This window comes from Heteronotia binoei, chromosome 19 (genome assembly GCF_032191835.1).
Source record: "Heteronotia binoei isolate CCM8104 ecotype False Entrance Well chromosome 19, APGP_CSIRO_Hbin_v1, whole genome shotgun sequence".
Lineage (NCBI taxonomy): Eukaryota > Metazoa > Chordata > Lepidosauria > Squamata > Gekkonidae > Heteronotia > Heteronotia binoei.
The window spans coordinates 27,839,639-27,983,817 of record NC_083241.1 but is presented as its reverse complement, the minus strand read 5'-3'; the positions used below and the strand labels follow the sequence as shown (position 1 = coordinate 27,983,817).

The window sequence follows — 144,179 nt, the reverse complement described above, 5'->3', positions numbered from 1 at the left end:
GTCCATTTCAGAATCTGACGCAATTTGTTTTTTACGCTTCACCTGTAGAATTTCGTCTTCACTGTCACTGCCTCTGGCAGACTCTGCAAAAGGAAACAGCTGCCATTAGCAAGCTTAAGGGGAACACTGGTCTTACTCGACAAGTCAACATTCACAGGTCTTATTGCCCATACACTGAACGGGAGATGGTGGAAGAGACTGCCGTCCTTGATGAATAGATATCCGCAATACTAAATAAAGAAGTTTTAGAAAAAGTGGTGGTCAGATGTGAAATAATTCCTCTTCACTTTCATTTTCCAACGCCCAGCCTAATAAATGAGCTCACTTGAAATGGGATGTTGGAGGAGAGCGTTACAGATATCGAGGACTGCCAAAAAGACAAATAAGTGGATTGTAGGTCAAATCAAGCCTGAATTCTCCCTAGAAGCTAGAATGACTAAACTGTGGCTGTCATACTTTGGCCACATTGTGAGAAGACGAGAGACACTGGAGAAGACAATCGTGCTAGGAAAAGCTGAAGGCCGCAGGAAAGCAGGAAGACCCAACAGGAGATGGACGGACTCTAAAAAGGAAGCCCTCTGTTTGCAAGACCTGAGTGAGGCTGTTCACAGGGGGACGTTGAGGAGAATGCGAATTCACAGGGTCGCAGTAAGTCAGAGGCAACCTGACGGCACTCAACACAGACACACTGACGAAAAGTTCTGGAGAACTCTACAATTCGCACACTGGTTTGGGAGGTCATTTTGGTTAATTTTAATACATGGTATCATTGTACACGGCCTTCTGTTTTTGTTAGCAAATAGCAAGCCTTTATTGGCATAAAACAGATATAGCAGTAAAATAGCAATATAAATAATATAAAATCCTAGATTATAAAGTACATAGGGAGCTAAAATACATAAAATAAGTAAAACATATATGAGTCGAGTTTAGCCAAATTAAATAATTAAAAGATAAAATGTGGTCATTCCAGAACCATTCTCTGTCGTATTTCCATGGCCTGTTGGAGAAATCTAGCCACCATTAAAGTTACCTCAGCACAAGTGTCATTTAAAAGTTTGTGGACTTTGTTAAAAACAATGACTGTGTCCTTCAATAATGGGCGGGGGCTCACGCTGATTGAGAAAGCGACAGAACTACATCATCAAGGTAAGGTGGGAGATTCTTGTATAGGCATCCAGAGGACCAAAAAAACTCACCAAATAGCCCGCTGAGGACTGAGCACAGCCCAGAACCACAGCATTTTGAAAGCCGTTGAGTCAGTTAGAGGGGGGGGGGAGGGAGAGGAAACGAAGCAAAGAGGTGGGTCTGCTCAGGCCGCTGAGAGCATACAGAATTCTGGATGGGGAGCTACCGAGGGGAGGGGTGTTCCAAAAGAACATTTCTTCCCTGGCCCTCTCCCCTCAATTCCTCCACACACCCACCTTCTTATAATGCGATACCAACCTACTCCCCTGAGAGTAGAGAACGGAGTGCAAGTGAAGGGAGGGGCCTAGAATGCGGGGGAAGAGAACATCCGTTGAGGACAGTTTGGGACCAGGGGGAGGGGGAAGCAGAAGAAAGCAGTGGATAGACCAAGGATCGCAGGGAAGAGAAAGAGTGAACACACAGTGACAGAAGGGGAGAGGCCAAACAGAGCTTCCTGTAAGAGGGCTGCGATCCAACCAGTGACAGACCACAATCACAGCACTGGTTTGGGGGCTGGGTTGCTTGTGTCACAGCTGCTAACTGCCTTTGTTCACATCCACAGCATGAAGAGATATTATTGGACATCCATTAGACTGAGATGGATGACTGCTCGGCTCTGTCTCAGTTATAACTCAGGACTCCGTATGTAACTCATATGGAGCAGAGGTCCAACAGTGGCTATTAGCCACAGCGTGTTGTTGGAACTCTCTGTCTGCGGCAAGTGCTGCTCTGTATTCTTGGTGCTTGGAAGGGGCAACAGTGGGAGAGCTTCCAATGTCCTGACCCCACTGGTGGACCTCCTGATGGTACCTGAGTTTTTTGGCCACTGTGTGACATAGACTGTTGGACTGGATGGGCCATTGGCCTGATCCAACATGGCTCCTCTTGTGTTCTTATGGCCCTGTTGTTCCTGTTTATCCATCCCAAGACACTCAGGAAGAAACGGTAAAGAAGTCTATTAAAAAAAGGGGCCAGCAACCCACCCACCCCGGCCAATTTTAAAATATTCTGTTTAAGGAGCCCAGCCAAGTCTACAATATTGCCAACTAGAGAGTGGGAAAAAGTTAAATTTAGGCAAGACATCTGAATGAGCGTCAATAAATTAATCTGTAGAGAGCTGCAGTGACCTAAAGATGATATAGACACGGTCTCCAACCCTTCTGCAACCTGTTTTTAACCACTAGGCAGCAATGTGGGGTTGAATGAACTCCAATCACACAACATCAGCCATATGACAGGAAGTGAAAGTGCCAGGGTTACAAACGCACCAGTGTCAAACCCAAACAACAGGAAAAACAAGCCAAAACCCCCCAGAAGATATTATACATGCACACTAGCAGAAGGTCCTCCTAGAAAGCAGCAAAAACCCAGAGACTCATGACCCAGCAGGTACAACCAGACAATCTACCTGAGGGTCCTAAACAAAGGGGGCTTACACTTCAGGCATCAGCATGCCTTAACTTTCTTACCAGATTTATGCTCCTGCTCCTCTTCCTCATCTGACAGCCTGTGCTCTTCATCATCCGAGCGCTGGGGCCTTTCATCCTCTGAATTCTGCATCTTCTCCTCGTCAGAATGTTGCGGCCTTTCGTCTTCATCTTCTGAGTTCTGCAGGTTTTCTTCGTCAGAATTCCGAGTCCTCTCATCCTCGTCAGAATGCTGCAGCTTTTCCTCGTCCGACACCTGCGGCTGCTCTTCTTCATCCGAGTTGTGCATCTTCTCCTCGTCCGAGTGCTGCAGCCTGTCCTTGCCGGAGACCTGAACGTGCTCCTCGTCGTCTGAGTTCTGCATCTTCTCCTCTTCATCGGAGTTCTGCGGCCTTTCCTCGTCATCCGAAATCTGGAGCTTCTCCTCGTCATCCGATTGATCACTCTTGTCTTCTCTCCCCCACTTCTCGTCATCCGAGTGAGCTTTCTCAGACCCTTCGGCTTCAGAGTGGTGGCTGGCTTCATCGGACCTGTGATCCTCATCCTCGTCTTCATCCCGAGCGACTTCGGAACCACTGTGCTGCTCAAGATCTGACTGGTTGTTATCATCGTGGTCGGAATGTCCTGAGCCCTCTGAGCGATTGTAGGACCTTTCGGACCGATTATCGCTGCCGCTGCGGTGAGAAACAGCATCGTCTTCACTGTCGTCGCCAAACAGTTCTTTGTTGCTAGGCTTCACGGCCTCTCGGTCATCATCTCGATCGCTCTCACTGCCAGAAATGTTACTAGCAGAGCCTGCATTTTCCTGTTCAGAGTCCGAATCAGACCCAGAATCGGAATCTGCAATGAACGAAATAAATCCAAGTTATTGAACATATGAAGCTGCCTTATACTGAATCAGGCCGTCGGTCCATCAAAGTCAGTATTGTCTACTCAGACTGGCAGCAGCTCTCCAGGGTCTCAAGCTGAGGTTTTTCATGGCTATTTGCCTGGACCCTTTTTAGTTGGAGATGCCGGGGATTGAACCTGGGACCTTCTGCTTACCAAGCAGATGCTCTACCACTGAGTCACTGTCCCTCCCACCAGGATCCAGCAGGACTCCTCTTATGGTCTTATGGGTCACCTCCTGAGGGCATCTGAATTTTGGGCACTGTGTGTCACAGAGTGTTGGACTGGATGGGCCACTGGCCTGATGAACATATGAAGCTGCCTTATACTGAATCAGACCCTCAGTCCATCAAAGTCAGTATTGTCTACTCAGACTAGCAGTGGCTCTCCAGCTGAGATTTTTCATGCCTACTTGCCTGGACCCTTTTTAGTTGGAGATGCCGGGGATTGAACCTGGGACCTTCTGCTTACCAAGCAGATGCTCCTCTACCACTGAGCCACCGTCACTCCCCATTGACAGAAATGACAGAGGGACGTCATTTATGTATATTATGTCAAGAATCAGTCAATCATTTTATATTCCTTCTGCTAGATGGAATTAATTCTTCTTAAAAAACTGATTGGAGAAATAGGGTTTCTTTTTTTAAAAGTGCACTACCGATAGTTCACTGTAATGAAATCAATCTCTATTTGAGCACAATATGCCCTGAAAGAAATGAAAACTACTCCTGGAATTGTACAAAGATGCTGTTCCTCCTTGTCATGCCCTCTGAAGTGGTATGGGAGTGCAAGGACAACCTGTCCATAACTAGAATTTTAAAATGGAAAAGAAGCTAACAGCCTGGCAGTTGCTTTGGCTTGTGACCAAAAAATGGAGGCAGGGTAAGAACTGCAAACCTAGCTGGTGGTAATGCTGTACTTTTGAAATTGGTACACTTCATAAGGTATTAATAGAAACGTTCCATTTTAGCTTCTTTATTCCATATGTTCCCCAGAGAGCACTACGATCCAGTTCACAAAACCTTCTGGAAGTACCTGGGCCAAAAGAGGCCAAACTAAAAACAACTAGAGAACAGGCCTTCTCTATAAAAGCACCCCAATGGTGGAACCAGCTGCCGGAAGAGGTGCGGGCCCTGCGGGATCTTGGCCAATTCCATAGGGCCTGCAAAACCGCCCTCTTCCGGCTAGCCTTCTAAGATGGAGCTTGGAATAAACATCACGCCATCATTAATATAACTGAGATAGCAGCACTATTAGATTATATTTTTAGACTGTTTTTAGATTATTTAAATACTTAATTGTTAACTGTATTGAACTGTATAATCTTGTTTTATTGTTTTAATATGGTTCTTGCCATGTCCTGTAAGCCGCCCTGAGCCTGCCTCGGCAGGGAGGGCGGGGTATAAATAAAATTTATTATTATTAAAAAGTTCCTGAGTACTGATACTGCAGCCCTAGCAGTGACATTTGGGCCACCTCAAAAACAAACATTTTTTAAAAAAAACCCTTTAAGCGGGTATCAGTGGTAGGATATCGCGACTGTGTGACTTGCTGGGTGACTACAGGGTAGCCACAGTTTGAGAAGGTAGCCCTGCTGGTTTGCAGTAGAACAGCTAGACTTCACCTGGAGTATTATGGCTCTGGTAAAACCTCACCCGGAGTACTGTGTTCAGTTTTGGGCACCACATTTTAAAAAGGATATAGACAAGCTGGAATGGGTCCAGAGGAGGGCAACAAAGATGGTGAGGGGTCTGGAGACCAAGTCCTATGAGGAAAGGTTGATGGAGCTGGGGATGTTTAGCCTGGAGAGGAGGTGTCTGAGAGGGGATATGATAACCATCTTCAAGTACCTGAACGGCTGTCATATGCTGCCCCAAAAGGTCAGACCAGAACCAACAGGTTGAAATTAAATCAAAAGACTTTCCAGCTCAACATTAGGAAGAACTTCCTGACAGTCAGAACAGTTCCTCAGTGGAACAGGCTTCCTCGGGAGGTGGTGGGCTCTCCTTCCTTGGAGGTTTTTAAGCAGAGGCTAGATGGACATCTGACAGCAATGCGGATCCTGTGAACTTTGGGGGAAATACTTGTGAATGTCCTGCATTGTGCAGGGGACTGGATAGATGACCCTGGGGGTCCCTTCCAACTCTATGATTCTATAGATTCAAGTCCAGCAGCACCATAGAGACCAACAACATTTTTGGGGTATGAGCTTTTGAGAGTCAAAGCTCCCTGCATCAGGGTCGCCACATACTCTCGTTTTGCAAGGGAGAAAGGGAAGTGAAAAACAATTGCATTTCTCCTGAACTCCTTGGAGAGCGGGTTGGATAAAAAAAAATGTACCAAGATAAAAAGTCCTAGTCTTACAATTGCACTTAACAATCTCAGGCAAGACACTCTCTCTTGGCCCCCAGAGGAATGACACCGAACTGTCTTGCGCCCTACAAAGGCTACAGCATAATAGTGGGAAGCACTTGAAATTCTGTCTCTGTTATGAAGGCATGAGGTGGTCTTACACAGGAGAGTCTGCTCCAGTCCCTCCCCTTCCACCCCAGAATCCACGATATAGGAATCAAACAGAACAGGAATGCATGGTTGCCAGCTCTGGGTGGGAAAATTCCTGGTAATTTTGGAAGTGAGGCCTCGGGAGGGAGGGGTTTCTGGAAGGATTGCAGCAGGGCGTAATATCATGGAGTCCATCCTCCAAATCAGCCATTTTCTCCAGGGGAATGGATCTCTGAAGATTGGAGCTACTATTCCGGGAGATCTCCAGGCCCCTGTTACAGTCTGGCAACCCTAACTATTAATCAAAATGAACAGATGAGCTGGCAGTACCTTAAAGACCAGTACAAATTATCTAGAGCATAAGTGTTTGTGAGTCAAGGTTCACTTCACTGAAAGTTTATTTATTCTGCAAAAGTCTGCTGGTCATTTAGGCACTACTTGGATTGGAATTTCTGTTCTACTGCTGCCCACCTGAAACAATCTTAACAGAACAAAGTTTGAGTCCAGTGGCACTCTTAAGACCAAACAGAGTTTAATTCTGGGTATTAGCTTTCATGTGCAAGCCCAAAATTAAACTTTGATGGTCTTAAAAATGCCATTGGACCCAAACTTTATTCTATTGTTTCAGACCATCACAACTACCCGCCTGAAAGTACCTGAAGAAGTGTGCACACACAAAAAAGCTTATACCCAGAATTAAACTTTGTTGGTCTTAAAAGTGCCCCTGGACTCAAACTTTATTGCTGCTGCTTCAGAACAACGCAGCTACCCACCTGAAAGTACTTGAAATAGTTGGGAGTCCAGTAGTACCTTTAAGACCAACAAAGTTTTATTGAGACTTCTCAATGAAACTCTGTTGGTGCTACTGGACTCCAACTTTGTTCTGTTGCCTCAGACCAACACGGCTGCCCATCTGGATCTACCTGAAGAAGTGTGCATGCACACAAGAACTTATCCCCAGAATGAAACTGTGTTGTCTTAAACATGCCACTCTTAAACTCGGTGCTATTGCTTCCGACCAACACGGCTCCCCATCTGGATCTACCTTAATGGGATTACTTCATAGAATACAAATTAACCTGCAGGAAACCCTGTACAGAGGAAACCCTGTAAATCAATATAGTAAAATGCAAAGGTTTTGCTTTTATGCTATTTTCTCGCTCTAGGGCTTGGGGCACCCTGTCACTAAACGTGGGCGACAGTAATGGAAGTCGCATCTGGGGAGGCTGCCGGGAGAAACCAAAGCCGCCCCCCGCGCATGCGCGAGATGAGTCACTACCCCTCCCCCTTCCCTCCTGGCTCTTCTACCTTTTTGCTCCGGCTCGGTGTCGGCGTCGCTTCCGAACAACTCCTCCATGTCCGCCATGGCGAGGGCAACCGATATCACCGGCCAATTTCTGCTAGCCCTGAACCGAACAACGGGACGGAAGCGGGCTCCGTCCGTGACGTAAAAGCACCGCGACAAGGGGAAAAAGGGGTGGGTTGAATGAAATCGTCGTTCCTGAAAACCCAAGCTATAGAGACAGGAAAGGACATAGCTAGAGCGACGTAGAGCCCGCACTTCCGATTAAAAAATAGCGGCGAAAACGGGAAGTGCCGTCTTGGATTGGGGCGGTGGCTAACTCTACGGTGTCCCTTTCTGAGAAACGACTTCCGGCTATACACGCTGGGCTTCTCTTGACCATAGGGTTGACAACCTCCCGGTAATGGCTGGAGATATCTCAGGAGTACAATTAATCTCCATACTAACGAGATCAGCTCCCCTGGAGAAAAGGGCTGTTTTTTAAGGTGAACTCTATGACCTCTTTGCTGAGGTCGCTCCCTAAACCCTGGCCTCCCTAGACTCCCCCTCCCCCCAAAAAAGTCTCCAGGAATTCCCCAACCTGGAGCTGGCAACCCTACACCACAGACACTTGCGATTGATGAAACCTTGTAGTGAACTCACACTAGGGTTGCCAGTTCTGGATTGGAAAATACCTGGAGATTTTGGAAGTGGATCCTGGGAAAGGGAAGAAACTCAACGGGGTATAATGCCACAGAGCTCACTCTCCAAAGCAGTCATTTTTCTCCAGGCAAACTGAACTTGATTGTCTGGAGATCAACTGTAATAGCTAGAGATCGCCAGGTACTACCTGGAGGTTGGCAACCTTCACACTTGCTGCCTGTTTAGATGGCCTTGTTGGGGGGTCGGGGTGACTGGCTCAGTGGATGAGCCTCTGCTTTGCATTCATAAGGTCTCACTAGCGTGAAGCTGCCTTATACTAAATCAGACCCTTAGTCCTTCAAAGTCTACTCAGACTGGCAGCAGCTCTCCAGGGTCCTTTTAACTTGAGATGCTGAGGATTGAGCCTGGGACCTTCTGCATGCAAAACAAATGCTATACCATAGCAGCCCCTCCCCTTTTACAATGAGATGTGTCCACCCACATGGTGTCAACAGCCAGTCATGGAGGCTGCACAAATGGTGGTCAGTGATTTATATGATATATATGATTCCTTCTTCCACTGGTACCAAAAAATCATTCCCTAACCTTTCCCTTTGCTCATTTAATGGGGACTGTTATTCCCAGCTTTTGTGATCTGTTCACCTGGGGAAGCTCCTACTATTGTGATACCTCCCATGTTCTGGCATGATTAATCGCCTGCCTTGAGATTTGTTAATAATGTTGACTGGCCATTAGGGTCTACAGCAATAGAGAACAACTCTTGTTCAAGTGGTTATCCCATATCAAGACCAGTATCATCCACTTGTTTCTTACACTCACTTACCAGGGGTGCTATTTCAATTTTCAGCTGCTGGGGGAATGTTACAGCAAGGCTTCGAAGCCTAAGCTGTTTACCTCACCCTTCCTCCAACAACCTCAGCACAACATAAATGGGTCCCCCCCATTTCTCTTTACAACCACTTTATGGGGTAGGTTAGGCTGAAAGTAACTGGCCCCATTTTGTGTGAGGTTTGATCCTGAGTAGACACTGGAATCCTGGTCCTGCACTTGAATCCAGAGGTCCCAAACTTTTTCAGCCACTGGGCACCTTTTCAAATCTGACACGGGGTGGTGGATACAGGAGGAGGGGGGGAACAAAAAATGTCAAGGAGTGAGCTCATGCATAACTCTAATATGGGGGTGGCCAAATTCACTTGATGTAAGAGCCATATAGATGTTTGAAAGCCGCAAGATGTGAACAAATATTACACATATGCAGGGCCTTTTTTTGGGGAGAAAGCCTAGCAGGAACTCATATGTACATTAGGCCACACACCCTGATGTCACCATTGTTTCAACAAAAAATACCCCAAGAGAGAAAAAGAGTGCTCAATATGTTCTACATGTAAATATCTTTGTAATAAGAAACATTTTGTGTGATATACCACTTGACTTTATTATAAAAATGTCAATTCTGTACAGACCATAATGGGCTGCTCTCCATCATGCTAAACCAGGGGTGTCAAGCATTGGCCTGGGGGTCGAATCAGGCCCTCAGAGGGCTCCTATAAGGCCCCTGAGCAACTGGCTGTCATCTGCTTCCTTCTCCCTCTCTGTTGCTTCCTTCTGCAGCAAACCCCCTATTTTCTCCATTGACTGGGGCTCCTCCTTTGGGGAGGAAGGAGGGGGAGGCAGAGCTTGCTTTGCCAGGTTCTTTCAATTGCACATTGGAGCTACTAAGTCAAGCCTCTCTTCCTTCTATTGGCTGAGGCTCCTCACACTTCTGGTCCCTTGGGGAAGGAAAGAACCAGAGCTTCCTTTGCCCAGTTCCTTGGATCCCATGGGAGAAATACAAAGAACACCTTTAAGACCAACAAGGGCGCATGTTTTAAGGTTTTGTTTTTTGTTTTAAATTTTAATTATGATTGTGTCCTTTATAAAGTTTCCATCTCTGTAGCCTAATCTTAAATGGGAACACACAGCCCGGTCCGGCCTAACATGGCCCGGCCCTCCAAGGTCTCATTTATGTCAGATCCGGCCCTCATAACAAAGGAGGTTGGCACTCCTGTGCTAAACTATTCAGTTAATAACAACAAAAATGCTGCTCCCCAACGGGACATTTCTCCCAGGTTGGAGTCCCTATTCTCCCATGAAAGCTTGCGGTGTAACCTTGGACTCTCTCAGCCCAACCCACCTCACTGGGTTGGTGTGAAGAGAACAAGAAGGGAGAATAGTGCCATAAGTGTCTCCACCGGAGAGAAAAGCAGGATATAACTCTAATGAATAACCCAGACATTGAAGTCCCATGAGGCCTCTCCTGTTTGATCTTTTTCCCAGAAGATGTACCAGTTTCCATCCTTCCTTTGACAAAAGTAAAGTCAAATGTGAAATGTAAGCCCTATTCAAAGGGGCAACAGGGTTGCCAAGTCTGGGTTAGGAAATTCCTGGAGATTTGGGGGTGGAGCTAAGGGTTTGGGGAGGGAGCTTAGTGGGCTATAATGCCAAAGAGTCCACCCTCCAAAGCTACTATTTTCTCCAGGGGAACTGGTTTCTGTGGACTGGAGAACTATTGTAATTCCAGATCTGCAGATCCCAGCTAGAGGTTGGCAAACCCAGGTAATGGACCTTTTGCTGGTCTGCGTGGCACCTTTGTGTACTGATCACATCCAGTTGCTGTGCAGAAGCAGGAGTCAGCTGGGGTGACAGTTATCCACAGGAACAAAATGTAGCAGGACTAACATAAAGTGTGTTCCAACACATTGGTAGCATCTAACCCATCATTAATGCTAATTGTTACAGCAACTGGCTTCCTTGCAGAAGTGCAGAAAACAAGCTATGAGTTGGCTGTGTACAAAGTTCATTCATTCACAAACTATCTGAAGAAGTGTGCATGCACATGAAAGCTCTGGAGCTTTTGCCCTTTTATAGAGCTGGAGATTGGTGTTTATCATTTGGATATGTTGAATCCAATGTTCTTCTGAGGAAGACTATCTAATGAAGATATTGAAAGGTGTGATTTATCTTGAAACCCCATTAAAGAAAACAGTCACCTCTATGCATTTTGACCAAATTTGAAAGTTGTTATTATTATTTATTCCACCTGCTGGATCCCTCTATCCCAGCCAGTGCTGGGTTCTAGGCAACATACAACAATATATAAAATATAATCATTAAACAAATAAAATCAATTCAGCTAAAAACAAAATACAAATCCTGATGGCATCTTATTCAAGTGCTGCAAGTCCAAATTTTAGACGCTGCATCGGGGTGGGGGTACCCCTGAAAAGGGTATGAAAGAGAATTTTTTAGAAACTTTTTTGGAAATTACTATTTTTGCAAATTGTTACTGGACCTTTCATTATAGAATTGACCAAGTGGAGATTTTTCTATACAGTTGTTGAATGAGTAATAAGTGTAAAAGGATGAAAAGAATTTGTACATTGCTGAGAAATAATAACAAGATACTATACAAGATTCAATTAAGCCTTTATTATTAATTACTCAATTAATAAATTGAACAGGATTTATTTAACATATTGCAGAGGTAAATAATTTTTAAAGTATACTTGCGATTTGGCTTATACATTTAGCTATGTGTCAGTTGTCAGTATTTGTGCTTGACTTTGCCTATTCACACATTGAAACACCTGCCTCCGGCCTTCAGTCAGGGAGGCAGCTCACCTCCTAGCTCTTCCATGGATATTTAACACAGCCATCAGGGGACTGCCCCGCCTCCTAACAGTTACCTCCAATTGACAAAACTCATCATTAGTCTTTGCTCCTGTATGGAATGGCCAATCCTCTAAAATGAGAGGCATAAATTGCAGATAGCAATTTAACAGCACTCTGGTGCATGCATGAATGATAGAAATGGCCCTTTAAGTTTAACCAACAAGTAATAATATTTGGATCACTGCAACAAATATTTTTTAGGGAACAATTTGTCCCCCTCACACACACACACACACACACACACACACACACTATCACAGCCTGCCACAGCATATCTGAACCAAGTTCCTTCCAAAGACTTGACCTGTGTAAGACATGACATTTCAAAGCAATTGCTGCCAGACATGCCAGAGAGGTTCCACGTATGCTTTTCAGTCCTGGGATACAAAGGGTTTGCATCTGGGAAGCATTACTGGGAAGTGGAGATTGCGAAGAAATGTAAAAACAAGTGGACTCTGGGAGTCATAAAAGAGAGCATTAACCATAAAGGCAACGTCCAGTGTTGCCAAAAACTGGCCACTAGCTTATAAAGCTAAGGAACAAGGGTAAGTTAAAGGCTGTGGATATGATTCCCCACTGCCTCATACTGCCCAGCACTCTTTGTTGCATTGGGGTGTACCTGGATTATGAGGGAGGTCAAGTGTCCTTTTATGACATGGGAAAACTCATTCACACCTGCACCCTGATGGACACTTTTGCAGAGAAGCTTTACCCTTACTTCTGTGTCTAAACTACTTCAGGGCATTTCGGGATCTGCTGAAAATTGTGACTTCTGACATGTAGATGGGCTGTGATCAAGCTTCTTATGGTTTGAATCTGTTGAGCTGCTACACCAGGTGGTCAAACTTGCTTAATTTTAAGAGCCACATAGAATACACATTAGATGTTTGAGAGCCACAATACATTGTCAGATGTTTGAGAGCTGTAAGACAAGAAGGGAGGGAGGGAGGAAGGAAGGAAGGAAAATAGATAGGGGAAGGAGGGGGAGAGAGGTAGAAAGAAAGCAACTTTAATTCTGGATGCATTCTCCAAACCACCAACTGGCTTGGAGAAGCGATTTAAAGAGAGAAATGCCTTCTCCGAGCTGACCAACAGAATGGTGGGGACTTTGAGAGCCACACAATATGTGTGAAAGAGGTCAGTAAAATGAGTCCCCAGCTTGCTGGGGGGAAAGTCTAGATGACTGGGGAAGGCAACGGCAAACCACCCTGTAAAAAGTCTGCTGTGAAAACATCATGATGCGTCACCCCAGAGTCGAAAACGACTGGTGCTTGCAAAGGGGATTACATTTACCTTTACTTTTATACATATTATATAATCTTTAATAGAAAACTCTTATAAAGTACCATTATGTGGAGCTGGTGGCAACAGCTCCGCTTAACTGGGAAACACCCTTGGGTGTCTTAAATCACTTTCACAGAGCAATATACAATTAATCAGCAGTACACAATTAAAGTTCCTTCATATCTGTCATGTCCTAGATCCCACACATCTCAAAATCAGTTCATAAAAAGTTCATGTTCATTCAATTTGTGGGTCTGGATATGATTAAAAAATTATTTTGAGCTGAAGATGAATAAGATGCGTTTCCAGTCATCTTTTCAGTGTCCTTTATCAGGTCAGATGGCTATAATATTGGAACCCAACAATTCCTGTCTTCTACACAGTGGGTAAACTGCTCCAGATTTACAAACAGAAGGATTTATAGATAGAAGGTCAACTAGCATTCCTGGACTTAATGCTGGGATCTGTCTTGAGAATTAAAGCAGGACTGTCATCTGTCTGTCTCTTCCTAATTGTGAAAGTGGAGAAGAGCAGTTAGTTTGACAAGAATGCTTATATTAGCCCTCTCTGAATAACAGCAACAAAATTTTCCATTTAGCTAATTTTACAAAATAATCTTAGCCCTGGTATAAAATTGTCTACATGCGCTAAGTTTTAAAATTAACTTTAGGTATGTTCAGTAGGGGAAAGTTCAAAAAAGGACATCTGGTGTCTTTATAGTGTATTTTTGTGTTATAATAGCTCAATTAGAAATGATGTGTATGAGAGACTGAGCAGAAGAAGAGCATCGAAACTGCCTTAAATTCTGGAAGAGGCAAGTTCTCTTTCTCTCTTTGTGTGGACTTTTGTTGAAATTCCTCAAGGTGCATGATTCCAGATCAATATTGATTAAGACTTTGTTCTGGACATTGAAATTTACAAAGGAGTGTTAGAGCACCAGGTCTTAAGTAGATGTTGCCTGTATGAACCTTGGAGTGTGGCTATTGTAATTGTTATACAGTTATATGTGTTGATACATTGTAAAAGGTCTTGACAAGTATACATTTTCAGTGCTTCAAGACAGCAAATTTGCACATTACTGCATTTTTTCAGTGCATAGTCTGTTTCTGCACTACCTGGAGCTTGGCAACCTTAGGAACCCTTGTGGTTTGTGTGTGTGTGTAGTGAGGAATATTGTCTGTGACTTCTCAGAGAGGTAATATTGTGGGAATTCACAATCTGTGTGCATATGAGGCTGTGATTATCAAACACAAGGTGGGGGGAAGGCAGTTTCCACCATTGTTTTCTGTTCTTCCATTTTATCCTGCAACAACAACCCTATGAGGTTGGATTAGGCTGAGACAGGTCACCTACCTAGTGAGCTTCCATGGCCAAATGGAGATTTGAACCAGAGTCTCCCATATCCTAGTCTGGCACCCTAACCACAACACCCATGGGGGCTGCTCTACTCACAGGGTTGATGCCTGTGGAGGAGTCAAGAGGGGAACCTTGCAAACGACCTCCCAACCCCAGTGGGCACAGAGATGGACAGAAATATGTCTCCCAACCAAATGCACAAAGAGACTCAGCTTTTTATCTGGCACTGTAGAGGGCTGCTGTTTAGGTCTATGCAGTCCAGGCACCAGAGGAGGCCAGCGGTTAGTTTGGGATGCTTGCATCTCCTGATGATCCTTACAACCAAACAGGGTTTGAATTCAGCAGGAGCTCACAGGAGTGCAGCTCCTGAACCTCCAGCCAGGGGGGGCGTTCTTTCCCCGCTGCACACAGATCCTGGGGCACATGCAAATAAGATCTGCTACTGAGCTCCTGCATCTTTTTTCCCCTACAAAATGACCCCTGCAACCAACAATCGTTTTTGTAGCTTTACAAGACCCAATCAAGTGTGGCGGAGTGGTTAGAGGGTCCAACTCAAAGAAAACTGTAAATTTATACCCCACCCTTCTCTCTGAACTCAGAGTCTCAGAGCAGTTCACAATCTGCTTTACCTTCCACAACAGACACCCTATGAGGTGGGTGGGGCTGAGAGAGCTCTCACAGCAGCTGCCCTTTCAAGGACAACTCCTGTGAAAGCTATGGCTGACCCAAGGCCACTCCAGCAGCTGCAAAAGGAGGAGTGGGGAATCAAACCCCGTTCTCCCAGATAAGAGTCCCCACACTTAACCACTACACCAAACTGGCTCTCAGTTCCAAGCCCTAGTCCAGGGGTGTCAAAACATGTGGCCCTGGGGCCGAATCAGGCCCCTGGAGGGTTCCTATCAGGCCCCCGAGCAACTGGCTCTTGTCTGGTTCCTTCTTCCTCTCTTTTGCTTCCTTCTGCGTCTCAGCTTGCTTTGCCAGGCTTGCTCATTCACACAGGAGCTATAAAGCAAAACCTTGATTTTCTCCATTGGCTGAGGTTCCTTTGCCTCCTGGTCCCCTGAGGAGGGAGGGAAAGCGCCAGAGCTTCCTTTTCCCAGTTCCCTGGATCCCCTGGGAGAAATACAAAGAAAGCACCTTTAACAAGTGCTAATGTTTTAAGTATGTTTTATTTAGTATTTTAAAAAATCTTTGTGTTTGTCTGTGCCCTTCAAAAAATTTATCTCTCTGCTACCTGATCTTAAACCTGTACACACATGGCCCCGCCCAACACGGTCCGGCCTGGCTGGAGAAGGTCTCATTTATGTCAGATCCGGCCCTCATAACAGATGAGTTTGACACCCCTGCCCTAGTCTGCTGTGGAAGCTCGCTGGGTGACCTTGGGCCAGTCACAGACTCTCAGAGAGCCTCAGCAACTTCGAAGGGTGGTTGTGAGGGTAGAACGGAGGACAATGCAAGCCATTCAGCGTTCCCACCAGGGAGGATGGCAGGATATACATGAAGTAATTATAAAAACAAAAACAGAATCTGTGGAAGGAAACTGAGGCAGAGGGCTCCCAGTTTGGTCCTCAAAGCAGAGAAGACTGGAGCTCGGGACAGTATCCTGCGCCCATTCTGCGGGTCCTATGGAGAAAGATAAGCCCCGGCCTCCAGGTCTCAAAAAAAACAGCAAAGAGAGACCCAAACCTTCGTTTGGATCCTCCTCCTTTTTACTTCAAGAGCCTCCTCGCAGCAGCCGAGAAGAAACCGTCGCGCACGCGCGTCGCCGGTTGACGCTTCGGGAGGAAGGGAACCGTTGGACAGTTACGGAGGACTCCACTGCGCAGGCGCCGAGCCACGAGGAGGGGTTTTCCCCCCTCCCTCACTTGCGGGGCGTCATCTCAGGGCCGGCTCTGATTGGTGGAAGGACGTTTTGGCGGGCTAGTCTCTGCGTGGGTGTTTCTCCCGCGCCTCTGCGGATCGGCGGTGGCTGCCCAGCGCTAGAAGGGGCCGCTCGGCTCGCATCATCATCGGTCACACAAAAAAGGAGGGAGGTGAGGCGGGGGGAAGGGCCGCTTCCAATCCCCGGGTTTGGAGGCCCTCCTCCCGCTTCAGGGTGTCTTCGGGGCACTCAGTTATTCCCTATGGAGACCGATTCCCATAGGGTACAATGGAGAATTGATCCGTGGGTGTCTGGGGGGCTTTTTTGAGGCAGAGGCACCAAATTTGTAGCATAGCATCCAGTGCCTCTCCCCAAAGTATCCAGTAAGTTTCAAAAGGATTGACCCAGGGGGTCTAATTCTATGAGCCCCCTAAGAAGGCACCCCATCCTTCATTACTTCCAAATGAAGTGAAAGCATTTAAAAGATGTGCAGTCCCTTGAAATGTGATGACCAGAACTCTCTTTGGAGTTCAATTATGCTTGTCACACCCTTGCTCCTGGCTCCAACCCCAAAGTCCCCAGATATTTTTTGAAATGGACCTGGCAACCCTAGTGCTTCCCTCTTTGCCGCCCGCCCTTATGCTGCTCCGCATTGCTCTGCCATCCAGGGCCCTGTGATGTTACAGTTGGCGCTCTTGCTTCTTGCCTGGACTTCAATGCTTCTTTGCCTCCCCTACTTCCCCCCTTCCTGCCGCCCCCACGACACACAGTTGGCCCAGAGGGAGCCCCTCTGCAGGGCTGCACTTCTTGAAAGGCGGCCTTCCTTGAAAGCCAGTTCCGTGGGGTGCATGGAGGCATCCTTGCTGAGTAGCACAATCCTCTGGGTTCTGCTCTGAGCGCAGGGAGGTGGGTCAGTGGCATCTTTCACTCCCAACACCTTCACGACACCTGTCTGCAAGGCCGTGGCTGGGCCCTGGCCTGGCTCCCTCGGGTACACGTGGGGGGCGGGAATACTCTGGGGGGGCTTTCCTGCCATCACCCTAGGAGCAATGGGCCAGGAAGCCGGATGTGTGGGAGTTGATGGGTCGCTTTGACCAGATCGTCTCCTTTTGCCTCCCCTCTGCTGAGAATAGGATCCGCTCTGCTCTCTGTTCTCATTTCCTAGGTTATGAGAAATCATTCACAAATTGCATTTATGGATGCAGTCATAGACAAATTTTGTGCCCAGTCACGCCGACTTCTCCTTTTAATTATTCCATAGGCTGAAAAGGGGGGAGTGGTAACCCAGTTCTCTAATGGTCAGTATGCTTTAATTTTTATTCTGCTTTATTCACTGAGATTTATAAAATCAGGCAGACTGGAGAAGGTGTTACGATGCTGAAAATGTGTGTTGTCTCTTACTTGTTAACATTGTTCGGTATGCATATCAAGAGGTAATGGGCTACTCTCCACTGTCCTAAACTGCCCACTTAACACAACATTTGCCCTCCTAACAGGAAATTTCTGGCTGCAGTCTCCGCAGCTGGCCAATGTGGTGTGCTGGAAAGAGTACAGGGGCTGGTGCGAGAGCCATGGATTCAATAAAAGAGGTCAGTGAATAAGAATCAGCCAAGGACACAAATGATCATCGGGACATTCTGGAGACAGGTGGCAGCGGGGAACACCTGGGAGTTCAAGTGTCAGATCAGGATCTGGAAAACCCTATTCTCCCAGGAAAGCTTGTGGTGTGACCTTGGGCCAGTCAGTCTATCAGCTGAACCTACCTCACAGGGTGGTGGTTGTTGTGAGGAGAAAAAGGAGGGAGAATGGTGCCCTAAAGCCCATCAAGTCACCATTGGGGAGAAAAGTTGGATTTGATGTTAATAAGCCAGACTTTGAAGCCCCATGAGGCCCTTGCTTCTTGCCTTGTCCCCAGAAGATGTGCCAGCTTCCTTCCTTCCTTCCTTCCTTCCTTCCTTCCTTCCTTCCTTCGACAGCTGAGCTCCAGAAGAAGGGAGGAGCCTTGATTCACTACAGATCTTAAAAAGTTTATGGGCAGCATTGGTGTGATGGGCTAATCAATCAAGACATGGGGAGGGGTGGGTGCTGGAATAACCAATGTAAACCACGAGCCCTATTCAGAGGAGCCACAAGGTTAGGAAATACCTGGAGATTTGGGGGTGGAGCTAAGGAGAGCAGGGTTTGGGGAGGGGAGGGAGCTCAGTGGGCTATAATGCCACTGAGTTCACCCTCCAAAGCTGCGGTTTTCTCCAGGGGAACCAACCTCTGTGGACTGGAGATATATTGCAATTCCAGGAGCTCTACAGGCTTTGGCTGGCAGCTGCCAAGCCTAGGCAATGAACCTTTTGCTTGTCTCTGTGCCACCTTTGTGTACTGTTCACGTTCAACCGCTACACAGAAGGAGGAGTCAGCATATCGCCTCTCAGCGTTATGCCACCTTGAAGTTCCGTTCTTCCCCAAACTCTGCCCTCCTCAGGGTCCACCTCCAAAATCTCCAGGGATTTTCCACTTCTGAGATGGCAACCCTACGTTGCCAGCTCTAGGTTGAGAAATCCCTGGAAATTTAGGGGGTTGGTGTGAGGAGGGGTGGGACCTCAGCAAGGTATTTTCGACTGGGGAACTGATCTCGGCCATTTGTATGCCAGTTGTTATTCCAGGAGATCTCCAGGCCCCACCTGGAGACTGGCAACCCTAGCTTATCATGCAAGAGAGTAGTAGCCCAGACAGGTCTTGTGCTGGCACGCTAAGGAAGCGCGAGCAGAATTGCTTTGCTCTGGGTAGCAGCCAAGTTTAAATGTTTGTGTAACGTGCCACAGTGAGTTCTTTGACTTTGCCAGCATCATGTTGAGATTTGGCCATGCTGCTGCTAGGTGAAATGTATTTAGGACTGGAAAGACCTAAGGGGAGTTTTGCTATCATCATTTAAAGTAGGAGAGCCGCAACTGGAACTCCTCTCCTTGTATTTAAAAATTCTATTAAGGTTTTTTTAACACAGCATGTATGAAAAGAAAAAGTGAAACAAAAAAACACCAGAACAAAATAATGACTAGATTCAGTGTAAGAAATAGAAAAGACAGGGTCAGGGTTATCATAAATTTCTTTTCCCCTCCAGGATTCTATAAACTCTGCAGGGCATGAGCAAGTTTCCTCCCCCTCCCCTTTTCTGTTCTGCTTCTCTCAGTGACCACATTACATGGCACATTCTCAGTCCTCTACATACCATTCTTTGTCTTGTGTGTGAAGCGCTGTCAAATCGCAGGTGACCCGTGGCAATTGCAGCCAGGTGCTTTTGAAAAGTGAGAAGCAGAGGTGATCTGCTATCGCCTTCCTCTGCAAAAATCTTTATTGGTGGCCTCACTTCCTAGTACCAACCCTGCTTAGCTTCCAAGATCTGGTTAAATCTGTCTGTACCAGGGGTGGCTGAACTTGCTTAACGCAAGAGCCACATAGAATATATGTTAGATGCTTGAGAGCTGCAAAACATTAACATCAGATGTTTGAGAGCTGGAAGGAAGGTAGGTAGGTAGGTGGGGGGAGGAGGGGTGGAAAGAAAGCAACTTTAAATGCCTTCTCCAAGCTGGCCAATGGGGTGGTGGGGGCTTTGAGAGCCACACATCATGTGTGAAAGACCACCCCTGATCTGTACCATGCTGTTTTCCCTCCTTGAGCTAATTTAGAAAGCTGCAATTTTATTTATTTATTTTTGCACCTCCAGGTATGGCGGTACTCCAGCCTTGTCCATGAGATGCAGGCTTTTGAGCTAGAGTCACCAGGTCTCCCTTGGCCACCAGTGGGGTTGGGTTGCCTGGAGATTAGGGTGTGAATCCTGGGGAGGACAGAGACTGCAGCGAGGAGCAATGCAATAGAGCCCACCCTTTAAAGCATCTATTTTCTGTAACTGATCTCTGTAGTCTGGAGGGGAACTGTAATCCCAGGGGCTCCCCAGGCCCCACCTAGAGGCTGGCATCCCTGTTTAGACTTTCAGTGGGAGCTAGGTATTTTACAGTTCCACAGAGCTATTGCACCGCCTTTCTGATGTCTCAGCATCTGTGCCTCGTGGGAAGAATGGAAGTCTCATTCTGATGCTTTTTCTTCTGTCAGGATGTTGTCAAGGTGAACGTTGGCACTACAATGTCTTCTTCCACCAGCAGAGACCCTTCTTCTTCTACCACGATAACTTCTGGCCCCGAAAGAGAGCCGAGCCCCGTCTTCGGCAGCTCATCTTACTCCTCGTGGGAGGTGGAAAGGGAAGATTACTCCAAGGAGCTCACCTGCATTCTGTGTCTGGAATTCTTCCGAGAGCCCATGATCCTGCCCTGCGGCCACAACTACTGCAAACTGTGCATTGAGAACATATGGCTAAAAAGGGGGGGCTTCGTCTGCCCAGAATGCCAGACGAGGTTTTCAGAGAAAAAGTACATCGAGAACACTGTGCTGCAGAAGATGGTGGAGAAGAAGCTCAAGGGCTATCATCTGGCGAGCGTCCAGCCGAAATGCTTGGAGCACAATGAACCAGTGACGCTTTACTGGAAGACGGAGAAGAAACTTGCCTGCTTCAGCTGCAGAGAAGCTCAGAAGCCCCACGACCAAAGCACCCAGTTCCTCCTCATCCCAGACGCTGTGCAGATCTATACGGTAACTGAAAACACAAAGGGCAGCTCAGATACCTGGAGTGGACGCAGGCCAAAGTGGCAGTTTCCACTGATTCCTCTATCTCTCTCTGCCCACCTCTTTGTCATTCCCCAGGGTTTCCTATCCCCGCCCCCAGCAGCAGCATTTTGTGTCGATCAGTGGGCTTCAGTGCAGGGCCTGTGCTGCTGATCCTCGTGTTCACACACCCTGCTGCTGATCCCCCTGTTCACACACATCCCCCTGCTGCCTGCATTTAAAACAATTTATTATACTGTAACATATTGTAATAGTACATTATCCTTTGTTATTAAAAGTTAATACACATATATTACATTTTCTCCGTCCCTCCCCCCTTTTGGTGACCCCTGGCAGTGCATTTTATTTAAATTGTTAAAAAAGTAATAAACTTATCTATTAAAGAATCTTACTTCATAGAAACCCCCCCCCATAGATTATAATTATAAACCATCTTCATAAAAGTCCTTTAGTCATTAACAAAGAAACGAAAAAGATGTAGTCCAATGATCTCACTTTTTTACTATAATCCATATAAAGTTTCTTTAGAGATTAACCATCGTCAAAAATCGCCAAATATCCTTTAACGTTCCATTGTTTTTCAATGCACTTTTGAAACTTTCCCCACTCATTTTTGAACTTCTCTAAGTCTTGTTCTTTTAAGATTCTTGTAAGCTTGTCCATTTCATTCCCCCCTGCTGCCTGTAACCGTGCTTCCAACTGCCCAGGGTCATTAAGGAAGGGCATGTGAGTGGTGCACGTTGGTAGTGTCAGGTGGTTCAGGCAACAGCACGGGCAGTGGGAAGGCAAGCAAGTAGAAGGGTGCATCAGCAGGAACGGGAATGCAGGAAAGTTCCATTGTGCCATGTTGATTTGTAACTGAATTAATGGGGTCTGTGTATAAACTTTTTTGTGTGTGGTAGTCAGGGCTTTTTTTGTAGCAGGAGCCCCTTTGCATATTAAGCCACACACCCCTGATGTAGCCAATCCTCCTGGAGCTTACAGTAGGCCCTGTACTAAGAGCCTTGGAGGATTGGCTACATCAGGGGAGTGTGGCCTAAGATGCAAAGGAGTTCCTGCCACAAAAAAAGCCCTAGGGGTAGTGCTCACTGGTATTGTGTGATGCCTTTCTGGGGAGTTCTCCCAAGTGCTGAGGAGAATGGGTGGAAATAAATGCAACCTTATATGTGGGTATCAGTCTCCCCTCATAAAGCACTGAATGGAGCTTTAACATTTGAGAGAAAGAGAAACTATCTGTTGTCAACACAGGTGCAGTAGTATTTGCAGGTCTTTTGTGAAAAGAGGATTCCTATTGATTCGCCCCTTTGCAAATAATGATAAATCATGCCAAAACCATAGCTGAATGATTTGAGGTATTTTTTTGCTGAGCGATAATCCCTGCTTCCTGGCACTCAAATCTCAGCATTTAGAGAACTTGCATCCTTTCCTAGAGTAGGTTGTTTTGAAGAGTCCCCACATATTGTTATCTTCTAAAAATGGAAACAAGCTGGTGACCTATGAGGGGGCTGTGGCTCAATGGAAAGAACCTTTGTTTTGCATACAGAAGATCCCTGGTTCAATCCCTGGCATCTCCGGTTAAATGGACCAGGCAGTAGGCAATAAGAAAGACTTTCAGCCTGAGACCCTGGAGAGCTGCTGCCAGTCCTAGATAACAAGAAGGGAGACCACTTTCCCAGGATACCTCCCAGAATAACCCTTGTGGCATTTTCTCTGCAGGAAAAACTGATCTCCAAGAGAATTCAGCTGAGGTCCATCTTAGTGGATCTAGAGATGTTGAAGAACACTCAAGAGGAAAAGATTTCTAACCATAAAGTGGGTAACATCAATACAGGAGTCCCCAGTACTGATTCTGTTAGTTTGTTGTTCCCCTTGTTATCTAGGACTGGCTGCTTGGAATATAGTGTGAGCAGCATGTGTATTCTGATATTCTACCAACAGCATTGGCTCCTAGTTAGCTACTAGGGAAATTCTAAATACTTCTTTCTTTCCAGAGCTTCAATAGATCTTGAGAAATGACTAAAAATGTACTCCTTTGGGTTCTGAAGGAAACTATGATGGACAGAAATTTAGCAACTGATAAGATTCTATTCAAATCACTGTCTAGCACAGAGGTGGCCAAACTGTGGCTCTTTCACACATATTGTGTGGCTCTCGAAGCCCCCACCACCCTGTCAGCTAGCTTGGAGAGAGCATTTGTCTCTTTAAATCACTTTGCCAAGCCAACCAGCAGCTTGGAGAAGGCATTTAAAGTTTTTCCACCTCTCCCCACCCCCCCATTTATTTGCTTTCTTTCCACCTTTCTTTCAATTTTTCTGTCCTCCCTTCCCTTCTTGCAGCTCTCAAACATCTGACACTATTCCATGTGGCTCTTGCGTTAAGCATAACATACGGAATAACATCCCTTTGCAAGTTATTGAATGATAGACATGGTAAAAGGGGTAAAATCCATTGATTCCTAAAAACAGTATAAAAGGAAGTATTTCCAGAATTTTATGAAATAAAGTATCAATCTTACCCAGGCCACAAGGTCAAAGATGATCTGAATATTACAAAATATTACAAAACCTTCCATACAATACAGAAGGGTTAGCATTTGAGATGAGCCAGAGCAAATGTCCTAGCAGAATGAGGAACTGTTAAATATCTTGTATAGGATGGCAAGAACCAAAGCGGCAGTCCACTTCGCTTCCTCCTTGGAGACCCTCAGGTTCCCCCCACCACACCGCTCCCTGTTTTGCCAATCACAAATGCTTCTTCCAGGACTGCTTTTAAATGCCACCCAGGAAGTGAAAAAAAGACAGACACAATAAAGATAACATTGCAGTCCTAATCCTTATTAGGCTCCCTCCATGGCTGTTTTGTTTTGTTTGGCAATTTTTATTACACATCTGGGGATCCAAACAAATTCCCAGCATCAAGAGTGGTTTGGCCTCATGCCACTTTTAAATCAATATGATAAAAGGGCATCACTGTTTCTACTGTGTTTTCAGAGTCCCAGTATACCTAAATCACATACAAATCTATATGCAACCCATGCTAAGCCACCAGTAATTTGCAAAACTGATTGAAGGAATCTTGCCAAATTTGCAGTTGTGCAAATGGAGTCCAATAAGAATAAACATATTAGAAAACCTTAACTTTTTCTTGATTGTACCCATTGTAGGATGTAGGAAATATACACCAAACTCAGTTTTGTTGTCTGCAATGCAAATTTTGCTGTCTCAGAATTTCTACAAGATAGGTAATAGATTAACTACCAAAAAGCAAATATATGCTTGTTACTCTCTTCACCAAATATATTTCATGCCTAATATATTTCCTAATGTGTTTTTCCAGGAGAACAAGTTGCAAGTTCAATACCACATCTCGTTGGAATTCCTAAAACTGCATCAGTTTCTTCACGGCAAGGAGAAAATACTAATCAAACAGTTAAAGGAAGAGAGTGAAATCCTCCTCCAGGAAATGCAGACAAATCTAAACCAACTTGAAGACCGCTCTCAGAATGCTAAGCATACGCTGGGGCACATTCAGTCCCGGCTCTACCAGCAGAATTCTGCTAACTTCTTAAAAGTAAAGAACCCAGACTTTGTATCAAGTTTTGTATCAAGTTTTATTGTTGGATTGTCCACAAACTGTCAATGGAAACGGTTGGCCAAACAGAACCTCCATGTTTGGAGGCAGTATACCAGCAAATAGCAGTTGCTGTGGTGGAGAGAGGACAAACAGAAGGGATGGCCATTTGCCTTTATTTAGTGCTTTGGGTTTTGAGGAAAGATTTGCATTTTTGGCACCCTAAAAACCAGCCACTTCATTTGCTAGGTTATATGCTCCAGGGGTCCCCAACCACTGGTCCATGGACCAGTACCAGTCCGTGGCCTGCTAGCAACCAGGCTGTGGAGTGAGGCCACACCACCTCTTGTCCATCCAGATCCTGGGCTGGCAGAAGGGGCAGCACTGCTGTGACTTTAGCCTATCCCTCATTTATAGACCCTCGCTGATCAGCTGATTGATGGGGGTCTTTAAATGGGAGGGGAAGGCAGATTGGTCTTCTGCTACCTGGCCACCTAGTGGGGAGTTGGCAGAAATAGCCCCAGTCTTGCCCCATTTAAAGACCCCCATGGGGGGCAGAAACAGGGTGTGGTTTGAGAGCAGCCTGTGGCAGCAAAAACCTCAATGCCATCCCCCTTCCCCACCAGTTTGTGGAAAAACTGTCTTCCACAAAACTGGTCCCTGGTGCCAAAAAGGTTGGGGGCCACAAAGAAAGTCAGTGAACTGATTTCTTTCTCCTCTCTCCTTTTTCTCTTACAGGAAATAGAGGTCTTCATGGATTGGTAAGTGCATGTCTATAGCAGGTGTTTTCAAATTCTGTCCTTATGCTGCTTTAATGCCATTTATGCTGTTATGCTTACCCCACTTCTCCAACTGGTAAGTTCAGAAGACTAACACTTATCTGGATGGCTTCCTCCTCCCTCAGATCCATAGAGAGAGTCACAGAGAGAGAGACTGCATGTTTGATTGCTTCAGTCAGCATTCACAGCAATGACAAATGGCTTCTTGGTTAAGGGTGTGGTATCTCGAGCAGTCAATTGGTGCTGCTGAGCATCATGATTCCAGTCAGATAGCCCTGTTCAGTTGTTTGGTTCTGGCACTTCATCCCCACAGGAGATTTTCATTTCTCTATTTTGGCCATTCCAATTACAAACTCAGCCTGCTGCTTATTCACACATTCAGGCCTTCAGCTTGGGGGGAGGGAGCTCACCTTTTCCTGACTCCCCCATGGATATTTAATGCAGCCATCAGGGAACTGCTTCCTAACAGTTACCTCCTATTGACAAAAATTACTGTTCTTTTATTACTAGTCTCTGCTCCTGTACAGAATGGTCAGTCCCCTAAAACAAGAGACCTGTTCAAAATACAGACAGCAATTTCACAGCACTTTGGTACATGCTTGAATGGCAGAAACTGCTCTTTAACCAAGTAATAATATTTGAATCACTACAATGAATATTTTCTAGAGAACAATCCCCCCCCACACACACACACTATCACAGCTTGCTAATGGTCGCGTGCATTAATGGTCTGTGCAGGGTGGAAAAGAAAGCAGAACTGTTCTCTCTGAGCGAGCTGGTCTTGAGAACTCTGAACGAAGGACAGTTCAAAGGGCCAATGCAATACATGGCGTGGAAGGAAATGAAATCCATTCTTAACCCAGGTAAGGATCCTGGATATCCATAGTTAAACCAAAGTGAATTAAAGGCAAAGCCATGTTATAACTATAAGAAGTGTTCATACAGATGATAGCTTATCCCAGAATTAAACTTTGTTGGCCTTCAAGGTGCTGCTGGACTCCAGCTTTGATAAGAACATAAGAGAAGCCATGTTGGATCAGGCCAGTGGCCCATCCAGTCGAACACCCTGTGTGACACAGTGGCCAAAAACAAACACAGAAAAACCTCAAGTGCCATCAGGAGGTTCACAAGTGGGGCTAGAAGCCCTTCCACTTTGCCCCCCACAAGCACCAAGAATACAGAGCACCACTGCCCCAGACAGAGAGTTCCAACAATATGCTGTGGCTAATAGCCACTGATGGACCTCTGCTCCATATGTTTATCCAATCCCCTCTTGAAGCTGGCTATGCTTGTAGCCAACCAACACAGCTACCCACCTGAATCTATCTACCGGGATTCCTCTTGTTCATTAAGACAATGGAATTGGAATCAAGCTCACCCATTTAACTCAGAAAAAGAAGTTTCAGGGCAAAGATGTCTGTCATTCTACTCGAGCAAAAGACATAATTTAATCTAAATTAATTATTATGTAATGCATTTTAAACCACTTTTCTTCTGTGGAGCTCACAGCAGGATGTATGGCTCTCTCCTGGTCCATTTTATCCTCACAACAACCCTGTGAGGTGGGTTAGGCTGAGAGTAGCTAGCCCTAGGTCACACAGTAAGTTTCTTGGTTGAGTGGGATTTGAATCCATGTCACGTGGAATCTGAATCCACGCAAAGAATGCTTTTAATAGTTTCTCATCCTCTTGGAGACAACTGCCAAGCACCTCATGGATCTGTCCAGGGACCTGTTTCATTCAACATTTTATAATTGCTTTGGATGAAAGAATAGAAGGAATGCTTATTAAATTTGCACATGATACTAAAGTGGGAGGGGTAGCAAATATGGTAGAAGACAGAGTTAAGATACAAGGTGGTCTGGACAGGCTGGAAAACTGGCTAAACAAATAAAATGAATTTTAACTGGGATAAATGTAAAGTTCTGCATTTAGGTAGGTAAAATCAAATACATAATTATAGGATGGGGGGAGATTTGTCTCACAGTAGTATGTGTGACAAGGATCTAGGGGTCTTAGTGGACCATACACTGAATGTGAGTCAGCAGTGTGATGCAGTAGCTAAAAAGGCAAATACAGTTAACAGAAGTATAGTGTCCAGATCATATGAAGTGAATTTAGATCTCACCTAGAGTATTGTATTCAGTTTTGGACACCACAATTTAAGGATATAGACAAGCTTGAACACGTCCAGAGGAGGGCAACGAAGATTGTGAGGGGTCTGGAGACCAAGTCCTTGAGGAAAGGTTGAAGGAGCCTGCAGAGGAAAGGTTGAAGGAGCCTATGTTTAGCCTGCAGAGGAGATGACTGAGAGGTGACATGATAACCATCTTCATGTACTTGAAGGTCTATCACATGGAGGATGGTGAGGAATTGTTTTCTGTTGCCCTTAGAAGGTTAGACCAGAACCAACAGGTTGAAGTTAAATCAAAAGAGCTAAACATTAGGAACAACTTCCTGATAGAGCAGTTCCTCAGTGGAACAGGCTTCCTCGGGAGGTGGTGAGCTCTCCTTTGGAGGTTTTTATTATTATTTATTTATTTATATTCCGGTCATTCCCTCGTAGGGGCTCAGGCTTAAAGCAGAGGCTAGATGGCCATCTGACAGCAGTACTGATTCTATGAACTTAGGCAGATTATGGGAAGGAGGGCAGGAAGGGTTGCATCAGTGCTTACTCGTCATGGCCCTTTCTTGCATGCCCAGGGAAATGCTGATCACTACTTAAGGGCCAGGAAGCAATTTTTCTCCATGGATCCTGAAGGGTTTTTTTTTTTTTGCCATCTTCTGGGTATTGAGCAAGAGTCACTCACTGGGTGTGTATGTGGGGAGGGGTATTTATGAAGTTCCTACACTGCAGGGCGTTGGACTAGATGGCTCCCTGAAGGTCCCTTCTCAACTCGATGATTCTATTATTCTTCCCGGTCCTAGTCTGGAGTTGTAAGCACTGCACAACAGAGTCCTGATTCACAATTTTACAGTTCCTTTCCTATACTTTAATGCAGGTGTTCCCAGCCCCTTTTGACCCTATGAGTACCTTTGGAATTCTGATACAGGGTGGTAGGTGCAACCCCAAAGTTGCTACCAGAGGAGGTGAAGCCAAATACACAGAGGAAACTTGAGTACAGGGGAGAAGAGGGGTTGTTTAAAAAAATACACTGAATTAAAAGAATCAAAGACATCCTTGTGGTGGCAGGTGCTGCTGAAACGACGTTCTTTTAATCTGCCCAGCCCAATTGGATTTCCGGTGGCCACTCAAGAGGCCCTCCTAGGCCTATCCACTTTCTAAAAGCACTCGATGAGCACCAGGAAAGGTTTGGGCAGGCACCATGCTGAGGACCCCTTCTCCAGTCATTCTTTGTCTTCTTCATTAACCAGATATTTCCTTCTTGACTCTCGACCCTGCAACAGCACACCCGAATCTGGTTCTTTCTGGAGACCTGACCTGCGTAAGACATGACGATTCAAAGCAGTTTCTGCCAGACACACCAGAGAGGTTTGACTGCAGCGTTTCTGTACTGGGGTCCGAAGGGTTTGCTTCAGGGAAGCACTACTGGGAAGTGAAGGTGGAGAAGAAGACCAAGTGGACTCTGGGAGTCGTCAAAGAGAGCATTAACCGTAAAGGCAACTATCCCCTGTCACCTAAAGCTGGCCACTGGCTTATCAAGCTAAGAAACCAGAGCCAGTTAAGGGCTGTGGATGTGCCTCCCCTCCTCCTCACCCGGTTCGGCAAGTTTAGTCGAATTGGGGTGTACCTGGATTATGAGGGCGGTCAGGTGTCCTTTTACGATGCGGAGAATCTGACTCACATCTACACTTTCATGGACACTTTTGCGGAGAAGCTTTACCCTTACTTCTGTCCGTGTCTGAACGACTCTGGGGAAAACGGAGAGCCACTGAAAATTGTGACTTTTAGCATGTAGGTGGGCAGTGATCAAGCTTATATTTAAAAAAAATACATATATTACTTTCTTTATTAAATTTTAAAATGTTGAGTATTACAAAATAACAGTACTGTATATACAGCCTGCCATATTAAAAGTCGCATTTATAGCAAATATAAGAAATGCTATGAATAACAGCAACTAAGGTGGATTTTTTTTTCCAAATGACGTGTTTGTGGCTGAGAACTCCTAGTGGCTATAGTTATGGTAAAATTTAAGTTAAAATATAACCAGAGAAATGGAAAGCAATGTTGTGAGAGGGACCGTAATTTCAGTCTTTAAAACGCATTAAATTGGTTCTGGCATAACAAAACGGACATCATGGGTCCATCTGTGTTGAAAGTTTCTTTGATGACATTTATAAATTCAAATGTTCTACTAATTGGGCTATCTGGATTTGACCACCTAGGACACTGAAAATGCCTCACTTCTAAAACACAGTCATCCTAAGTAGCTTCTAAAACAAAGTCTTCGATTATAAACTTTCCTTCATTGGATAAGCCCTTGTGTTCTTCCAAAAATCAGAGTGACTTTATAAACCTTATAATTGATAGGGTCCTCTTTGGCCAGTAGATTCAACTTCAGTCATATTCCAAGTATCTGGAAGCAGTACAATGATATGAACATTGTGGTCCCATATCATTCTCCCAAAATCTTTGATGCTATGTAGGAGAGGATGCTGAGTAATGTATTTATTGTTTTGATAATAACCAGTATAACATTAGCAACTTGTATTTTTCCTTGATGCTAACCAGAAGGATAGTTTATATTTTACCTCATGGGGGGAAAGAAAAACAGTCCAGTCCAATGAATTACTTGGTATCAGGGACACTGTTGGTTCTTCTTTGTGAAGAGCTGAATCGTTGCTGTATTTAGCTAGTGTCAATCATTGTTCTGCTGCTTCTGTTTTTTGTTGGGAAAGAAAGAAAGTTCGAGCTATTGTACTGTTGACCATTCTCTTATTGGGTTCTCTGTTGAGCTTACCTGTTCGATGTGTTGGAGCAAATTTTGATTTTATCGTCCCTTTTTCAGTTTTATGAGGTGGCTCATGGAGTAGTCTTGACTAATTATTAAGAATCTTATTAGGGGAAACTGCTTCTAAGCTACCACTAGTAAATAGCCTGTCGTCTGTGTTTTGTATTCATGGGAGGATATCTGGTGACTGTTTATCCAAACCGTGAGAGAAATTTATGGATTTTTAATAACATTTGCTGAATGTTTGGCTGGAAGAAACTGAGAAGCAGTCTCACCCCTGACCATGACTTCGCCAGCTTTTCAACGATAAGATCTTATCAGATGAAACTGTTCTCAAAAGCTGGCTGATTGAATATTTGATATTATGCCTGTTTTGCCAGCGTCGATAGTTTAGGTCATTTTCTGAGACATATATTGCTATCTGGTTGTTTTGCAGATGATATGTCATTTCATAAGCAGATTTCTGCTCAGGTTTCCTCTCATAGGCTTAGTAGACTGCAGCATCTTCTCTGAATCATCAGATGTGTTATTCTGTAAGGCTTCTGAAGGTGCAGAACTTAGAGCCTCCTACATGGGAGCTTTGGGACTTTAACTGAGCTGTTCTAGTTGTGCCAAAATGTGGTTCAGTTGTTGAAAGATCTCATTTACTGTTTTGTGAGGTCAGTGAACAGTACTCTCTACCAAATTTCAGTAAATAGTTTTTGAAATGTTCTAAGACATCGCTCATTATTGTCTGGCTGTTTTTTTTCCCCTTTCCTGTCAAATAGTTTCTTAAAAAGTCTCAAAACCCTGGAGATACTTACTTGAGATACTAGGCCTTGTTCTAGACCTGTTTCTAAGGCTTCATGTCTGTTTGAAGAGTAAAAGATAGGCAAATCACTGACAATGTCCCTTGGAGAAGGAGGGTCATCAATTTTAATTTGTTTTACATTCTTGGCTGTAGGGGTCTGATTTGAATTTGCATTCCCCCCCCCCCCGCCCTCTGTTTTTATAAGGACTCATAACTCGCCGTTCGTTGTCTAATAACTGTTTGGCATTCTCAAATTTTTAAAAAGCTAAAGCTTTCATACATCCTTTGTCTTGCTTTAATTAAAGCCAATAAATCATCTGTGAGCTCAGTTTCACATTTATGTTGATCAGCTCCTGAGGGGCAGATATTCATGTAAGCTCTTTGAGTGTATTATCCCAGTTTTATCCTAAATAAAGGATTAATTTGGATGGATGGAGTACGATTTCTGGTATTTGGGAGTCAGGACCTCTTGGCTCAATATATGGAGGGGCAAAGTCTGAAAAAAACCCAACAACTGCAGACCGAATTAGGCAAAAACCACTTCTGCAAATGTGCAAGACATAAAATTTAGCTTTTCTTACCTGATGTAAGATAGATTTCATTTTTTTGCACAAACAGCTCTGTGCCTAGCTTCAGTCTAGATCCAATACCCAGCATCAAAGAACCCTCATATCAAAGTGGCCCAGAGCACAAAGACCATTTTGTCTTATCGCTTGCAAACATTTGGCCCTTCCTCCAAACTAGAACTTGTCCAGTAAGTCCTTCTTTATAAGGAAAGGCTGGCGCTTTGTAACGGTGACCAGGACCTGCTTGGCCTGTTCTGTTGACAAGTGTGGCAAGAGAGGAGGGGCCACCAGCCTCTTCCCTTTTCCGACCAGCAGGCATTGTAGGAACTTATCTCTCATTTCCCTACGAGACAACTAGTCTATCACACACAGACACTATACTGTGTCAAACCAGCTCAAGAGTCTAAAAGAGAAGAGGGTCAGGAACATATTCAAAATTCAGCAAAAGATGACCCCCTACTTTGGAATTCAGAGATCAGACTTAAAGCCGGTTTGTCATCTGCAGCTCTAATGGGGGGGGGGGGCAAGGACTTCTGGCTTCTCCACTAGAGGGAGGCAGGACAACATAGATTTGAGCCTGTGGAAGGCTCTCCACCAACATGACCCAGGTTTCAAAGTTCTCTTGAAGTTAATCTGACAGGTAGGAAGTAACTCAGTAAAGAAGTTGCTTCACTCTTCTGTATGGCTGTTGTACACAGAGTAACCAGAAACAACTCTCAGCTTTAGAAGTTGCCCAGGCATTCCGTCCCACCCCCAACTCATCAGTCACGTTCCTCCTTTTCTCCTAGTATTTGTGTTTCATTCCTCTTCCTTACCCATGACCATTTTCTGTGCGGTAGGTGAGGACGAGGATGGCCAGCCCACGCATTAATTCCGTGGCTGAATGGAGATCTGAACCCAGTCCTCCCTCTAGTGCAGGGGCAGCTACAATTGAAGCCGATGACCGCCTCCAGCTGGAGTCCGTTCAGGTGGTCCTTGGACGACTCAGCATCTCCAGTCACCATGGTGGCTTCCCCTCTAAACACCTCGCGCAGCAGCTGTGTATGCTAGTCGCTATGGAAACTGCACCGGCACTCCATGGACCTGAGCCAGCAACTCATGCTTAGGAACTGGAGAGGGAGTGGGCGTGGCTTGACTCTGTTAGTCCATGGCTAGGCGCTTGGATTTGGTTTTGCAGGGAGAGGCAAACGCACAGAGTGTTCATGGGCTACAGTACAGAGGGAATTAGCTTTTATTTATTGATTTTATCAGATTTATATCCCGCCCTCCTCTAATGGGCTCAAGGCAGCTAACAACAGTTAAAAACTGCATAGAATACTAAAAAACAATACACAATAAAATCAATTCTACACATTTTAATCATAAAATCCAAGATGCACATTAATGTTTCTCAATATCTATATTTGTCCAGTGGGACTGTCAGTGCCGTGGGACATTTGCTACCTCCCCTTAACTATTGAAGGGAAGCTTAAATAGTTTGGTCTTACAGGTCCGGCAAAACTGTGGCAGGTCCCGCAGGGCCCTGGTATTTGATGTGGAATGCTTGTCTAGAAGTGCTGACGCAGGGGGTATGGGGCTTTAAAGAGTGGCGCAGCATTGATTACATCAAATTAGACAACAGAACAGTCATATAAAGCTGGCATAGGTCTGAGGTTTTGTTGTAGGAGATAATACCCCAGTTTTATGCAGCCTGCAGAAGTGGCGTTTCATGTTTCAGTGGAGGGAAGCTTGATAAGTGACTGCTCTTCTCAAAAGCTGTAACTTAGGTTATCCTGAGAAAGCAAAGTTCCCCCTTCTATATCTGAAGGACTTCTGGGTATTAAAGCAATGTGATGTTTATTATTTATAATTTAAATTTATGGACCACCCCGCCCTGAGTACACAACACTTAGGGCGGTGTCCAAAATTCTGTATTTTGTTTTTGGTTTTTTGCTATCAATTTTTTTAAAAAAATAATTGATAGTAAAAAAACAAATACATAATACATAATTAAAACATTCCCAGAAGGCGTTAAAACTTCAAAATTTCAAATTGTGTCACTGCCAGGTGGGAGAGGTAGAGAAAAAGGTGTGTGGGGGGGGGGCGACATTGTCACTGGGATGGTATGTATCGCTGTCCTCAGCCAAAGTCTGGTGGAATATCTCTGCCTTGCAAGCCCTGTGGAATTGCATTAAATCCCTCGGTGTGGATGTTATTTGGCAGGGAGTTCCATAGAGTTGCCAAGTCCAATTCAAGAAATATCTGGGGACTTCGGGGGTGAAGCCAGGAGACATTGGGGCGGAGCCAGGAGCAAGGGTGTGACAAGCATAGTTGAACTTCAAGGGAATTCTGGCCATCACATTTAAAGAGACAGCACACCTTTTTAAATGTGTTCCTTTCACAGAAATAATGAAGGATAGGGGCACCTTCTTTTGGGGCTCATAGAATTGGGCCCCCTGGTCCAATCGTTTTGAAACTTGGGGGGATTTTAGGGGAGAGGCACTAGATGCTATACTGAAAATTTGGTGCATCTACCTCAAAAATAGCTCCCCCAGAGCCCTTGATACCCATGGATCAATTCCCCATTATTCCCCATGGGAATCATTTTCCATAGGGAATGATAGAGTGCCCAGTAGACATTTCCCTCCCCCCCCCTTTCTGATGACCCTAAAGTGGAGGGAGGCCCTCCAAATCTGGGGACTGGCAACCCTCTCTCTCTCACACACACACACTTACTGGGTCTGGTTCCTCAACACCGACATCTGAAAAGAACAGGGGTTATGCTGTTCTCTCACTCTCACACACTCTTACTTCCTCTGAAATGAAAGCAAAACAAACGGAGGGACTGTGCTGCTGACCTTTCCCCATGAAGTACTTCCTGCTCAACTTTAAAGGCACACAAACACACACACATTTTGAAATGGGACCTGTTTACAGGTTTCTAAACCTGCCGGACATCTAGAGGTGCATGGTGGCTGTGGGGGCAGAGTTTCCCCTCGGACCAGCTGGCTGGGGGCGGAGGGAAGCCTGTAAAACCGGAGGATCCCTCACTGGGACCTGGGAATTGGGAAGCCTAGAATTCCACCTGGTGGGAGACAGGGCTGAAAAAGCCCTGGCTTTAGTCGAGGACAGCTAACCTTAAAGGTCAATACCAAAACCTTGAACTTGGCTTAGCACTCCACCAGAAGCCAGTGCAGCTGACACAGACCAGTTTGAATATACGTTGTCCTTGAATGTTCTAGTCAGGATTCACACCACCACATTCTAAACCAGCTGGAGTTTCTGAATCAGTCTTAAGGGTAGGCCAGCACTGAGTGAGATACAGTAGTCCAATCTGGAGGTGACCATAGCATGAATTACTATGGCTAGGTCAGGGTGATACAGGGAGGGGGCGAGTTGCTTCACCAAGTGTAACTGGAAAAACGCCAGTTTGGCAGCATTTATGATCTGGGTCTCCACTGATAAGGACATTTCCAGAACCACACCCAAACTCCTGACAGTTTGTGCCTGTGTTAAGGGTACACCATCAAGAGTAGGCAGTTGGCACCCCATACATGTTGTATGTTTACGCTTGCCATCCCTTAGGTTCAGGTGGGGGATCCCCTGACTTTTCAGGCTGCTCCCTGCTGCCAGCCAGCTGGCAGCAGGAGGAAGCCCCCGCCCCCAACAGCCATAATATGCCTTTAGATCTGGTACATAGAAGAAGCTTGCAAACACTTTGTTTTCGAATATGTGTGTGTGCCTTTAAATCTCAGCAGGGAGCAAAGCTGAATGGGGGGAGGAGCTGAGCAGGCACAACCACATGGCTCTTCCCAGGTGTGTGTGAGGGAAGAAGAGATGACAGAACTTCTGTTTTGCATTAATTTCAGAAGTTGTTTGTATAGTAAAATGGATAGTAAAGCTAGAACCTGGTTATGGGAAAACTCCACCCAAGACCTCTCTCTTCCTTTTGTTTTCCTGTGTTAGTCTGAAGAAATTGGTTGAAATACAGCAGATTGTTGCATTCAGCAACTTCTGTGTGTAAAGTAATTTATACCATTGCCCCAGTGAGATAATAAAAGTGTGGTCTTGCAGACTGTTTATTTTGGCTGCTTTGTGTGTGTGTGTTCACCTTTATTTAGTGGATGTGTAGCTGCTGGGGAACCCTTTGAAGAAAAAAAGATGAGGAAATGAAGACCTTATTCAGAGAAATTGCACTACTGTATTTTTATTTATTTTATGGAATGGGAAAGTCTCAAGGCTTTACCTCCAAAGTCCCCAGGTATTTCCTGCACTGGATTTGGCAACTCTATTTATGTTAACTAAAAGACCAGGTGGCCTGATTGACTGAATCTGTTTCAGAAGACATGGATTATTGAGAGTCAGTCAAAAGGAAGGAGATGGGTTAGTTTGCTCTAATCCCTGTCAATTTACAGAATCCTGGCTAGGTAGGGAGATGTGTTTTTAAGCTCTCTTCTTTCCTGTTGAAATTGTGTTTTTGTTTATGGATTTCAGTGGCTTCCCTGTGTAATCTGATATAGTAATTGGATGTGTTGTCCAGCATTACAGTGTCCTGTTTGAGTTACGCTATGTTCAGCCACTGCTGATTTTTCAGGTCGGCCAAGTCTGCAATGTCTTTCCTGTTCTTTTATTCTTGTCTGGATGCTATGTTGTGTGGTCCCAATGAAAAAGACACCCATATTGTGTGGCCCTTGAAGCACCCATCACCCTGTCAGCTGGCTTGGAGAAGGCATTTATCTCTTTAAATCACTTCTCCCAGCCAAGCCAGCTGGCAACTTGGAGAGTGCTTTTAAAGTTAAAGTTGCTTTCTTTCTACCTCTCCCTTCCTCATCTATTTATTTTCCTTCCTTCCTTTGTCTTGAGGCTCTCAGACATCTGATGTTCATGTCTTGTGGCTCTCCAACATCTGATGTTTATTCTATGAGGCTCTTATATTAAGCAATTTTGGCCACCCCTGGTCTAGCATAACATACGGAATAAGATCCCTTTGCAAGTTATTGAATGATAGACATGGTAAAAGGGGTAAAATCCACTGATTCCTAAAAACATTTTTTGATTGGGGAATTTAGCTAAGCAAGAGGGGATAACATGAAACCTTTTTCACCAAATCAGGCTGATATGCAAGTAACAGGCTTTTTTTTAAATTGGAAAATACTAAAAAGGCAAATATGCCCTCAGAAAGATCCGAGTGGGCAGCCCTGTTGCTCCGAAGCAGTAGAACAAAGTAGGAGTCCAGTAGCACCTTTAAGACCAACAAAGTTTTATTCAAAATGTAAGCTTCGATATGCATGCACTCGTTCAGACGAGGGAACGGAGTACAGTGAGCTGAAATACATATAGCTGGTGGGTTAAGAGTGTAAACTGATATGAAGTTAGGGTCAAATGGCAAAGCAGTGTAATAAATTGGAAGCCTATATGTGAGTAGGGTTATTCAGTATAACACAGAGAGAGAGAGATGGAAGGGCAAGCCAGACAAGGAGCAAGAAAGCAAAGCCAGTCAGTGCCCTCCTCTGTACAAGAAAGCAAGAGTTGTCAACCTCCAGGTGAGGCCTAGAGATTTCCTGCTTTTACAACTGATCTCCAGCTAGCAGAGATCAATTCGTTTGGAGAAAATGGCTGCTTGGAAGAGTGGACTCTGTGACATTCTCCACTGCTAAGGGCCCTCCCCTGCCCAAATCCCGCCCTCTTCCAGATCCACCGCCAAAGTCTCCAGGTATTTCTCAACACCAACCTGGCATCCCTAAAGCAAAAGCACTCAAGATGTGAACTTGCATTTATAGGAAAAAATTAAGTCTAAGAACAAACGGCCTTGTTGGGATCCCAGTAACTGATACAAGTGTTTCAAATTATTCTGTCGAGAACCCATTGTTGTTCCTTTTAGAAGAAGAGGAGGAGGAGATAGATATTCTTTACTATTATTTTGTCTTATAGAATGGAGGACAACAATTATCTTCAGAGAGCAGATCATCGAAGTAAGTAGTCATGTTGGTCTGAAGCAAGAGAAGAAAGAGTCCAGTGTGGAAATCCAGTCAGTTGAGGGCTTCTAGCAATGGCTGGAAGATTTCATTTTCAGCCTGGAGGCGGAATGTCCGGAGCTCATGGGGGGGTGAGGCGGAAGCAGAGCTCCGAGTGCTACTTACATCCCTCCAGAACCGGCCAAAAGAGTCCCAAACAGATTCCAGCAGGTCGGTGGATGGGGAGGTTTCCATCAGGAACCTACTCTATGGCTCCATCATTCAGAACTCGTCATCCAGCGAGGCAGAAGTTCAGGAAGAGGAAGTGGCTTCCAGAAGGGTCAACAGGGAGGAAAGATCTGAGAAACAAGATGGTACTCACGGGCAGCAAGCGCTGTCCGGCGTACTTTGCGAAAAATCTGGCAGTCATTTTCCTGTTGCTCCTCCCCAGAGGAGACAGAGGTCCAGATGGCAGAGGGTGAGCCCAGCCCTCATTAAGAGGCCCAGGCCTTCCTTCCTCTCTTTCTTTCTTTCTGCCATCCAAGAACATCTGCTGGAGCCTCTTCTGCCCCCCGAAAACATCTGCTAGATGGAACCTCTTCTGCCCCCCAAGAACACCTGAAGGAGTGGCACGTCTTCTGCCATCCAAGAACATCCGCTGGAGCATCTTCTGAAGGAGTGGCACCTCTTCTTCTGCTGAGAAGCAAGTCCTGGATGTTAAAGCCAGGGAACTGAAAGGTAAGGTGGAAGAAGGATGCTGTGACTTTTGCCTGGAGTCATCTGTAGGTACTTTGCAACTGAGCAAGGTTTTGAATCCAGTCCCCACTGGCCAGCCCAGATGGCTGAAGTTGGCAGCACAAGCCCTGTTGCACTACCTGATCCTTTCTGCACTCCATGTCTGCTTGGTTCCTTTCCCCATAAAGTTGGCATCTCTCTCCAGCCTGGCCTGTTCTGTCAGTACACCCTGCGCTAGAAAAATTGTTGGCATCTTGTAGTTTCAGCCTTGGAGTCATAATTTCTATGGCTTGCCCTTGACACAGAGAGTGCCACTAATAAGATGCAGATTGTTAATAGAAGAAGAAGAATTGCAGATTTATACCCTGCTCTTTTCTCTGAATCAGAGACCCAGAGTGGCTTACAATCTCCTATATCTTCCTCCCCCACAACAGACACCCTGTGAGGTGGATGGGGCTGAGAGGGCTCTCACAGCAGCTGCCCTTTCAAGGACAACCTCTGAGAGAGCTATGGCTGACCCAAGGCCATTCCAGCAGGTGCAAGTGGAGGAGTGAGGAATCAAACCCAGTTCTCCCAGATAAGAGTCCGCACACTTAACCACTACACCAAACTGACTCTCTTGAACTTGAAGTGTCAAGTTCCCAGATTTCCTTCAATAAAGATGACTCTCCATGTTTTGGATTTCTAAGACAGGCAACATTGACACTGACACACAGGCACTGGGTAGCAGAGGCTCGGGTTATATACCCTTGCAAGGGTTGTTAAAAGCGTGCCTTATTTTAGGGTGCAAAGACAGTTCAAATCTAGCAGCTACAAAACACACACTACAGTCAGAAGCTGGGTTCAGGTAGCCAGCTCAAGGTTGAGACTCAGCCTTCCACCCTACCGAGAACAGTAAAATGAGCACCCAGCTTGCTGGGGGAAAAGTGTAGTTGACCGGGGAAGGCAATGGCGAACCACCGCTTTAAAAGTCTGCCATGAAAACGTTATGATGCGACATCACACCAGAGTTGGAAACGACTGGTGCTTGCACAGGGGACTACCTTTACCTTTGTACAACCGCATTTGCTCCAATACACATAGAGATTCTTTTCTTTTTTTGCCTTTTAATATTTTTATTCGTTTTGAAGTAAGTAAATAAGTATGAATATGAATATACAATTACTAAATCTTATGGAAACAAGTTAATACAGTCACAAATATTTACATACATATAATAAATATCTCAGAAGGACATAAAGTTGGCGATCTGGCTGGTGTACCATACGCCTAACGCACCAGCTAGCGCCTTACCGTCCCTACTCAAGGCGGCGACAGGCTGGGCGCTTGAGCACCCAAGGCTGGTAATCCTGGGTGATTTCAACGTCCATGCTGATGACCCAACCTCCAGTCAGGCGACGGACCTAGTGTCTTCCATGGCGACGCTAGGACTCTCTCAATTTGTTACAACCCCCACTCACCAGGCCGGGCACATGTTAGACCTGATCTTTGCGGCCGGGGTTACGGTGGACGACATACCCGCTGAAGCGGTGCCATGGTCGGACCACCTCGCCCTCAGGGCTCGTGTAGATATGCCACCCCAAACCTGTTTAGGCGACGAGCCCATTATGGCTCGCCCGCGGAGCCAAATGGACCCGGAACGGTTCCAAATGGCTCTGCAGGACTCCTGGCCCTCTGGCGATTCTCTCAATGGCCTGGTGGAGACCTGAAATACTGGCTCTCTAGGGCCATTGATGAGATTGCACCTCGACACCCTCTACGACCTCGGATTAGGCTGGCCCCGTGGTATACCCCGGAGTTACGCCAGCTGAAACAAGGTCTCAGATGGCTAGAGAGGCAATGGCGGCGCACCCATGACGAAGCGACTAGAACAATTTATAGGAAGTTTATGAGGTCCTATGAGATAGCAATCAAGGCCGCAAAGAAAACATACTTTGCGGCTAAGATTGCGTCTGCAAATTCGCGCCCGGCACAATTGTTTAGGATAATTTGGAACTTTACTACATTGCCACAGGGCAATCCAAATGTTAAGGAATTGGAGATAGGCTGCGAGGCTTGTGCGAAATTTTTTGCTGACAAGATCAAGTTGCTCCGCCACGACTGCCCTGCCAATTTAGATACAGTAAGTGAACTCGAGGCCCAATGCGTGTCTTCTGGTTTGATCTTGGACTGCTTTGACCCGCTCAGCTTGGAGGAAGTCGACAGAATCCTTGTCACTGCGCGCCCAACAACTTGTGATCTGGACCCATGCCCCTCCTGGCTAATTAAGGCCTGCCAGGAGGAGCTAAGATGTCCTATACGGGACATCATAAATAGATCTCTTTCAGAGGGTTCCTTTCCAACACCCCTGAAGGAGGCAGTGGTCCGCCCTCTCCTGAAAAAGGCTACATCAGACCCGGCCGAATTGGCCCATTACCAGCCGGTCTCAAACTTGCCCTTTTTGGGCAAAATTATAGAGAGGGTTGTGGCGTTGCAGTTACAGGAATTTCTGGATGACGCTTCCACCTTAGATCCATGCCAGTCCGGCTTCTGCCCGGGCCATGGGACGGAGACAGTTCTGGTCGCCCTCATGGATGACCTTCAGCGACACCTGGATCGAGGCGGCTCAGCAGTGTTGCTGTTGTTAGACCTATCGGCTGCGTTCGATATGGTCGATCATCGACTGCTAACCCGCCGCCTCGCCAATGCAGGAATTCAGGGGCTAGCCTTACAGTGGCTCTCCTCCTTCCTTGAAGGTCGGGGACAAAGGGTGGCGATTGGAGGGGAGCTGTCCCAGAGACACCCACTTAATTGTGGGGTGCCTCGGGGCGGTTCTCTCCCCGATGTTGTTTAACATCTACATGCGCCCCTTTGCCCAGATCGCCCGGGGGTATGGGCTGGGTTGCTACCAGTACGCTGATGACACCCAGCTCTATCTATTGATGGACGGCCAGACTGTTGATGTCCCTATAAACCTGGACCGGGCGTTGCAAGCCGTGGCGGGTTGGCTCAGGCTGAGCGGGCTGAAGCTGAATCCAGCGAAGACTGAGGTCCTTTGTGTAGGTCGCGGCGGGCCAGGAGGGGAGATCTCCCTACCAACTTTTGACGGTGCATCACTGATACCAGTGCGCAGGGTCAAGAGTTTGGGAGTGCTACTGGAGCCTTCCTTGACAATGGAAGCCCAGATAGCTGCCACTGCTAAATCCACCTTTTTCCACCTTAGGAGGGCGAGGCAGTTGGCCCCCTTCTTGGAACGCAGCGACCTGGCAACTGATCCATGCAACGGTCACCTCGAGACTAGACTACTGTAATGCCCTCTACATAGGGCTGCCCTTGTACTGAACCCGGAAGTTGCAGCTAGTGCAGAATGCGGCGGCCAGGCTGTTAGTGGGACTACCTCGGTGGGAACACGTACAGCCTCGGCTGCGGGAGCTGCACTGGCTGCCAATTGTGTTCCGAGTTCGCTACAAGGTGCTGGTTATTACCTTTAAAGCCCTATATGGCCGAGGACCTGCCTACCTTAGGGACCGCCTCTCTCCATATGTTCCTCAGAGAGCACTGAGATCTAATTCTCAAAACCTTTTAAAAATCCCTGGACCAAGGGAGGCTAGATTGAAAACAACGAGGGAGCAAGCCTTCTCAACAATGGCTCCCCAATGGTGGAATCAACTACCAGAGGAGGTGCGAGCCCTGCGAGACCTAAATCAGTTTCGCAGGGCTTGCAAAACCACCCTCTTTCAGCTCGCTTTTAAGATGAAACCCGGGATATGACAGCTAGCCATCCTATACATACTCTGAATTGTAGCACCTTAATTGATAAATCATAATGGTCTACTGTTGTATCTAATTTTTAGTTTAACTTATGAATGTAACTTAATCTATTTTAACTGTTTATAGTAATGACTGTATTTTATTGTAACCATGGTACTTACCATGCCTTGTTAGCCGCCCTGAGCCTGCCTTTGGCGAGGGAGGGCGGGATACAAAAATAATTTTTTTATTATTATTATTATTATATAGATGCAACAAGACACACCGACTGATTTAAAGTAATATATCTTTCCATGGAGAGGGGTCAAGATCTATGCAAAGTTAAACTGAAAGCAATAATTCTTATATCGAGATACAGCCAATCAAGATAAACATATATTACCATAAAAGAAGAAAAGATTAATAAGGTATAGATATGGATGTTTAACTATAGTCTATTATTCCAAAATTACTATTAGGTATTAAGTTCTACAGGAAAAGGACTCATTCTGGAAGTGGAAACTTTGGATTATTTTTAACGTGTCATGGTTTTTCTTTTAAAATATCTGCATCTGCAGTGGCAGATCCACGGCTCCCACTCGATGAGCTGTGGGAGAAGGCTGCTACAGCCATTGAAATGAAGGTATTTCCCAATGTACTTGCTGGTTTTTCTTTAGGTCATAATCACTATGGGAAGTTCCTCTGCTCCAGAAATAGGGCTGCTAATCCCCAGGGGATCCCCCAGTTTGGATGCCCTCCCCCCACTTCAGGGTCACCAGAAAGCGGGGTGGGGGGTGGAGGGTTAGGGCCATTGTTCATATGTTCACATGTTCATATTATTCCCTGTGGAGACTGATTCCCGTAGGGTATAATGGAGAATTGATCTGTGGGTCTCTGGTGGGGGGGCTGTTTTTTGAAGTAAAGGCACCAAATCCTCAGCATAGCATCTGACGACTCTCCTCAAAACACCCTCCAGGTTTCAAAAAAGATTGGACCAGGGGGTCCAATTCTATGAGCCCCCAAAGAAGGTGCCCCTATCCATCTGGATCGGGGTGGCTCGGCAGTGCTGATGCTGTTGGACCTATCGGCGGCGTTCGATACGGTCGACCATCGGTTGCTGACTTGCCGCCTCGCCGACACAGGGATTCAGGGGTTGGCCTTGCAGTGGCTTTCCTCTTTCCTTGAAGGTCGGGGACAAAGGGTCGCGATTGGGGGGGAACTATCCCGGAGGCGCTCACTCGACTGTGGGGTGCCCCAGGGAGCTGTTCTCTCCCCGATGTTATTTAACATCTATATGCGACCTCTTGCCCAGATTGCCCGAAGGTATGGGCTGGGGTGCCACCAGTATGCTGATGACACCCAGCTCTATCTGCTTATGGACGGCCGACCGGTCTGCGCTCCAGATAACTTAGATCGGGCATTACAGGCCGTGGCTGAGTGGCTCAGACTGAGTGGACTGACATTGAATCCTGCGAAGACAGAGGTCCTTTGTTTGGGCCGTCGGGGGCCAGGGGGGGAAATCCCCCTGCCAGCTTTTGGCGGTGTCCCGCTGAGGCCGGCGGACAGGGTCAAAAGCCTGGGGGTGCTGCTGGAGCCGTCCCTAAATATGGAGGCCCAGATAGTGACCACTGCCAAGTCCGCGTTTTTTCATCTTAGACGGGCAAGGCAGTTGGCCCCCTTCCTGGATCCCAACGACCTAGCAACAGTGATCCATGCGCCTCAAAATAACTAGGGACAGGGCCTTTTCCACAACGGCCCCTATGTGGTGGAACCAGCTACCGGAAGAGGTGAGGGCCCTGCGGGATCTTACTCAGTTCCGCAGGGCCTGTAAGACGACCCTCTTCCGGTTAGCCTACGCCTGACTAGACAAATGTAGCTTTCTAGATCTTAGATTTTTGTGATTATACTGCACAGTTTTAATGTAAAATGTAAAATTTTAAGGTTTTTAGGCTTTAAATGTTTGAATTTAAATGTATTAATTTGTTCCGATTTTATTGTTTTATTATTTGTTGTAAGCCGCCCTGAGCCACTTGTGGGAAGGGCGGGATATAAGTTACGGAATAAATAAATAAATAAATAAATAAATAAATAAATAAATAAATTTCCAATGGAGGGAAGGCATTTAAAAGGTGTGCGGTCCCTTTCAATGTGATGAAGGGAACTCACCTGGAGGTTGGCAACTCTGTTTTGCTGTCGGTTGATTTGAAAACTGAAGTTTTCGTAGCTCTTTGGTTGGGAGCAGGGAGGGGGGCCAGCCAAAGGCCTAAAGGGTTCATGAGGCAAGGTGACTTAAACAACATACAGAAAGAGATAAATTAGCAGGAATATAACTAAAAATTCAACAGAAGCAAGAAAAAAACCAATCAGGTGATAAAGGAATATAGCCATAATTACTGTTTACATTAATTGTTGCATTACATTTCCACAAAGGGGCACCTGTTTGCAGGCAACTGTGCAGTGGCTTATGGTGGGAATGCCCTAATTGGATAAAGGTGCATAAGAGATCTGGTATTCATTTGAACATTTACCAAGAGCTGTATCAGTTCCTGGAGCCTTGCAAACAGGAATTAGCCTCCTAATATATGTAAATCAGTGTGTTGTGTCAGACAAAAATGTGAAACATTGTTAATGTTAGCTAAGCGTTCCCAAATATTAAACTGAAGACGATCTCCAAAACTAATAGCCTTGACAGGAGACAAAATACATAAACACAAACAACAAAGTTTGTTAGCTGTGCAAATACAGCAGCCACCAAGTTATCCAGGGATGGCTCTCGTCCAGCTTCTTCCAACGTTTGTTGAGCTGGATTAGTTAGACACTTCACATCCCCCCATGTGACATCACGTGTGTGTGGATTTCACCATCTCCCTTGTGAGGCTGAGATTGAAATTGGGAATCGGATTTGGGAGACCCTGATGCCATGCCATCTTTAGCTGGACGAGCACAACGTGCCAGAACCCGCAAAGGACCTGTAAGAGAGAACACAGCGGCATGCCGGCACCCCCAGTTAACAAGAGGAACTAGACCATGCCAAGTTAATAAGACCAAATTCAATTATTCCTGAACCTGCATTTGGGTAGGAACCTTCATTTTCACTCCTTTTGTTTTTGAAGAGTGGTTTTCAATGTCTGATTATCATGTTCCACAATAGCTTGACCTGTGGAATTATATGCAATGCTATGCTGGATTTGAATGTTCCATTGTGCACAAAAATCAACAAATTCAGAAAAACTATATGCTGAGGCATTATCAGTTTTCAATAGTTGCAGACAACCCATTACTGCAAAGGCAGAAGTAAGGTGACGTGTTTTGTGGCTGCACCGCAGTAAGCAGTAGCCCAAAGATATCCAGAGTACTTGTCTATGCAAACATGAACACAGTACCAGGTTTCAAGGAAACTATATGGGTAACATCCATTTGCCAGAGCTTGTTAGGGAACACTTTCCCTATGAAGAAAGGTTAAAACACTTGGGGCTCTTTGGCTTGGAGAAACGTCGACTGCAGGGTGACAGGATAAGAGACTTACAAGATTATGCATGGGATGTATTGTATTCTTACAATACAAAAACTTGTGGGCATTCAATGAAATTGCTGAGCAGTCAGGTTAAAACAGATAAAAGGAAGTACTTCGCCCAAAGGGTATTAAAATGTGGAATTCACTGCTATAGGAGGATGTGGCGGCTACAAGCATAGACAGCCCCAAGAGGGGACTGGATAAAAATATGGAATAGAGGTCCATCAGTTACTATTAACCACAGTGTGTGTGTGTGTGTGTGTATATATATATACACATACACACACACGTGTGTGTGTATGTATAGAAGAAGACATTGGATTTATATTCTGTCCTCCACTCAAGAGCTGCAGAGCGGCTCACAATCTCCTTTATCTCCCTTTCCCACAACAGACACCCTGTAAGGTGGGTGGGGCTGAGAGTGCTTTCACAGCAGTTGCCCTTTCAAGGACAACCTCTGCCAGAGTTATGGCTGATCCAAGGCCATTCAAGTAGTTACAAGTGGAGGAGTGGGGAATCAAACCTGGCTCTCCCAAATAAGAGTTTGCACGCTTAACCACTACACCAAACTGATACATATATTGGTCACTGTATGACACAGTGCTGGACTGGATGGACCATTGTCCTGATCAAAAGGTAATGAGAACTGTTTGACAAATGCTTTTGGCATTTTGGTGAAAATAGCTAGAGGGATTAGTAAATAGAGAGGTAACACTTTTTAAACCTTATCAGCAAAGGCATTGCCCTGAGCAATCAAGCCAGGAAGATGAGAATGGCTTGGAATTGTAGCAATGAAAAATGTTAACTCCCAGCCAGAAATTAAAAACTGTAAGATTAAAAATACAGCCAATTAAATTAAATTAAATTAGAGTCAATTTCAGAAGTGATATATGCACCAGGAAGTTGAAGAATCAGATTCAATGCATATAAGGTGTCAACTCTTAAGTTGAAATGCCTTTGTAAATAGAGTTTTTCTAGCAGCAACTTCAGCCTGTTGCACTGAGTGCTGTTGCAAAGTAAAGTGTGTCTTTTACACTTTCCCCCCAGCAAACTGGATACTCATTTAACCAACCATGGAAGGCTGAGTAACCTTGAGGCAGCTACCTGAACCCAGCTTCCACCAGGTGGTGGCGGCTACAAGCATAGCCAGCTTCAAGAGGGGGTTAGATAAAAATATGGAGCAGAGGTCCATCAGTAGCTATTAGCCACAATGTGTATATATATGTGTGTGTGTGTATTTTTGGCCACTGTGTGACACAGAGTCTTGGACTGGATGGGCCATTGGCCTGATCCAACATGGCTTCTCTTATGTTCTTATGACCAGCACCTTGTAGTGAATCTGGCATACTACTGGCAGCCAGAGCAGCTCCTGCAGCCCTTGCTTTATGTGCTCCCACATGGAGAGCCCCAATAACACCCTGGCTGCAGCATTCTGCATCAGCTGTAGTTTCTGGATTCGAGACAAAGGCAGCCCCACGTAGAGGGCATTACAGTAGTCTACATCAGCTGTTTCGCGGGCCATTAACTCGCGTGGGGTTGGGGGCTGCTTCTGCTGCTGGCCCGCACATTATTTTACTGGTGGGGAAGAGAGGGCGGCGGTGAGCTCGCCACAGCCCTCCCTTCCCTGCCACTAAAACAGTGCGTGGGCCAGCAACAGAAGAGGCTCCCAGCCCCCTCAAGTTAAAGGGCCCGCAAAACAGCTGATCGGCAGGTCCTTTAACTCAGGCCAGAGGCTGGGACTGCTTATGCCCCCCTAGGGTTGCCAAGTCCAATTCAAGAAATATTGGGGGACATTGGGGGTGGAGCCAGGAGCGAGGGTGTAACAAGCATAATTGAACTCCAAAGGGAGTTCCAGTCATCACATTTAAAGGGACCGCACACCTTTTAAATGTCTTCCCTCCATTGGAAATCATGGAGGATGTGACATGGTGACATGATAGAGGTTTACAAGATTATGCATGGGATGGAGAAAGTAGAGAAAGAAGTACTTTTCTCCCTTTCTCACAGTACAAGAACTTGTGGGCATTCGAAATTGCTGAGCAGTCGAATTAAAACGGATAAAAGGAAGTACTTCTTCACCCAAAGGGTGATTGACATGTGGAATTCACTGCCACCGGAGGTGGTGGTGTCTAAAAGCATAGCCAACTTCATATATATAATTTTTTTGGCCACTGTGTGACACAGAGTGTTGGACTAGATGGGCCATTGGCCTGATCCAACATGGCTTCTCATGTCCTCCCCTTAAATATCTCCTCCTTAAGTCCTTGTATATTGTAGTATATTACTCTCATTGGCTGTGCACTTTCTGTATTTTATGTAAATTAGTTTGTTTTGATCTATGCTTGCCATGGGCCGTAATAATAATAAATTGAAACGGAAACTGAGCCGACATGGTTGATGTGCTGGGCCGACTCTCCTTGTGTGGTTTGTGGCAGGGCTGGAGAGTTGGCAACTGTAGACTGTGTTCTGTGGCAGGGAAGCTGGCATCTGGGTGAGAAACCCAGAACCAGAATGGTTGGTGTGCTTGGCCAATTGTCCCTGTGTTGTTTGTGGGAGGGCTGGAGAGTTGGCATCTAGGTTTGCTGCAGCCAGGTCTGCAAAGCAGACCTTGAACAGATTGTGTTTTGTGTGGCAGTAAAGTTGGCAACTGGGTTTATATTGGTGCCAGGCCAGCAGGGTGCATAGAGTAGATAGGTGGATGTAGCACATTGGGTCCTATAGACATTCTCTGATTTGAAGTTGGGTTTCGCTGGGTGCCCCTGGAATTGGACTTCTTGGCCCAATGTTTTTGGGCCTTGTTGGTTTTGTGTGATAGAGTCCCCTGCAGCTGCCCTGCAGTTTTGGGAGCTCTCCCCCAAACCCCTTGCTGGCCAGAGCCACTTTTCCCACAGCAATTACAGTGGGGGAAGTGGCTAATTGGGTTTTCCCCAGCATTGGGAGCAATGGATCCTTTGGGGAGCCCACAGATAGGGACCCCCTGGCCCAATCTTTTTAGGCCTTGGGGAGTTCCTTAGGGGAGAGTCCCCTGAAGCTGCCCTGCAGTTTTGGGGGCTCTCCCTCAAACCCCCTGTCCCCCAGCAGCCTTTGATTATACTCTATGTTGCCATTGAGTTCAATGGCCCATAGGGTACAATGGTGGGATGGGGGCACCCTCTTTGGGTGCCCCTGGAATGGGGCCCCCTGGTTCAATCATTTTGAGACTTGGGGTTCCTTGGGGGAGAGTCTCCTGAAGCTGCCCTGCAGTTTTGGGGGCTCTCCCCCAAACTCCCTCCCCTCCAGGCGGCTTCCAATATACCCTATGTTGCCATTGACTTTAATGGCCCACAGGGTATAATGGAGCTGAATATCCAGATATATCTGAATATCTCTGTATATTCGGATATATCTGGATACTACTATTCAGAAATATCCAGAATACCGAAAATTTATTACCGAATATTTCCAGATCTGGATATTACCAAATTTTTTTTTGGTTGACAGCTCTTGTTTCCACACAAGTGTTTTGAGCCACCATTTTCCTTGAGTTATTTCCTGCTGCATCACTGAAGGGTTTTTTTTTTTTAAATCAGTAAACAATATAGGAGTTATAGCTTTATAGTGCAATGCCATTATAATGCTATAGCAACTACCAGTTGTTTTTTTAAAGCCTTCTGGTGGTATCATAAGAAAACCAGCGGCCTTGACAGAAGTAAAATGGTGCCAATGTGAGTAGGACGTTTGAAAATGCACATCTTCTCATCCAGATGGCATAACATGATTGGAGTGCACTTTCCCCCAAAAGATCATAGCAAAGCAGATTTGGAAAATAGTGTACTGAGGATTGGGGTGGGGGTGGGGAATGATAGGAGAATGATTTTGTGTGGAAGCTCGAAAAAACGCAATCGTCCCCATTCAGATGCCAAAGCAGGAAAAAACCTCTGTGGAACAGTCTCTGTATAGGAAGGAAAACTGCAGTGCTGAGTTTGAAAAATGACCATACACAAGATCCCAGATGTTTCATCGATGCTGGCAATGACACATTCCTGATTATTCTTCTTGATCTTGATCATTATTATTTTTCTTGATCAGCTCTTGCTGATCTCCCACACTCTCACCTGCAAGCCAAGAGCAGAAGCAGCAGAAACACATACATTTCACTTGCAAACAATTTATAACACCACTTAGAATTTTTAAGCGTTTAAAGTACTTCATACATATGTTCTTATTAATCTTTGTAATAATCATTCCAGAGGGACAACCGTGTTAAGTCCTCTTGTCCTTATAGCTCAGTCCCTATACAAAATATTAAGGGACACAAACCTGACATTAAACCCGGTATCTAATGCATGCCAAACAGATGCTGCACTATTCAGCCATGGCCAATGAATAAGATGAATTGATGAATCTATACATGCGTGATTCAGCTTTTAACCATCTCTATAGCAGATATGAGGCATTTTCTTCTTTCTTCTCCATTTTATGCTTGTGTTTCTTTGATGCTGAAAGCTATTAAGCACAGGTGTTCCTGCTTGCTTGCTGTTCCAGTCTCTATTTGAGCATCATCTGCCAGACACAGGAGAGAGCATTCTGCTGGCATATGCTAGCTAGCATACAGACAGAAAGGGCAAACAGTATTGGGGTGGGGGGTGGGGATTAATACTAGCTGCCTTTCCAGAAATAGGCAGAATATGCTGTGCTAACTCAGTGAGTGTATACTGCAATCAGTAACACATGAGACAGACAAACCAGAACATAACCAGATAAGATGCAAAAGATCAGTGCTGAGGATAGATCTGAGATTCTCGATGTCTTTAATTTCATTTTAAAAGGTACTTTTAAAGGGGGCAGCCCCCTGCCCACACTATTAGAATTTATGGGGAAAGGCTGTAACAAAACGGGGGGGGGGGGGGAGGAGAGGAGAGACTATGTTTAAATAAAAAGGTGCTGAACCTTGTGTCCCCATGCGCTCTTTCACTGAACCCCATTCCCACCACCATTTTTCTTCCAACTTAAGGTTGCTTCTATAAAGACCTCTTGTGCCACACTGTCTTCCAAATTTCAGAGGTTCTTTTGGGGACCTACCTTGGTTGCAATTTAGTCAGGCAGTAAGATTAAAAAATCCCTCACTTTTTTGGAAGTTAATGACTCTCAGTCCGAACACAGCCTCATCGCAGCTCTCTAATGCTGTTTTCATAGAATCACACAGTTGGAAGAGACCTCCAGGGTCATTTAGTCCAACCCCCTGCACAATACAGGAAACTCACAAATACCTGCCCCTAAATTAACAGGATCCTCATTGCTGTCAGATGGCCATCTAGCCTCTGTTTAAAAACCTCCAAGGAAGGAGAGTCCACCACCTCCCAAGGAAGCCTGTTCCATTGAGGAACCACTCTAACGATCAGGAAGTTCTTCTTAATGTTGAACCAGAAAATCTTTTGATTTAATTTCAACCCACTGGTTCTGGTCCTACCTTCTGGGGCCAAAGAAAACAATTCTGCACCATCCTCTATATAACAGCCCTTCAAGTACTTGAAGATGGTGATCATATCACCTCTCAGCTGCCTCCTCTCCAGGCTAAACATGTCCAGCTCCTTCAACCTTTCCTCATAGGACTTTGTCTCCAGACCCCTCACCATCTTCATCACCCTCCTTTGGACCCGTTCCAGCTTGTCTATATCCTTCTTAAAAAGTGGTACCCAAAACTGAACACAATACTCCAGGTGAGGTCTAACCAGAGTAAAGCGATACCATCACATCACGTGATCTGGACACTATACTTCTGTTGATACAGCCCAAAATTGCATTTGCCTTTTTAGCCACCGCATCACACTGTTGACTCATGTTCAGCGTATGGTCCACTAAGACCCTGAGATCCTTTTTGCACATATTACCACTAAGACAAGTCTCCCCCATCCTATAACCATGCATTGGATTTTTCGTATGCATATTTCACCAGGAGTCTGGGTAAAACATAAAGCTTTAGTATGATCTTTCCGAAAACAACATATCCAGACCAGATATGGAAGGAAAGCTGTGGATTCCTGCATCTCCCCATTGCCTATAAAACAAGGACCCTTAAATTCAGCCGGGAAGAGTCTTTGAGTGAGGGGTACAGTTCCTGAAAATTTCATATTGCATAGTTGGGGGGGGGGGGAGTTTACAGCTGGAAATGAAATTCATATTGCATGTTTTATATTTCGTATTCTATGGATGCAGTCTGGAAATTAAATCAGTGGAAAGAGACAAGGGTCAGAAGAAAGAAAATGAAGATATATGACAGCTAAAAGAAAAAATGGAATCTAATACATTTATCAGATGAGGTTGTCCCCCTTACTCTTCTATAATAAGTAATTTTTTAAAATTATGGCACATTGAAACACTAACTTCTGGAATTCTGCACAATCTTATGTCTTTAAGAACAAATAATAATAATGATACCAAAATTAAACTTACTAATGAATGGGAAACAAATAGTTTTGTATATCTCCCAAATTTGGTTTTTGCCTAATTTATGCGAAACCAATACTTTTTAAAAAGTACATAAAGGGATACTGGAACCCAGAAATACTAGGCTAAACACAATGGCTGTATAATTTGGTAGCTGTGTAACTTTTAGTGAGGATTTAGCATCAGAGACCAGTGTAGTGGTTATGCAGTACTCAAAGCAATGCAATGAGTTAAAAGTATTTCAGAGGATAGGAAAAAAAGGTGAAATTCTACATTCAAACGTCTTAGCAGACAAACATGGGACCTGTCTTTAGGGGTGTGCGACTGGTATATACCGAGCCAAGGAAATACCCGAAAAATATCTTATCAGTATTTTCAGAGTATTTATTCAGTATTTTGGGAGTATTTATCTCTGATCTGTATTCGGCTATCAAAATATAATCAAGCCTTCTGCTAACAGGAGCGGCTCTAGGGTGAACAGGCCCTAGGCAGGTGACCCCCCACCCCCCGGCGCCCCCCAGCCACTGCACTCCACTCGCCCCCACCCGCCACGGTGGTGCTCTGCTTGCCCGTTGCCACTGCTCTCTGCTCCCCCACTTGCCACCCCCCCTCACCGCGACTGCTGCCAGCCCGTGTGCTGTTTTAGTGTCAGGAAAGGGAGGGCTGTGGCAAGCTCACTGCCACCCTCTCTTCCCCACCAGTAAAATAACGCTCAGGCTGGCGGCAGAAGCAGCCCCCAAATGTGAAGGGACGGTGGCTCAGTGGTAGAGCATCTGCTTGGGAAGCAGAAAGTCCCAGGTTCAATCCCTGGCATCTCCAAAAAAGGGTCCAGGCAAATAGGTGTGAAAAACCTCAGCTTGAGACCCTGGAGAGCCGCTGCCAGTCTGAGAAGACAATACTGACTTTGATGGACCAAAGGTCTGATTCAGTATAAGGCAGCTTCATATGTTCATATGCTCAAGCATCACTCACTCATGCACACCCACCCTAACCCCTCCTGCTCTCACGTTCTCAATCTGATACCATATTTGCACTTGCTGATTCCCAACAACTGTCAGAAAGGGGAGGGGGGGAGAGAATAAAATTCACAGAGACCAGATCTGGCTTGGCACTCCAAGATGCTACCTAAGAAAGCTTGGGAAGGCATTGCAAAGCCATCTACAGAAATATTGCAGTTTGCAAATTCTGACCTTCTAGTGCTGTTTTTCCACCCCAACACTTAACAGAAGAGATAAAAACTGATAAAAGACCCAGCACCAAAACCCAGCAACCCACTTTTGGCAAAAGGCCCTCAGCTGCCTCCTATAAAGTGGTATGAAACTGTCCCACCCAGTTAGCTCCCTGCCCCCTCAGTCCAGCTTCTGGATAAAACTGGTGAGCAATCTGTATTGACCTGCTCCAATAGGATGTGACGTTCATCCAAACTGCTGGGTGGCCAAACTGCTGCTTGGGAGCCGCATGTGGCTCTTTCACACATTGTGTGGCTCTAGCAGCCCCCACTGCCCTATCAGCTGGCTTGGAGAAGGCATTTCACGCTTTAAATCCCTTCTCCAAAGCCAGTTGACAGCTTGAAGAATGCATTTAAAGTTAAAGCTGCTTTCTTACCACCTCTTCCATCAATTTCCCTTTCTCCCTTCCTGTCTACTCTCAAACATCTGATGTTCATGTCTTGTGGCTCTCAAACAGCTGATGTTTTTTTCTATGGAGCTCTTATTTTTAGCAGGTTTGGCCATCCCTGGTCTAATTTGTGAATGTGTAAAGTGCTGTCAGGTTGCAGCTGACCCATGCCACCCCAGCAAGGGGCTTTCAAAGTGAGAAGAACGAAGTTAGAACCCAGCGGCACCGTTAAGGCCAACAAAGTTTTATCCAAGGTGTGAGTTTTCGTGTGCCAGCATTTTTCTTCTGAATAGCAAGGAATAATAACCACTTTAGAATGGCAAGGAAGAAGCGCATGGGGGAAGATGCCTACAGGCAGCCTTTTATGTGTCAGCATTAAAAAAAAAAACTTTTAGGAGCATCTAAAACTATTCAGTTCCCCCCTCCCCCTGCATCTGGAGAACTTCAAAGTTTTATTGAGCCAAATTATGTAACACATCGCATCAAAAAGTTGGCTTGGAAACGGGTCTTTCAAAGCATACGCTTTAGGAACATAACAAGAGACTTAACATAGTGTACTTGTTGCATAACAGAATGGATTTTAAAATAACTGACCTTCGTAAAGGCTACTGAGCATTCCCTCCAGGTTGGTTTCCGTCTGTCTTCCCCCAGAATTAAAGCTGAGTTGATCACTTTGCTCACAGAGTTGATCAAAGAATTTTTTCCCCTGCATATACTCCAGAACAGCCACTGTTTCTAGGATATCTCACCACCGCCACCACAAAAGCCACGTAATGGGTTTTGTTATGACACATCACAGTGTGCAAGCTCTTCAATAACATTTTTGTCGGGATGTATGTTAGAAAAACAACTCTCAAATGATGATCTCAAGATCTGTATGTCAGTATGCTTAGGTGATGACTACCTGACTTCAGTGGGCACAGAGGGGTTAGTATCAGGTTGCAACTTTGGCATGGAAACAAAGGCATAAAAATTAAAACAGTTCCGCTAAAAGCATAAGCCACCAATGGCTGATCATGTCTGATGCCAAAATGGAATACACAGGTATTCCAAGAGGCTGAGACCAAAGGAAAAATTACAGCTAATCTGGGCTTTTTTTGTAGCAGGAACTCCTCTGCATATTAGGCCACACACCCTTGATGTAGCCAGTCCTCCAAGAGCTTACAGGGCCTACCATAAGCTCCAGGAGGACTGGCTACATCAGGGGTGTGTGGCCTAATATGCAAAGGAGTTCCTGCTACAAAAAAAGCCCTGGCTATTGTGCTTATTCACAGTACTGGGGATCAATATTAATTGATACACTAAGTAAAGGGTTAATGTTTAGAGGCAGTAAACCTCAGAATCCCACAGCCAGGAGGCAACATCAGGGGAAGGTCTTGGCCTCTATGCCATTGTAGGCCATTGAGGGGAACTGGTTGGCTGCTGTGTGAGACAGGATGCTGGATTAGACAGACAACTGGTTTGATCTGGCAGGGCTCTTCATTTGAATGTAAACCAAGTTGCAGTAGTATTCCTAGTGAATCTTCCCAGGTTCTCTGCCCACCCCCAGTTGAAGCGTTCTTTTGTTTATTGGCTGAATTCTGCCTAATCCTAAAGCAGGCAATGAATATCAATGTGACCCCTTTTTTTTGTTCCTATAATCCTCTGTTATAAGAAGGTATCTTTAATTACCCACAGTGATAGTTTGAACTTTAGTTTTGCTACAGAGCAGGGCTTTTTTTTGGTAGCAGAAACTCCTTTGTATATTAGGCCACACACCCCTGATGCAAAGGAGCTCCTGCTACAAAAAACGCCTTGCTACAGAGTATGAATGGAGATTACTGAAGATTTCAGGAATCATAATTTTTAGCTGCTACTGATGGGCAGGGCTTTTTTTTTGTAGCAGTAACTACTTTGCATATTAGGCTACACACCCCTGATGTAGCCTATCTTGGAGCTTACAGTAGGCCCTGTAAGCTCTTGGAGGATTGACTACATTAGGGGTGTGTGGTCTAATATGCAAAGGAGTTCCTGCTACAAAGAAACGTCTTGCTGATGGGAGTCTTTACATATGAAGCTGCTTTATACTGAATCAGACCACTGCTCCATCAAGGTCGGTATTATCTACTCAGGCAGGCAACATCTCTCCTGGGTCTCAGGCTGAGGCCTTTCACATCACCTCCTGTCTGGTCCTTTTAATTAGAGATACCAGGGTTTGAACCTGGGACCTTCTGCATGCCAAGTAGATGCTGTACCACTGAGCTACTGCCCTTCCCCCTAGAAGGAAGCAACGGGGGGGGGGGGGGTCTTCTCCCATTTCTGGTTTTCACTCCATCAGTGAGACCATCAGAAGGAAGAGAGGCTCTGCCCAAGTATCTCTCTGTCATGCCTGAATCCAAGACAACAGGAAATCACCTCCCTAGAGAACCCTGGCTATGCGTTTAATTTTGTCATGTGGTTCCAGTAGTTTTTGAAGCCACTTTTAGCTGAAAAGTTAAATTTAAAAAACCCAAAATAAGTTATGTAGCATACTGTGTAGGCAGGCATCTCTCTTACAGATCCAAATGGTAATGATTAATCCTACTACTCCAGGGAACTGTAGTTCTGTGGTATCTGGGAAGGGGAGGAGATTGATGGGGGCCTTTTAAGAAAATTCTGTACACTTCACTAAAGTACAATTTCTGGGATTCAAAAAATACAAATACTGGCTTTATATATGTCTGAAAATCTTTGCACCCATGGTATGATGCCGGGGGGTTCATAACACATGAAAACTAGCAGGAAACTGTTGCCTAATTGATGGGTCTTTCCTGGGGAAAAAAAAATCCATGGGGGCCAAAGTCTGACATGATTTCCCACTTCTGGATGCCCCTCACATGCTCAGTGAGAGTTCTGAGATTCTCTTGTAAAAGCAGAATTTCCCTGCACTCAGCTGGATCATTCTGTTTTCCATCTGAAGCAAGTCCCTACACCTTTGCTGTGGGTTGTCCCTCTTTTTTTGATGCAGCCTGCAGAATCCATTTTGTTACCAACAAGGCTAATAAGAAAATATATAACTACTTAGGCTCCTGGAATCGTTATTCACTTTCCTCTTCCTTTATCCTCCATTTCCTTTGACTCTTGTTCTTATTTTCATTGATGTTTGGTGTCTGCCATCAGCACTATGTACTGTATTTTAAATGGATACAAGTTGCTCTGAGACTGTTTTTTGTCTGAAAAGCAGGCCAAAAATACATTGAATAAATAAACTTTTACATTTATGGTACTGATGCTTGGGAAAGAAATTTCATTTGGGTACTTTTATTATAATAACGACAGCATACAAGTGCTGGCATTCTGATGCATTTCCATTTCTTCAACAGACGCTTCATCCAAAACAGAATCTATACTTGATAGCTTACAAACAGTATTGCTTTTTATCAAAAACAGAGAAAGATAACATTTGTAAACAGTATTAAGTGTGTAAGCACATTATTTGGTAGTATAGTACTGGAAACGTTCTATTCATGATTTTAAAAGCAGAACTTAAGACGATCAACAAAATATGAGGTTACTTTACAGAATAAGAGCACATTTTAAACAAAAAACAGTTCTTTTCATTAGTCTGTGAAATACAACCAAGTGCTTCACCTGTTGAGAAACTTGACCCAGCTTTGTATATGTTTTGTTTCTGAACCGGCATCATGTGCAAGGTTATCTCAATCATGGAGGCTCTTAAAAGGAAGCTTTACTTCTTCCTCAGCACGTGTTCAAAAGTCAGAAAAATAAGTTTGCCTGTTCCCAACAGCTTGGAGCCCTCTTTTTCCACAGATCAAATAAAGTTTAGATACCCAGAACCAGAAAAGCATCTCTGCTATTTGGATCCTCCTCCTGCCCAACTTGGAAGGACAGTTCTATGGCTAAAATTGTATTCCATCTCCATTTACTCTGTTGTGGTCCTAGCTACTGGAGTGAAGGATGGCTGTCTTTCCCCACTATGACATTCGCAAAGATCCTGAAATCTTACATCTCTATGTCCATCTCTATGGAGGGCATTTGCATGCCACTAAATTCTCAAATCATTATGGTGCTATGCAGATAATTCAGACAAAGCTTAGCTGAACAAGTACTTTCCATCTGCTTCAACTGCAAAGATGATATTAGTAGTCATGATACCAACAGCTGATCAGACGAGACAGGCAAAACAAGATCCACTGATCACATAGAGCCTGCCTAAAAACAGAACATAGGGAAATATTTACTCACTGCTTTGACAATTTTTATATAGTATTCAGCACCGACAAGATTAAGATCGGCCATCTAAGGAGTGCTGTTGTGCAACAGCTGCTGATTTTAGTAGCATGTGGGTGAGCCTCCCCTGCCCCATTGGAAGTTGTGCTGTGGCAGTAATCGGTGAATTCTCCCTCCCTTTTCCAGACACTGCAATAAAGTACAAGCGACTGTCCTCCTTTGGCCAAAGGAGTATAGCACCACCTGTTAGAGACTCTTTGAGTGCCGTGCTGCTTCCCAGGCATGGTTAAATCCTAATGATTCAAAGAAACTTGGGCACCAAAGTATCCAGGTCTGGGACCATGGTCCCTTTTTAAAAAATTACATGCGCGTGGAATATGGGAACCCAGCCTGTAAGGCGACAACAAAAAAAACTGCCAACCAGAGCTGGTGCTTTGCAGACTCTTGCGCACACCGGCTGCGATACACAGGCTGTCCACAAGGGCTTGATACAATAAGGTTTCTTGGGTCACAAAAAATGGATGGTCGAGGCCTTGGCAGGCTGCAGCCGACAAGTGGGACACCCTGCAAATCTGACAAGCATTTTGTAAATCAAGACCGAAAAAAGACCTACCTCCTGGTACTGCAAGTGTGACGTGGCCCTGGCAACCTTTGGTTTTTCAGAAGAAATCACCCTAGCTCTTTTAACCGACACATGCTATTATTACTGATGCCCTGGACACTTTCAAAAGCATTTATTGATGCGCTGGAACTGTTTCGTATCACTTAATTTGTTGGGACTGTTTTTAAAAGTGAAAGAAGAATGAAGTTGTTACCCAAAAATCATTTCAAACTCAAGTATGGTTTCGATTAGTACACAGGCGGGCACAGCAAAAATTTAAAATGTTAATGTGCTTGTCCATTAAAGATGAAACACAACCTTGCCCCAGCCTGCCCTTGGCTGTGGAGCAAAACAGCTCTTGCCTCAGTGCTCAGTTCAACCACTCGGCAGAAAGTCCTACTGATTTCAAAGGAACTTCTGACTAAAGCAGATGATCAGAAACTTTTTCAACTTAGCACAATAGCAACTGCAAGTCAAAGGCAGGTATCAAGTGATTATAAAAACACATGCCAACTCCTCTCTGCAAAAAATGCTTGAATTATGATCCACTGTTTTGCTCTGTGCAATCAAACAGCACAGTCAAAACGTTTAACTAGAAAAAAAGAAGACATCTCATGCTTGAAGTAGGGGCCACATCTGTTGACAAGTTTTTCCAAAGAAAACTTTGAATGTTAAGTGAATGGGAACAAATTCTTTGGCTGCATTCAGATGAGAATAAGCCTCGGAAGTCCTTGGGTTCCCTCCCGCTCATGTATAATGCTGGAGCTGATGTCTTCCTGGTTTACAACAAACCACAGTTTGTCAGTCAATGAACCCTAAATTATAGCTAGTTTCTTGCCTACAAACCATAGTTTGTGGTTTGGGCATAACGGACAAAATCTGCAGTAAACAAAGAAAACCTTTATCCAAGCTTTATGGCAAGAGGAGGGAGTGTGTGCACCGAGGGATCTTCAAGGGATCACTCCTGCAATGGTAAACCACGGTTGGTTGTCTCATCAGAATACAGCCCGAGAATCTTATTCCATTTGTCTCACTATGTGGGTTCAACCCGTGCTGCTGCTTGTGTTCCAGTATTACTTAAAGACCAGCTTGACAAGATTGTGCCCTGCACACCCGCGTGAAAAAATGTGAAACGGTATTGAAAAAAATCAGTGCTGGGCCTGAATGTGGTGGCGACTCTCGCCTGTGTTTTATTTCACAGGGGCTGCAAAGCTCCAGTCATAAAATTCAAGAGCTTTCTTAAGTGTCAGCCTCTGTAAGGATAACTGTTCAAAAGGCTGAATCAAGCAAGTGTTATTATTAAACAGCCTCTTGTAAAACCATTGAGTTCACTTGCAAATTGCCAGGTGCACCTGCACACCCACAGGTCACTGGGGTTCCAGAACGCAGGATAACACATGTCAGAAAACCCGCACCACCAGGGATCCCATGTCCCCAACCACAGAAAAAGGGCTTCCTAAGTGTCCAGTGTCGCAATCCATAACTGGCGTGTTTGGCCTGAGAGCCTTATGTTTCACGGGCCATTGCTGAGTTTCAAACGGTATTTATAATCTTTACATTTCTAGGAATATAATCCAACACCATGTTAATGCAAGATTAAAAAAGACAAAGACTAAAGTCCATAAATACATCCAGTTCAGACACAACAGAACAAAGCCCCGAGTTGTCTTGTTCTGCATGTTAACAGGAGAAGAGAATAATAATAAGCCACTCAAACCACGTTGGCTAGAAAAAGTCAGGAGGCCCCCCCTCTCCATTCTAATCAGCGTAGCATCTCCCGAAAGGTAAAAGAGCAGAAGCTCTCCTTTAAACGGAAAAATCTCCTCTTATGAATTTCAAGTTTTAATCTCTGTTACCATGAAAGCGTTCCAAATAGTCTGAGCGTATTAAAGACAACAGGTGTTAAACGTAAATGATTTATCATTATATAATGAATGCAGAGGGCAAAGGAAGTATTTAAAAGTCCATATGAAGAATCCCTTTTTCAATAAAAATTGCTTTCCAAATATACAAAGCCACAATATTTAAACGAGCCCTCCGGGTTTCCTGACACCCTCCCCCCAAATCTGCCCACTGATCATAAATTGGCTATCAAGGAGCAACCACAGGTATGTTAGAACTGGTATTTACCTTGGCAGAAAACACTGACCCAAACCTTGAAGTGTTTTCAAAACCCGACCTTGGGCATATGTGATTACAAGGTTTCAAACATACATGTGTTGGTTACCACGCATATCAATACAACTTTACAAAAATAATAATAATAATAATAATAAAAGGAATGGTGATTCCAGTCTTTTCCCTTCTACCCAGGTAAAAAAAAAAGAACTCTTGAGATTGCCCAAGCTAAGCAGAGACGCCTCGAGAAGATTTGAATCCTCCAAACCGCGCACGTCAAGTACCCAGAAGATTTACTGGTGGTCTCCTTCCACTCTTCTCTTGCGAACTGGACCCAAAAGAAAGGAAACAAACACAAAGGTGTCAGCGACAGCTCAGTTACTTTAGGGATGTGTCTTCACACACATTCACATAAAAACAACTATATTTGTAAAGAAAGGTTCCTGCCGTGGATGTAAAGAGCCACTTCAAAATATCTGCACATACGGCGGGGTTTCTGCTCCATCAGCCCGTGTTAAAATGCTTTTTATATACAGAGGGTTTTCCAAAGTATGTCACAAGAGGGCTGTTTGGGGACAGGCCTGAGGACAAAATCCTCTACAATGCACCTGCAAGTTTAAGAGGCCTAGCTGGATCATGGCCCTGAGTTACAATCCAGTAGAGCTTAAAATATAAAACGATGTTTGTGCTTGGAAAGTTTTTCTCCTAATACTATCACTGCCACTATTCATGGCAGTGGAAAGTGCCATCAAGGCACAGCCAACTTGTGGCAGGGTTTTCAAGGCAAGAGACAAACAGGTGGTTTGCCCTTTCCTGCCTCTGCACAGCAACCCTGGACTTTCTTGCTGGCCTCCTATCCAAGTACTAACCAGGGCTGACCCTGCTTAGCTTCCAGGATCTAATGAGATCAGGCTAACCTGGGCTATCCAGTTCAGGGGACCCCCTTCATGCCAATCTTTAAAGATGCACAGAACTTGAAAAGCAGCTTGCGGTTCAGCAATGAGAGAAAGAGAGAAGCGCAAACCCACACATCTTAGGTGCCCTCCCCGCCCCCCCCCCCCCCCCCCCCCCCCCCCCCCCCCACCCCAGTCCTAGCACACAGAACTCAAGTGGAACCAGCCTGTCCTTGCAGTTCTCTTGCCTGTGCTTATCACTTTTCACAGTAACTAAAATTGATGTCATCTGGCCCTCTCCACATGAGAGCCAGAGCTTTCCTGCACCAGCACAACTACAGTCACCACATCACAAAATGCAATGATGCAAAAGCCCAGCAAGCAGACATCTTGGCACAGATTTCAGATGAGGAATGTTAAATGTAGGGAAGTTATTAAGCAATGCAGAGTATCTCCTTGCAGTCATCGTTTCTCGTTTGGTTCTTAACTATACATTACAAGCAAAACATGCCTTCTAAAACCCAGGTAATCAGATAACCAAGATTATCTGCTAAAACTGCATATACCCACGTTCCTAACCTTCTAGGTGTTATTCTGTAAAGCCAAATGTATGAAAACATTCAGATTTCACAGTTTAGTCAATATCTTGGGAAGGTTACTAAACAGGCATATTAATCTGGGGGAAACTCAGTATTTTTAAAGCAGCAAACATTGATTCCGAACATTGCAAAGCATCCCTAGCATACTAAAAGGGGGGGGGGGGGGCAGAAGGCTGTGACTCAGTGGAAAAGCCTCTGCTTTGTGTGCAGAAGGTTCCGGGTTCAATCCCTAGCACCTCCAGTTGAAAGCATTAGTTGGTACATGATGGGAAAGACCTCAGCCTGAGACTCTGGAGAGCCGCTGTCACTCTGAGTAGATGATATTGATGGACCAATGGGTCTAACTCGGTATATGGCAGCTTCCTGTGTGTTCAGCCCATTGGGGGCATCAGTGCATGACTCAAATATACATGTTGGACTAATGTGCAAAATGATACACTGGGGCTTAGCTAGACTGTTCGATGGACCAATGTTCTGATTCAGTGTAAGGCAGCTTTGTGTGATATTAAAATTAATTGAACATGAGGCTCCTTACATAAATGACAAGCCAAAAGTCCAGAAAAGCATGACCGTTTGGATTTTTATATTTCCGTTGGTTAGCAAAACATATTCCTGTAAGCTTGGTTTAGTGAAGAACATAAAATCCATTTTGGCATTAAGCCTTTTTTCGCTTGTGAATTGTCCATCAACTTGAAAAGCCTGAATTTTTACCCTTTCAGAAACATTTGTAATGTACAATCAATGAGAGTATATTTGGTAGTGCTTGTATTTATGCATATAATGCTGAGTAACAGGAGAACAGGTGGGCCATGGGCAGGTTGAACCAGTTAAAACAATTGAGGGATTCTCATTGGGACAGTCTAGGATGTTGGTAACTTTATTCAGGTGAAAAGCCTTTAAGACTGGGAAGGTTATGAAATGGAACACTGTTAATGCTCAAGTTCTCTATCTTCCCTGAACTCTACCCACTCATTAGGAACAGACAGTTCTTAAATTTAAGAGTCATGCAGGAAAAAGCCTTCATGCAATTGAGAAGTCATAGAAACACCCGGCGTCCACCTGCTTCTCACAGCTTCTCCATCTCGTCTCAGTCTGTCGTTCCCCATCTCCCTCCTTTCACTCTAGCTTGTAGTCCTTAAACAGCTCCCTGTCTAAAACCTTTCACAATTCACAGGGGCATTACTAGTGCTGGACTCTCTTCTCTGGCTCCCTCAGTTGTAACACTGGACTCACAGAGGATGGGGAAAAGGCCAAATCTCTGCTGGGAGCCATTCAAGAAGCAGTCTCTCAAATGTACACTTGGGAGCCATAGTATAGATAGAGCGAGACACTGAAGGATTCCTGTGGACTCAGAACGCCTGCGTGATTGATTGCTCTGTTCCTGCCTCCATCCAGTCAGCCTTCTGCACAGATGGGGCTCTCTACAGCGACTCTAGGAAGGATTTGATTCCAGCGCAAAAGGTGACTCTCTAGGGTGACTTCCCATTGGTGTGATTGCACTTCCCTGCTCTGGATAAATAAATAATCAGGATGTGATTTGCAAGCTACACAAAGGGAGGCTCCGCCAAGGATAATAATTTTATACGGTATATTGTAACGTTTAACCTTTGATAGGCCAAGGATGTAAGGGTGCAATATATTTTTTTTTAATGTGCACGTGTGTGTGAAACTGGAAATAATGTCAGCCTCTGGTGACTAACTGGAGATCTGGAGGATATTCAGAGAGATGGCTGAATAAGCCTGCCCCTGCCTCCTGACTGCAGGTATTCCAAGGAGATCTCCCATCCAAGTACTTGCCAGAGTTGACCCTGCTTAGCTTTTGAGATTCAGCTCACCTGGGGCTACCCAGGTCAGGGCTAAGGAGTGAAATATGCTGCTGATTTTCTTTAGAAGAAAGTATGCCTTGGCTACTGGAAATCTGGGAAGCCCTGCTCAAATATGCTAGAGAAACACTCTTTTATTTTGTGGTATCTGTCATTTCTTCAATAGTTCCTGATTTAACATGCACTATCTGAACAGCACAGATGGCTCAAAAGCACCCTAAGGTGTTTCTTTGGGGGGTGGAGAAAGGAGTATATAAATACAGGGGAAGTAAGCTTTGAATGCAATGTTAAAAATAGGCTTATTAAGCAGCGGGAAATATCGCTGCAGTAAGATTCATTCCACGAGCAAACGCAAAACTGATTTCAGGACAAGCTTGATGGCAAGTCATTATAATTCGCTGTTGACATACCTAGGACATCATGCCATTAGAAATGAATCCCAAGGCTTCTGGCAAACAACACCGGGGGGGGGGGCATAGAGAGAGCAAAGCACAGAGGAAAGACACACACAAATTTATCAGGAGAAACATACGGAGATGGCGACGCGAGAGATTGCAAAGGGATTTCTTTCGCAGTGCTCAACACCCGAAGAGGCATTGGCAATGACCTGCCTCAGAAGCGTCAGGGCTGAAGAGATGAAAGGGCGCTGGATGTAAGTTTTACTCCTATACGCCAGACTAGGAAAGCAAGGGGAAAGAAAAAAAGTAAGATATCAATAGATGATTTTAAAACAATAAACTCCCGAGCAATGAAACAAGTTGGAATGTGTGGAAAATACAGGACAGCTTAAGATGAGTTGAGAAGCCTTTTGAGATGAGGTAAATGAGGAGAAGCGACAGGACCCCTGGGCACACTTGCTGGGAACTCAGTCCTACTTAGTTCTATGAGACTGACTTTCAGTAAGCACAAGTCCAATTTGTTTGCTCTGCAAAATCTGGGACTTTGGGTGAGGTGTAGAAGATACCCCCCACCTTTTGTTCTCCCTTCCACCAAGTCCTTCATATTTACAGTATGCTAGTAGCTACTGAAAACCTTTAATGCTAATGTTTCCACCAGTACACCCTAGCATTAACAGGGCACATTTAATGGAGCCTCAAAAAAAATAAAAAAACACCTCCTCACACTAACTAGTTTGGTGTAGTGATTAAGTGCGTGGACTCTTATCTGGGAGAACTGGGTTTGATTCCACACTCCTCCACTTGCAGCTGCTGGAATGGCCTTGGGTCAGCCATAGCTCTTGCAAGAGCTGTCCTTGAAAGGGCAGCTGCTGTAATAGCTCCCTCAGTCCACCTACCTCACAGGGTGTCTGTTGTGGGGGAAGGAGATAAAAGGAGATTGTAAGCCACTCTGAGACTCTGATTCAGAGAGAAGGGCATGGTATAAATCTGCAGTCTTCTAACCTGCTATTAGCACCAAGTATGATCTAGAGTCAGCTTTCTAGTTATGGGTTGTGGTTTGCTAATTACCAATCATGTTCCATTGACTGAGATATCAAACCAAGCCGAAGTTTGTAGGGAAGGCAACAAGTGGTCAGGTGCTCTGTTGGAGGGCCCCCTTCTTCCAGTGATGGGGCTCTAGTGGGAAGAAAGGAAGCAGCCAAGCACCTTCTGTTCCATCGGTCCTATATCCAAAAATCCTCCATTCCTAGAAATCATTTCTGCCAGGAAGCAATGTAATGAATCTTCACGTTACTTATGTCTGGTTGGGCTTTGTTTTGTTTTCACTCTGCTAAAAGCAGCCCTGGAAGCCAATTTTAGTGGGGAAAGTGGGATATGAAGTGTTACAAGAAGCTCCCTTAACCTACCCTTGGTGTGATTGACTGAGTTAATCCAGAGAGCATGCACAGCAGGTAGAGGAAAAATTGGCCCTAGAATATCCTGTTGTTAATAGGTGCTGCTGGGCAGTATACTATTAAAGTACACAATATTGAAATTAACTGAATGCCCAGATTAATACCACCAGTGCTGCAATTTTGCTAATTACCAGCATTTTTGGCATGGCTATGATCGAGGCAAAAATTATCAGGAGGATTTTCTACAAAATCTTTTTTTAAAAAATCATCCTATTAGTAAGATGCTAGCAGAATTCTACTACTTAACTCCACCACATCCAAAATCAGTTGTTTTAAATCTTTATATTTGAGGCCCATAAAACAAAACAAGAAGAACAAGAAGAAACAAGAAGAAAATTCATTTATAATGATTTGTGTCGCGAATAGCAAAGAGTGTGAAATGGCTACATATGGCATTCCTGTTTATTTATGCAGATACTGCAAGACAATATGGCTTGATTTACATGCAACAAACAAACCATGGTTTGTTCGTTATAAAAACAAGCTTCAGAAGTTTTCAGATTCCCTCTCCCCACCTTCCCTCATGCACGGCTCAGATATTTGAAGTCTCCTCTGGCAGTTGTTAGAACATCTAAATCAGAGAAAATGACAAATTGTGGTTTGTTCTTGGGCCTGATTTAGAAAGCATAACAAACTGAGGTTCCCTGAGTTTCAGGAAGTCTTCAATATTTGAGTGGCATATGAAGGTGGGGCGGGGGAGAGTCTGTAAGCTTGACTTCCAAGGCTATTTCATAACAAACAAATTATGTATGTTTGGAAGCATACCACTGAGAAGAACGGACTTTTAAAGACAACATTATTTAAATATTTTTAATTAGGGCGTAGAACTCCAGTCTCTCTGCAAGGCTTGTTCCTCCCATGATCAAAGCCCACCAGAAATACTTTACCTAAATCATTATTTTTCGTGATTGCGGCTGCTGCCCTTGTTCGTGGTCCCTGTTGCGTGAAGTGGTATCCGAATTTAAGGATCTTTGTGTTTTCTTCAAGCATCTTCGCGATTTCCATTTCCACAGGAGTTCCAAACTGCTGCCTCTGTTATAATCAGCAGAAGAGAAGAGAAGATTGGATTTATACCCTGCCCTTCACTCAGAGTCTCCAAGCGGCTTACAATCTCCTTTCCCTCCCTCTCCCCACAACAGACACCCTGTGAGGTAGGTGGGGCTGAGAGAGTTCTCCAAGAACAGATCTTATATGAACATATAAGGCTGCCTTCTACTGAATCAGACCCTCGGTCCATCAAAGTCAGTATTGTCTACTCAGACTGGCAGTGGCTCTCCGGGGTCTCAAGCTGAGGTTTTTCACGCCAATTTGCTTGGACCCTTTTTAGTTGGAGATGCCGGGGACTGAACCTGGGACCTTCTGCTTACCAAGCAGATGCTCTGCCACTGAGCCACCATCCCTCCAAATCTCGAGAGAACAGCTCTGATTGAGCTGTGATTAACCCAAGGTCACCCAGCAGGTGCCTGTGGAGGAGTAGGGAATCAAACCCGGTTCTCCCAGGTAAGAGTCCACGCTTTTAACCACTACACCAAATAGGCTCTCTGGATAGAATTAGAAGCTATCGTAATATTATAAAGTAGCAAACAATCTGTCAGTGACAAGAGGTAGGCCCCTTGTAGGATTCCCAACCCCCTGTGTATGGGCTGTTACGCAGCAATGAGGCAAAGCTACAGGTCTGGTCGTTAAAAGGGTGAGAAAGAACTCAGAGCAGGTTTGATAATGATCTCCTTGATAACAGCAGGTGTCTTAAAATTCATCTTCTGTTTGCAAGCCTTTGGGAGGGGAACTATCACACACGGCAGCCCACAAAATTTCCAAGGAATTAGTCTTGCTACGTTCATTAAGGGCTGCAATAATTTTTTTCGTCATGTGTGCTAAATGTGCTTTTTTACTGCGAGCGTACATTTAATTAGAGGAACGGCACAGCGGAAGACAGGTACAGGCAGTTCTGCCAACGTGCAGCGGCTGCAAAACACAGGTTCAAAAAATACATCCTGTCTCGGCTGTCAAAACAGATTTATTCATATATTTTCAAGTATGTCAGTGGAAGCATCCACTTAAGAACCTATACAGGGCTGGGTGCGTTTTTTAATTTTAAAATAACGGTAATAAATCTGCAAGGCAGTTCCTTGGACTGTATATCAGTCATGCTGTTAAGGCTGCCAATCTCCAGGTGTTGGCTGGAAATCTTTTACTATTACAACCAATACTCCCTCTAAGCTGTGGAGTCTTATGAGCAAAAATTCTTCTTTGTGAGCTACTGGCATTAAAGTTGTGAGCTACTGCATAAATTAGCTTGCTCTGGGGTCATTTTACCTCAGCTAAGACAAAAATGTATGAGCCAGAGGCTAAAAAAATGTGAGCTAGCTCACACTAACTCATCTTAGAGGGAACAATGATTACAACTGATCTCCAGACAATAGAAATCCATTCCCCTGGAAAAAATGGCTGCTTTGCTGGATTCTATGGCATCATAACCCGCTTCTAACCTAAACACCACGCTCTTCAGGCTCCACCACCAAAATTTCCCAACCCAGAGCTGGTAACTCTATACACTGTACAAAACGAAGGCAGAACAGTGAGATATTATTTAAAGCATTTTATTAACCGCTTTTCTCCCTATGGCGCTCAAGGTGGCTTACAGTATAAATGTGGAATAGTGGTTTGACTGTCGGTGTAGGCCACGTTCAGATCCCCATGTTCCAAAATGACTAGGTGACTTTGGGCCATTCACACTCTTTCAACCTAACCTATCTCACTGGGTTGTTGTGAGGATAAAAAGGAGAGGTGGAGAACCATGTACACCACCGCGAGCTCAACAAAGGAAGATTATGACATTAAAGTCAAACAAAAAATGTATATGTTGATGGGTGACCTCAAGCTAGCTACTTTATTGCAAAAGAACTTCAGGAACAGACTAGAAATGGAAATTGCTGAGTTGCAAGTTATTGCAAAGAACAATGGGATCCCCAGGACTTAACAAGGATATTGGTTTCTTATCCCACTCAGCCCTTACATCTGTATTTCTCATCAATCCCCTAGAATGGCCATACGTCCTCTTTATTTTACTTCTTCTTTGGAATAACAGATTAGAATAGTAGACTGTAATGTAATTTGGAATGGCAAATTGGAATGTGTTTCTCTGGTCTGAGGACAGGGGAGATAACTCCACACAACCAACCACCCCACTTCAAAGAGGGAGATGCTGTCAGGTCGCCTCCATGCTTGAGAGGAGATGGATGGAGTGTAATAATCGCAAGGTCTCAGTTAATTACCAGCATTCCATGATTAAAAATACATTTTCTTCACTATATTTTCCCCTGGAATTAAAGCCCAACAAATGGTAATCACATAGGGTGTGTTCACACTACACTAAATAATGCATTTTGCAACTGGATTTTTACTGTGTAAGGATAGTAAACATCCAGTTGCAAAACGCATCATTTAGTTTACTGTGAACGCACCCATAAACTAAGCTTGTTATTCCTGTTTTGTCCTTGAATCTGTTACACATCTTCATTATGCTATATGCTAATTTACCATTCACTATCTACCTCTATGTATGGACTGGAACCTTCCATTTTGTTGTAACTGCAGAAGTGTGCATGCACACGAAAAGCTTATACCTTGAATAAAACTTTGTTGGTCTTAAAGGCCACTGGATTCAGTCAGTTCTGCTACTTTAAACCAACACGGCTACTCACCAGAATCTATCTGTTCTAAAAGTGCTACATGAGCTAAAGATAGTTCCTTTGGAGAGGACCGATGGCCTCTGAAGACAGCTACTCCATTACATTTCAAGGGGAAGACTGAAAGAAGAGAAATGCAACACGGCCCATGCTTTATTCCAACTTCTTTCAAAACAGCCTTCCATTTTGAGAGCGCTTTGTCACGAAGGAAGAGCAAGGTGTTCTCTGGGGTAAAGTCCTAAGCTCCCCACACCCCTTCTTCAGATCTCCAAACTATTCCATTCCATTCAGTCCTAATCTACATGTTTTATAGGTATTTCACATTCAGCTACTGGGGGGGGGGGGGGCAGAATGACAAGTTACCTGGTTGTCAACTTTGATCTCCGTCAGGGTTTCATTCTCTTTCAGGGCATCGATCAGTGCCAGCATGCCCACGCCGGTGATGAAGTTGGACTCTATATTGAGGCTCTTCAGGGTTTTGTTCACTCTCAGCATGTCTGCAAAAGCCTTTGAACAAGAGATGCTGCAATGAAATCTCACGGAACACAGAGCAATTGGGTCCAGATACAACAGGGCCTCCATTGCAGTAGCACTACAGCCAGAGAAGGACCAGATTCTACCCATCTGAAGGTTTGGGGTGTTTTTCTGAAGTAGGCTTTTAAAAATGGTGGCAAGAAGTAGTGGTGGCAGCTACAAGCACAGAATGCTTCAAGAGTGGGCTGGATAAACATATGGAGCTGAGGTCCATCAGTAGCTATTGGCCACAAGGTATAGATGGAACGCTGTGTCTGGGGAAACAATGGTCTGCATTCTTGGTTCTTGGGGGGGGGGGCAACAGGGGGAGGGCTTCTGGAGTTCTGGCCCTGCTGGTTGACCTCCTGATGGAACCTGGGTTTTGGCCACTGTGTGACATTGGATGGGCCACTGGCCTGATCCAACACGGCTTCTCTTATGGTCTTAAAGTATGTGACAGCTTCCATTTCGAGAATGAGAACTTGTTTTTTAAAACAACAAAATGTGTGATAAAAAATTAGCTGCAATTGGTGCTTCCTACCCCCTAAATGGTTCGTGCTTCCCTCCACTAAAATTTCCTCCCAACACAGGGTTGCATTTTCAAGATCGCTTGCAACCTTATATTTAATCCTGACAAAAGTCTCACTTTCCCTGTTATGACTGTGAGCAATGAAAGCAGGGAGAGGTAATTTTAAAAATTTAAGGACAGCGTTCACAGCAAGCAGGCCTAAGCTTCTGGACATAAAAATAACCACTCTCGTTAAGCATGTCTGTCTCCAACACTAACAGTGCATAAATGCAACAATACATATAAACTCTTGACGAGAGGAATATCAGAATCTGTTGATCTGAGAGCCAGCTGTAGCGTAATGGTTAAAAGCAGCAGACTCCAATCTGGAGAACTGGGCTTGATTCCCCACTCCTCCACATGCAGCTGCTGGGTGACTTTGGGTCAGTCACAGTTCTCTCAGAGTTGCCCTCTCAACAGTACCTCTCTCAGCCCCACCTCCCTCACAGGGTGCTAATTGTGGGGAGAGGTAGGGAAGGAGCTTGTAAGCCACTCCGAGGCTCCTTCAGACAATGAAGAGTGGGGTATAAAAACTCTTCTTAAATCATACAATCACTGACTTTCCATTTTTTCATTAAAGCCCTTGCCAGATGTAAATTCTTCCATCTAACAAGGAAAAAATAGCCCGACTCTACATGTATCTAATACACTTTGGCTGTCAAGTCACAGGTAGGGTTTACATGGCAAGAGACGTTCAGAGGTGGTGTGCCACCGCCTGCCTCTGCATCATGACCCTGGTGTTCCTTGGTGGGCTCCCTTTCAAATATTGGCCAGCACTAATCCTGCTTAGCTTCCGAGATTTGACGAGCTTGGGTTAGTTTGGTGTAGTGGTTAAGTGTGCGGACTCTTATCTGGGAGAACTGGGGTTGATTCCCCACTCCTCCACTTGCACCTGCTGGAATGGCCTTGGGTCAGCCATAGCTCTGGCAGAGGTTGTCCTTGAAACGGCAGCTGCTGTGATAGCCCTCTCCAGCCCCACCCACCTCACTGGGTGTCTGTTGTGGGGGAGGAAGGTAAAGGAGATTGTGAGCCACTCTGAGATTCTGTCCTTGAAAGGGCAGCTGCTGTGAGAGCCCTCTCCAGCCCCACCCACCTCACAGGGTGTCTGTTGTGGGGGAAGGAGATAAAGGAGATTGTGAGCCACTCTGAGTGGAGGGTGGAATATAAATCCAATGTTGTCTTCTTCTAGCCTGGGCCATCCAGATCAGGGTTCAAACACATTTTCCTTAACTCAAGATGTTTTAAGGAGCCCCCCTCCCAACACACAGCACATCAACAGCATCGGGAGGCTCACTTACCACAGCAACAGGGTCATTGCTTCTTGTAGCAGCAAGACAAAAACGCTTCACGTGGGTATTTCTTTCCAAGGCCTTGGCAAACTCTTTCAGCGTGGGAATAGGGATATTCTTAAATTTGTAATAAGGACATAATTAATATTCATTGAACATATCACAGAGTATGATGTGCCCCCCCTACACCAGCTCATCTCAAATCTCTCTTTTTTCAGGGAAGAAAACTAAGAGGGGAAAAGCCTGCCAGTAGGGCTTGATAAAAATGCTAGATCTTTATTTTAGTGGGGAAACTGACACATTGCTGTAAACATTCTCCACGATACAAGTGAAAACTGTGCGGCAAAAGATCATCTAATGCTAAACATTAGCACAAAAGCAGAGTTATTCTCAGGATTTTTTTTCCTGGAAAAAAAGAGGTACTGGAACTCTCAAGAGGGAAATGAAGAAGAAATACACAAGTGTCCCTCATGAATTTTTTAACATTTTTTTGAGAATTTTATTTCCACAAAGAGGTTCTGGAACTCCGTTCCACCACATTCCCTCAGGAAAAAAGCCCTTCTTAAAAATACATTTATCTCAAAAAGAGAGCACAGAAATGGAATCTCTCAGTGGTTACCTTTATATTGTTTAGATTAACATCAAGAAGCTGAGGATCATTCTCTTTTATCCGCTGCAAACTCTCCTCCACATTTGTAGGATTTGGTGGCTCATTAAAGACTGGTACGATCTTTTCCCCTTTGACTACATCTGAATTGAGAGAGAAGGAAGGTGAGCCAATTACATAATAAATTACGCTAGTTCTTAAACGCGGACCCTGGCACCACACCACCTTAACATTATCACATTTCCAACTATTTCACAGCAATAAGAAGGAGTGTGGTAAAAGAGACTGTACTATGGAAGTGTAAGTTGATAAAGCAAGAAAGGCAAAACTTAGCCAGTCTGGCATAATGGTTAGGGTGTTGGACAAGGACTGAAGAAGAAGAGTTCATTTTATACCCCACCCTTCACTATCTGAAGGAGTCTTAGAGTGGCTTACAATTGCTTTCTCTTCCCCTCCGTACAACACACACTCTCTGTGAGGTAGGTGGAGTTGAAAGATCTCTGATAGAACTGTGACTGGCCCAGGATCACCCAGCCATCCTCCTGTGGAGGAGCAGGGAATCAAACCCCACTCTCCAGATTAGAGTCTGCCACTCTTAACCACTAGGGAGACCTGATTCAAATCCCCACTCATCCACATCCATAGAACATTCTTTGGCCTGTCCCTTCTTTCTTCACTTGAAAGCATAAAAATTGGAGGGGGGGAGGGAGAGAGAGAGAGAGAGAGAGAGAGAGAGAGAGATATGAAACAGCCATGCATACAGCCCTAGTCTCTTTGGAGGAAGACCAGGCTAAAAACGCAATATAAAATAAATTTTCCTTTCACTACCATTTCACCATGCCAATGTAATCTAGAAGGAAGCATAATTCTTTCTTTTAAAAATTTAAGCTTATGTTTAACATAAGAGCGGTTTCTGCTTTGTGCTGTCGAATTATTTAGCCGTGTTCCAATGAATAATGGCTGGCCTTACAGCAAAAGCGACATGTCTGTTCTTTATAGTTCCCTGTAATCTTTGGCTCAAAGAGCAATTCAGAAGCTACAATGCTATCATTTATTCTAATAACAGTATTCAAAAATATTTAACATACTCACATGACCACAGCACAAGATTAAAGCATGCGTATACTTCACTGCATTAGGAAATCACATAAGCTGGAATGCTTGAACTGAAATCTCTTCAGTCCTAGTTATCTCAAGTTGTATGGGCTACCCAATACGCTATAGTACTTTGCCGTTTATAGTCTCCAAACACTCCAACAGCAAAGAAACAAAACCCCAAGTTTTATCAAAACCCTCCACAGGAATACTTACTTGTGAAACCTTGGTTGCCAACTCCGTTGCTGCTTCCCACTATGTCACACAACTGAGCGTTGCTTATCAGGTTGTGCATTCCTAGGATAGCTATCAAGAAAGGGGAGAAAAATTCTTTGCAGTTTCCGGTTTTCTGAACAAGAGAGATGTGTGTTGGCAACAGAATCTCAATCTCACCATTGTGGGAACTTTTAAAACGCCAAACCTAAATGTAGGATATGTAACTTACGGACAAACACACTTCTTCAGAACTGGTACTGATGGGCCTTTTTTCTCTTTTTTTGCTGTCTTGGGGGGGTTTGAGAGGGGGAATGAAGCTGATCTCAGTGCTGTGCTTGCAACAGCCTCTTGAAGTGATACCACAGCCCCTAATTAATTGAAGAGGGCAGTGGCATCCTCGGGACCAGACTTGGGGTGGCTGGGTTGCTATGGTCAACATTTCTTAAATTCATAAGAGAGAAGTAGTGGGGAGGGAGGTCACAAGGCCTTTGTGTGGCAGGGAGATAGGATGATGGATGGCCAACCAAAAGTCAGCAGACAGTTCAAAATGGCTGACTTAAGTTACCAATGTAGAAAAGAGAAAGAGTCAAATTTTAATTCCCCCCCTTCTTCTTGTTCCCTTTTCCCAATCTGTTTGGAAACTTAATAAGACTTGAAGAACCCGAAAAGAGCAAGAGTCCAGGAACACCTTAGGGTGGGAGCTTCTGTGAGCCACTGTTCCATTCTTCAGATACCTGAAGAATGGAGCAATGACTCACAAAAGCTGCTGCCCTGCTACAAATTTTGTTCACTTTTAAGGTGCTGTTGGACACTCAAGCCAATGTCACACTTACCTTACATCTGTCTTCTCAGCGCGGCATCCTCCTGATTTCCCACTATTTGCGTCGGGGTTGCAGCAAACATTGCGGTTTTTGCGCAGCAAACGGAAACTGGTTTTTAGCAGTTTCCGTTTGCTGCGTGAAAGCCACGATGTTTGCTGCAGCCCCAATGCAAATAGTGGGAAATCGGGAGGACGCGGCACTGAGAAGATGGACGTGAGAGCGGCATAAGGGTGAGTGCGAAATTGGTCTCGTTCTTTTCTACCACTACAGACAAGACTAACAGTTAGCCATCTTGGTCTGTTAAGATGCTGCTGGCAGTGATGGGTTAATGAGCAGCTGCTCATGTGCACAGCTTAGAGGGAACAGTGGACTCATACCATACTCTTACCCAGGGGTGGAATTCTAGCAGGAGCTCCTATGCATATTAGGCCACACCCCCTGATGTAGCCAATCCTCCAAGAACTTACAAGGCTCTTTTTTGTAAGCTTGTGGAGGATTGGCTACATCAGGGGTGTGTGGCCTATTATGCAAAGGAGCTCACGCTAGAATTCCACCCCTGCTCTTACCAAATCTGACCTGCAGCCTCCTCCCAGTTCAAAGGTAAGCCACAAAAATTCATTCCAAGTGATTTTTGTAAGAGAGATGTGCATGAACACTACTCCTGGAAGCTGATGATTTTAAACAAGCAATGCTGTTTTGAATAGGGGAGGTTGCATTTCCAGACGCTGGAATGGTCACCAGCTCACACTGGGTATGCTGTGCAGAAATTCAGATCACAAAGCTGAGAGGTCTCTTTGAATTCACTGCAAGGCTGTTACCACTCCCACCACCACCATCACTTCTCCTGTTCTTCTCTCTGGCTGTGGCATACAGCTGAAGCTGTCTACGAGGCATCATAAAAGGAAAGAAGAGGCCATAAGGCCAGGTGGGGTGGGGGCTCAAAACAAGACAATCTTTCAAGCAAGGTGGGTCCAAGTGGGTTTCCTAGACTTATGGCACTTTATGCAGTGGATGTGTGGGCTGCAGAGTTCATTCTAATGTGGAAGCTGGGCACATTTTGTATTAACCAAAGAAAAATATGTAGTTAAGTGCATGAAGTTTAATAAAGGTTCAAAAGGTGAGAAAAAAACAGACGATAAAAAGGAAAAGATAAGGAAAATGAATGCTGTCTTTTTCACAGCCATTTTCCCATTCCAAAAAGTTCTGGTGGCTTGCTCCAGCTGTGTGTGCAACGGGGGGGAAAATAAACTCTATGCATATAACAACGGTTCCCAGGTGTGTGTATATGTCGGTTTCAGATTGAAAGGGCACTCAAACATTTTGCTCATGCTTTACTGCAGGAAAGACAGCAGCAAACACATTTGCGGTCTAAAATGGAGCAGGGCGTAAAGCTGGCTACTTTAATAATTTCTTTGCTCCGCTGGCCCAAGTTCTACGCCGCACTCCCTGGAGGCAGCCTCATGAATATGCACAACCACAGCCGTGTGCTTTCAAACAAAAAAACCCCAAATGCCCCCACCAACCTGCAAGGTCACACAATTCAGTGTCCGTGGCACTGGTCAATGCTTCTTCCAGTTCTGGATCAAGAGTCACTTTTTCTTCTGTGTAAGCCTGGAGTGGTTTCTGTTTGGGGATAAATATTTTCCCTGTACAAAAAGAAAATATAAAAGAGGTGTTGGTTGGTTTGTTTTCAGATGGTATGCCTAGCCTCAGCCCCCCTGTTACAGCTGCCACACTTGCCTATTGCTGGTGTTCAGGTTATTTCTACCCAACCCTCTCAAACCTGTTTTATTAGCAGTGAAGAGAGCAGCTTGCTGGTCTCAGTGGCTCTCCCCCATGGATCTGGTGATGAGAGAAACCACTGATTCCCAAAAAGGTGCCTGCAGACTCCATGCCATTCGCTGCTGAGTTTCCAAGGCACCCATTTGCTTCTTTCCTAACGTGTCTCTCCCCCAAAGCAAACAGACACATGTGGTGGCCCATGCTCCCTCTACAGTTTGTTGTAGTGGTTAAGTGCACGGACTCTTATCTGGGGGAACCTGGTTTGATTCCCCACTCCTCCACCTGCAGCTGCTGGAATGGCCTTGGGTCAGCTGTAGCTCTTGCAGAGATGTCCTAGAAAAGGCAGCTTCTTGGAGAGCTCTCAGCCCCACCAAGTTCACAGGATGTCTGTTGTATGTGGGGGGGAAGGTAAAGGAGATTGTAAGTCGTTCCGAGACTCTGAAATTAATAGTGAAGGGCGTGGTATAAACCCAATATCATCACCATCATCTTCTGACAACTCAGAAGTGCCCGCAGACACAGCAAGACAAGGGACCCCAAAGCAGATTCTACTCTGCAACAGTTGAAAGTGTGAGCGGTTTGTTATTTCACATCTTTAAGGTGCCATAAGACTCCTTTGTTTGATTTTGCGGGAGCACATAAACATGGCCAGGAATGCATACAAGTCTTGAAGAGGAGGGCACGGCCTCTAAAGAGGGGAAGAGAAGGAGAGGAGAAAGGCTCTTCCAAAACAGCGTGGGATGTAGACGAAGAAGGGCCAGATTTGAGTGCTGGCAAAGGAGCAATTCCCACTGTGGAGAGAGGTACGATGAAATACCAACAAGCGACTGCCGTTACAACTACATAGTCCTTAAACAGAGTTGCCAGCTCTGGTCTGCAGAATTTCTGGAAATTTGGGGGTGTAGCCTAGGAAAGTTTTGGGCAAGGGAGGGACCTCAGCAGGGTTATAATGCCACAGAATCCAGCTTCCAAAGCAGCTATTTTCTCCCGGGGACCTGATCTCTGATGTCTGGAGATCAATTGTAATTCCATGAGATCTTCAGGCTCCACCTGGAGGTTGGCATGTCTATCGGAGAATAGGATCATAGAGTTGGGTGGTACCTCCAAGGTCATCTAGTCCAACCATGTGAACAATGCAGGAAATTCACAAATACCTCTCCCCCCCGCACCCCCAGTGACCCCTGCAGGCTCCATGCCCAGAAGATGGCAAAAAATGTCCAGGATCCCTGATCAAACTGGCCTGGAAAAAAACTGCCAGCTGACCCTATCTGTAAGACAATGCTGACCTTCTGAAGATGCTCACAGATACCATGATTATTTTGGAGTAGTTCCTCTGAGATTCTCTAGGAACTTTAAAAACCAACAAGCTGTATAAAAGGCAACACAATAGAAGTCTCATCTACAATCCTAACCATTGAACACAAAGTTTGAGTCCAGTGGCATCTTTAAGACCAACAAATTTTAATTCTGGGTATAAGCATTTGGATATTAGTCTTAAAGGTGCCCTGGACTCAAACTTTGTTCGATGGCTTCAGACCAACACAGCTGCCCTGCCTGAATTTATCTCCACTGAACACAACAAATTTGTTCCCCCCCTTCTGACAATTTCCAAAAGCTTTCCCCAACAGAGAAAATGGTTATGCACGATTGTTCCAATATATGAGTTCCAAAGTTTTCCTTGCGAAACCTGTTCTGTTGAGAAGTTGCCTACTTTGTCTCAAGTATATTAATTACCGTGATGGCTTTGTGCTGTCACCAAAAATGTAAAAAGCCCCAGCATCTGCAGAAATCTTAACTGTACACCTGGCAGTGCTTGAATAATATTGCTTCCTGTGTTGCATCTTAAAAGAACCTACGCCTCCTTAACCAGAGTTTCTGAACCATCTCATGGCTGAACCACCCGACGCCTACCTCGTTTTGCAGGTGGTGACAAGAGCCCCGTGGTGCAGAGTGGTAAAGCTGCAGTACTACAGTCCAAGCTCTGCTCACAACCTGAATTTGATCCTGGAGAAAAATGGGTTCAGGTAGCCAGCTCAAGGTTGACTCAGCCTTCCATCTTTCTGAGGTTCCAGCTTGCTGGGGGTAAAGTGTAGGTGACTGAGGAAGGCAATGGCAAACCACCTTGTAACAAAAAGTCTGCCAAGAAAATGTCATGATGTGACATCACCCCATGGGTCCGTAATGACCCGGTGCTTGCACAGAGGACAACCTTTACCTTTTTATAAGGTGGTACTTTGACCTGGATGGCCCAGGCTAGCCTGATCTTGTCAGATTCTGGAAGCTACGTAGGGTTAGCCCTGGTCAGTATTGGGTTGGGAGACTGGCAAGGAAGCCCAGGGTTGCTATGCAGAGGCAGGCAATGGCAAACCACCCCTGAATGTCTCTTGCTTTGAAAACCCTATGGGATTGCCATACGTCGGCTGCGACTTGACAGCAAAAAGGGGGGTGGGGCAGGAGGGCTGTCCTGTTCTCAACCTAGCTAAAAAATTCAGCCGACTTTTCTCGCTCAAGAGACCAGCCTATGTATAATTAACAGATGTCACCTTTATTCTTTTCCGCTGTTTTGAATTTATCCCATGAACTGCCTGTTCAAACTTTATGGTCTCGCAGACAGATCTGGATTAAAAAACTCTTATGAAAGCTTAAGAACAGCTCTGCTGAATCAGACCAATAATCCACCTAGTCCAGACTCCTGTCTCACACAGTGCCCAACCAGTTCCTCTGGAAGGCCAGCAATAAGGCATAAAGGCTGAGGTCTTACCCTGATGTTGCCTCCTGACTCTGGGATTCATACTGCCTCTGAACGTGGATGTTCCCCTCAGTCACCATGACTAGTAGCCATTGATAGACTTATCCTTCATGAATCTACCACATCCCCCTTTGAAAGCTGTTTATTCATGTGGCTATCACTACATCTTCTGGTAGCAAAGTGTGCTGTAAAAAAGTCATATTTCCTTCTGCCCATCTTGAACCTACTACCCATCAGCTTCCTTGGAGTTCAAGTAATTCTCCACCCCATGCATAATTTTAGAAACCTCTATCATGTCTCCCCTTAGTTGCCTCTTTTCTAACCTGAAAAGTCCCAGACTCTTCAGTCTTTCCTCCTAGGGAAGGAGCTCCAACCCCCTAATCGTCTTGGTTGCCCTCCCGTGTATCTTTTCCAGCTCTTCGATGTCCTTTTGGAGATATGGTAACCAGGACTGTACACAGTATTCCAAATGAGGTGACACTATAGATAAGAACATAAGAGAAGCCATGTTGGATCAGGCCAATGGCCCATTCAGTCCAACACTCCGTGTCACACAGCGGCCAAAAAACCAGGTGCCATCAGAGGTCCACTAGTGCGGCCAGGACACCAGAAGCCCTCCCAATATAGCCCGCACCGAAGCACCAAGAATACAGAGCATCACTTGCCCCAGACAGAGGGTTCCATCAGTATAGCCACAGGGTATGTATGTAGATCTATACAGGGACATTGCAATATTGGCCATTTTATTCTCAATCCCTTTTTCACCACTGCAGCATGCAGGGCCGGCACTTCCACTGAACTATCCACTATGACCCCGAGACCTTTCCCCCTCTCAGTCTCACCCATCGGCCTATACGTCATCCTCACTTGGCATCTCATTGCATCTGGGCAGAGCAACTATGGGTGCTTCGTTAGAACATTAGAAACCTTTTTCCTGGCCGAGTGTTACACCATCATGCTAATATAGCACAAAGTCTGCAGAGGCAGCAGCCCAATTTAAATTAGAAGCTGCATGTGTACAAAGGTGAGCAGGTTATTTTGCCTTGCCAGCATCCCATTTCCACCAGCCCACGCTCAGTTCTTCCATCTCTAACTAAGCTACTTTGCATCTTTCTTGGAGGAGAGCAGGCATCAATGTTTCTGCTAAGCAAATTATGATGAGGGAACTGTGCTGAGCAGAAGGGGTGGGGGTGGGAAAGGGCAAGCATTTAAAAATAGCACAGATTACACTTTCATCCTTTGAGTCAGGGAAGAAAATTAGCTAGCTTCAGATGAGGGATTTTTATGAACTGGAAGAGGCCTCTTTAGAAGAAAAATATTTTGGATTTACCCCGCCCTTCACTCTGAATCTCAGAGTGGCCTAACAATCTCCTTTACCTTCCTCCTCCACAACAGGCACCCTGTGAGATAGGTAGGACTGAGAGAGTTCTGACAGAAGCTGCCCTTTCAAGGACAGCTCTGCAAGAGCTACAGCTGACCCAAGGGCATTCCAGCAGCAGCAAGTGGAGGAGTGAGGAAACAAACCTGGTTCCCCCAGATAAGGGTCCGCACACTCAGCCACTACACCAAACTGACTTTTAATGTACAAGATACTAAAATGTTTAAGGATACAGCATATCTTTCCTTTTGCTCTCTACCTCTGCCACCGTGGTGTAGCAGTTAAGAGTGGCAGGCTCTAGCCTGGATTTGATTCCCCACTCCTCTTTTGCTTGAAGCCTGCTGGGTCACTCACAGTTCTCTCCCTCAGAACTCTCTCAGCCCCACCTGCCTCACAAGGTGCCTGTTGTGAGGAGAGGAGGGGAAGGCGGTTGCAAGCCACGTGGAGACTTCTTAGGGTAGAGGAAAGCAGGGCATAAAAACCAACTCTTCTGTCTTATGATGGACCTATGTGTCTCCTTCAGTGCTGGAAAGAGATGAGATTAATTGCTGCCTTCTGTTGTTCAGTAAAGAGATACACCAGCTCCTCCCACCTTCTCCTTTGGCACAGCAGTCTTTGGTGCAACTTGAAAGCCTGTTTTGTATCCAGTATCATCTGTTCCCATTTCGTCCTCGGTCCATCCTGTATTCCATTTTAAGGATAGCAGTTCAGTTTTGAGGCTTTGCCAACATGCCTGACATCATCTCATTTTCTCTTCTTCATCCCACCCCCACTTTTTTCTCTGTTGTGCACTGAACATGCAACCTGATGGATTGAGGGAGCATAAAATCTTCCATGCCATTGCCTGTTGCACACAATTTTGTGTTATTCCGGTTGATATTGCACAACCTGTGTTTTTTTGGAATTTCTCTGCAGTCTAGCTTTCATGTTCTCTGCTAAACACAATTTAATTATAAGGGATATCTGGCTTTGCATTTCAGACACAGAATGGACCTCACTTTGGATGAAATGATGGGGAGGTGGGGGGAAGGGAACTGCAGACACAGCTTTGAGCCTGCCTTCTAGCTGTCCACCATCTGGTTTGGTTTGTTGGATATTTAGTTTTGCACAGCACATACCTTGGCAAGAACTAGCCATCATCATTCAGCATAAAGATTAGAAAACATCCAAAGATTTTTTTTTTTTTTAAAAAAACCCTTCTGGCATTTTTACAGTGCTGGAAGCCTGCAGAACACTTGGTGCTGGAAGTGGTGGCTGATGAGATACAGAAGCTGGACTTGCCTCTGGGAGAATCGGTTCAAGACCCACCTGTACCATGGAGGAGGCACTGGCTTATGCTTGGGTCCTATCTGTCAGCACAGAGGCTGTGGGGAAAGGCCGTTCTCTGCATGCAAAACATCCCAGGATCAATCCCTTGCATATGAACATATGAAGCTGCCTTATACTGAATCAGACCCTTGGTCCATCAAAGTCAGTATTGTCTTCTCAGACTGGCAGCAGCTCTCCAGGGTCTCAAGCTGAAGTTTTTCACACCTATTTGCCTGGACCCTTTTTTGGAGATGCCAGGGATTGAACATGGGACCTTCTGCTTCCCAAGCAGATGCTCTACCACTGAGCCACCATCCCTCCCTCCCTTTAATTGCATTTGTAATTAAAGGACTGCAGGCAGCAGGTGTTGGCAAAGACCCTGAAGATCGCCTGCCAAGCTCAGGACAAGAGATCAAGAGATGAAACTGATCTAGATGGACCGATGGCTTGAATCCATCTATCACGTTCATGTGTTCCATCCTGAACTTGGCTTGCAAGTATTGCAATGGCGCACAAAGGTCATGAAGCATTCTCCATAACAAAAGAACAGCGAGAGCGGTGGAGTGGTTAGAGTGATGGACTACAATCTGGGAAACATAGGCTTGAATCCCCGTTGTGCCAGGGAAACTTGGCGGGGGCATTCACACACATTCAGCCTAACCTACATCACAGGGGGGTTGCGAGGATCAAACATAGAAGAGAACAACATAAGTCACTTTGGGCCCCCCCAACTGGAATGAAAGGCAAGGTATAAATCAGGGGTGGCCAAACTTGCATAACATAAAAGCCTCATAGAATAAATGTCAGATGTCTGAGAGCTGCAAGACATGAACATCAGATGTTTGAGAGCTGTGAGACAAGGGAGAAAGGCAAATAGATGGGGGTGGGAGGAGAGAGAGGTGGAAAGAAAGCAACTTTAACTCTAAATGCATTCTCCAAGCTGCCAGCTGGCTTGGTTGGAGAAGTGATTTAAAGAGACAAATGCCTTCTCCAAGCCAGCCGATAGGGCAGTGAGGACTTCAAGAGCCACATGATATGTGTGAAAGAGCTACATGTGGCTCCCGAGCCGCAGTTTGGCCACCCCTGGTAAAAATGAAGCAAGTAAATCAATTGATCGATCTGTTACGTATGTTACACATAGGAACTTGCTGCCTCTTGCTTCAAGGTTATGCATGGCTGAGCTCAAGAAGACTGGGCACTTGCTTTTTTCTTCCTCTCCCACTCCCTGTTCTGTGTGCAGCTGCCCCAAGAACTGTTTCTCTGTCCCATCTGACTGGAGCTGATATGATCTGCGAGGGGGAAGAGCTCCATTATTAAAAGAAAACCAGCTTAAGAAAAGGATTGCTGCAAGGCAATTCTCTCTCTCTCTCTCTCACACACACACACACACACGAAGCAACCCCTCAGCAACCGGATGGCAACGGTGCAGCTGAACATGGGAAGTTTCGTTCCAGGAACAACGGCCAGCACCCAGACGTACGCTTTTCCTGTTGATTCCTTTCCATTATTTAATTTGGCACTGCCTTAACTGCTCCCTAAGAACGGAAGTTTCACAATCTTCTGCTGCGCCCTTTCTTACTTTCCCCTGCTAAAGCATTCCAGGCTCTGCACAGGCGCAAAATTCAAGACAGTGTTATGTAAATTAGGCGAGCGCATGAACCGGATCAATGAACTATCAGTTTTCCCTCTGAACGTCCTTGGAAAAGCATTTCTGTCAACCAGTCATCATCTGCTCTGGTTAACAACAGGATGCTATTGGCACAGGGCACCTGAAATGGTGGGCAAGGTCCTTCCTACCCCGCCCCACTTCTTGCCAAGTAATAAAAAAAAAAAGTAATCTGCATCATTGCAGAGTCAGCTCTACAACCGGAGGTGAGTGAGAGCCTTTGGACGAGGTGCGCTCACGGGGAAAGAGGGCACCACTGAGAATTCTCTCGCCCAGAGCATCCAAGGAACCGAGACTGGTGTCTCTTGCTGCCCTGGCCTGGAATGCCTAAACACCAGGCATGTGGTAGCTGCAGAAAGCCACAAGGTCTTTGCCAAGCATGCCTCCGTTTGGAAAGCCAAACTAGGAGCTTGTGGGGCCTTAGATCCCCTCTCTGCTGTAAAGCTTCCTGGATCTGTCATTCACACGCAGTCTAATTTATCTCCTAGGGATCTCAGGAGGATAAGAGAAGTCCTGTCGGATCAGGTGGCGCCAATGGCTCATCCAGTACAACACTCTGCATCGCACAGTGGCCAAAACCCAGGTGCCATCAGGAGGTCCACCTGAGTGGCCAGAGCCCCCAAAGCCCTCCCACTCTTGCCCTCCAAGCACCAAGAATACAGAGCATCAATGCCCCAGACAGAGTGTTCCGTCTATATTTATAGCCACTGATGGACCTCTGCTCTATATGTTTATCCAATTCAATAACTGGGGGGGGGGGGGGAATATATTGCCCCAAGCTCCTTAGGAGAAAAGACAAACTATAAGCCAACAACAAATACAACATGGCAGAGCTTTGAAACAGTCTCCTGCTTTCATTTTAAAAAATGAACAGCAGTCACAGATACCTGCAAATTCAAATGAAGGACCAGTGCGCTTGTGTGTGTGTGTGTGTGTGTTGGGGTGAATACAGGATATGCTGCCCAAACCTTTCCCTGCTTTTTCCATTCAATCCCACAACTACTTGTCCCCACCAAGCAGAAGTGTGGAGAAGCAGCTTGGGCCCAAGGGGTAACCTTGAGAAGATGGTGGTGGGGGAACAGCTTGCAGGGAAAGCATTAAATAAATTTCTAGGCATCCACAGCTGCTCTGTTCTTTTTCTTTTTTAAAACAGCATCTGAAAAATAGTGCCCTCCCTTGCCATTTGACAACCAGGTGAGTCTTAAATCTGGAATCCTATGCATACCACTGAACTGAGCAGACCTTCTCCAAATGGACATGCACAGGATTGGACTATAGGTAATGCAAACGACATTTTTAAAAATGCAGGAATTGAACCTATTAGGAGGTGGTTTCATTGCTTCCTACAGAAAATGGCTGTCCACAGGACAGATCCGCTGGTTCCACTCACATCTCATTCACACTCAACCATCTTCCTTTCCGGGTAATGACATAGTTAAACTTCAACGTATTGTTCAGCCGTTTTAGGGGTAAGATCTCTTCAGTCTTTGGAAATAATGACTTAACTTTTGGGCAAAGGGCCAAGAGCACTTTGGAAGATGCCCCCCCCCCCCACACATACCAGCATAAGCATTTTCAAAAAGGATACATCTGTGCCACTGTTCTCTCTAAGCTGCAGTCTTGTGAGCAAAAATTCTACTTTGTGAGCCACTGGCATTAAAGTTGTGAGTGACTGCTCTGGGGTCATCCTTCCTGAGCTGAGACAAAAATGTATGACCTGGAGGTTAAAAATCTGTGAAGCTAACTCAACTTAGATGGAACACTGATCTGTACATGAGCTCAGAAGGTGCAATAGAAGTTATTTTTCCCTCCATTATTTCAGAACATTTCATTTACTTCGAGAGATCACATGGGGATGCATGCCTTGTTTAGCTTGAAACTGGCAAAACACTGCAGAGTCTAACAGCTTCTCATAAGAGGTTGTGGAGTACCAGGGAGGTTACACATAGATGGAAAGCAAATACAACTCTAAGTGAGTGCATAAACACAGTTTAGAGAATGAAGAGAAAATCTGGCTGTAGCTACCAGCTGGGAATTTTCCAGAAGAACCATTCCTAATGCTTAAAACATTTAAAAATGGATCAAATGCTAAGCCAGCTGACATTGGGTCACGCCAGATATTCAAACATACACAAGAAAGGCTTTCAACAATGTGCTGCAGTTCTTAATTTTAAGAGAAGCGAGGCTCAGAAAGATAGCGGGATACAGATGTTGTGGGAAGCATCTGAAGCAAGGCCTTGTAGACAGGAGAAACAGTGCAATATGTGAACTGGAACAGCCCATCAAATGATTTGACATTTTACTACCATTGACTTGGCTTTATGAGACTCTAGTCCAGCCCTCGTTTCCCTCTCATCAGCTAACCAGATGCATGAAGGTAACAGCGCCCCTCCCCAGACCCCACTAAGCGGTCATTCAGAGATACAATGTCTCTGAACAAGGAGAGTCCTTTTAGCCATCAAGGCTAGCAACCATGGCTAGCTCTAACCTCAAAAATTTGCCTAATCTTCTCTGAAAGCCATCAGAGGGGTTGAACTATAAGTTAGAATTTGTAATGTGATGGGTTGGGGCTCCCCGCAACCTTTACCGTGAACGGTCAGGAGTGGGGGAAACTTGTTTTTCAAGTGCCTATGGCCTTAATTAAGACCAGGACATGGGGAGGAAATGCATCTGTCATCCCTCCCTCTCTTTTCCTAATGTAATGGCCCTAGGCAGGAATTATTTGCCCCATGGGGTCATTGTGTGTATAGATAAGGGGTGTCAAGCATGCGGGGGCCGAATTAGGCCCCCGGAGGACTCCTATCAGGCCCCCCCAGCAACTGGCTGTCATCTGGTTCCTTCTCCCTATCTCTTGCTTCCTTCTGCATAACAGCTTGCTTTGCAAGGTTTGCTCAATCGCACAGAAGCTACAGAGCAATACCTCTATTTTCTCCATGGGCTGAGGCTCCTCTCCTGGGGAGAAAGGGGGGAGATGAGAGCTCATTTTTCCAGGCTCTCTCAATCGCACATCAGAGCTACTGAGCCAAGCCTCTCTCCCTTCTATAGGCTGAGGCTACTCCTTCCCCTGTCCCGTCAGAGCTTCCTTTGTCCAGTTCCAGTTTTAAATTTTAAATCAGACTGTTTTAAAGCTAAATACTGATTTTGAATACTTATTGTATAACCTATTGTATTTGATGTTGTTAGCTGCCCTGAGCCTGCTTCGGCGGGGAGGGCGGGATATAAATAAAATGTTGATTGATTGATTCCCTGGATCCCATGGGAGAAATACAAAGAAAGCACATTTAAGACCAATGAGTGCTAACATTTTAAGCATAGTTTAAGTCTTTTTTTTTTTTTAAAAAGAATATTTTATTGTGTTTGTCTGCATCATTTATAAAGTTTATATCTCTGCTACCTAATCTTAAATAGGTACACACATGGCTTAGCCTGACATGGCTCAGCCCAACATGGTCTGGTCCAACTTGACATGGCCCAGCTCCTTTATGTCAGATCTGGCCCTCATAACAAATGAGTTTGCCACCCCTGGACTATCTGTACATGTGCTGAGTCCCTCAATGGGGCAAACAAGGGGTCTGTTCTGAATCATGAAATATGCATGGGCTGGGAGGCTGAAGCCCCTTCTGTCTCTATGCCATAGCCTCCCCCCACCACTCAAAACTCACCTCAGCGTCAGATTAGGAGAACTTCAGTCTTTTGCATTACAAACGTAATACAGTTTGGACTCGGGCTAACAACCAGCATATTTTGGAACAGCAAGTCCTATCAGCTACATGTCACGTGAAAGAAATGAGCCACTAAAAGCAAGGAAACCACTGAAGAAGCGTGATTTGCAGACTGTAACTGAAACATCTTTCTGATTTCACAAGTTACCTGAAGGCTTTGTTTTGTTTTTTGTTTTTTAAAGTTCCATGTGGCAGAAGTGGAATCCTGGCTATAGCTGCCAGCTGGGGATTTTCCAGAACAATTCCTAATTTTTGGAGATGGCCAATCTCAAAATGCACAAGGCTTCAGTTTCTGCGCCTGGTCAACTTGGGTACAGCTTCAGTGACAATGGCTTGGCCAAAGAGACTGCTGGCCAGCCTACTAACCTAACACTTCTTTGGTGACAATCTTCTGCTTACTTATGCGGGACTAACTTTGTGGGACTCGCTTCCACGCAGACACAGACAGAGAGGCTAGGGCTGCAAACTGCACAGCTCTCAGCTGTGGCTCACAGTGAACTCTGCACGCCACCGATATTGCTGACCTCAAAGCCACAATGCTACCATTGTTGCATGAATGGAATTTATATTTTTTAAAAATGTCATTTCATGAAAGGAAGTTGGTTACATCAGTTCTCTCTTGGGCAACAATGTGCAATTGTGTTTTTTAATCAACAACTGGGCAGTACCAGTTGTTGCAACTGGTTAATAACAATGATATGGAGTTTTTTACCCTTGGGGAAGCACGAGCCAAGAACTGGAAAACAAGGCTATACAACTCCCCACCCCCTGCCCCAGTTCTACCAAACTACATTTATAGTTAGGGATAGGCATGAACTGGCTGATAAACTAAAGTTCATCACAGATTGTGGCTGGTTCATGTTCACAAGTGATGTTCACAAAATGAAGCATCACCACATACTTCCATGAATTTTTGTACAGTTTGTGATGGCTCATGAAGAGCAAAAATAACTGCCCCATTGCTCAGCTGTTTGGAAACCCCTGCCTTCTCCTCCCCGCAGCTTTTTGCAGGGAGCCGAAAGCAGGGTTTAAATGGCTCACAGCCATTTAAACCAGAGCGGCAGTCCTGCTGCTCAGCTGTTTGGAAAGCCATACTTTCAGCTCCCCATGACAAGCCCCAAGGACCAGGAAACAGGGGTTTAAACTTTAAATGGCTCATAAACCAATATGAACTGGGTCAGCTTGCAAACCAGCTGCCTGGTTCATATAAGTTCGTGGTTTGGATCGTGTTTCAGCTGTGAACCGAGCAGAACCGCAAATATCCAGTTCGTGCCCATCCCTAGTTATAGTCTGCGTGTCTTAGAGGGTGGCCATGCTGGTTTGCAGCAGAACAATTAGAGTGGAGTCCAGCAACATTTTAGCACATTTTACAGAAGATGCTTTTCTAAATTGTCTGGTTTTCAGAACCGCAAAGCAACATTTCCAGAGACTACAGCCATTACCCAGAGGTCTGCAAGATCTTTAGAGATAGAAGCTGTTCATCTACTGCAGCTGCCCACATGGTTTTCATTGGGTCTAGGAATCACCAACACAACTGGAACATTCACAGTTAGTACAGCACCATTGGTGACTAAGAACAGCAGAGTTGTTTCCAGAGAAAACCACTCCGCAAAAGTAGTGTATGGGTGGATAGCTAAGCCTCTTCTGAAAAAGCAATCTGTACCCACTAATCATGCTTCCAATGTAGCCCAGTCTTTAATTTCCCCTTTCTAGGAAAAGTAATTGAGCAAGTAATTGGAAACCAACATAAAACATCTCCGAAAAAACACACACGTTTGCTTTTAGTAAACCAATCTGGCTGCTGGCATGGGTTTGGAAGAGACACAGCATGAAGATAATCCTCCCCTAGGAACAGTGCAGCACCTGATTTAAATGCAGAACCCCAGACAGCTCCACTTAGGAAATCTCAGATAACAGATACTGACAAAGACACACACACCCCGCCCCCCGAATCTGTCTGAAAACCTGGTGCTAAGTAGTGGGTTCGATGCATGAGGAGACTGTAGGCGGTGAATCAAAGCTCTTTTATTGTGATTACAGCATGGTAATATGCAGACTAAGACGGCTAAACTGGGCCAATTGGGTCAACTATATACAATTCGAAATTCCCGCACTTGAACGCCATTGGGTCATTTGAACCAACAGGGGGCTGGTGATTGGACCAGGGAAGCAGAGATTTGGATCCTGCTTCCCGTTGTTCCCAAGTTCCCAAGCCCGGTCCTAAAGGCTCTGATGAGCCAGGCAGGAACTATCATTCTCCATGAAACACAAAGTCCATGTACACAACATCTGGAGAACAGCTGCCAGTCAGAGCCAGGCAAACCCATGGTCTGCTTTGGGATAAGGCTATAATAATGTTCAAGTCAACAAGAAGCAAGGTACAACTCACTACATGTAACTGATGCTCTCGGCACTATATAAATAAGGCTGCCTTCTTTCATATGAACCTACCTGTCCTTGGGCATCTCTGCCGTCTAAGCTTAGACAGGTGACAGCCAAGGGAAAAAAGGCCTTCTTAATCATAGCACTAAAACTTTGAAACTCCCTCCCCAGGGAGATTTATCTGCCTCCCTCTGTTTGTTGTCTTCCACCAGCAACTGAAGACTCTTTCATTTCGTTTGGCATACCCCCAATCATGGTAATTGGGCTTCCTCCCTGGTTGTGTTATGTGTGCTTATAATTGAATTGTTTTATATATACTTCATTTTAAATGCTTTTTAATATTGAAATGTTTTGACGTCCACCACCTTGGGGATCCTATTCAGGTGGAAGTGTTTTAAATAAAATAAAGAGTTTCCAAGAACAGAAACTATGGAAGATAGAGAGTTCTGACACTTGCAAACACACCCTTTTGGACAGTGCTGCTATTGACAACCTGAAGAGCAGCCCCTCCAACTGATAATATCAGGTTTCTGAATTTGAATTTGCAGTCTATTCTGGCAGTGGAGGGGAAGAGAAAGAGATGACTTTTCACCCCGTATCTGTCATGACCCAAAGGAAGAACAGTGGTCAGAGCAGCCACGGCAGGAAAACCTGTAGGATGGGAGCAAAGACATGGAAGCAGCATCTGCTTCCCGGGTTTATTTTTGTATTACAAATGAGTTCCATTGTTTGAGGAACTCGATAAGCTATGCTGGAAGCCGTGGCTTGGATCCAACCAGGCGTCTGTGGAAAGGAAAAAGCACTTAGCGCAGTTTTACTTGTGCCCTGGCTGCAACAACGTGTAGCACGTTTTAATTTTTAACAAACAGCAATGTCCATATGGAGCAAGGGAAAGGGCAACCGACGGTCTCCATGATTCCACTGGTTTGTGAAAATGAACTGCGAGAAAAGTCTCATGCATGTGAAAAAGGCAGAAGGGATACAATCCGTGTGGTGGAGAGAGTAGAATGTTGGTCTAGCACAGGGGTGGCCAAACTGTGGCTTGGGAGCCACATGTGGCTCTTTCCCACATATGTAGGTCTCAAAGCCCCCACCACCCCATTGGCTGGCTTGAAGTATGCATTTAAAGTTAAAGTTGCTTTCTTTCCACCTCTCCCTCCTTTCCCCCATTTATTTCCTTCCTTCCGATATTCATGTCTTGCAGCTCTCAAACATTAGTGTTTCAAACAATTTATTAGTAACATATGGTAGCATAGTCAATTCACATCATCCCATATATTACTTTCCTCTATCCCATATATTACTTTCTACCCACCCCTCCCCCCGATACTTGACCCCCGCCGGTGTACTAAACTTAAAATATTAATATTAAAGGTACCCTTAATTATTAAGAACCAAAATTCATATCCTCCTCCCTCTTATACTTAATCATTATCAAAAATTGTCCAATGTCCTTTTATTTTCCACTCTTTTTCTACGTAACTTCTAAACTTTTTCCACTCCATCTTGAATACTTCCAAATCATAGTCTCTTAAGGTTCTTGTTAACTTGTCCATTTCACTCCATGTCATAACTTTTACAATCCAATCCCAATTCTCCGGTATTTTTTCTTGTTTCCACAACTGCGCATACAATGTCCTAGCAGCTGAGAGCAAGTACCAGATTAAAGTTCTATCTTCGTTTGAAAATTTTTCCATTTGTAATCCCAACAGAAAAGTCTCTGCAACTTTATTAAATCCATATCCCAAGATCTTAGAAATCTCTTGTTGAATCATCTGCCAATAATTCTTCGCTCTTTCACAAGTCCACCACATATGGTAGAAAGAACCTTCATGTTTTTTACATTTCCAACATCTGTCTGGCATCTTATTGTTCATCTTTGCCAACTTTTTAGGAGTTATATACCATCTGTACATCATCTTAAAACAGTTCTCTTTAATACTCTGACATGTTGAGAGTTTCATAGAGTTCTTCCACAAATATTCCCATGTATCCATCTGTATTTCTTTATTTACATTAATTGCCCACTTAATCATTTGCGATTTTACTACTTCATCTTCCGTAGACCATTTTAAAAGTAACTTATAAATTTTCGAGATTAATTTTTCATTATCTCCGAGCAGAACTTTTCCCATTTCTGTTTGTTCTCGTCTTATTCCTTCAGTTTTAAAATCATTTTCCACCAAACTCTTTATTTGTTGCATTTGAAACCAATCATATTTATAGTTCAATTCCTCAGCAGTTTTCAATTCTGTTTTACCGCTTTGTATTTTTAATAGTTGATTGTAAGACATCCATTTTCCTTCTCCTGAAACAGCTGTTATTCTTATTACTTCTGCTAGCACTATCCATAGTGGTTTTCTCTCATCCCCATATTTCATATACTTCATCCAGATATTTAGCAAATTATTTCTTATGGAATGGTGAGAGAATAAATCATCCATCTTTTTCTTCCCATAGTACATATAAGCGTGCCAGCCGAATTTATTTCCATAACCTTCCAACGTTAAAGCTTTCTATTCAATAGCGTCACCCAATCTTTTATCCACACTAAACAAGCTGCTTCATGATATAGTCTTAAATCTGGTAATTGGAATCCTCCTCTTTCTTTAGCGTCTATTAAACCTTTCATTTTAATCCTTGGTTTCTTTCCAGCCCATACAAATTCTGAGATCTTCCTTTGCCATTTATTGAACTGTTTACTGTCTTTAACAATCGGAATAGTTTGAAATAAGGATATTATTCTCGGCAAAATGTTCATTTTAATTGCAGCTATTCTTCCAAGCCATGACAAATTAAGCTTGTTCCACTTTATCATGTCTTCATCCATTTTACGCCATAACCTTTCATAGTTATTTTTAAACAAATCAATGTTCTTCATTGTTATTTCCACACCCAAATATTTTACTTTAGAGATAACTTCACATCCTGTTAGTCTCTGCAATTCCTTTTGCTTATTTACTTACATATTTTTACATAAAAGTTTTGATTTTTCTTTATTAACATAAAATCCCGCCAATTCTCCAAAATTTCGTATTTTAGCTAACAACAAAGGTGTTACTTGTGTAGGATTTTCATTTATAAACATTATATCATCTGCAAATGCTCTGTATTTAGAAGCAAATCCTTTAATTCTCATCCCTTCTATTTCTTCATCATCTTGTATTTGCATCAATAAGATTTCAAGAGTCATTATGAACAACAATGGCGAAAGCGGACAACCTTGTCTTGTACCTTTACTGATTATCATTTCATCTGTTAGAATCTGCATTTATACATAACCTTGCATGTTGTTCAGTATATATTGCCTTTATCATTCTTATAAAGTTTTCCCCCAACTTTATTTTTTCCATTACTGCAAACATAAAGTCCCAGTTCAGATTATCAAAAGCTTTCTCTGCATCCGCAAAGAATAATGCAACTTCCTTCTCTGGATGTCTTTCATAATATTCTACAATATTTACAACAGTTCTAATATTGTCTCTTATTTGCCTTTTGGGGAGAAAACCCGCTTGGTCTTCCTTTATGAAATTTATTAAATATTGTTTAAGCCGTTCTGCCAGGATTCTTGTATAAATCTTATAATCAGTATATAATAATGAAATTGGTCTATAATTCTTTATATTCGTGACATCTCTTATCTTCCTTTGGAATTAATGAAATCACAGCTTCTTTCCATGTATTAGGTATTTTCCCATTTATCGTATTCATTAGTTTTTGAAGTTTCGGTACTAATTCTTCTTTATCAGCTCTCAAACATTTGATGTTTATTCTAAGCAAGTCTGGCCACCCCTGGCCTAGCATTTGGGAGAGTCAGGCTGAAATCCCCCCTCTGCCATAGGAGTGTGCTGGGCAACCTTGGGACAGCATCACACTCTTACCTACTTCACGGGATAGAATGGAGGAAAAGAGAATGATGTCAGCCACTCTGGGTCTCAGCTGGGAAGAAAGATGGAGTATGAATGAAGTCAGTGAATAACAGCAGTTGCTTTCACTTAGCCCAAGCAGACAGCAAAGAGTAAATTTAGGCCTTCTGCCACGGCTGCTATGCCTGTTGAATTCTTCCATAGGATCCAATCCCATGTATGGTGGAAAGGCAGGAGTAAAAATCTTTTAACCAGACACAGTTCTATAAAGTTTTACTGGATAGAATCTTATTAAGTTGATGATGCAAGGCTCTGAATGGAGTATAGGTCTCCTTCAGCTGGGAATGGTCATAAAGGCCCCAGTAGACCGGAAAGAAATTGTCTAGAGAGGTTTGGCACTCAGTATCTTTCATATGCGGATGGCACCCAGTTCTACCGTTTATCCAGGAGCTGTTAACTCTTGAAAAAGTTACTGCTCGCAAAAATTTCTCTTAACCTTTTAGCACAAATATATTCTTTCAGGAACATAGCAATCCTCATAAACAGCCCAATGAAAAGCTTCTGTAACGCCTTAAAGCCAACTTTTAAAACTGACTGAAAACATTTTATGCTCAGCAAAATGAGACTGTTGCACAGAAACAGAAAGTGTACAATGCTCTGGAATGCTGATTTGTGACGATATTCCACTTTTTGGAAGGTCTTATGCCTGAATTACAAAATAGGTCAGGGGTGGCCAACGGTAGCTCTCCAGATGTTTTTTGCCTACAACTCCCATCAGCCCCAGCCAGCATGGCCAATGGCTGGGGCTGATGGGAGTTGTAGGCAAAAAACATCTGGAGAGCTACTGTTGGCCACCCCTGAAATAGATCCTGAACAGTGGCAAGAAACTATCCATTTGTGGCTCACAAAGACAAACTGTGGTTTGTTGCAAACCAGGATACTGAATTCCAGAGCCTCACACCTGGGGAGAAAAAGCATGCCTAGAAGTCCGGGGGCATTCATTCATTGTTATAAGAACAAACTATGATTTGTTCTTATGTCTTGAGGAAGAAGAAGAGAAGAAGGAGATTGGATTTATACCCTACCCTTCACTTGGAGTCTCAAAGTGCCTTAAAATCTCCTTTCCCTTCCTCTACTCACAACAGACACTCTATGAGGTAGGTGGGGCTGAGAGAGCTCTCCAAGAACTGCTCTTGAGAGAACAGCTCTGAGAGGACTGTAGCTGGCCCAAGGTCATCCAGCTGGCTGCATGTGGAGGAGGAGTGGGGAATCAAACCCAGTTCTCCCAGATTAGAGTCCACACTCTTGACCACAACACCAAACTGTGCATGAGGACGAGGAAGAAGAAGAATAACAAGAGTTGGGGTTTTTTACCTCACTTTTTGCTACCCAAAGGAGTCTAGAGTAGCTTACAATCTCCTTTCCCTTTCTCTCTCCACAACAGACCCCCTGTAAGATAGATGGGGCTGAGAGAACTCTGAGAGAACTATGATTGGCCCACGGTCACCCAGATGGTTGTATGTGGAGAAGAAGTGGGGAATCAAACCAGCTTCTCCAGATTAGAGTCTAACAAGACAACGTGACGGGCGCAACCACAAAAATGGCTGCCATAGGAGGCAGAATGAACCACAAAATGTCAGGTAATGAAGTCATGCCTAAAATCTAATAGTAAATCTTCCACATTTTACACAGAAGCTCTAACATGCCTTTTCAAATGAATATATTGTTGCCCTGACCTGGGTAGCCCAGGAAAGCTAAGTCTCATCAGATCTTGGCAGCTAAGGAAGACCAACTCTGGCAAGTACTTGGATGGGAGAACTCCTTGGAATAGCAGCAGTTGGGAGGTGGAGGCAGGCTTCATTCAATGACCTCCCTGCATATCCTCTGGGTCTCCAATACCAAAAAACAGAGATTGCCTTGACTCCCAAGTGCGCACACACATGCACACAAATTTTAAAAAATGAATATATTGTTTAAAAATATTTTCTTGTACATACACACAGCTTACTTTCAGTCACATGGCAAAAATTTTTGTGCTGTTGCAGCAGCTGCTCCCAAAGCAACATTAAAAAAACCACTATGTGCACAGCTAATCAGAAGCCCACCTGAACACGCTCACCTTCTAAGAACACCTGGCAGGCACCAAGAAGTGAAGGCAGACACAATGGTGCCAATGGGTTCCATGTTAGGGACCCCAATCTATACTAAAGGAACTTATTAGTCAAGATTCCTCTAAATACATTGGCTTGAATACAAAATGGCTCTCCCAGGAGCAGCAGCTGCTTCTGCTTGGGTACAGGCAAAGGGAGAACCGCCAGATGTGGCACTGTTGCCAGCTTCTCCCCTGTCCTGCAGGATGTGATGTTGTGAAATGTCCCCCATTTGTTCAGATTAGCTGTTGGGTGTTGCAAGGGGTTTGCAGTAGGGGAAGAAGATGAAGAAGACAACGACGAAGAAATTGGACTTATATCCTGCCCTATATTTTGAATCTCAGAGTGGTCATAATCTCCTTTACCTCCCCCGCCCCCCAACAACAGACACCCTTTGAGGTAGGTGGGGCTGAGAGAGCTTTTTACAGCAGCTGCCCTTTCAAGGACAACCCTGTGAGAGCTATGGCTGACCCAAGGCCATCTCAGCAGCTGCAAGTGGAGGAGTGGGGAATCAAACCCAGTTCTCCCAGATAAGAGTCCATGCACTTAACCACTACACCAAACTGGCTAAAGTAGGGCATTTTCTGAATAAGCCATTTGTGCATGTGGAATAACGTACACGATTCTTTGGCTCCATGCCACTCCCACAAGTCACACAGCCCTGTCATGAAGTACATGGTTAAGACGAAGCTTGTATGTTGAAGGAGCATGTGACATTCCTCACACTGTACACATGGTATCACTTATGAGCCAAGTGTTCCACTCCAGCATGCAGCTGAATGGCATTAAATTTTGCACAACTGTGGGAGATCACATGTGCAGAGGACTTCTTTCTCATACGGAGCGCCCGCATCACAAGTGACAATATGCGCCTGGTGGGAGGCAGTGAGGTACACTCACGTAAACAATTACCTTTCTTTTCTCCTGTGTAAGGGACAACATCTTCCCTGTCTTTATGCTCCAGTGCTTGCTTCTCCAGATACGCAAGGAGTTTCTCTCTGTCGAAAGGACCAGAAGGCTTTTTGACCGTCTGGTCCTTTTGCCGAAATCCTGCTGGCAGCAGCTCATTCTGCAAGAAAAAGAGGGAGAAGAGGGAGAGTTATATCTCTGGGACATGTTTGCACAACTCTTAAGGAAGGAATTAACCACACCCACAGCTCATTCAAGGGCTGCTCCTATAAGACAACAGGGAAGAGACTGTTTTCTTGCACTCTACAGTGAACTAGAATTCTGGGAAGAAAAACTTAAACCAACAATTTAGCAACAGAATAAGCTGCTGTTGAAGGTTGTGGATTTATCTTCCCTGGATAGCTAGACTCGAGTCCCATAGCACCTTAGGGACCAAGCAGGTTTTTTTTGGGGTGGGGTGGGGTATGAGGTTTATTTATTTATTTTCTATTTATACCCTGCCCTTCCTGCAAGCAAACTTTTGAGATGCTAAGCTCCCTTCATCAGATACCTTTGATTCTTGAATGCTCATACCCCAAAAATCTACTTGGTCTCTTACAATGCTACTGGACTCAAAACTGGCTTCTTCTACTGCAGTCAAACACAGCCGCCTTCTGAAACGACTACCTTGGATGTTCACTAGGATAAAGTTTGGGCAGGTATCCTGGTTGAGTAAGTGGCCATCTATTGAAAGGCAAAGTGCTCAGAATCTTTTCTCAACCATTTCTTGTTTCTTGTATTGAACTCCCCTTCTCTAGAAGAAGAAGAAGATATTGGATTTATATCCCGCCCTCCACTCCGAAGAGTCTCAGAGCGGCTCACAATCTCCTTTACCTTCCTCCCCCACAACAGACACCCTGTGAGGTGGGTGGGGCTGGAGAGGGCTCTCACAGCAGCTGCCCTTTCAAGGACAACCTCTGCCAGAGCTATGGCTGACCCAAGGCCATGCTAGCAGGTGCAAGTGGAGGAGTGGGGAATCAAACCCGGTTCTCCCAGATAAGAGTCCGCACACTTAACCACTACACCAAACTGGCTCTCCTACAACTGGACTCAAAACTGGCTTCTTCTACTGCAATCAAACACAGCCGCCTTCTGAAACGACTACCTTGGATGTTCACTAGGATAAAGTTTGGGCAGGTATCCTGGTTGAGTTAGTGGCCATCTATTGAAAGGCAAAGTGCTCAGAATCTTTTCTCAACCATTTCTCAACCATTTCTTTTCTCAACCACAGAGACTGCGCTTTGTTCCTTCGTTCACATATTTAATCAGCATCTCAGAATCATTCTATTTCCTGGGTACTTTTAAGGCATTGACTTCCAGATCTTACCTTAAGGGGAGTCTGTGTATAGTAATGAAGAGGAACAAGACACCACCTGGAAGGTCCCAGGTTCAAGTCTCATTTCGGTCACAAACTTAGTGAGTTAGCAGGCAAGCCACTGTCTCTCTTTCAGTTAGTCTCCCCTAACCCTGAGCTCATATTAGCTAACTCTTCAAAGCTGTTATTGTAGTCATTTCATTTTATACCCTGCTGTCCTCCACTACTGTGGGGCACCGAGTGGGTCACCACAACATACAATAACAATATTAGAATACAATTAAAACCAACCCGTTTAAAACAATTCAAGCATTTTCAGCCATTTACAATTTATCAGATCAGATGTTACAGAGCAACACTATACTATAACGCTGTCCTAAGAGAAGAAAAGGGGAGGAAAAGGCAGGGAGCACTGTATAGTTAGGTTCTCCTGACCTCACCCATATGCTTGGTGGTATGTTTCCATTTTATGGGCCCTGTGGAACTGTACCAAGTCCTATGGGACCCAGATCTCACTTGGAAGTGCATTCCATCAAGCAAGAGCCACAGGCTCTGACTCTAGTTTAGTTGAAGCCTGGCGAATACTCTGTGGTCCCAGGATTATTAGTGTGCTGTTACACACTGCAGCTCTCATGGTCTTCTCCATGACTGGTCCCTGACCCATCCAAGAGGGACAAAAGGCCATTGTTAAGTTCTGTTGGTTTTATTGTAAACTGAAATAAATTTTACTGTGTCTTTTAACTTGTGGTGCACTGCCCTGAGCTCTTGGGGAAGGGCGGTCTATAAATTTTAATCATCATCATCATCATCATCATCATCATCGAGTATAATGCTGTTTGGGAGGTATGCCAGTACAGACGATATGTTGGTCCCGGAGCGTGAAGGGCTTTAAAAGATTTGTAAGGGTTACACCAAGAGAGCATATTTGACATGCTTCCAACACTTAAACATGTTATGTAAATACTGCACAATATTTCATATAACATGCATTTGTCGCTGTGTGGCTGCAGGATCTGTGCACCACACACATGAAAAATGTATCATTTTTATCACTACATAGTTTTGGCAAAGCTCACTTGCATGCCCTTTTTATACCAGTGAGCAGAGACTCTGGATGCAAAGCCAGTTATGGCATTGTAGATTGGCCATTTAATATGCACACTGCTTCCCTCCTGCCCCTGAACAGGATAATCTAATTTAGTGGCCAGGAGTGAGTCCGGTTGGCTGAACGTTCACCTCTGGATCGAGGTCATCCAGCACAGATTCCAGCTGCTTCAACTCTTCTTCCGACAACTTCCCCAGGATTTCATCCTCATCAAGGTCCTTGTACTTCTCCAATTCTTTCCGGAAGGGGAGCTCCATAACTCTGGCAGCAGAGGGATTAACGCCAAGACTGCAGACTTATTAATTGGAACTGCAGAAAGGGCAGAAAGAGAGATGCTCATTAGCAAATGCATTCCTTCAGCCAAATTTTGCTTGCTGGTGGACAGTGAATGGAACTCATTTGGGCTACAAACACACAGGATGTCACAAAGCAGCAAGTTTTGGTGGCGGAATTCCACCATGGCAGAGGGAGGGTTTTAAAAAATTTATGTACTGAAAACATTTGCACTCTGCCCTTACAACTATTTCCATAAAGCAGTTTACGATCAGACTGGGAAAATGGGCAAACAAAAGAAAGGGAAACAAAGAAAGGAAACAGCAAGCAACAGTTGCTGGTCACAAATATCCTCAGTATAAGTGTCAAAGGTCACCAATGTCCTGAGTAAAGTTAAAAAGTTTTAAATGGGCCCCTGAAAGGTCAACAGCGAGAGTGCCGGACAGATCCCTTGGGATAAAGCATTCCATATGGAGACCCAAAGCGGCTGACATAATTCTCCTCTAGTTTATCTTCACAATGACCCTCTGAGATTGCTTAGGCTGCAAAGGGATGCCCAAGGTCACCCAGCAAGCTTCTGGGGATTTGAACCTGGATCTCACAGACCCTAGCCCAACTTGCTTAAGCACTATATCACATTGGCTAAAATTGCCTTGGGCACCGGCGTCATCACACATTATGAAGGCACAGAATCCCAAACAGTATCTGTATATGCAGGCTGTCTTAATGCGTCGGAGAAGATGGTCTTTCAAAAGCTGAATTTCTATGGCATCCACTTGAAGCAAAAATAGCCCAAAACCACACTGCTGCACAAGAATGCCTCAAGAAAGCACATCAAGAGTGATCTAAAATTATACCACTACTGCCCACCATATTTGTGACACCTTTCCAGCTTAAATATAAAAATAGGCATTATTCCCACAGTCATTTGGGATCCTCAAATTAAACACGGAAGATTTGAGTCCAGCAGCCCTCGTGAGGTTGGTTTCAGGCAACTCACCTGAAAGACAGAAGGGCTGAATTTTACCCAGAGTGGTGGCAGTGAGAGTAAGGCGGGGGGGAGCAAAACAGTGGCTAGTCTTGCCCCACAATATGGCAGAGACTGGGTGCTAAAGACTGAGGCTCAACCTCACCAAACTGGGACTCTCCTATCAAGAAGTGTTAACGCATCAAAGGACTTGTGTGCGATCCCTCCCTGTTGGAAAAGGGTTCTCTGATTCCAGCAAAGAGTCCTTTCTCCCCTTCTGCCTGGCCACAGAGACACCTGGATGCTTTCCGTGATCATAACTGTCAAGGCATCTCCTGCACCTCTGCCCCTCATCTCAGCAACCCGCATCACACAAATGCATTTCTTCAGCCAAATTTTGCTCGCTGGAACTCATTTTGGGCTACAAGCACACAAGATGTTGCAGAGCAGCAAGAAGGGAGCGTTGACTCTCAAAAGCTTCTACCCTGAATCTCTTGTTGATCTCTAGGGTGCTACTAGATTCAAACTGAGCTGTTCTAATGCAGCCACCTTCAGAAATCAAACTAAACAATTAGCTTCTGGTTCTCTGTTTTGGCTACAGAAACTCAACTATGCAAAGGCTCTGAGAAGTGTAAAGGAAATTCTGTTTTACACAGGGAGTGATTAAAATGTGGAATTTGCTGCCAGAGGATGGAGTGATGGCCCCAGGAATAAACAGCTTTCAAAGAAGATTAGAGAGATTCATGGAAGATGGGTGTTTATCAATGGCTACCAGCCATGGTGACTGAGGGGAAGCTCAGAGCCAGGAGGCAACATAAGGGGAAGATTTCAGCCTCTATGGCGTGTTGTTGGCCCTCCAGAGGAACTGGTTGGCCACTGTGTGAAACAGGATGCTGAACTAAATGGCCCACTGGTCTGATCCAGCAGGCCTCTTCTTACATTGTTATGAAGACCTCAACCTCTATGTCCTACTGTTGGCTCTCCAGAAGAACCGGCTGGCCACTGTGTGGAACAGAATGCTGGACTAGAGGGACCATTGGTCTGATCTAGCAGGACTCTTCTTACATTGTTATGAAGGCCTCAACTTCTATGCCCTGTTGTTGGCTCTCCAGAAGAGCCGGCTGACCACTGTGTGAGACAGGATGCTGGACTAGAAGGACTATTGGTCTGATCCAGCAGGGCTCTTCTGAAGGCCTCAACCTCTGTGTCCTGTTATTGGCATTCCAGAGGAACTCCAGAGGTTGGAGGTTATTGGCCCTCCAGAGGAACTCCAGAGGTTGGCCAGTTTGAGATAGGGTGCTGAGTTAGATGAACTACTTGTCTGATCCAACATGGTACTTCTTATGTAAAGTGTGTGAATCCTTTATAAATACTCTATTAAGATTTTATATCCCGCCCTTCCTCCAAGAAACTAAGACTGGAATAAGAGGCATGCCGGGATGAGAGATGCAAATCCAAGGATACACAGCCCCCTTCATGGCCAAGTCAAGAGTTAAACTTGGGTCTCCCCAGTCACTGGAAGGCCCTCAAACACTACACTGTCTCTTCTAGATTACTTAGATGTCCATTCATTTCCAGACACTGGCTCTGTTCAGACGTAACATGAAGCTGTGGTTTATTTGAACTGTGGTTAGTTTATGAAACTGGGAATTCCAGTCACAAATGACCATTTAAACCCTGATTTGCCTCGACAGATGCTGTTTGAGTTATCATCCCTGCCTTTTCTAGCCTACGCTGTGGGCAGAGTTGGTGCCAGGAAGCGAGCCAAGATGCCAGTGTTTGCATGACACACAAAACCTTTGTTAACACTATCTGCTGTTAATAAACCAGCTTCAAGCTGTGGTTTTAGATTCTTGTGTGATGCCCCCGAAATAACCACAGTTAATGGACTGTACCATATTCCAGCAATCGTGCTAACCACAGTTAGTTTAATTAAACTGTGGTTTTCCCTGAGGTATCAATTAGACCTCTAAAACTGACACCCTCACAGAAGACTCATGTATGAATATAAAGCAATAAATGCACCCAAAGAATATTACAAGGGGACAGTTGGAGATCTTCACTAAGTCCCACTTCATAACTTTCTTGTTCATTTAAAACCCTTGTTTGTGCTGCATCCAAGGTGAGCATTGTAGACCTCAAATTACTTTCGCTTTTCCCTACTGATTCACACCATTCTGCATTTTTAAAAAGGCACCTCTATGATTTATTGCAGTAACAATGTTAGTCAGCTAACATCGAAGGGAAGCACAGAGACAATTATCCTGTCTGACTGGGCGGGAAAGACAACAGCAGAGTAAGTGCTTCCTCTTAAACTCAGTCTATATACATAAGCCCTGGAGCCAGCAAGGTGTACAGAATCTTTAAGAGGTTCCTCTGCCCCCATGCTCAAGGTCACTGTCACAGCTTCAACATGAAGCCTGAGCAAAGAAGTCCAAAGCTACGTGCTCAGCAGGTAGAACACAAATAAGGTGAGTAAATAGCAAATAATGGGGTTTGTCTTTGGTGAATTCTTCACATTTCATTGGGTTGTTACTGAAAAAATGTATTTATTGCATTCTTGAGCTACCTCTTCACTTTAAGAGTGCTCCAGGTGCCTACAAGTGTGGGTTCAACTCCCTGCTCAGTCATAGAGCCTGGGGGTCAAGTCAATTATCTCAGCGGAGCCTTAACTCATAGGGTTGCCAACCTCCAGGTGGTAGCTGGAGGTTTCCTAGGATGACAACTGCTCTCCAGGCAACAGCAATTCGTTTCCCTGGAGAAAACAGCTACTTTGGAAGGTGGACTATATGGCACTATAACCTGCTGAAGATCTCCACTACCGAAACCTCCAGAAATTTCCCAACCTGGAGTTGGCCATCTAACTCCCAAGGATGCTGGAAAATATAAGAGACAGAGAGGACCTTAAGAAAAGAGCAAGATTCCAGGAGCACCCTAAAGACTAACAAAATTTGTGGCAGAGTACGAGATTTCGTGAGTCACTGCTCACTTCTTCAGAAAGAGGGGGCCGTGTATGATGCACCCTGAGCTCACTGGAGAAAAGGGTGGAAATAAGCTTGTCTTTATTACATTATATATATATATTTATTCCGAAGATTAGCAAGCACACTTCTCTTTCAAAACTACCTGCAACTCAAGGTGGGCAAAAGCTTGAAACAATGCACAACATCAACAAAGAGTAACAAAAATCCAAATAAGAACATCACCAGCTTCTAGTACAATACTCAGCCCAGCACGCAGGAATGCAAACACCCCCGCCTTCCTAAAAATTAGCTGCCTAGACCTCTGAACCCATTTCAGTCCTTCACTGCTGCAACTGCATCCCTTTAGGTGAGCCCAACTGCCCACAAGAACCAATCTGTTTCACAGGCTCTCTGAAATGCCAACTGGGTACCTCCTCTTACCCACTCAAGGAGGCTGCTCCATGACACAGGGGCAGCTCCTAAAAAAGCCTGTGAACGAGACCGTACGGGGATCCCACCTTCTTCTCTACCAGTTAATCAGTCCGTCAAGGTGTTTTTAGGCCCATCGGCCTCAGCAAACCACCCCCTCCCCCGCCATTTGACAAATCATAATTGAAAACAAAAAAAACAACTCTGTATTTTAAAAAATTCAACGATTCTGAGGATATAGTCACCGCCCTTGTATTTAACTTAATTTCAGAACTTTCTAAAATAGGAGTGACTCCAATTGGCTCTGGGGGGCCTCTGCAGGGATGGTGGCCAATTCCACATCCTGAAGGCATTCCATAATTCCCAAGTCCCCCTCCCCTGTTTTTATTGCTATTACAGAGGTTCCAGAGCTTTGCAGGAACTGTTGTGTATTCTTGCCACCAGATTTCAGTTCATTAACATCCGGCAGCTGTTGTGGCAGAAAAGGGGTCCATGATGTTTTTCGGGAGTGACCCACATTTTCCTCCCACTGTTGCCCTCCGGGAGCCAGAACTCAGTTCAGCTATTCTTGCTTTATTAGAGAAAAATGCAGCAGCTTTTCCCCTCCGCTTGTCAAGCCCAACACTGTGAATTATACATCTCCATTAGAGCGTTCCCCCCCTCACACCAAATATTTCAGCCCAATTGTTTACTTTAAAGGAAGTGCTGAATTATTTGATCTCCCCATGTGACCGTTTTTTGAGCTTCGAGAGTGGACCGCAAATATATAAAAAGGTAAAAGTGGTCTCCTGTGCAAGCACCAGTCATTTCCGACTTTGGGGTGATGTCGCATCACAACATTTTCAAAGCAGACTTTTTACGGGGTGGTTTGCCATCTATACTTTACCCCCACCAAGCTGGGTACTAATTTTACCAACCTTGGAAGGGTGGAAGACTGAGCCAACCTTGAGCGGGCTACCTGAACCCAGCTTCTGCCGGGATTGAACTCACGAGAGTATATATTGAACTCACAAAAGTATATATATCTCGTGAGTATATATCTGTGCAAATTTATACACAGTACAATAAATGATCAGATACTTGGTGTAATTCCTGATACTTGGGCAGGAGCATTGGATAGTGTGGGAAGTTCTGACATTTACTAGTAAAACCAAGATTGTGAGCAGCTGCTAAAGGACATCTAATGCTTCCTTCATGGAGACTGAGCGAATCTATGATTCCTAACATCTCCCAGAAAGCACTCTGAAAGGGCCTTGTATACTAACAATAGTTAGAATACATGATCTATTCAAGGTACACCTATGAACACCACCAGAGATGAAAAAGCACACATTAAAAACACATTCCACCTACTTCCATCTTCAATCAATCAATTCTTTAATTTCTTGCATCTCTATTCCACTCAGAGCAGACGCTCTCTGGGCAGTTTATAACAGTACTATAGTATCACTATGGAAGAGCAAACACTCTGATTATCAAAGCATAAATGACACAGCACTCCAGGCAAATCCTGACAAATTTCTATAGGATCGCAGTACAACTAAACATTCTAGTTCAAAGCCAAGCAAATGGCCAAATGGCCAGGCGAGATTAGCTGGAACAATATTTTTGATATATGAACCTCCCCTATAGCTACTCTGGTCTATCTAGCTGAGCACTGTCTGCTGATGGTTAGTTAAAAAGGTAAAGGTAGTCCCCTGTGCAAGCACCAGTTGTTTCCAACTCTGGGGTAACGTTGCTTTCACAGCAGACTTTTTACAGGGTGGTTTGTCATTGCCTTCCCCAGTCATCTACACTTTTCCCCCAGCAAGCTGGGTACTCATTTTACCGACCTCAGAAAGATGGAAGGCTGAATCAACCTCGAATCGGCTACCTGAACCCAGCATCTACCAGGATCGAACTCAGGTCATGAGCAGAGCTTAGGACCGCAGTACTGCAGCTTTACCACTCTGCAGCCACCAAAAGAAAAGAAAAGAAAGTCTTTTGCAGCATCTAATACCCAAGAGCCTTTAACCAGAGATGCTGAGAACTGAGCCAGGGATTTTCGACATGCCAAGCAGGTGATCAGCACCACTGATCCATGATGCAGACAAACTATTTATCAACTAATTGCCCGTTAATGCTCATCCTGCATATTTGTCCAAGCATCATATAAATGGAAGTAAGTGCACCTTTGGAAAAGCGGCTGACCTTCATGTTAATAGGCTTGGTATGAAATGGCTAAGCATCGAACAGGGAAAACAGCAAAATAGCACTCCTTAAGTCACCAAAAGTCACTTCCTCATGGTGACATATGACACCTTGCAAACCACCTTGAGACAGTGAATGCTGAAGGCCTGAAGAAGGGTGAAGCATTTCCGGCATTCTGGTGCAGATTGGAATGTCCATTCCGCTCATGAATAAGCATCGATGACTGTGCTTGCATGGCACCTAATGCTACAGTCATACTAGTTCAAATGAGCCTAACGCAGGGATGTCAAATGTGCAGCTTGAGGGCCAGATCAGGCCCCTGGAGGGCTCCTATCAGGCCTGCGAGCCACTAACTGTCATCTGCTTCCTTCTCTCTTGCTTCCTTCTGTGTCACAGCTTGCTTTGCCAGGCTTGCTCAGTCACACAGGAGCTACAGAGCAAAACCTCTATTTTCTCCACCAGCTGACCAGCACAAGAAACAACTTATGTACAAAAGCTCACAATGCCCATCCATTTCATGATTTCCCTGGGTTTTAGGCTCAAAGCACTGACCATGAGATTTCTGTAATGAATGTCAATAAATCTAAAGCAGGTTTGCAGCTTACAGACACACACCTGAACAGCCTACTCAAGATTTCTACAGCACAGACATTGTCTCCAGATTTTGATGCAGTAATTCAGAGCAAGAGGTGTCTATTATCAGAGACTGTTAAATAAATAAAATATTGAAAGAGTGCTAATCTTTTAAGCATATATATTGTTTAAAATTGTGCTTATCTGTGTCCTTTATAAAGTTTATATCTCCACTACCTGCCATTACGCTTTATGGCATAGGTCTTATTTATGTCAGATCTGGCGCTCATAACAAATGAGTTCAACGCCCCGGCCTAAGGTGTAACACACCAAACATTTTGCAGTGTTGCTGACAAAGCCCATGACAGAGATTTGCTCAGCTGCCTGCCTGTCACAAAATGGTTTGGCCATCCCAATCTCCTCTGGATGCCTTTAATAGAACTGCCATCTTTCCAAGGGCCACTGCTTGCCCATGACTGGGCTGCTCAGACCCTAAGGGAAGGGTAAAGGAAGGCAAGACTTGAGGCAGAAGAGCAAAAGACCACAAAGGGAACTGACAAGGCAGAAGGAAGAGGTCAGTAAAGGTTGGAACATGGTGGTCCAGAAAGAGGAGAAGGCTAAAAAAGGCAAGAGAGAGAAAAAACCTGGGAGTGAGAAAGGGCTGAAATACAAAAGGAGGTACAGAGCAAGGCTGAAAATCACATACTGATCTGAATGAAAATTAAAAAACAGGAGAACATAAGAGAAGTCGTTAGATCAGGCCAGAGGCCCATCCAGTGTTGGATTGGCCAAAACCCAGAAGCCATCAGGAGATCCATCAGCAGGCCATGAGTCCAGTGGCACCATTAAGACCAACCAAGTTTTATTCTGGGTATAAGCTTTTGCGTGCATGCACATATGAACATATGAAGCTGCCTTATACTGAATCAGACCTTTGGTTAATCAAAGTCAGTATTGTCTTCTCAGACTGGCAGCGGCTCTCCAGGGTCTCAAGCTGAGGTTTTTCACACCTATTTGCCTGGACCCTTTTTTGGAGATGCCAGGGATTGAACCTGGGACCTTCTGCTTCCCAAGCAGATGCTCTACCACTGAGCCACCGTCCCTCCCTTCCTCAGATCCATTGAAACAGAAGTCACCAACTAATACATATAAGTACTTGGTGACTTCTGTTTCAGTGTATGTGAAGAAGCGTCCATGCACACAAAAGCTGATACTTGGAATACAACTTGGTTGGTCTTAAAGGTTCCCCTGGATTCAATCTTTGTTCTGCTGCTTCAGACCAACACAGCTACCCACCTGAATCTACAGATTTGAAGTAAGCAGCCAGAGCTTAGGAATCATGCCCCTACTCTAGAGTAAGAAGCTCATCTGAAAGATTCCAGGCACTTCCATGTGCTGATCCCTCTCCAAAAGGAGGAGCCCCACATCTATCAACAACATGTTGGGTCCTTGAGGCCCATCTGATAGCGCTTGAGGATCTGCTTGTGTTGCTGATGTGCAACATGTCGGGTCAGGTTTGTGTTCTTTAACCGGAACGGCAGTTGTTCTCGTAAAAACAGGCAAACAGGCCTTCCCTACCCTTGTAGCACAAACGTCCCTCCCCCCTCTCCTCCTCATTTCCCAAGCAAATTTCCAATGCAAGCCAGGATCTTAAAAAGAAATCGCTTTTTGCAACTTGTTACGCAGCCCCATCCACAGCCCTGCAGCAGACTCCCTTTGCCGAGCTACCATTATGCTGTCTCTCCCCCCATCCCCAGCACTGCATACATCTCCTTGGAGTCAGATGAGACCAGAATTCTTTGGAAAACTTCAGAACAGGAATGCCCCTATTTACAGAGAACATTTAAAAAGTGTGTGCGTGTTTGGTTGTGTGCATGGCCGAATCCTATGGGCGCCAGCTCCTGGGTGGGAAATTCCTGGAGATTTGGGTGGTGGAGCCTGAGGAGGGGAGAATTTGGGAAGGGATCGGTTACAATGCCACAGAGTCCACCTTCCAAACCCGCCATTTTCTCCAGGGGAACTGATCTCTGTCGCCTGGAGATCAGTTGTAATCCCAGGAGATCCCCAGCCACCACCTGGAGGCTTGACAACAATACGAAACTAGCAGTGTGTGGTTGAGCAAACCCTTGGAAAAACACAGCCTAATATTGCTTATCTTGCATGTGGAATACTTTACACATGTCTGCATACCCTTTATGTCAATTTCCCAAAATTCTGGTCTGTTTCTTGTGATTCTTCTTGCACTTCGCAGGGGGTGATAACACCTGCTGGGTTTAGTAGAAAGTGCTTCAAGAAGGTCTCCCTTTTCCAAATCAGTATAGGCCTATAATGCCTGTATCACGGATGAACAGATGTGAAAAACAGTGAGCTAGAGAGGTGGCTCCAATTCTAAGTGGGTGATTTGAAAAAGTGAGACCTTCCTGTTTCTACAAAGCAAGGCAGGCACATTATCACCCCCTGCTAAGTGCAAGAAGAATCACCACAAGAAACAGACCAGAATTTTGGAAACTGACATGTCTTTATTGTGGACTCTTGCAATTGTGTCTTTGTTTTGTAGCTGTACCATGGATTTGGAATACATTATAATGTATCACAGTGTATGTAGACGTGTGTAAAGTATCCCACACGCAAGATAAGCAATATTACGCAGTGTTTTCCCAAGTCTTTGCTCAACCACCTGAAGGCTGGCAACCCTGTGTGACCCCCACCATTTCAACAGGACCAGTACCAAAGGTTGCCAGCCTCCAGGTGGGGCCTGGAGATCTCCCACTTTTGGAACTCATCTCCAGCTGGCAGAGATCAGCTCCCCTGGAGAAAATGGCCACTTTAAAGGGTGGACTCTATGGCATTGCACCCTGCTGAGGCCCCTCCCCAAACCCCGCTCTCCCCTGGATCCACCCCCAAAGTCTCCAGGTATTTTCCAACACAGACCTGGCAACCCTAGTACACACACACCCTTTCCCCTCCCAAGGGAAAGCCGGCCTGAACTTCAGTTTGCAGCCCACTCACAATGGTACTCAAAGGTCTGTTTTATAACATGGAAAGGCAAGCTGCAGCCCTTGTTTAAAAAAGGCGACATACCAGCATCTACCACACCGCATCACAGTGTGATCACCGGTCCCATCACATGCTTCCTTGAACCAAGCTTCCTCTCTTTCCTGTGTGTACTCCCAGCCTCATGAGATGTCCACGTGACCAGCCGAACACTCAGCTGGCCAGCTGGCTCTGGGGACTGGGTGTCATATGGAGATGCAGCCCACCTAACTGATCAGGTCACGCTCCGCTCGCAAATCTGAAGTATCAGAGGCGCAGTCCCTTCACTCCTTTGCTCACGGAAGCACAGACTTCTCTGCTGCTTTCTCAGTTCCGGAGCTGGCTTTACGGCTGTTGAATCATCACACACTAGAACACCTGACAGAAATTATCTATATGCTATGTCCTGGTTGTTGCTGGGAAAGGGAGGGGGGATTTGTGCAGAGGGGTGGAAGGAAGCTCATGAGCTCACTCTTATCTCTGTAGCTAGAATGGATGCTTTTTTAAAAGGTTTCCTTATACCCATGGGACGATCCAACTAAAATAAGGAAGAGTTAAGCACACCTTTCTGTCTCTGACATGCTACTGCACCTGGAGTCTATGAAAATTTAAACCGCTGTTAAAAAAAACCCCTGAACCTTTATTCTTATTTCAGTCTATATCTGGACTATGGCAATAGTTTTATTCTTTTGTATCTACTTTATCTTTTTAAATCAAAAAAGAGTAGTTTTTTCAAAAAAAAAAGGGGGAAAAACCTACTGAGTCTTTAAAATGCAATAAGATTTCAGCATACAACATATTCCAGAGTCTGCAGGTGTTCAGCTATAAAAAGGTAAAGGTAGTCCCCTATGCAAGCACCAGTCGTTTCTGACTCTGAGGTGATGTTGCTTTCATAACATTTTCACGGCCTATGGCAGTACTTAAAATGACCATTCTGCCACTATTCTAGTCAAAGATAAAATTGCATTAAGTCATCCTACAACAAACAAACCTACCATATCCCAGTTGCCATCGTTGAACATGGCCAGCCAAGGGCAGTGATCAGAACGCCAGACTATGATCTGGGAGACCCAGATTCAAACCTCCTCTCTGCCAAAAGAAGCCTGCTGGGAGACTTTGGGCAAGTCACTGTCTCAGCATAATCTACCTTCCAGGATCAATGATGCAAGGATAACTGTCAGCTGCTCTCTGCAGTTTCAGCCGAAAGGTCAAACCAGCTCAACTGTCCTGTGTTCTGCAGGCAGGGCCAGTCAGGTCTCCTCGAGTGCCAGTGCCCTCGGCCTTGAGTGTCAATAGGAGTTGGAACAGTGACGCAGGCTTGTATCAAGTGGACCAGTTGATCCAGCAGGACTCCCCTCCCAGCACAAGGCTTAAGCAGCACCTGGGATACATCTTGTCCAGGCTTTATCAGAGCCAGAATCATGCAAAAGATTACATGCTGATTCTGTGAATTAGGCAGATCATGAGAGGGAGTGCAGGAAGGGCTGCATCAGTGCTTAGCTCTTGTGGCCCTTTCTTACACACCCAGAGAAATGCTGACACTTTGGGGTCAGGAAGCAATTTTTCTCTAGGCCAGATTGGCCAGGGATCCTGGAAGTTTGTTGTTGTTGGGGTTTTTTTGCCATCTTCTGGGCATGGAGCAGGGGTCACTGCGGGGAGGTATTTCTGAATTTCCTGCATTCCACAGGGGGTTGGACTAGATTACCTTGCAGGTCCCTTCCAACCCTATGATTCTCTGATCTGTCATGTTCTGGCCCAGGAGGTGGAGTGTGGGCTGTCACAGCCTGGCACTGCACCTTTACTAGGTGATCTTGGCAGGAGCCTTTGGCTTCTGCCACTCCTGCCAGGAGGAGGCAGAGTCTGGTAGGCTTGTGGACTGAGCAGTTGCCCCATGACCTGGGGGGACAGAGGGAAATTCTGCTGGAGGAACTCTTACTGTAGGTTCCTCAGGGGCAGGTTCTGGAGCAGACGGGCCAGGGGCATCTACCCTGCAGGGATCTTCTGGAGTTTCCTGCTCTCCTCCACACCGTGTCTCAGGCTCCCCAGTCACAGTCCAGAGCCAGCTCAGTGAGGATCACAACAACAACAGAAGTGGTATTTCAAGTCAAAGGCTGGGAAAGAAAGTTTGGGATTCATGAAAGTGCAAGAGGAAGGGAAAGGAGAGAAGAATGATGAGCTGCTCCTCTGACTGGGGAAGTCTTTCTGCTGCAGCCACTGAAACCGACAACCAGATGCTAGCCTTTTTTAAAATTCCAGAAGGCTAGCTGTCCTTGCATCTGTTAAACATGAAGAAGATGAAGACAAGGAAGAGGAGTAGGAGGGGGAGGAGATTGGGTTTATACCCTGCCCTTCACTACCCAAAGGAGTTTCAGGGCAGCTTATAATCTCCTTTCCTTTCCCCTTCCCACAACAGACACCCTGTGAGGTAGGTGGGGCTGAGAGAGCTCTCCCAAGAACTACTCTTGAACAAAACAGCGCTTTCAAGAACTGTGACTGACCCAAAGTCATTCCAGCATTCCCCTCATGTGGAGGAACGAGGAATCAAACCCAGTTCTCCCAGATAAGAGTCCGGGGACCTAATCACTACACCAAACTGGTGCTCAAACTGGCTCTAAGCTGCATGCTAATTTGCTGCTTATCACTATCTATATGTCTGGACTGGTAACTTCCATTTCAATGTATCTGAAGAAGCGTGCATGCAAATGAAAGCTTATCCCTTGAACAAAACTTTGTTGGCCTTAAAGGTGCCACTAGGCACCTTAAAAATATCAAATGCTTGATGGGCAGATTTTAGGTGTAATTACATATGCTCACAGTGAAAAGAGTTGGGTCAAAAAGCTATGAAAGGCACACTGGATGTGCTTATCTTTGCCTGGTTCTGAACTCTGCCCAGACAGCACTTCTTGTGTTTTGTTGCCCTTTGACTCCATGGTTTGCAATATTTCTCTCTATACTCATATCTCTAACTGAGAACAAACTTCATAGGTCTGACGATCTCAAAAAGTTTATGCCACAGCAAACACATTTGTCCATGGCGTTCTTGAAGTGCTGTAAAAAGAAGCACCGCACCCAGCCTCATGTTTTTCTTCCTTAGTAACAAATGAGGGAAACTTGTTAAGTCTGTAAAAATTAAAAAAAATCTACGTATAATAAAGGACAGAACCGCTATTGGCCCTTAATTAAAACCTAAAATAAATATTTTAGCAGATATATGCAAAATTCATGTATTCTTGGGACCTCATGACTTGAAGAACTGTCAAGACTGTTATGAAGGGGTTATCGGGGAAAGCAAGCTGCCGTTTTAGTGGCTTGTTTCTTCTTCTTGCCACCAAGTTTCTTAATGTAGGAGGGTGAGACTTGAGATTTACCAGTGGTCTCTGTAAATGGATCTTCATTACTCATATTTTAAAATAGAAATTACATCATACAAAAGCAAATGGCTTTGGGCACAGTGCTAAGCAAGTTAAGCTCGATCCATTATTTCTTGCTCAACTCTTCTTCCAAATCGGCCTCTGGATGAACCCAAACCAGAGAAGGGAGGGCCATGGAAGCAGAGTTTATCAGCTTTCCAACCATCAATCACAGGCTTGAAATAGTTCCAACTGCCTAAGGGAGACGAATTTCAACTTTCTCTCCAGAGAATCCTAATAATGGCAGCAACTTTCCAGCTCTCTTGCTACACAAACAGGGCATCCCCCCCCCCAACAGATTCGCCCAATAAAATTTACATTTGCTTTTCACCAATTTTGCACATTTTCATGCAGAGCTGCACTTCTGTTGTGAGGCTACTGTATTTTTGCATTTGGAAAAGAAGATCAATGCTTCTGGTATTAGAAAGAGATCTCAATGAGGGCTACTAAAACATGTCTAATGTATTTCAGATATGAAAGCTTTTTCCATGGACAACTGCATGCATATATATGCCGATTCATAAACAAGGCTTTCAGAAGTACCCCAAGAAAATGCTTTCTCTATGGTCTAACAGTATCAACAGAATCCCCTGTAAATTGATATTTAGGTTAAACCTCTTCTAAAGTACTGCAATAACTTTTGTGTACCTGCCCAGCTAAAAGCTTTGGAGGGGTATTATAAAAGACGATTTCAAACAGCAATTAATAACCTCAAAACGAGCATAATCAAATAACTGGGAGCCAGCCAACACCATTAAATCCTAGTCTGACCATCATAAAAAAAATACATTTTTTTGGTCATCAAGTTGCAGCTCATTCATGCAGGGTTTTCCAGGCAAGAGACATCCAGAGGTGACTTGCCATTATTTGCCTCTGCATAGCAGCTCCGGACTGCATTGGTGGCCTCCCTTCAAGTACTGACGAGGGCACTCTGCTTAGCTTCTGAGATCTGATGAGATCAGACTAGCTTGGGCTATCCAGGTCAGGGCATAGATGATTGCCCTACATATCAAAAGCAGCACTCCATTGTAAGACTAGCAAGAAAAGTGATATACTCCCGACTCACAATTACTGAATTCCAAGGAAATCCCATCCAATCAGGGATCATGGGAGAAAGAGTGATGCCATGTCACCAGGGAGCCAAGTAGGTCTGGCTACATAATGTAGTCTCAAAGCCGAACCGAGGCAAACAGCAATGCTTTTTGGCCTGCCTTTTAAACAGGCAAACGTTTTCAGTCTTCTTTTGCAGTTCCCTTATCCCACAGGAACAATAGCTGAAATGGGACCTGGTGGGGGGGGGGTGTTTCTTCTCAGTACTTAGGTTCTGTATCGAAATTATGACTTGGCCCTCTTCTGGGCCTTGTTAGGGCTGCAAGGTTTTATTTGTTCAAATGGTCAATCAATCCATTACAGCTTTAGGGGGAGACCAATTTGGATGGGAAGGGCTGCGATTCAAGGTGGAAGGATGGGCAGGGGAGGGACTGTATATAATAATTTTTGCTCAGTATCACGGAAAAACACACAAAATATTCCAACTTCGAATGCTGGGAGGCTCAATGTGCTGAGATTTGCATATCCAAGATTCCCTGTGTAAGGTATGCTCCTCACACCACCCAGTTTCTGACTTGCCAGCTTGAGCAGCTAGATGCTACAATGCTAATATGCCTTTCTCTTTCCTTTCTTCCTTTTGCTGCCTCCAGCATTGGCAAGATTGCAGATTTTTCCAAGCCTTCCCCCACTTCCCCAAGCTATTCTATAAAGAGCTCTGTATAGAGGGACAGCACCATATGAACAAAACAAGCCAACCAACAAATGCACAAATTAAATGTTTAACGCTAGGACCAGGAAACAGAAAAAAGGGTATGTGAATCCGTTATTATTAATGATATTAAATTTATAGACTGCCCTCCTCTGAAGGGCTCTGGGTGGTGTGGTATACATCATTTATAGAGCAACAGCATCTGATCTCTGCCCTGAGGAGCTTACAATCTAATATTAAAGCCACTGTGGGAGTAGGAAGAGGAAGGCAATAATGATAAGTGGCATTTACGGAACGCTTTCACTGTTCAAAGCAAGTCACATATAACTATAGGCCTTAAATGCTTACAACAGCCCCTTAAGGCAGGCTGGTATTATTATCCCCACATCAAAGAGGAGGAGGAGCCAGGCTGGCTGGCTATCCTTAGGCCACCTTTCAGTGAGTTTGTGGCAGAGGCTGCATTTGAATCGGGGATCTCCCAGATCATAGATGATCCTCTGATCCATTCTGCTTCTACAGCGCCCAAAATGGCATTCCCAAGGAATACGAGCAAACGCAGTTTGTTTCATCTAGGAAGCCAGACTAAGGAATTAAACCAAAGCCTAAACCCAAAACGGTTTAGTCTTTTAGTGGTTTAAAACCGTCACTTAAGAGTTGTTAGTAGAGATAAAACATAGCACAAATGAACTTAGGATATTTAACTGGGTGGGTCCTTCGCCTCAAGTTTCTTTGTTTTTTCATGCAAACCCTCTCAGCCAGGAACCTCACAGAGCAAGCCTGGGTTAGCCTTTCTGTCTCTCGTCTTAACATACCTCAGAGGGGTTCTAGGGAAAATAAAAATGGGAGAAGCAGAGAACTGCACCTGCCATTTTGAGTTCTGTGGGTAAAAATGTATTAAAAACGTATTAAGGATAAAATTCAGGATAAAAAACGTATTAAGTTTCTCTGTAGTTGGCATGCACATAGTGAAGACAAATGCAGAAGAGGATAAAAACACTATAGATGTGTATTCTCAGTTGAAACAAACTAGTTTCTCCCCTTCCTGCCTTTCCTTTGAGGACAGACTGCTCATGGGAATCGGCATGAGATAACCCAAGGTACCCTGCCCCATACTATTTTAGCGTCAACAAACCATCCAGCACACACTGCCAAACATTTCTGCAGAAACTGAAAAAGCACTAAGATAAGTCCAGAGACTCCAGACCGTATTTGCAAGCGTACCTGGCTCCCCAGTCTTCTTCTCACAAACCTGTTTATTCAAGATAGGACAAAGTTTGAGTCCAAGGGCACCTTTAAGGCCAACAAAATTTGCATTCTGGGCATAAGCTTTCATGTACACACGCATTTCTTCAGATACACGCGTGCACACAAGAACTGATACTCAGAATCAAACTTGGTTGGTCTTAAAAGTGACAGAGGACCCCAACTTTGTTTTGCTGTTTCAGACCAACACGGCTACTCACCTGAATCTTTGTTAAAGACAGTGTGCTCTTGCTTTTTTCCTTTTTCTTATATTGCCCCAGTGAATTTATTTTCCGGCAGCCAAAGCAAACACATTAGTGGCGGGGATGTCCTGCGTATCATGGAGACATTTTGAATAGGTCCGTATTTACCAAAGGAGTCAATGTCACTCTAGTGCCATTTCTGGATGCAAACAAACCCTACTTCCTGTTTCGACTCCCTAGACGAGTTTTACTGCACTCGTCAGGGCTTTAGTATTAGGAGTGACGTTGCATGCCTAACCTTTTATTAGCCACAAATTACACTGGATGATCATTCCTCAGTAATGATACTTCTAAAAACTGCATACCTCTGCAGCTTCTTCTTTTTTTAAAAAAAAAGTCAGGTGGCATGAAACACAACACTTGTAGACTCAGCGAGGTTAAAACATGAATGAATAAAGATGAGACAGTGCATAATGCCTGTAAGTTGCATTTCCCCGTCCCTTGCAGTAGAAACTTACAGAACACTTGACCAAAAGGATGATTTTGGAGATTCTAAAGTCTAGGAAGTCTTTTGGAGATTCTAAAGTCTAGGAAGTCTGTTGAGAGTAAAAAGGCATGCAGCTCCAATTTGGATAGCCCAGGCAAGCCTGATCACATCAGATCCCGGAAGTTAAGCAAGGTCGACTCTTCCAAGTATTTGAATGGGGGACCTCCTTGGAATACCAGCGGTCAGGAGGGCAGGGGCAGGCTTTATTCAGCCATCTCTCTGAATATAAGCAGGGGTCAGTCACCAGAGGCTGCCATGACCTCCAGTTATGCATGCACACACACACTCGCATGCACACATACACGCATAAAATACGGAACCAGATGAGTGTCAAGGTCATCGTTTTTCTAGGGTGCCCAAAACTTTGGGCAAGCCCTGGTGAGTCCCCCATACCCAAAATGCTAGTCACAACTGCCCCAGAGGGTCTTAAGAACCATAATTTAATGAAATGTTAAGAATGCTCAGCTCAAGGCTCTGACCTGGATAGCCCAAGCAAGCCCAATCTTGTCAGATCTCAGAAGCTAAGCAGGGTCATCGCTGGCAAATGCTTGGATGGGAGACCTCCTTGGAATACTAGCAGTCAGGAGGACAAGGACAGGCTCTATTCAGCCACCTCCTTGATTATCCTCCCTAGTAGGGGTCAGTCACCAGAGATCAACATGACTTCTAGGTGCATGTGCGCACACACAAAGATACAACTCCCCCGCCCCTTCAAAAAGAATCTCAGTTCAAGATCCACAGCACACCATCTCTCAGAACTCTAACTCCCAAGGAAAACATGTGGCTACTGAATCAGGCTCAAAGTTATTTGCACAAACATAATACAAGTAGGGGTCAGGAATTTGAGAAGCCACACCCAGCCTCTTAAGATGCAGTCAGGTAAATAAACCTGCATGTTTTCAATGTTTTCTCAAATGTGATATAGTCCCCTCCAGGGGTGGAATTCTAGCAGGAGCTCCTTTGCATATTAGGCCACACACCCCTGATGTAGCCAATCCTCCAAGAGCTTTAAAAAAAGAGCCTTGTAAACTCTTGGAGGATTAGCTACATCAGGGGCGTGTGGCCTAATATGCAAAGGAGCTCCTGCTAGAATTCCACCCCTGGTCCCTGCCCCCATACTCCCACATTTGATGGGAGGGAAAAGGGAACAGGAAGATCTCTGCTTGATCTTGCTTTGATAGCAACATCCTCTCACATTTGGAAAAGACTAGACGATAATAGAGTTGTAGGAGTGAGGACTATACCACTTCTCCTCCCAAACATTTCAGTCTGCTCTTATCGGCAACTGTGCTGGACTAATCTCAGCGAGATAGCAGGGTTAACATGTTGCAGTAAAAACAAACAGGATTCCGAGGGCACTTTCAAGTCTAAGAGCGCAAGCTTTTGTGAGCTTCACTAAACCATCAGATGCATGTTGTATACAGCCACGCACCTGACAAAGTACGGTCTCACTCACAAATACTATGAAGATTGGAGTCAACCCCTAGATACAGAGCACACTTTTCGATTGATTGGTCTAAAGTCTAGGGGGTTCACATTTTCAGTAAGCTTTGAGACAGACTTCCAGCTTCCTGTTAAAAGGTGACAAAATTGAAGGCACTTATCCTGTCCACACCAAGGCTTCTGAGTTTCTGTTCTAAACACTGATTCCCTCCCCCAAACATCACAGAGGAAAGGAAAGGTCCCCTGTGCAAGCACTAGTGGTTTCCGGGGTGATGTTGCTTTCACAACGTTTTCACGGCAGACTTTTTACGGGGTGGTTTGCCATTGCCTTCCCCGGTCATCTACACTTTCCCCCCAGCAAGCTGGGTACTCATTTTATCAACCTCAGAATGAGGGAAGGCTGAGTCAACCTTGGGCTGGCTACCTGAAAATCCAGCTTCCACCAGGGATTGAACTCAGGTTGTGAGCAGAACTTAGGACTGCAGTACTGCAGCTTTAACACTCTGCGCCACGGGGCTCTTAAACATCACAGAAGCTCCTTCTAAAACAGGGAGAAATATCGGGGGAATACAGAGTGAGACAGGGACTCAAGGTGCTTAAGGTGAAGTTAGAAACTGTGTTGGGTATACACAAAGGATACCTGCTGAATCAGGTTAATGGTTCATCTAGTCCAGTCTTTTCTATTCCTACAGAGGCCAACCAGATGCCCTAGAAGGGGCACAGAAACCAAAGTTGTCCCACAGTACCTGGTATTCAGGGATAGAATGTCTCTGAACACAGAGGTTCCCTATGAATATCATTAACAGCCACTGATGGACCAATCCTCCAAGAAGTTGTCTCATTAACTTTTAAAACCCTCTAAGCTAGTGCCCAGCCGAACATCTTGTGGTAGTGAGTTCCATAAGTTAATTATACACTGTTTGAAGAAGTACTTTCTTTTACACTAAAGCTATTATTACTTTCTATGCTTCTCCTGACCTTTGCCTGGAATGTTATCAGAAGTCCTAGATATGATTGCATATGTTTGCATTTTGGGCCACAGCACTAACGAAGCTGTTTTTTTATTTATTTATTTGTATTTATTTAAGATTTATATCCCGCCCTTCCCACAAGTGGCTCAGGGCGGCTGTTCCTACTTACACCCTTAGAATCCATATATTGCCACACAGAAGACTCTGTAATCCACTCTCTCACAAAAAGACCCATACTGGATGATCTCAGGCAGGACATAGAATCATAGTGTCATCAACCCCCTGCACAATACAGGAAATTCACAAATATATATACCTCCCCCCCGCACACACACACAGTGACCCCTAGTCCATGCCCAGAAGATGGCAAAAAACCTCCAGGATTCCTGGCCAAACAGGCATGGAGAAAACTTGCTTCCTGGCCCCAAAATGGCAATCAGCATTTCCCTGGGCATGTAAGAAAGGACCACGAGAATTAAACTCTGATGTAACCCTTCCTTATCCTCCCTCTCATGATCTGTCTAAGTTCACAGAATCAGTATTGCTGTCAGACTAGTCTCTGCTTAAAAAACTCCAAAGGAGGAGAGCCCGCCACCTCTCAAGGAGGTGAGTTTCTTAGCTCTTCATTTTGGAACAGAAAAGAGTAGAGGGACAGAAGACATCCATGATAAGTCACTTTGAGCATGCAACACGCTTTTTAAACCTGACAATTTCTTTCAGAGGAGAGGGGAACACAGTCAAACTTCAAACTTTTAAAGTTTGTCAACTAAAGCACATTCAGTGATGCACAAACGTCTGTGGGCTACATCACTTTCAACAGGGATATGAACAGATGGCTTCAGCAAGTCTGTTGGAATTCAGTTGCACAAAGGGTTCCAAATCCAGCAAGGGCACTGTGGCATTTTCTTGAGGGAATGTGACAAATACTACAAAATGCCAGGGTTGTATTAGCAAGCCAAGTTCCTTCCCTTGAAACAAACAGGGTGGGAAACCCCTTTCATATGTCCTTCGGCAACAGCAGCTCCAAGAGGCTTTGCATAGTTTGACTGCAGGGTGTTGTCTATTAGAAGCCCAACTGAGTTCAGGCTGCTTGAAAGCTTAAATCTATTTAGAATCATTTTGTTGGTAGGAATCTTCCCACTCCCCACGTAGTTCTGAGGGCAGAAACAGACAGTATCGTTCCATTTAGTTCAATGGGGAATGACAATATGAGAATGCTATTCATTTGATTTCTGTCCTGCTCCATTTCCTACAAGCATTAAGGAAAGGTAGCATAGTACATATTGAAGCGAGTTTTATGTGTTTTTATGTATTTTATTGTATAATTATTAATGTATTTTAAACTGATTTCTGTTAGCTTTTTATGTTGTAAGCTGCCCTGAGCCCACCTCGGTGGGGTAGGGCGGGATATAAATCGAATAAAATAAAAAATAAAATAAATAAGCAGGACTCTGGGCGGCATGCAGTATACGTAAAATCATAATAATAACTACATGTTAATAAAATACCTATAAAACAGTTACATTAGATGGCGTCATATGTCTGTCCCACAGTTAGGTGGGGGTGGCTGGAATACAATCGATATTCCCTCACAAGAGATCTTAATTTAGGGGACGGGAAATAATATGAAGTGCAGGCGGGGGTTAAGAACTTGGGAGGCCACTGATTTCTCTAACTATTGCTGTCCTCAATCATGTTGAGAGCCAGTTTGGTGTCATGGTTAAGAGCGGTGGACTCTAATCTGTAGAACCGGGTTTGATTCCCCACTCCTCCACAAGCACCTGCTCAGTGACCTTGGGTCAGTCACAGTTCCCTCAGAGATTTATTTGATTTTTTAGCCCGTCCTTCCCGTAGCTCGTTCTCTCAAGAGCTCTCTCAGCCCCACCTACCTCACAGGGTGTCTGTTGTAGAGAGGGGAAGGGAAAGAAGGTTGTAAGCTGCTCTGAGACTCCAAGTGAAGGGTAAGGTAGAAATCCAACCTCCTCCCCCTCTTCTTCCCAGCTCAGTTTTACAGGCCCTGATCTCACTAGGCAGAGATTTGGCCCAGGCCAAGGGCAGCCAGATTGCTTTGGGATCAGGGATTACCAGTAAATTGGCACCAGCGGAGCATAGTGCGCTCTGAGAGGCATGTAGGAAGAGGTGGTCCCACAGATATGGGACCATTTATGGCTTTGAAAGTCTATAATAAAACCCTGAACTTGATTCGGCATTCAGTCTGGAGCTGGTGCTACTGACAGCACAGGTGGCATGTGTGCTCCCCATAAGGACCCACACAGTCACATTCTGGGCCAGTTGAAGTTTCCAGAGCAAGTTCAAAGGCAGCCCTGCATAGAGTGAGTTACAGTAGTTCAGTACAGAGGTGACCGTCACATGGATAACGGTAGCGAGGTTCTCATGGGACATGTAGTGGACCAGTTGGCTGGCTTAGCAATGGAGGAAAAATGCCATGCTGATTATATTTGTGCCCTGTGCCCCCAAAGTGAGGGAGGCATCAAGAGTCACACCCAGGGAGAATTGGCTACATCAGTGGTGTGTGGCCTAATATGCAAATGAGTTCCTGCTACAAAAAAAAGCCCTTGTCACACCCAAACTCCTGATGGAGGAAGCTGGTACCAGCTGTACCCCATCCAGAGTGGGAAGATGAATTCCCATCCCTGTCCCCCCTCCCCCGACTCAGCCACAGGACTTCTGGCTCTGATTGGTTCATCTTCAGGCAGCTCTGTTTTATCCGTCCCACCATGGCCCACAAACAACTGGCCAGATCTTCTGGGTAGTATCTGGCTGGCCATCCATTAACAGATATAGTTGGGTGTCATCAGCATCCTGACTAGCTGGGTGAGAGGGCGCATATCCATGTTAAAAAGCACCTGAGAGAGAAGGGCCACAGCAGCTGTATAAAGCCAGAAGTAAGGATACACAGATTGATGAGACATCATGCATTATAAAAGGATCACAAAACCAATGAATTGCATACAACTTATTTTGGTGGAGGGGGAGGACATCTGATTTGACAATTCTGACAGATACACACTGATGAGATACTGAAGGGTGGCTCAGAACAAAGTTTGAATCCTGTAGCACCTTTAAGACCAACAAAGTATTATTCAAGGTATAAGTTTTCATATGCACACACAGTTCTTCAAACAGTGAAGCAAAACTTTTTCAACCAGCACATGTAAGTAGAGAGAGGATGTGGAGAGGAAGGGGATTTAGTTGTCAGGAAGGACTAGTTATAGTCACGATGCATAAGTAACTGGACAATTATGGTTGACATTGGATTAAGGCGGTTGGTAAGATCTGTGAATAGCAGTAAATCAGCGTACAAATACAAGAGCTAACAAACAGAGGTGAGAACTGAGTTTGAGTCCAGAGGCATCTAAAAGGTCTGACTCGTCTCTTTCAGAAAAGGAGAAAACAAAACCAACGCAAACTTTTTTTTAAAAAAAGGGCAGCATCAAAATCCATCCAAACCACAGAAACGTTAGAAACGGGAGAAGTGAAGTTTCCCTGGGGAAAGGCATTCATGATAAATCAGAAATGGAGGAAAGGAGGGAGAAAAAAGTTTGCTCACTATGACAAGGGGGCGGAGCGAGAGAGTTTCCTGGGTGGGGATTGATCACATTTTTTCCGACTTAGGAGGAAGAATTAAAGTGAAGAGAGAACTTTTTTTAAAGGGCGGGGGGAGGTGCCGGAACCCGAACCTCCCAAACCATACTCCTGTTCCCAACCGCTGAAACTTTTGTTTCCCGCATGAATCCCCCAAAGCCTAAATACAGAACGAAGCCATACAGCCCTGGTGCCGATCCTTCCGGCAAGCACATTTACAGCCCCCAGCAAAAGAGACTCACCCCCTCCCCGCAAAACTTCCACCCGCCTTTATTGCAACCCCTCATTCACAGCAATGGGAAGGAGGAAAAGAAGCTGCCTGTTGCCCTGCATCCAAGTTTCCTCCTCTCTGCCCCATTGCACGTTTCGCTCCACTAGAGCCAAGCGGCAGGATCTGGCCCCACTTGCCAAGCCCCGCTTCGGATTTGGCCGCCACACCCCTCCAGAAACCCCCAGACTCTCTGCCCGACAGACTCACCCGACCAGGAACCCGACTTCCACTGCCCAGCCTTGGAGAGTTGGAAGGCAGCGGTTTGCCAGTCTCCACCCGGCAACTGCGCCTGCGCGCCCTCCCACTGTGACTTCCGAAGCACCACGGGAATTGTAGTCTAAAATTACTGAATACCCCGCCCCCCCTCGGCGCTTCTAGTTCCCCACGGTCGCTTGTTACACGTGGACTCGGGGTTTCCTTTGTCGGCCTTCCTCCCGCCGCTTGGTTACAAAATGCCCTTTGGCTTTCTCTCTGTGTGTACGTCTTTGTGCCCGAAGAGCTAAGCTTGTTAGAGATGCCAGCCTCCAGGTGGGACCTGGGGATCCTCTGGAATTACAGCTCATCTCCAGGCTACAGCTATCAGTTGCCCTGGAGAAAAGGGATGCTTTGGAAGGTGGACTCTATGATATTGTACCCTACTGAAGTCCCTTCCTCCCACCCAGCCAGGCTTCACCACCAGACCTCCAAAATTTACCAACTTGGATCTGGCCACCCTATCCCCCATTCCCTGCTGGTAGCTGGGGAGATGGGACCTGGCAGTTTCAAATTCGCTTTTCTTGTTCGAACAGGTTGATGAACTAGATCCCAGTAGGCAGCCGTGTTGGTCTGAAGCAATAGAACAAAGTAGTAGATAAGTGCACCTTTAAGACCAACTAAGTTTTATTCAGAATGTAAGCTTTTGTATGCTCTTAAGCAGACTTCATCAAGGTGCACTTGTCTACTAGGTTGATGAACTGTATTTCCCCCTCCCATCATACGAGGTCGCCTTTGAGCATCTCCCCCACCCAAGCTCCACTGGCCATAAGTGGCTGCTCTCCTAGAAGAGTCCTGTAAATTCCAACCCTGCTTCCAGCCAATCACAGGGAACTTGAATGTCTCCCAATGCAGACTGAATGATATTCCAGTGCAATTTGGCCACCCCTATGATAGACAGATTTTGTTTGTGGTGCTCGCTACTCATTTGTGTGCCTTCTATGTGAGATTTTATATTGCCTATTTTAAAGATTAAAAGCTTGCCTGGGAGTCAATCTAACTGAATTCAGTCAGACTTCGTTCCAAGGGCTTGCAGTCCAGCATTCCTCATGTTCTGACAAACTTTGCAGTTTTTCACATGGGTCCCCAGATGAAAACGAGGCAACAATAAAGTAATTAAATGCTGGGTTAAACTGTATCTGAAAAGCAGAAGGTTAAGACTGAAGGCCAGTCCGAGTGAAGGTAGAAGCTGCTGGCTACTGTTCCTGTTTGAGCTGCCATCCAAGTCTTGGCAGATGACCTATATGAGTTTTCGCCAATTGATTAATTGGTTTGATTTGCATGAGGACAAGCAACAATATTAATTTTTTTTTTAGTTGCTGCACAGGTGTCATTTAGGGATAGAGCTATGTGTCAAAAGTAGAGGATCTGCTTTGAACACAGAAGAATAAGGCAGGGCATGTGGAAGACTTTTGCCTGAATCACTGAAGAGCTCATGCCAGTCAGAGTAGGCAATGCAGTACCATACAATCTATAGTTTACTTCAGGTCTGTGAAAACCAGCTACCTTATGGCACTCAAAGACAGGGGTCCCTAACATGGTGCCAAGCAAGTGTTTTTTCCTGGCGCCTGCCAAGTGTTTTTAGAAAGTGGGCAGGGCTTTTGCCCGGCAAGAATTCTGATTAGCCTTTGGAGATCTGACTGTAGCATAAATTCAAAAAATAATTGCTTCAGCAGCAGCTGCCACCACGACACAAGAATATTCACGGTGTGATTGAAGGTTAGCTTTGTGTAAGCAAGAAAATGAACAAGGTTTTAATTTAAAAAGGCATCCTGCTTAGCAGAGCTTCTGCCTGAAGTGTCCAAGAGTTACTATTAGAGTGCATAACCTCATTTGATTTCCTGACATTTCGTGGTTGGCCCTGCCTCCTGTGGCAGCCATTTTGTGTCTGGCTTCACCTCCTGCGGCAGAAATTTTGTGATTGTCCCCAACATCCTGTGTTAGAATTCCAAAGGTGCCTGCAGGCTCGAAAAAATTGGGGACCTCTGCTCTAGAAATACAGAATTAAGAAAATTTGGATATGGAGCCACTGAACCTGCCTAACCATTGCAAAGTTGTCCCTGGTTATTTTGCCCTTTTTGACCTAAGGAGCACTTTAGGACCTCTTCTTCTGATGCAGCCAGCTGAGATGGCTGTGGAAGGAAGGAGTTCTGGTAGAGGCAAAGCCCAAAAGTCTCATAGCCAGCCCCACAAAGCGCGGGCCTTGCTATTTTACCTCCCCCAATGGTATGTATGGCCAAATGGAATATCTGCTGATGAGTAATGGCGGCAATGTTAAGGAAAAACAACACTGCTGAAGTCAAGGTGATTGGTTTGATTTAACTGTGTAATGTAGTTTCTCTACTTTAAAAGTGACTCCCAAATCACAAAAAAACTAAGAGCAATGAATGTGTCTCCAATTTTAAGGGGACAAAACCAGCAGAAGTTGCAAAGTAGCATTGTGTGAAAAAGCAATTAGCATCAGATTCAAAAACAACACAGAAGCACAACTCCCGTCCCATCATAAAAAGCCATACAGAATGCAGAACTTTAAATCTGGCATCTAAAAGAGAATAGTATTGGTTCTGGACAGATCTGTTGGGAGAGGATATGCAACAAACTGGACTCTACCATTGAAAAACGTGGTTTCCCCCTTTCTGTGGGATCAGAATGAAAGTGTCCAACATGAAAGACCAAACTATCTGAGAGCGGCTTTGTTTCTGGGCATGAAACATCCTCTGTATGCAAAACCAGGAGTGCTCTACCAGGAGTGATCTGCATGTATTGTAAAAATGGCTGTGAGAGTTTCACTTGAGAATGATCGGGGGTGAGAGATGCCATAAAGCAAAGCTGAGTAGTTCTGGCACCCTGCCTATGGCTTGAATGAACAGGGACTTTTGTATGCCCGAGAACATGCTGGCCTTTGTATGGAGCTCTATTATAATTCTGCAGTGCTCCTTCGAAGGCTGGCCTTTCACAGACTTGGAGATAAATGCTCCGGCAAGAGGGGATGAATACAACATTTCTCCCATAAAAACTAGTGCAGTTCCTGGAACCCCTCCTTTTCAGGAGACAGCAATTCTTGGGAAATGCAAAATACTTAAAATACACAGGAAATATCTGCAATTGGTTGGGTTGCCAATGTTGCCGTGGGAAATTCCTTGGGGGGGGGAGTTGGAGTGGAGCCTGGGGGTTTGGGGGAGGAGCCAGGAGGTTTGGCGGGACCTCAGCAGGGTATAATAGAGTCCATCCTCCAAAGCGGCTACTTCCAGGGACACCAATCTCTGTAACCTACAGTTCAGTTGTAATTCCAGGCGATTTCTAGGCCCTACCTGGAGGCTGGCAACCCACCCCACACAGGGCCCAAGCATGGGGTGACAGCGGGGAAAAGTACATTTTACCAAGACTGCAGAAGGGACTGAATGACATGGCACCAGGAAGGGGCTGCAAGGCCCAGTGGACTATTGGTGACATTCAAAAATAATATTTTTTTTTCTTTCATGACTCACAAAATTGCATGGATGGGATCAGGAACGGAAGGTCAAGTTACAAGTGTGCAACTGTGCAAGCACCAGTTGTTTTCGACTCTGGGTAACGTTGCTTTCACGACGTTTTCACGGCAGACTTTTTTTTTTACGGGGTGGTTTGCCATTGCCTTCCCCAGTCATCTACACTTTTACTCATTTTACCCACCTTGGAAGGCTAAGTCAACCTGGAGCCAGCTACCTGAACCAGCTTCCCAGGTCCTCAAATATTAACCTCAGTTTTAGATGGCAATGCAAGCAACTGGGAGGCAAAGTAGCTGCTTTAGACACGCCCAAGTCATTGGCCATGCATGGTTAGGCTGGGAGGCAAAGAGCTGTTTTAGACACGCCCAAGTCATTGGGCATGCATGATAGGAGCGTTCACTTTCTTCCTCTGAAGCAGCAGACTGGGGGGGGGGGGCGGGGGTGGTATGCTTACTCAATGGTCTAACAGGTATCTTACCTGCTGCTAGAAAAAAAATCTTTTCTATCCATTTTGGTGTAGTGGTTAAGAGCAGCAGCCTCTAACCAGGAAGAACTGGGTTTGTTTCCCTACTCCTCTGCATGCAGCTGCTGGTGTGATCTTGAGTCAGTCACAGTTCTCTCAAAGCTGTTCTCAAAAAAGCTCTGTCAGCCCCACCTACTTCACAGTGTGTCGGTTGTGGGGAGAGGAAGGGAAAGGAGATTGTAAGTCGCTCTGAGACTCCAAGTGAAGGTCAAGGTATAAATCCAATTTCCTCCTGCTGCCGTCAACAATCTGCTTTTAGGTGCAGATTTCATAGAGGGAAAGGTTTCTGTTTGAAATAAGAGAGTGGGGCCTTCCCAGCCTGCAAGTCTCATTAGGGTTGCCATGAGGAATATGTGGGGGGGGGGGGGCGGTGCTGGGGCATAAATGTATTTATTCATTTAGCTGTTGGAGACCACACTCGGCCCTAGAAGTGGAGCACAAGATGATGCTAGGGTTGCTGATCCCCAGTTGGGGACAGCAGGGGATCCTCTAGTTTGAACATATGAACATATGAAGCTGCCTTATACTGAATCAGACCCTTGGTCCATCAAAGTCAGTATTGTCAGACTGGCAGCGGCTCTCCAGGGTCTCAAGCTGAGGTTTTTCACACCTACTTGCCTGGACCCTTTTTGGAGATGCCAGGGATTGAACCTGGGACCTTCTGCTTCCCAAGCAGATGCTCTACCACTGAGCCACCGTCCCTCCCTAGTTTGGTGTTTACCTACTGATAACTTAGTTTAGAGTTATCAGAAAGTGCGGGGGGGGGGAGGCTGAATGTCCACTGTGCACTCCATTATACCCTGTGGAGACTGGTCCCCATAGGGTATAATGGAGAATTGATCTGTGAGTGTTTGGGACTTTGGGAGGGCTGTTTTTAGGTAGAGGCACCAAATTTTTAGCATAGCATCTGGTGCCTCTCCTCAAAAAACCCACCAAGTTCAAAAAGATTGAACCAGGGTGTCTATTCTATGAACCTCAAAAGAAGGTGCCTTCTCCTCCATTATTTCCAATGGAGGGAAGGCATTTAAAAGGCGTGTGGTCCCTTTAAATGTGATGGCCAGGACTACCTTTGGAGTTCAATTGTGCTTGGTACAACCTTGCTCCTGCCTCCACCCCCAAAGTCTCTTGGCTCCACCCCCATAGTCCCCAGATATTTCCTGAGTTGGACCTGGCAGCCCATTGAGTGTGAACTCCACCAGCTGTTTCTGGGAGTTATTCCAGAAAAGAAAGGGGGGTAAGCATGCGCCTATGCTTATTTTCCCATCTGCAAATATAAATAATGTAGAAGCTTAACATCTCAGGGGTGTTGTGAGAAAAATGCCAGAAGGATTATGGGAAACAGCCTGTGTTGGTGGAGGCATTTTTGTTTCCCTTTTCTTTTAATTTTTTTCTGGGTTGCAAGATGACTGAGAAGTAGATTTGCCAAACTCCAGGTTGTGGCTGGAGATCTCCTGGGATTACAACTGATCTCCTGGCGACAGAGACCAGTTCACCTGGAGAAAATGGCCACTTTGAAAGGTGGACTCATTATATCCCATTGAAGTCCCTCCCCTCCTCAAACCTCGGTCTCCTCTGGCTCCGCCCCCAAAATATCCAGGTATTTCCCAACCTGGAGCTGGCAATCCTACTGAGAAGGCAGGGGGACGGTGTGCAGCAGAAAGGAACAGGCTAGGGTTGCCAGGTTCCCCTGGCTATCAGAGGGGGAATGGGGAGGTAGGGTTGCCAGATCTTGGTTGGGAAACTCTTAGAGATTTGGGGATGGAGCCTGGGGAAAAAAGATGAGGTACAAGGCCACAGAGTCCACCCTCCAAAGCATCCATTTTCTCCAAGGGAACTGATCTCTGTAGTCTGGAGAGGAGCTATAATTCTGGGGATCCTCTAGTCTCACCAGGAGACTGGCATCCCTAGAATGGGCTATGGTCCAGAATGGCTCGATTGGCCTTAAATGAACATAAACTTCCTTTCACAGATGACCCTCACAGAAAACTTAGGACCAGTCCCCTCAACAAATCACATGGCACTTAACTGGAAATACGCTTTTTAAAGCATGGGTGTCCAACTTGCAGCCCGGGGGCCAAATGAGGCCCCTGGAGGGCTCCTAACAGGCCCCCGAGCAACTGGCTGTCATCTGCTTCCTTCTCCCTCTCTCTTGCTTCCTTCCACATAACAGCTTGCTTTGCAAGGCTTGCTGAATCACTCAGGAGCTACAGAGCAAAACCTTCGTTTTCTTCATTGGCTGAAGCTCCTCCCTTGGGGAGGAAGGGGGGGAGGCAGAGCTTGCTTTGCCAGGCTCTCTCAATTGCACAGTAGAGCTACTGAGCCAAGCCTCTCTTCCTTTTATTGCCTGAGGCTCCTCCTCCTCTGAGGAAAGAAAGAACCAGAGCTTCCTTTGCCCAGTTCCCAGGATCCCATGAAAGAAATACAAAGAAAGCACCTTTAAAACCAACGAATGTTAATGTGTAAGAATGTTTTAAGGGTTTTTTTTAAATTTTAATTGAGTTTGTTTGTGTCCTTTATAAAGTTTATATCTCTACTACCTAATCTTAAATAGGTACACACATGATCCGGCCCAGCCCGGCCTGACAAGGTCTCATTTATGTCAGACCTGGCTCTCATTACAAATGAGTTCGACACCCCTGTTTTAAAGGATGAAAGCAGAAGCATAGAAATAAAGTATAATACTATAATGTGCTATTTGACACAAAGTGGCAGGGTACAGATGGGCAGTTTTGGCTGCACCGGAGGCGTCCCAAACTGTGCTGCTCCTAGCTGGAGAGACCAAATCCCGATCATATGCTCCCATGCTATGCGCCCATATATCATGCATGGAACGCTTTGGTGCATTCAACACAGCTGTTGTGTGCCACCCCCTTGGTGCAGCTTGGGTTTCTTTTTTTCCTTTACATTTTTAGTGGCCATGTGCCCATGCACTCTGAGCAGGTTTTTTTTTTTTTTAAAGAATACTGGTGAGCACCTAGAGTGGATTAGCGGGTTCACACCACCAATCCGCCTCGCTTGTGCGCTCCTGTGGTCAGATGCCTGGAAAGACAGATAGAGTGCAGCAGAAGAATTTGCTACCATTTCCCAAGTGGTAGCTATTTGATCCATCTCAGAGATGCTGGAGGACGGGGTGGGTGTGGGAGCAGGACAGGAGGCAGCTGTGCCTGTTGGACCTTGCTTTTTTAATCTGCCTGGGGTCCGTGCCTCTGTTGGCTCAAATCAGCTGTCTGAATTCAGCCAGCCTCTCTGATCCTCTGGTCCCACAGTTGCAATCCTATGTGCTCCCTGCAGCAAAGTAACAAGTGCTAGCACAGTAGCAGTGACAGCTGCTCCCAAAGCATTCCCCACCATCCAGGTTGCTACTTTCTCACAAGGAGGGCATCAGTCAATGTGTGGCTGATGGCCACTATACCACAACACCACAATGTCACAAGCCCCTGTCCAGAAAATAGAGAAATATATTTAAAAGGACGCTCCTCTTTGTACTAACAAAGCATTCTAAGACGTCTGAATGGCAGAAAGAGCTGGCATTGGTGGGAAGGGCTGGGATTGGTGGAGTTCAGAGGACCACCAGAGGGCATCAGCCACCACTCAGCATTCAAGCCTTACTGAAGAAGATAATATTCTGGTTTACCGTATTAGAGGAGAGTCTTTCAGATACTGTGGACCACCAAAAAGACATCTAAGTGGGCTCTATATTAAATCAGGCCTGAACTTTCCCTAAAAGCTAAAACAACTAAACTGAGTGAGGCTATTGTACTTTGGTCACATTAGGCCTTTTCACACATGTGGAATAATGTAAGTGGATTTTGCCATTTCACACAGTAAAATCCAGTTGCAAAGTGCATTGAAAGTGGATTGGAAGTGCATTATTTAGTATGTGTGTAAGCACCCATCTGAGAAGAAGGGTTGCCAGTCTCCAGGTGGGGACTGGAGATCTACAGCTTTTACATCTGAACTCCCACTGGCAGAGATCAGCTCCCCTGGAGAAAATGGCTGCTTTGAAGGGTGTACTCTTTGTCATTGTACCATGGTGAGGCCTCTCCCCTCCCCAAACCCCTCCTTCTCCTCGATTCACTCCCAAAGTATCCAGGTATATTCCAACAGAGACCTGAGAACCTTACTGAGACGACAAGAATCACTGAAAGACACAATAATGCTAAGAAAAGTGGAAGGCAGCAGGAAAAGGGGAGGACCCAAGATGAGATGGATTGACTGAATCAAGGAATCCATGGCCCTCAGTTTGCAAGACCTGAGCAAGGCTGTTAATAGGATGTTTTGGAAGACATTAATTCATAGTGTCTTTTCCTGTTCTGTATATGTCCACACATGTATGTTATGCCAAAGGTCTGGATGGATGGAATTCATGAGGTCACCAGAAGCTGGAAGCAAGTTGATGGCATTCACGCATACACACACACACTTTATTATTACTTTTGCAGGGGGTACATGGTAAAAGTACATTTAAGAAAGTGACCATTGTAGACCATCATGTGACGCGCATCATTATATGTGAATCTCCCTGTCTCCTACATTTAGATTTGACACTTCAGCAGTCCCCAGAGTTGCTTGCCTTGGCTGCATTTAGAGTAGTTATCTTGAACGCATGGTTACGGCAAGAGGAGGATACGGCAAGAGGAGCATTTGAATAAATTAATGCATTAAAGAAAACCTGTCCCTGCCTGACAAACTGGACCATCTGCTAAGGCTCTTCCAAGTATGCCCACATCTTAGAATGGGAAGTAGATGGCTACCTGAGACAGATTCCCCCAGCAGGGTGGCCTCCGCTCAGCAGGTTGCCTGGCACCTGAGCTTCTTAGATAGCACAGGGTTCCATCATTGGTGTTTATCCAGGAATTTCCTGTATGCATTTATGTTCTCCAGGGCTACTGAATTTATAATTTTTTCAATCCTGGTTGCTGTTGTTTTCATGCTGCTAGGTTGATTCTATTTGAATCAATTCTATTTTAAGTTGTCCTGGAAGCCTGGTGGTTAAGGAGCAGCATACAAGTCTTCAGAAACAAACAAGCAAGCCACTAGGGACTGGCGCACTATCCATGTGCTGCACCCCAGTGTTCTGGAGGAACTGGGCACACTAAGCAAATCACCCCCTCCTAAACAGGCACACCTCTTGCTGCCTGAAAACCTGCATGGGTGATGATGACAGAAGTGCAATGTATATCTTACCATAAATCCTAGATATTCTATTTCAATATCTTCCTCATAATCATGTCATTTATAATGTGATGCTATAAAGATGCACACTGTTTAATTAAATGAATGCATGCTTCATTATGCATAAATGAAAGGGTAGGCTTGCTTTGATGCTTGCCAGTCTGGTTTTACATGTTGTTTCTTCTTAGATATGGAATTGCTACTGGGGCGTGCAGGTTTTAAAGCATATATTTTGGATGTGCCGCATTATGCAATGCTTTTGGAAAGAAAAGATTTGGATGGATCAATGGTATGGCCCCGAGGCTATCTCATTATGCTGTTTGAATGGAATTGTTATAGTGGTTATAATATAAACCTAATTTGTTTTGAGTAATTGCTCTCATCTCAAATAAATAAACGGATTGAGAAATGGATAATATTTGTAAAGTAGCAGAATAATCAGTTCCAAGGTTGGTGGTGGGGGTGTGGCTGAGCAGTACGATACATGTCTAGCATTCAGGAGGTCCTTGGTCCAATCACTGGCATCTCCAGGGAAAAGCCTTCAGGTGGTGGATTCTAGGAAAATCTCTTCTCAGCCTGAAATCTCAGAGGGGTATTTGCCAGTCACAATAGTCACTTCTGTGCCAGATGGATCAGTGGTTTCCGACTCACTGTGAGTCAGCAGCTTCATACGGCCAAGACAACATTCACCCGTAGGAGTCGATTTCATTTATATTCCATCTTCTGTCATGAAGCTCAAGGCAGTGTCCACAGGGTTCTGGTGGAGGGATGGGACTCCTATCCAAGCAGGACAGGCTAGACCAGAGGTGGCCAAACTTGCTTAATGTAAGAGCCACACAGAATACATGTCAGATGTCTGAGAGCTGCAAGAAAGGGAGGGAGGAAGGAAAGCAAATAGGAAGGGAGAGGTGGAAGGAAAGCAACTTTACATCCATTCTCCAAGCTGCCAGCTGGCTTGGCTTGGAGAAGTGATTTAAAGAGACAAATGCCTTCTCCAAGCTGGCTGATGGGGCAGTGGGGGTTTCAAGAGCCACACAATATGTGTGAAAGAGCCACATGTGGCTCCTGAGCCACAGTATGGCCACCCTTGGACTAGACCCTGAATTGTTCACTTTCAGCAAGTTGGTCTCACTTCATAGACCCCATCCTTTCTCTCTTGTTTTGTTTTCAATGATATATGCACATGGAAGCTTGCTGGGTGACACTGGGCTACTCTCAGCCTAACCTACCTTGCAGGGGTGTTGGGAGGGTAAAATGGAGGAGAGGAGAGTGATGTAAGCCACCAGGGTTTTTTTGTAGAAAAGCCCAGCAGGAACTCATTTGCATATTAGGCCACACCCCCTGACACCAAGTCAGCCAAAACTGTGTTCCTGTGCGTTCCTGCTCAAGAAAAGCCCTGTAAGCCACTCTGGGGAGAAAGGTGGGTGTGAATGAACGAACTAACTAAATAAATAAAATAAACCTGCAGGCTAAGGGTGCCAGCTCTCAATTGGGCAATTCCTGGAGGAGGGTGAAGTTTGGGGAGGGGAGGGACCTCAAAGTGGCCTTTTCCTCCAGGGGGGCTGATCTTGGCAGTCTGGTGGTAAATTATAGTTCTGGGAGACCTTCAGGCCGCACCAGGAGGTTGGTAACCTTGCAGGTGCATTAAGGCATTTCTTGTCAATACCGACACTGAAAAGAATTTGAACTGATTTACAACAGCATCTATTGAAACATCGCAACCCTTCCCAATGAGACATGCCTTTTTACCTAAATACTTGTGAGAGGATAAAATGTGATTGTTAGGGTTGCCAATCTGCCCAGGTAGGGGCTGGAGATCCCTTGGAATTAAAAGTGACCTCCAGACAACAAAGATCAGTTCCCCTGGAGAAAATGGCTGCTTTGGGGATTGATCAAGATGGGTAGCCATGTTAGTCTGTCTGTAGCAGTAGAAAAGAACGAGAGTCTAATAGCGCCTTAAAGACTAAGAAAAATTGTGGCAGGGTAGGCGCTTTCCTGAGGCACTGCTCCCTTCTTCAGATCTGAAAAGAGAAAGAGTCCAGGAGGATTCTCAATACTAGCAAAAAAACTGTGGCAGGGTAAGAGATCTGGAGAGTCACTGCTCACTTTGGAGGTTAGATTTTATCGCAATATACCCCTCCGCAAAGGTCCCTCCTCCCCAGGCTCCACCTTCAAATCTCCAGGTATTTCCCAAACAGGAGTTGATAACCCTACGCTTAGCCTCCCCTCCCCCCTCCTCCAGCGGCCTGGCCATAGATGGGCTGGGCAGAAATCCAACAGGTGCAGCTTTCCTAGGCCTAGAGATGATGGAGACCACTTGCTGAAGCCACGAGCGCTTGCCAGGAAACCGAGGCGGCCGCACCCTTCCCCGGGGGGAAGGATGCCGCTGATAAGAGAACGCGATTGGAGCCGGAGAGGCCCGGCGGAACTACGAGTCCCACAGTGCTCAGCACTCCAGGCCGGGATTGAGGCTGCGCAGCCGCCTGGCTCGAGCGCGACCTGCCTGTTGACAGCCCTCCGTTCGGGGGGAGGCTGAAGCGAAGGGAGAGAGCGGGCGAGAGACTGGCGGGCGGCGAACTCGTGCATGCCCCTTGCAAGAGTCCGAGCAGACAGCCGTGCTGGGTAAGCCTGCGAGCGCCTCTCCTCCAAGCTGAGTGAGCACACGCCGGCCGCCTCCCTCCCTCCCTCTTTGCAGGATGCCTGCGAGCGGAGAGCATCTCCCCCAGCCCGGGAGTGGTCCCTCCACCCCCCTCCGCGCCTCGAGCATCCCCGCGTCTCCCCATCCCGTGGCCCGGGAGGAGCGTCCCCGGCTCTCCTAGCAGCAGCGGCTGCCGCGGAAACGGCGGGATGCTGCTTGGCCGGACTGAGCATCGGCGCCTTGCCAGGGCGGCACTACTAGGGCAGCAGCCTGTGCGCGCCTGAGCGGCCTTTCCCCGGGCTTGCAAGGAAACGGAGGGAGGCGGACAATGCAAGGGGATGGGGGGGGGGGGGCTATCGGCGGTAGCTGCAGGATTGTGCTTGAGACGGAGCTGTTCTTGGAAGCACGTTTGTGTCACTGTAAGGCTCGCTAGCCTTTCAGGTGCCCGAGGAGGACGCTGTTCGTAGCCCCTCTCCCCGAGAAAGGCTGCCCCTTTTGGCATTCCGCTCAGCCTTTGCACAGTCTCTGTGTAGCTGGGTGTGTGCGCGGGAATCCATATATCGGTTCCAGTACCCACCCTCCTGTCTCTTCCAAGAAGCACACAGTGATGTCATGTGTTAAAAATCAGAAGATCGGTTTTTAAAAGGGTTGCGTGGGAGGAGGGAAGAGGGGGACCGAAAGGAGGTCCAGTGGTCATGCAGTCCAGCTTCCCCTCCCACGCTGAGACAGGCTTCTCTCCACCCAAGCATCCTTAACAGATGACAACCCCCCTCCCTCCACAGCACGTTAGACTGTAGTTGTATAACCAGCAGAGGCTCAGATCCGGGAGAAGCGCAGCCTGCCAGATGTCCATGCCAAAAGAAGCGTGCCAGAAGGAGTGCGGGAAGCTTAGTTGGGAAGAAGGAAAAAGGACAGGGTGAGAGAAGGGCAGGGGGGAGAAGAAGAATCACGCCAGCATTGCAGGGGAAAGCAAGATGCTTTCAGAAGAAGCGGCCAGCCTATCAAGAGGCAGAGTTCCTTCCTACTCCCCCTTCAAATGTGGCCGTGCCTGATCTCACACATTAAGGAAACCCCTGCTTCTCTTGAGTCACATTTAGAAGAGTACATTTAGGATGGGCACAGCAGATCATCCACAGAGCTGTAAGCTGCTTAATCTTCACCCAAAACCTTCCCATTTCACAGCGGAGGGGATTCAGAGTTCAGTGGTAAAATGGGCTTTGTGCCCATGAGTTTCCAGGCCCCATCTCAGAAAGTGGGGGCTTGCAAGCCATTGGTTTAGAACTGCGTTTTTCAAATATTGTTAACTGACTACCTATTATTTGACTGTATTTAACCATGACCAAAATTAAACATGTTGGTGGAAAGTGCTATCAGGTTGCAGCCAACTTACGGGTTTTTCAAAAACATTGGGGTTTTCAGGGCAAACAGACCACAGCAAAAATGTTATCAAAAGCCAAAGAATGTCCTTCTATAGAGAAGCGTATCCTAGCAACCCCGTGGCACAGAGTGGTACAGCTCCAGTACTGCAGTCCAAACTCTCTGCTCACAACTTGAGTTCGATCCTGGTGGAAGTTGGGTTCAGGTAGCCAGGTCAAGGTTGACTCAGCCTTCCATCATTCCGAGGTAGACCAGACAGAGCAGGTGATTTTTAATTATGACATCTGACAGCAGAGGCGAGAATAAGGGCTCTTTGCTTCCCAGCCCTGCAAGAGTCTCTTGAAGTTCATAAAAACACATATACACTATTTTATTTCTTTGTTATCTATATCCACTTTTCTCACAGGGAACTGATGGGAGTTACATGTACTGAGTCAGTACAGTCAACAAAATGAGTACCCAGCTTGCTGGGGGGGGGGGGGAGAAAGTGTAGATGACTGGGGAAGGCAATGGCAAACCACCCCGTTAAAAAGTCTGCCATGAAAACATCATGATGTGACGTCACCCCAGAGACGGAAACGACTGGTGGTTGCACAGGGGACTTTACCTTTACTTTTTAACCCATACCCTATGACAGAACGGGAGCAAATGTTTCTGAATGCACCATTATGTTCCATTCTCTGCACTGTTTGACATATCGCAGCTCATACTTCCCCAGAAACAATTGCATTGTTTCTGATTCTTAAATTTCTAGTCCTGTTGCACTGTTTATTAGATTTCTTGTGCAATCCTGCCATTCAGATGTGTTGCTTTAGACCACATAATCTGCTTTGACTGTCAATGAGCAAGGTGAGCTTAGTAAAGTCAGTAAATAAATAAGATTTAATAAGGGTCAAGTTGGTGATGATATATGCGTAAAGAGGGCAGGCAGAGAATTGATTTGTTTGTGGACAGCTGAGTGTCCTTTACTGAGCTTGGAGGGAAAAGTTTCAGGAAATGACAGATCCATTTAAGTGTTTATAATGAAAGCTTACATTTTCTTACACACACACAGAGGTAAGTAGTTTCCACAGACCAAGGGTCCATCTGTTTCATCATTCTGTCTTCCAAAATGATCAACTGAATACCTCAGGAGAACTTGCAAGCAAAGAATGAAGACAGATGCCTGCCCTCCTGCTGCTCTCCAGTAGACCAGACAGAGCAGGTGATTTTTAATTATGACATCTGACAGCAGAGGCGAGAATAAGGGCTCTTTGCTTCCCAGCCCTGCAAGAGTCTCTTGAAGTTCATAAAAACACATATACACTATTTTATTTCTTTGTTATCTATATCCACTTTTCTCACAGGGAACTGATGGGAGTTACATGTACTGAGTCAGTACAGTCAACAAAATGGGACAGACCTGTAACTAGTGCATTAGAATTTTGGATGTCTGGAACCACCAGAATGAATTGAAGCATAGCATAAGTATTCACATGACAGATCAAGAGGTACAAAAATTACATAATGGGTTCCTGCTTACAATAAGCTGAACACAGCTGTACAAGACTGCAGCTCCATCATTTATCCAAATTAAGTTTGTGAACCCTTTTGTACAGTGCAACTCTTCTATGTTTGCAGAAAAGCCCTCCTGAATAGTTCAATTTTGCATAGTTTGCAGAAAGATGGCCAAGCAACACATGAGAGCCAGTTTGGTGTAGTGGTTAAGTGTGTGGACTCTTATCTGAGTTTGATTCCCTACTCCTCCACTTGCAGCTGCTGGAATGGCCTTGGGTTAGCCATAGCTCTCGTAGAGGTTGTTCTTGAAAGGGCAGCTGCTATGAGAGCTCTCTCAGCCCTACCCACCTCACAGGGTGTCTGTTGTGCGGAGAGAAGATAAAGGAGATTGTAAGCTGCTCTGAGACTCTGATTCAGAGAGCAGAGTGGGGTATAAATCTGCAGTCATCTTCTTGGACTAGATGGCCCTGGAGGTCCCTTCCAACTCTATGGGCGTTTTCGCACTCACCTTAATCAGCAGCGACGCCCCTCTTCACCGCGCAGGATCTGCGTGGATTTCGCACTAATTGCCGTGGAGCACCCGGAAGAGCCGGAAAGTCCCGGCGCTTTTGCGGCGCAAATGGAAACTGGTTTTTGGCGGTTTCCGTTTGCGCCGCAAAAGCGCCGGGACTTTCCGGCTCTTCCGGGTGCTCTGCGGCAATTAGTGCGAAATCCGCGCAGATCCTGTGCGGTGAAGAGGGGAGGTCGCTGCTGATTAAGGTGAGTGCGAAAACGCCCTATGATTCTTCTATAATCAGGCCTCATTTTGGGCAGGAGCTTACAGGAGCTCACAGGAGCGGAGCTCTGGAAGCTCTCACTTTATTGTGCTCCTTTCTTACCCGCCCCCTTCAGATAATTGCTTCTGGCTCCATTGTTCAACCCCCCTTGTGAGAATTTTGCTGAACTCTAAGATTTGACAAACTTTCTAATATTTTCCCCCACAAAAAATGGGGAAATAACCAAAATAAATAAAGCAGGCAAGTGGAAATCTTCATCATGCTACTGTGGCCACATAGGAGAATGTAATTTAAAAGGTATAATGGGAGTAAGATTACGACAATTACAATTTAAGAAGCATTTTAAGGTAGATCCTGCGCTGATTAGTACACCTTCCAGTGATGTCATGGGTGTGTGGCATATACAAAATTGTTATGCAAATGAGTTGTGCTAATGAGCTCCGGCATCTCTTTTTCTATGAAATGACCCCTGCCTATAATTACTATCATGTTTACATTCTGTTCCTGTGTTTAATCAGAATCCACTCATTATCAATAGAGCTTACTTCTGGTCCCAAAGAATCCAAAATGTTTCTCTTTCATAGTTATATAAAAGAAATTGGGGTGGGGAGATCGTGTGAATTATTTCACTATCATCTGAATTTTCAAATGGTGGGTTTCATGTATCTAATTTCATGTTAAACAAAATGTATAGTTTAAAATCTGCGGGCCTTGTTGGATAGTATTTGCTCATCCTTTGAGTGGCCAACAGATGCTCAGTAATTTTAGACTGATCAAATGGGAATATTCTGGCCCCTTGTTTTTTCCTATAATATACTAACATGGCTTCTTAACTGTTTTTTTGAAGTGTTGCCTTTCTCTGTATTGTATTTGTTGAGCTCTTTGGCTCTATAGCCCACTATCCCCTCCTAATTGTTCCTGGTACTGTGGGTTCCCAGTGTCTTCAATTGTTCCTTCCCAATTTCATCAGTCAACGCTTTGTGGTCCTCTGTTTATTTCTTCTTTATCGAGTAAGCCCAAAGGAGTTGCTTCAGATCAACTCACATCATATATTATATTTTGGGGACAAACAAAGAAGTGTTGTGGGCCTCCATGCTATTAATGTCTTCCATTGGAGGCATCTGGGCCACCACTGGAAACAACACTGGAGTGGGTGGACCATTCTTCTGTCCTTGATAAATGATTGATCCATAAAGCTGAGGCCTCCATAGAACATTTTTTGCCCCTACTCTCAGCCAGCCTCATTCTAGTTCAGGGTGGCCAAACTGTGGCTTAAGAGCCACATGTGGCTCTTACATATTATGCAACTCCTGGAGGTCAAGGAACTTAATGCAGGCTTTCTCTCAAGTAAAGCATGCTTAGCATCGGAATCTCAGTCAGCCTCTGAGAGCTGATCTATAGGTAGGCGACTATTTTCACCCTGTGTGAAGCAGGGAAGGAGAGGAAAATAGGCAGGCTTTTCTCCTCCACTGCAGAGGTCGCCCCAGACCTAGAGTGGCAAAAGAGAGCACAAGAGCCAAGGGAGTCACAGTCACTGGAAGGAGGGACGGAATTAAAGAGGATGGTGCAGGGTTCCCCTTTAGTTTCATAGCTCTTCTAGGAGCTGTATTTACTGATCTTGGTGTCCAGGCAAAGAGAGATGCATAATGGTGCAATTGGTGGTCAGTGATTTATATAGTGCATGTGTGTTTCCTTCTCCCACTAGTGCCAAAAACTAATTCCCTAACCTTTCTCTGTACCGGTCTTATGGGGACTGTTATTTCCAGCTTTTGTTTTTAAAAAAGTCTCCTTCTAGCATTGTTGTGTTGTAAAGTGCATACATATGTATTTTATTTTTATCTGCAAAGAAAGTATTAAGAGTTTTAAAAAGGACATGGGTGTAATATTTGTTCATGTCCTGCAGCTCTCAACCATCTGACATTTATGCTATGTGGTTTTAACATTAAACAAGTTTGGTCACTCCCGTTCTAGATGGCTGGAACTTCTTTTCAGAGTCACTTATTTTTTCTGAAGTCAGTGAAAGAGAACATGCTGAAAGACTGTAGCAAGGTTTAGGTGGCATTTTAGGAAAGCCAGTGTGGTGTGGCAGCCAGTCTGGAGAGTTGGGCTTGTATGTTAAAAGCCTGGCTTCAAACTCATGTTCAGCTATGAAGCCTACTAGGCAACTCTGAGCAAGTAAGTTCACATACAGACATACCTGCAAACAGGAATGGTGTTTCTACAGAAGGATGAGCTCCTTTTTTCCCTGTCCGTTCTCTGCAAAGGACATGCATGCAGCCTGTATACTGAATGCTAATTGCCTCCTTCCCTTTCCCATGCCTTAAGACAAAGTCCATGAGCATTCTGCTATATTTGCGCTGAATGCAATGTAGGAATTACTCAATGCACATGCAAAGAAATATCCTTTCCTCACTGCGCACGGATTGTACATGCATTCCCTGTAACTTGTGAGCTGGGCTTGTGTATTCAATGTAGCCTGTGAACAGGGCTGTCTTCCTCACTAAAAAGCTTTCCTGAATCCTTTGGCAGAAAGCTGCAGGAAGAAAAGCTAAGATTTGGTTAGTGCACAGGCCTTGTGAAATGAAGAACCGTCTCTCATTAGATACTGCCATGCGTTTGACCCTTATGGCCACCTCTGTTGCAACATCAGAGGCCAAAATAAACTCCTGTCATCATCCATCAGCACCCATCATTATGGCTGCCTGTCGCCTAACATTACTTATTGCCATAGACAGAGTCTTCTTCCATCCTATGTGGAGAGTGTTTACAGAGGATTACAGGTTTAAAAGACCAGGAAGTGGTTTGCTTTTAAGTAGTTTGTGCTCATTAGACTGAAGAAGCGGGGAAATGATGTGAATTATCATTCTTGTTAGCTGCACTTCTTATAGGGTGTGTGCATATGCTGGCAATAAAACCAGTCTGTGTTCCCATGTTATCTTTGCTGAAGGATAGGGGGAAGTGACTAGTACAATATGGGACACTCCCTGAAGAAGTGATTCCAAGACGGCGACCTTGGTTATTATGCATTTTGTTGCTGTTTTAAACAGTGGTTCTTTCTGAACAAAGATAGTTATTCTAAGGAGGGCAATTGCCTGAGTGTATTTCCAAGTTTTGATTTTTTTGGGGGGAGGGAGGGTATGTGGATAGGTTTTCTTGTATGCAGGGCTCCCAGCCTGGAAGGAATGTGGGTACAAAATTCCAGGGGGCTGGCCACTGAAGAGATAAGCTGCTGCTATCTGTTCTAATGAAGAATACTGTGTGCGTTCTTTTGAATGTGAAGAGGGGCCCAAAGAAAATCTTTGTCTGGGATCCCATGGCGACTCTCAGCAGCCCTGTTTGTAGGGCCTTTAAACCATGCTGCTTAAAAATGCATTTTACAAGAAATGTCACTGGCCCTTTTGCACTAGGATGACAATCCAAGACAACCTGAAAATGTATAAGTAAGCTTTCGGTATTTATTTATTTAAGGCAGAAAGTAAAGTCATAGGCCGCATGTAGGGTTACCAATCCCCAGTTGGGGACAGGGGATCCCCTGGTTTGGACGCCCTCCCCCACTTCAGGGTTATCAGAAAGCAGGAGGGGGGCTTAATGTCTGCTGTGGGCACTCCATTCTATCCTATGGTGACTGGCTTCCATCGGGTATAATGGAGAATTGATCCATGGGTATCTGGGGCTCTGGTGGGCTGTGTAGAAGTCAAAAATGGCAACCCTAACTGCAAGAATGATGTCTTCCAGACTGGGATCTGGAGTATACTATGCAGCAGGCTTGCTGGGGCAAAACAAATGTGGGACTTCTCAAGCTCATGACTAGTGGGGAAATCCCCTGAGACCTTACATATGCCACCCTGAGTTCTGTGGAAGTAAGACAAGATGTAAAGGAACTCCATCAATATTTTGCAGGTCAGCACATAGTGTGAATATATCCTAAGAAAGGTCTTCTCTGCTCTAAACCCTGTTGTTTTCCCCAGTGCCACCATGACAGTGGTGTCCATCCATATTCCTTTTGCATTGCTCATCTTGTCCTTGCCATGACGCAGCTTCCCTCCATTGCTGGTGCCCTGTCATTGTTGTTTATTCCTTTACAACCGACTCATTTTCTGCTCTGTCCTCTCTGCCTTTCTTTCTTGCTGACCAAGGCCTCTTTCCACACGAGCAAGATTCTCCTTTGGGCACTCATGGCTACAGCAACTGCAGAGGCATTTGCAGCAGAAACTGAACACCCATGGTGAGGGGTTGTCAGTGTTTTCTTCAGGATCCCCTCAGGTCAGGCCCGTAGCCAGGATTTTAAAGGTTGGGGGGGGGCACTTAGTGGCTCCCCTCCCCTGGCTGCCACTGTTTGACTCAGGGTGGCCAACGCAGGGAGTCTGACCTTCCTTCCCACACTCCACCACTTGATGGCCCTTTAAATGGCATGGGAGGGGCAGCAGCTGCTCCTGGGTGCCCCCCATGCAATTTAAATTATGGGGGGAGGGAGGCAGCCCCCAGTCTCTCAGTTTTCACCCCTGCTGTGGTGGCAGGGGGAGAGGGAGGGAGAGAAGGCCGGGGCATGGCCCCCACAGGCCCCCTATAGCCACTGGCTTGCCTTGGTCCTCTCTTTCCTTGGAGGTTTTAAAACAGAGGCTAGATGGCCATCCAACAGCAATGAGAGCCAGTTTGGTGTAGTGGTTAAGTGTGCGGACTCTTATCTGGGAGAACCGGGGTTGATTCCCCACTCCTCCATATGCCCCTGCTGGAATGGCCTTGGGTTATCCATAGCTCTGGCAGAAGTTGTCCTTGAAAGGGCAGCTGCTGTAAGAGCCCTCTCAGCCCCACCCACCTCACAGGGTGTCAGTTGTGGGGGGAGAAGATAAAGGAGTCTGTAAGCCGCTCTGAGTCTCTGATTCCGAGAGAAGGGCAGGGTATACATCTGCAGTTGTCGTCTTCTGCTTCTTCTTCCTTAGGCAGCTCATGAGAGGGAGGGCAGGGAAGGTTGCATCAGTGCTTAGTTCTCATGGGCCTTTCTTACACGCCCAGTGAAGTGCTGATTGCTACTCTGACGTCAGGAAACAATTTTTCTCCAGATCCGTTTGGCCAGGGATCTTGGAGGGGTTTTTTGCCATCTGCTGGGCATGGAGCAGTGTCACTGGGGATGTATGTGTGGGAGGGGAGGTATTTGCAAATTTCCTGCATTCTGCAGTGGGTTGGACTAGATTACCCTGGAGGTTCCTTCCAACCCTATGATTCTGTGCCCACTGGTTCTCCCTTCCCATACTGCTGGAGGGCATTTTGCTGGGATTTTTAAAATAAGTAGACATTGTATTACTATAGTGTTTTAAACCTATATCAACTGATGATTTTTTTTTTAAAGACAGCAACAAGCCCACTGATGGAGGTTGTGGGGGGGAAGGTGCATAGAGACTGAAAGAAAATGTTGCCAAAGTGGACAGGAAGGTCTAAAAATCTCCACCTTCATGTCCTCACAAATGGGGGTGTTGGGTAATAAAGGCAGAACAGTATCGTAATGAGAGCAAAGGCTACTGACAACAACTGATGCTTTGACTCCTACCCCACAGAGAGTTCTTTGGGGGGTGCAATGTGCCCACGGACCCCCAATAGTGACATAACTGAGATCCTTGTCTAAGCCTCCTTGCACTAGGGTTGTCAACTCTGGCTTGGGAAATTCCTGGAGTTTTGGCGGTGGTGCCTGTGGAAGGGGAGAGAGCTCAGGAGGAATGTAATGTCATAGGATCTGTTCACACTACACTAAATAATGTGTTTTTTGCAACTGGATTTTTACTGTTGTAAGAAAATCCAGTTGCAAAACTCGTTATTTAGTGCAGTATGAATCCACCCGTAGAGTCTGCCCTTCACAACTGACCTCTGTTGCCTGAAGATTAGTTGTAATTTCAGGAGAACTCCGTGTCCC

At 45.2% G+C, this 144,179-nt stretch overlaps 3 protein-coding genes across 6 annotated transcripts in view; 1 reads left to right on the top strand and 2 right to left on the bottom strand.

Annotated features, from left to right (window-relative positions):
• The window catches only part of LEO1 (LEO1 homolog, Paf1/RNA polymerase II complex component), a 27,340-nt gene extending 19,793 nt beyond the window's left edge, over positions 1–7,547 (bottom strand). For both annotated transcript variants that reach the window (XM_060259956.1, XM_060259957.1), the window contains exons 1-3: positions 7,314–7,547; positions 2,658–3,455; positions 1–83 (exon numbers count right to left, since the gene is read on the bottom strand). The exon at positions 1–83 is cut by the window's left edge and continues 22 nt beyond it. In XM_060259956.1, coding sequence (XP_060115939.1) covers positions 1–83; positions 2,658–3,455; positions 7,314–7,371 — 939 coding nt within the window. In that variant the 5' untranslated portion in view covers positions 7,372–7,547. The remainder of the gene's footprint in view (positions 84–2,657; positions 3,456–7,313) is intronic.
• An 8,655-nt stretch (positions 7,548–16,202) lies between these two features.
• Positions 16,203–30,809, top strand: LOC132587694 (E3 ubiquitin-protein ligase TRIM69-like). 2 transcript variants are annotated; one of them, XM_060260011.1, is made up of 9 exons: positions 16,203–16,334; positions 17,424–17,460; positions 17,659–17,751; positions 20,264–20,797; positions 22,547–22,642; positions 24,167–24,400; positions 25,139–25,161; positions 25,918–26,042; positions 28,554–30,809. In XM_060260011.1, exons 2-9 carry the CDS (start codon positions 17,458–17,460, stop codon positions 29,096–29,098), a joined length of 1,653 nt encoding a protein of 550 aa, XP_060115994.1. In that variant the 5' UTR covers positions 16,203–16,334; positions 17,424–17,457; the 3' UTR covers positions 29,099–30,809. The 2 variants fall into 2 exon arrangements, with proteins under 2 accessions (XP_060115994.1, XP_060115993.1); XM_060260010.1 differs by lacking the exon at positions 17,424–17,460 and having other exon boundaries at positions 16,233–16,334.
• A 28,857-nt stretch (positions 30,810–59,666) lies between these two features.
• LOC132587905 (tropomodulin-3-like) lies at positions 59,667–122,839 on the bottom strand. 2 transcript variants are annotated; one of them, XM_060260310.1, is made up of 10 exons: positions 122,756–122,839; positions 98,800–98,977; positions 96,213–96,369; positions 75,821–75,943; positions 73,477–73,566; positions 72,178–72,308; positions 71,568–71,675; positions 69,552–69,695; positions 66,387–66,531; positions 59,667–60,660 (listed from the first exon to the last, which is right to left on the bottom strand). In XM_060260310.1, exons 2-10 carry the CDS (start codon positions 98,923–98,925, stop codon positions 60,626–60,628), a joined length of 1,059 nt encoding a protein of 352 aa, XP_060116293.1. In that variant the 5' UTR covers positions 98,926–98,977; positions 122,756–122,839; the 3' UTR covers positions 59,667–60,625. The 2 variants fall into 2 exon arrangements, with proteins under 2 accessions (XP_060116293.1, XP_060116292.1); XM_060260309.1 differs by lacking the exon at positions 59,667–60,660 and adding an exon at positions 64,193–64,324.
• Between the last annotated feature and the right edge of the window lie 21,340 nt (positions 122,840–144,179).

Coding starts and splice junctions, on each gene's coding strand:
- LOC132587905 (XM_060260309.1), bottom strand. CDS start 98,925: ATGGAGCTCCCCTTCCGGAAAGAATTGGAGAAGTACAAGGACCTTGAT. Junction 72,309..73,476: donor TGGCAACCAAGGTTTCACAA/GTAAGTATTCCT, acceptor CTCTCAATTCAG/ATGTAGTCAAAGGGGAAAAG. Junction 69,696..71,567: donor GCAATGACCCTGTTGCTGTG/GTAAGTGAGCCT, acceptor TCTTGTTCAAAG/GCTTTTGCAGACATGCTGAG.
- LOC132587694 (XM_060260011.1), top strand. Junction 17,752..20,263: donor CCATGGATTCAATAAAAGAG/GTCAGTGAATAA, acceptor TTCTTCTGTCAG/GATGTTGTCAAGGTGAACGT. Junction 20,798..22,546: donor ACGCTGTGCAGATCTATACG/GTAACTGAAAAC, acceptor TTTTCTCTGCAG/GAAAAACTGATCTCCAAGAG.